This window comes from Kryptolebias marmoratus, linkage group LG14 (genome assembly GCF_001649575.2).
Source record: "Kryptolebias marmoratus isolate JLee-2015 linkage group LG14, ASM164957v2, whole genome shotgun sequence".
In the NCBI taxonomy this organism is placed as follows: domain Eukaryota; kingdom Metazoa; phylum Chordata; class Actinopteri; order Cyprinodontiformes; family Rivulidae; genus Kryptolebias; species Kryptolebias marmoratus.
In genome coordinates, this window is record NC_051443.1 from 22349735 (window position 1) to 22493913 (window position 144179).

Genomic DNA, 144179 nt, shown 5'->3' on the forward strand with positions numbered 1-144179 from the left:
CCTGCCAGCACAGTCTCTACCCTGCAGAGCCAATGTGCTTTGATAAATTTTGCCTATTATGCAGATAAATTAGTGGGCTGTTACAGCCTTGCACTCCACTATTTGGCTGGTGCCTGAGAGCAAGATGTCTGTCATTAGCCTGCCTAAATGCCATTTTCCAAGCCTATCTTCTCCTAACATTAAGAAAAGGAGAGGAAAAAAAAGTGAGAGAGAGAGCGAGAGAGAGAGAAAAAACAAGCACAATTGGAAATGGATGAAGCACCAAAATAAATTAGTTTGACCCATGCAGCAAAACAAGACATTGGAGTTGACTACATGTTCAGAGGAAAATGAGTCTTATAAGATTTGCGGATAGGACGTGTTCATTATCAGGCTCAGTCACAGAGTTGGAGCTCACTGTTTCAGCCTGATTACTATTCAAGACTGCTGTGCTGTTTGCGAGATTCAGTCATTCATCTTCATACTGTACTTGGCTTTTACCCAGCAGATCTATCTTTAATGCCCCTTTGAGAAAAACTAAAATTGTGTGATCGTGTTTGAAAGAAATAAAATACACAGTAAACAGCATAAATACAGATATATCGATAATAGTGGAGTGTTTTGCTTCTATTCAGTATTTGCTATTTATTACACTACGCTTTCAAATTGTTCCCAAAGAGCTACAATACACTTTATTCCAGAAGAATCATTCCTGCAGAATAAGGAAAAGCCCCTGCATATGCTGAATCTTAAAGGGAAAAATGCATTCTTAATATTATTTTTGGCAGTCACAACACCTGTTTTGAACTTTTGCATATTTGATCATTTTATGGCTGCAAATCAATCTGCTTGTGCGTGGGAGAGCAGAGGGGCAGAGCTCAGGTTGTGTTTATGCAGATCAGTGGAGCTTTAGTATCCATTCTGGCATGAAACTGCAAACGCAACAGAATGAAGCAGGTTGCGAGTCTAAGCCTTACTCCTGGCTTGCAGTAATAGCTCATTCTAATGGCTGCAAAATGACAATGTCCTGTGGGAAGAATGGCAGAAACATTTCATTTCAGTAAGTGCTCAAAAACAGCACATGTTCAGGTTCAAGTAACAAAGCTTTCTAGTGTTCATAATTATCAAAAGTGGAGCAAAGGATGAAATTAGTTGCCATTATTACAGAGCAGCTTTATCTATGTAGGAAAGTGGTTGGGGTGGATGGATAGGTCGACAAAACACTGCAATTTAAAGCAGGATATTTCTGTCTATACCCACACCTCATCTTTGGCTAAGAGCAAGGGCTGAGTCTAATGGCAGAAAAATAATACAGTTCTCTTGAGAAGACAATCAGACACTTATTTGAGTACTCAAAAACAAACATGTTTATGCTGAAATAACAAAGGTCTCCTGAATCCGCAGTAAATTTGATGTAATAAAGGAAATCATTTATTGAGTAATGCAAAATGCCAATCATAAAAGATGAATGGGTAAACAAATGCTAGAATTTAATTCAAGAGAGGTCTGTTTTCAAGTGTTAACAAGCCTTGCCCTGATCCAATCAAGTATCATACTGGGGCTCTGATCAAGACATTGTTTGGTGGATCAAGATCACAATATGCTTGCTATAAAACAGTATTTGAAAAGGAAATCTAGGTAGTGGCTGCAATTAGAGTATTTTGCAAAGGGATAGTAATAGCAGTTTAGTAGAAACTACCAAACTAGTTAGAGCTAAACCAATTCACTGCAAACAATTTGAACAAACTTTGGTTTTGGCTCCATCGAACAAGACCTCAAGGTTTGTATTTCATTTCAGTTGGAAGCGACACATTGCAAGTCTTTGCCAGCTTAAATCTCAATATTCATCAGGTGAAAAGCTCACAGATAAAAGTTTCCACTATTAAAAAGAAAAAATTACAACAACAAAACAGTATTACTTGAAGAGTGTTTAAAATTAACACTGAGTAACAAGCCCATCTGTATGGTTGTGAAAACTGCTTTTCATCATCTTTAAAACTTGATGGAATAGGAGTGGTTTCTGAAAAAAAAAAAAAAATCCAAGTCAAACAGCAAAGATATGAGCTTACAGAAATGGAGGTAAGTATTTCTTTATTTAAACACATAGCATCTCTAGAAATGCAAGAAAGAAAAGGAACAAGTGAACAAAGTCAACTTTATTACNTCCTCGTTTCATAAGCAATACAAGGTTTTTTTTCAAGTTTCACAAACAAATGGTAAATGGAGTACAGGCTTAAATTGTCCCAGTAGGTATAAATGAAAGGGCAGGAATGATAGGTCAGAACCTGTAGAATTTAAAAGAGTTTAGTGAATACAAAAAAAAGAAAAAAAATCACAAAGAATAAGCTTAATATTTTGGCTTGTAGAGTATAGAAAGAGTCAATAAAGTGATGAAATAGCCAAGAGTATAGAGCAGATCGGGACAGATATACTGGATGATAAGCCACAGGTGCACAAAATCAATTATCACTGGAGCCACCCAGACAGCAATGCCTAGGGAGAAGCACACAAAAAAGAAGACAAAAATAAAAATACTGCAGAAGGGAATGGAGACAAGAGGGATAGGAACACACTGAAAGACTCTAACATGACTACAGTTTTTAAATAACCATCCTTTCTTTAAAAGGTTCAGAATTTTTGTCTTGAACCAAGGTCATACATTTACTAAAAAGCCATATCCACCTCTGTTGTGTTGGGATTATTCTCACTTCTCCTTTCCTCACCTCTTCCACTGTATGCTTTTAAGATGCCTTTCACCAAACTGATTGATTTTGATTTAAAAGCTTTATAAAAAAAGAAAAAGCAATAAACAGCAAGAACACAAAACCATAGGCATACACTGGGCACTCAACCTATTCAAAGGACACTGACCACGCTTCAATCATTTTTTTTTCTTATTTTTCTTAACCATCCAACCTTTCTTTTTTGACCTCCAACCAATGCAGATTTCTAACAAACAGAAATTATGTTCCCTTTGAAATAAATCAGATTTTGTTGTTGTTGTTGTTTATAAATGTTGGCTGCCCACATCATTTTTGTTTTTTGTTCCCTGACATTACTAGTCTAAATGTATATGTTGACTCCCCCCCCCCAAAAAAAAACATAAAATACATATTTTGTACCTTTTTTTGGTCAGAGGTATTATGCAAACTATTAGAAAAAGAATGAATGAACTGATATCACCTTCTGTGAGTAACAGATTAATTTTGTTTTAGGAAAAAAATATTGTAAAATGAGATCACATCTTCAGGATAGTAGAATCATAAAATAACGAATTTGTTTATCCTCTTTTTTAATTTTTAAGGTCAGATTTCCCCTACACCAAAGTAAAGAAAGACCTAATATAATAAAAGACATGTCACATGTAATGTCTGTGTCCATCACATACTAAAGAAAAACCCCTTGCTACTTTGAAGCTTGAAGAAAAAATAAAAATCACTCACTATCTTGCTATTGTTCAAGCTATTATTCACCATCTAGAAGCCTGTCATTTGTTATGACTAGCTCTGCTTTGCTTTGTTATGCTTTAATGAAGTTTGTATCTACGTTTAAATACAAAAAGTCTTACCCTGTGAAAGATTTTAGAAAAGCCATTCCTCATTAAATTGTCAGACACCTTGAAAGACTCTGCTTCAGAACAAAGTACCAATTTAGGCATGAAGTGGTTCAGTTCAGGTAAGAAAAGTCTAGTTATGCAAATGCTGCAATTTCCCCAGGAAGGAGGTGGTTAAAAAATCAAAACCAGAAAAGTTATAAAAGATTTTAAAAAGAAAAAAAAAAAAAAACAACCTTGGTTTAATGTGTAATTTAGACCTTAAATGCCAGCAATATCCACTGTAAATACCATTTGCAACAGTGGCTTTAAATTGTCAATGCAGAAGTCATTGTCAATAATTTTTGCATTAAAAACAAACCAAAGAAAAAAAGAAAAGAAAAAAAACAGCTCAACTTTTTTTAAAGTTTCAAAACAATCCATCTTAATGTAGCATTTGTTGTGTCACATGGTATATTTGACTGTTGGGTGAATTATAAATCTTGTTATAGTTTTTGTATCTGCTTATCGTGTAAAATGCTGATTCAGTATTCATACTGTGGTTTTCCTGTTTTTATTTATCTAATTGTTTTTTTCTTATCCATAGACTATTGTACATATGATTTTTGCAATCTAACCATCCATATAATTCAGATCATTCAGGAGATGGTGTCATAACTTTTGTTTATCTTTTATATTTTTTATATTATTTACATTTATCTACAAATAGAAACTCCAAATACAGCGTACCTCCTCTATTTTTGACTACTTTTAGCTTCTACCTGGTCATTTGCTACTTTTAGCTAACCTTTTTTTCCCCTTTTGGCTGCTTGTTTTACAACTTTTAAATTTTAGTTAGCTACTTTTAGCCTGTAGCAACTGTTTTGCTATTTTCATCTTTTTGCTAGCCTTTTTTTACTTTGAGCTTTCAGTTAGCTTTTAGCTACTTTTGGCTTTCATAACTCAATTTCAGCTGTTTCAATAAATTGCAGAATAGGCATTTAGTACTAGGCTTTTACACTGTATTTTTACAGTCATAATTTTATATGTATGTCTGACTTCACTATTTTTATTTTTTCTCAAGTAACTAAGCTGTTAAAAATGAACTATTCTGCAGCTAAAGAATGCATTTTTTCAGCATTTGATCATAATTATTAGAACTTGAATACACAGATGTTGCTTAGAGCACCTGCTGACTTGTCAATTCCAAACTTTAAATTATATCACAACATTTTATAAAACAAGTACACTTGTGCACTCACACCATGCGTAGAGTACTGGGGCAGAAACACACATCCATTAAGTGCGGTTCTTATGATGTAATCTTTTGGCTTTGGGGCTATGATCTTTTCATACTTTTCCACACAGATCACATCAGTGAATAACCTCCATTTCATGACATTTATTGAAGCCAGACTGTCAAGCTCACAGAGGCACAAAGATGATGAACTCTCACATAATAATGCAAGTGTTAAATGTGTGTCACACATGCATGGTCTTGAAAAGTGGCGAGCTTATCAATCAATCTGCAGGGGGTTTAACAGCACCACCGTTTACCCTCTATTACACTTTCCTGTCCTGGGTTTCTGGGGGTCAAAAACACATGCAAAGCTTTAACATTTTTGCTCATGAATCTTAAATGACATTTCAAGGGCTAGATACTTAACAAATCTGCAACATTCTTTCCCTCTAATGCTCTATTGCATTACATAAGATTATATTTGATGTATACCAAGCTAAAAAATGAATTCATAAAACAGCAAGAAGAATTTAAAAAATGAATCATTAACAAGAGTTATCAACAAAGCATTCACTAAAACTTTCCAAATGCCTATATGGTTGAAAAATATATCTAAAGATTATTTTTAACTGCAGAGTCTAATGTCTCAGGTCAGCAAATATTATAACTGTCAAATTATTAGATTATTTGACTTGTCTGACCACATGAACAACTGCAATGATATTACCGCTGCAGCAGCCTGTGATGAGAACAATTTTTTTCCTTTTTTTTTTTTAATGGCAGCCAAGTGATCAGTAAAAATGCTTTAAACTTTTTATTTGGCCTTCAGGTTGACCACTACAAGTGTTTCATTTACACGTGTATTCCAAAAGTTTGGTTTCATCTTTTGAGCTGCTCTTTGGATATCTTTATGGTGTGCTATGATTTGATTAGCATGATACTAAGAGGCAACTACCTTTTGACACAGACTAGACTATTAACTCTTTGCTTAAGCCTCATCTGTTTGGTAAATTATACCCTTTTTGAAGTTATCCCAATTTAACCTGGAAGAGCTGCCCAACAAGACTGGAGTGCAAGACATTTCTCATTTGTACTTCATCCTCATCATCATCATCATTATCATCGGTGGTCACTCATTGTTGAGTATGACTGGCCTCCTTCCTGATGCTCGTAGGTCCTTAGGTGGCTGACAAGGCTAATCCTGGAGATGCATATTTTAGTGCAGTGTAGACATGGGTAACTGGTGATGGTGGCTTTGGGTTTGGTCTTTTGACCGAGGTTCTTTTCTATCAAACTCTGGGTTTGTTTTCAACATCATGATGGAAGTCCTCACTGTACAGTGCAGCACTCTCTGGGACAAATGATCTCCAGGTTACCCTATTGGTTACTGCATCTTCTCAGGTCTTGAGGTCTATGTGTCATTTTATGTTTTTTTTTTAAAATAGTGTCCTTGCACCTTTTCTTTTGACATATTTGGAGATGTTTTGCTACTACAAGCTGTGAGTACAGGACTCGGGAGGTAGGAGTCAGACATACAGATCAGTATTAGTATTAGCCCAGTCCATCGAAGCAAGTGCTGGGCATTATTGGCAGTGATGGTGGGGATGTCAGCCTCCTCCAGGACATTTGTACTTACCACATAGGGGCACTGTTTTCCCTCATTTTGAAGTGTAAAAAATGCAATAAAGGAGTTGCAAATGTAACAACAACAGTCTTGCATATTGGTAAGTTTTTTTTTTTTTTAATGACAGCTGTAGTTTGAAAAATTGGTCTCCAGAATTGAACACCACTGCAATTAATATAAACATGCCACCTTTTTATTTTTTGCTGATGGTGTTTTAGTCTTGTGACAAAGGTAATAATATCAGTGGATCTTAAATTTATTATTTTTACATAGAGGCAAGTAGTTCATATTTTTAGAAATAAATTTGGTAACAAGATTGCTTTTCCCCCCCTATTTTTAGTCATTGTCCACACAGATGCATGGTTTAAACAGCTGCTTTGCATTTCTTTGCTTTTGCTCTGTAATTTATATATTCTACTCAAGGGCTCTGGGAAGGTGATTATTTTAGTTGAGAAGAGTTAAACAGGTGATTCTTAGGTGAATTAAAGTATGTGTTTTTTAGGCTTATGTACCTTGCCTAAATAATAAATTCTCTAAGGAGGTTGTGGGACCACATCACTGGTTCTCTTTATTTTTTTTAAGAGCTACATATCTCATGACTTGAGAAAAACAACACAGTTCATTCTAAATTCTGGCAAAAGAGCTAAGCTATCATTTTCAAATCATAGCATGCTATATATGTTTTATTTCTATGTGACAATGCAGTGAGACAGTGGTTTGCCCTGTTGCTTACAACAAGAAGGTTTTGGGTTCATATATTGGCTGGTGCCTATATGTGTGGCATTTGGCTGTTCTTTTTGAATGTGTACATTTTTCCAGGTACTCCTGTTTCCTTACAAACCCAAACCAGAGCACCCAAAAACATGGTTTGAAGTTTTAGTTTTTTTTTTTTTTTCATTTTATTTCCTATTTAATGTATTTTTGCAGGTACATAATTCTTAATTTTTGCTTCTTGGCTAGTTATTTATTTTTCCAGGTCAATGTGTTATTTTTAGAACAATATTAGATTTTCATAAAGACTGATTTCTCAGGAACACCCACAGAAAATGCATCTATATAAAATAAATCCCTTGAGGGAAGACTGGGTAAAATAACAAAACCAAAAAAGAGCAAGTAGAGCAGAATCTAAACTGCCTTTTTCTTTTTTTTAATGTGGATTGCTCATTTTAGGTCAAAGGGAAGACACAGTGTAGTGTGTAAAAAGAAAATGCCAAAGGGTAAAGGAAAAGGGCTCTGTTTGGACTTCCAATTGGATGACTTTAAAAAAACTGGTTTAAACTGTGCTGGGACAGGGAAAAGCAAGTGTAGGTTGTAAGATACCTTTTACATCCTTAAGGAGCTCCATTACTTAACAGTGGATGTGGGGCTTACAGAACTTTAGAAAACTTGCCTGGCTTTAAGGTAGTGATGGGGTGAATGGCGGTTGGGGAGAAAACCCACACAAACAACCTTGGAGTATCTGAAGTCAATGAATTTCCATCTTTCCCTTGGTAGAGTTTTCAGCCCCACGCCATGATCACACAGCTTTAAAGGTCAGTGAGAATCAGACACTGCATACTTACCGGGGCCTTCAGACCTGGCCAATCAAACAGCAGCCACTGCTTTTTTTCACACAGACTCAGATGAGGTGGTCTGTGTGCAATCAGTGAACAAGGTTTGCCCCTCAGCCATGACAGACCTTTTTTTATTTTTTTTACCTTCTGGCTAAGGTGTGTCTTGGTTAAGAAAAAGCCTTCTTAAGCATAGTGGACATTGCCCAACAAAGCATTTCAGTGTTTCCTAAACTGTGGCCTACAGCAAAATTTATATTTTTATTGCTCTATTTGATTAGTTCTATGTGCATGAACAAAAAGTTCTATGTGCATGAACAAAAGGCTTTCTTGGTTCTTGAAGACTCTCATCTAAATGCCTTTTTCAGTTCAGTGTTTTGGATGAAAAGTGAAACTTCAAGAACCATGAAAAAAATCCCAGCTGGTTTCCTTTTAAGCATTTTGAACTTACAAATCCTCAATGGGTTAGATTCTACACAAGCACTCTTTTTTTTAAGCTTTTGCTTTTAGGGTTGCACCATATATTACAATACAAATATCAAACAGAACTACAGACACATAAAATAATAACACTTATACAAAATAAACTAAAAAAAGCTTAAATCCTAACAATCCTCATTGCAACATTCAACACTAAAAGTTTAGCAGCATGATTTTCTAAAGCAGTCCAGCCCTATATTGAGTAAAGGAAGAATAAATTGTAAATTTTTAGTTTGCAGTGACAAATGCCTTTTAACATTATTAATATCATTATTTTTAATACAGTGATTGTATGTTCCTGACACTAACAGTAGCTTAAACCGTGCATGATAAATTGCTGTATATATTAGCATTAAGCCAAAGTTCAAGGTCATGTCCATTGTGTCACAGTGTTGTCACTGTTTACATACAAAGTGAAAACACGATTAAAATATTTGATGTAAAACTACTAAATAACCTCTTCACGGTGGTGTTGATGTTACTCCAAAAGGGGCGCGATCACTGGAGGAGAAAAAGTAAAAGATATCAGACCTCATGTCTTGAAAACTGCTGTGAGCTGGACTGTGAGCGGGGCCTGTCATGTTGCTCCAAGGCAGTGATGGCATGATGTGTACATCTGAAGTGACACCAGGCTAAAGCAAACAGATCTCCCGTCTCTGTGGTACTCGACTTTGTTGCTGTGGGTATTTTGTTCATTCAAAACAAGTTAGCCACATTCTCCCCTGATTCCAGCTCTGCCATCCCCAAAGTTTGTAAAATATCTAGAAAAGCTAAAATGTTGGTGACAACTGCATGTATTTTTAAAGATTTTTCCCACTGTCTGTGCTACAGAGACAATGCAACTTGGATGATACAGTTCAGATAAAGATAAGAAATGCAGAAACTACAACTGATTAGAGAAATTTTAATGTCAATACTGAATGCGCAGCAGCTGTGGTTTTTATTTTCTTTTTGCTTGGTTCTGTCAAAAATGTGCTCTATTTGTCCTAAAGTAAAATTCTGAATCACAGCGGAAAGGATGAAGAAGCTATTATTTTGCTAATTACTCATCGCTGTATATTCATTTGGTTAAATTTAATAATTACAGGCATGTGAATGAACAAATACGTAGGTATGTGGTACAATATTATGATGCACAAGTGGTTTCAAATATGTGACTGTGCTTCCATTCCATTTTGGACAAATGAGGTGCTTTTGCATTTCAGACTGGTTTAATCTTGATAATGTTAAAAGAATAACTTAAAAATCCAAAATTACTGAAGGGAATTGAGAATATAAAGAAAATGCTGGCAGAGTAACGCAATCACTGCATCAATTTTAGAGCTTCCAGACAATTTAAGATACAAAAAAGGAAGGAAAAAAATGAACTTGCAAAATTACCATCTTCCCAAAGGTTTTAGTTTTATTTACTGTGATTTTATGAAGCTTCATGAACAGAAACCTTTATGAAGCTCACATTGGCTGGAGTTGGCTACAGCTGGCGAAAGCTGCTCACAATTATCACTCAAAAAAATAAATATGGTAAAGAAAAGCACTGCAATTTCCACCTTTATAGTTTTATTTCTGATATCATCATCAAAATTTTTACAAAACATTTTCTGACAATAATGTACTCATAGAAGAGCCATATTTTTGCGCTTTGACCAGGTCTCCACAAAAAAAAAAAATGCTTTGTCTAAATACAATAAAAATAAACTAAAAATAAGAAGTCAAACCAACTACAAAAACATTGCAGCACATATTTACAACTTACATAAAATAAAAATAATTAAAAAATGTTTTCTGCAGAAAATGGATGAAAAGGACAATGGAAAGCATTTTAGGTGCCAACAAAAATAGAATAAATATTAGAAAAAATAAACATAAAAAAGGCAAATAGTTTGAGCCTGCAGGAAACAAAAAAACATTTTTTTAATATTTTTTATATTGCTCTCTGTCAGGCTCCTTCTGCTTGCTTTCTCTGAAGTCAGCTGTTGGACATGAATGCAGCCCATTTAAATAAAAACCCTTCTTTTCTTCAGAGCGTACATTAAATCCAATTAGGGCTTTGTCAGGAAAAAGAAAAAGTGTGTTTCCCCCCGACAGAGGTTAATGATCATGCCTTTCTTTTCTGTGCCACCTCTGACATGAGCAATGGCAGAAAAACAAAGTTGGGACAATTCGGGTCGAAGGTTAAAGACTTTCTGCTAATGTGAAACAGCGTGGAACAATAACAATCAATGGGGAATGGGCCGGCCTGAACATCAGTAACGGTGATGTTCGTTGAGAGGAGGTAGAGGAGTAGGTGCTTTTGGATGGCAGATACAGACACACACAAAGAGGCCATGTACATGCAGGGTATCTCAATCAATGCTTCTGGTCTCTCTTTTGCATTGCAAACATAAAATGTGTCCCTACCATTTCTCAGTCCAACTACACACAAACAATAACAGAAACTTCAACAGGAAATTGGCATATGAGGAGCATTAGCTCTTCTCTTCATGTGCACATATGCTGACTTAACTCAACTGTGTGCTGTAGGAACATACTCCAGAATTGTCTGCTGGTAAGACACAGATGTATGGCAGAGAAGGAAAAGCAGCAAATCCATGTCTGGCTTGGAATTAATTTTTTAAAATCTATTTATCAGGTAATAGATTATGGCCTAGTGAACCGTCACAGATGGCCTTGGGTGAACTGGAATGGATGGGCGTGTCAAAACTTGCGGCATTTTATTATCGTTTATCATGGTTTGTGTGCAGTTTTTTTAATTATTTTCTTTTTTCTTTTTTTTTTCATTTTCTTGTGTCTAGAAGTGTTTATGCTTGGTTGTTTCTGTGGTAAAGACTGACAAGTCACAGTGGACTCTTGGTAATAGTGTGAAATATTATTTATGCATTTTTGTATGAGAGCATGCATAATACATACAGTTCAGAAGATCCAAGTGTGCCTTTTGTTTAAGATGTGTGTCCTATGTGACTGCATAATTTCTGTATATGTGAGGCTTTACTGTGTCAGAGCTTGTTCTTAAATTGAAAATAAGGAGGCCTTTCAGAAAAAAAAAAAAGTTTTCACTAACAGAATAAAGATCTAAAAAGGTCTTACTATACTAGTTGTAACTGTATGTTCTTTCTACTATACATTACGGTTTCATCAATTTTTATCTAACCTTTTTTGACTCTTCTTTCTGTGATGTGTATTTCTTCTCAACATAAATATTAGAATGTAAAAAAAACAACAACAAAAAAAAAAACTGCTGTTCCTAAGACCATTGTTCACCCCACCTGAAGCAAGAAGAAGATTTTTCAAATCAAAATAAAATGAATGATTTCTGTGAGGTCTTGAGCCCTAGCTCAATAAGAGGATGGGTTTGGGGAACTTGGGGTGTGAGAAACCATTTACAAACAAAGCAGAACTGAAAGTAAAGCCGGTTGGCACTGAGAGGCTTGCACAGCCGGTCCTGGAGTTCAGCTCAAACATGCATCATTAGCATGCAGTGCTTGTGCTTCCAGCTCTCTGATGGCTAAAGAAACAGACAAAAGACTGGATAATTACTGGCAGCAGGATTTGAAACATTCTGCTAAACATATCTGGTTTTATCAGGAAGGTAGTTGTGATTAATCAAATAGGGTTTAGTAACCAATGTAATTGTAAACACACTTATATTGAATTAGTCATTCTAATTATGCATGGGTGGCTGAAACGCTTTAATCTTAAACTTAAGCATTTTGGTTGGTCTGAAACTTACAATGATAACAAAACAACTGGAAGTGGGCTTCAACGAGGGACTGTAAGAGGGTTGGTTTGTGCCTGGTGAGCACCCAGCGCAGTGCTCTATGCCTCACAGCCTGTAGTGCCAAGGAATTGTATTTCAGGCAAGACAAGAGCAGGAACAGGTCAGCAAAGGTGATGCTTTAACCCTCCTGTGGCCTTCGGGTAAAATTGACCCGGAGTTACAAGGGATTCTCTTCTTCTCTTCAGTTATGGGGGCTTATAGGAGAGTTAAAAACACTGATGTTGTTCACAATGTGTGCTGCTGGTTCTAGGCTATTCCCGGCAGGAAATATATCCCTCATTGTTTGCCTCTGTGTCAGTGTTTCTCCCTAACTGGACAAAGTTTCCCGATATATAAACATGCGGACAGAAATAGAACAACGTTAAACAGGTTCACCTGAGTCACCAAGCAGCAGACATGAGATTCAGGCCAAAGAGTTATTAGGGGTGATACAGAGCAAGGCAAGACAATACATGGATAGAACTGAAAGAGCTCCCATTATAAAGACATTGGCACAGCTGCTATTACAAAATAAACTCCACCAGCACGATTAAGCAACCGTAGTGAGTGAATGAACTGCTTTTTTATGCAATGTTCTGTACATAAAAGGGATTGAACCCTTTTTAGTTGTGATGCCATGTGAATGGTTGTCACTTGTTTTGGGTGTTTTTTTATTGTATTTTTTTTTTATCCTCCAGTAAAACGTTTAACAAAATAATGGCACATTAAAACAAACACTTTTCATCCTTAAGAAATTCTTTAAATGGCAGGTAGTGTTGAAACCCTAAAACAAGAAATGGGTGAATTGCAATACAAATAACACATCATGCGACCACCACCTGAAAGCTAAACTCTCAAACATGTCAAAATAAAAATAAATAAATAAAAATTGAAAAAAAAAACATGGATTTGTGAGGTTTGGCCTTCTGAGAACATCACAATAACAAGGCTTCCAATCTTTCCCTCTTCTCAAGTAAAATGACTGGATTTGAGAAATAACTTCAATAGCATTATTTTCATTTAATGATATAATCATGAAGGGAGCAGATAGAAAAATAGTCATTATTGAAACAATGAAAGCATTACATTAGGAACCTCCTCACCGAGTCATCTTGGTAATATATTCCCACTGGAAAGTGAATAAGGCTCCTCTTCTGTTCACAAACAGTTTGCGTTTAGAAGAAGTTCTTTTTTTTTCTTTCTTAAAGATTTATTATTTACAGGATAATTAAGTTCTATTTGATTTAGTCATTTAGTTAGTCTTATAGAATTTTTTGACATCATCTTTGAACACCTTTAAAACTTAGTTTCATACCAAAAACAGAAAACAAATAAAAATATTTCCTTGTATCTCTTCCTATCTTGAGGATGCTTCAACCTTTAATCCCTTGCAGTTTAGGCTGTAGATCAGTCCGTTGCTTTGTTGTAGGACCAAGTATAGCTTCCACTAATCTCTAGACTGAGCTAGAGATGATTTCTGATGGGGCATCACTGCTGTATATGAAGTCCTCAATGGATCTGGAAGTCAATGACGAGTGATGCTTCACATGGTGACCTCTGGGTTACCGAGTGCATAAAACTCCAATGCAGTGGGCACACTTTCAGAGAGAGAGAAAAAAAAAGAAAGAAAAGAACATGTCTGGCAATATTCCCAGTACGGTCCACGGGTTCGTAAGCAGGTCAAAGAGAAGTCAACGTGCTGGTTCAACATGCCCCCAATCGGCAGCAAAGTTCTCTGTAGCGAACAGGAGAGGAGCACGCAATCTGAGCATCGCCAGCCCAGCAACATGGTGCTCTTCAGATAGTCCAGTCTGATGAAAGTCAAACATTGACTTGACCATGTTTCAGGTGACGATTTGGGGCAGTGAGAGTGGTTTTGCCTTCGGTAGAGCAGACCTTCCCAATAATATTTACACTCTTTCACTCAGTTGAAGTTTTTTGTTTGTTTTTTTTTCACACAAATTCCCCACCACTGCCTCTCTAAAGGAATACTGAGTCATTCAGCTGGGATATAATCATATACAATAATTTGATTTTCTTACTGTGCAAAGGGATCTTGAATGTTGTATTTATTTTCTTTAATTTTTATTGATCTTTTTTCAACATATGACTTTTGCCACCGTTGTACATGGATAACAATTAATCAGATGTTGATAGGGTACTGTTGGGTGACCATAGAATTGCATCAAATTTTTAGGTAAACTACCTGACCTGATCATTATCTCCGAATGATTTGCTCATTTGTAAAGATGTGACCAGGTCTTTGAAAACAGTGGGAGCTTTGGTGTCAACTGTAAATTGATAGACTTGTTTTGTGTTTTGTTGTACAACTGATATTTTATGCATGTGCATTAAAGAAAGGTATTAGTAAACTCTTTGGTTTAACATGCACATAAATTGAATTCAGCACAACATTCAGAAAAAAAACAAAAAAAAAAACAAACAAACATCAACAAAACAAAGTCTATATGTAGTAATCTGTAAAACAATGATGAAGGTCTCCCTTTGTCAACAGCTTTTGAATTAAATTTTAAATAATGATAGTGTGAAGCCTATTTCACATAACCTCAGCTTTATCTCTTAGCTCTTTAGTCACTTCTCCCTCCTCCCTTGATGATCGAGAAATTGTATTTATTGCACTTTTCCTTTCACTCTTGGCCCAACAGAATTCGTTTGCCACCTCTGTGAACAGGTACATGCTGAAAAAAATCACCTCTTGTGAGTCAGTAGCTTTTAAGGGTTTTGCTTCCAAATGCTTTGAAAAGAAAAATCTGAATAATCAGTGTACCGTCATACTGTATGTTAGTGAGATTGTGTTTCAGATGTCAGATCCCTCCAGGCATAGTTTGAACATGTAGTCCTTTAGATCATGAACTAAAAACAAGGCCCCACTGAATAACGCCTCACCTGCCCCTTCATTTAAAAGTCAAAGTGAATCACAGACGCTTGGCCCACTTTCAACAACCAGATTCACTAGCGTCCAAATTTGAGCGTGCCAGTGCGCTCGATAGGAGGAAAAGGACCACTGCTGGGAACTTCAGTTTGTGGTATGAGGGGAGGTGGAGGGGAGCGGGCCCCTGGCACAGGGGCACCTATGCTGGCAGCAGAGGGCACAGCAGGCAGGGCCACTGTCTGTATTGTGCCCCTATCACATGGCCCCAGGTCTTCAAGTCCCTCCAGGCCCTGAGGTGGGCCTTCGTAGCCCATGTTGAGCCGCAGGGGTTGGTGGGCCTGGCAGTAGTCTACAATAGGCTGTTCATAGCGATAGAAGGTCAGAGCTCCCATCTGGTGGGGGACCTGATAGGAGCGACAGAAAAGAGGAGGATAGGGAAATGTGGATGAAGAGATAAGATGGAGAAAAAGACACCCAGATAGAAAAGGAAATACAGAGATGAGGGGAAAAGAAAAAAAAAAGAAAAGATTAGCCAGAAAATCTGCATCAGTGTCAGAAATTTGATCAGATCACAACTTCCAGAAATGAAAAATTAGAAGAGTGGCTTTACATTTTGATTAATTTATCATTCTCAACAGCATTGAAGAAGACAATCAGAATCTGTTGTGAACAACTCAATTTGATTATTTTTCTCATCATTAGTTAGTAAAAAAAAGTAATCAAAATAAATAATAAAGAAATATAATAAAGTCAAGGAGTGAATAAGATAAAATGCATACATTAACAAGATTAAACAGTACAATAAATAAAAAAATAAGGTAACTCCAATGACCACAACTGTTTTTTTTTCGTGTGTATTTTTTTCCTTTTTTTAATTTTATTAAGTTTCTCAGATGATATTTAAATTTTGCCTCACTGTTAATTTCATTCACAACGGTTCATTGAGCCTTTGTGACTTCAACCTAAAGTCAGTTTGGCAGGTCACTGTGAATGTCCTCACATGGTTTCCACATGAGCCTCTAATCATCCAAAGTCTGTTGGTGCACAAACCCTAACAAACAAGCATTATTACAGCTGCGGTTTACCAATGTGAGAAACATAATTTGTGAAAACTACAGTATTCTTTCTGCCCACGCTTTGTACCATAATGCTCATTGTCACTTTGCTTTGCATTTGTAAGTTTATGAGTAACACACACAAACCACATTACACATAACAAAACCACATGTGCTTTTGAGCTCAAACTTTGGTGTAAAAGCTGGAATACAGAACCTTGCACCATCTCCAGAGCCACACAGCCTGTCTCACAGCCAGAAGCACTTGTCACATCTGGCCGTGTGTTTGGACTTGTGTTCCCTCCACAGATTAATACACAGTCCCAAACAAGCAGATGAGTCTTTCACGACACTCTGTCTCCCTAACTTTAAATCACACACTTATTTGCCAATTAAGAGATCTCTAACAGGCCGTGAAAAACAGCAGGGTGAGATGGCAGCTGACCTGGAATAAATACTCCAGGCTGGCGGAGAGACAAATCATCCGATCTGTACACGCAGGCGACAAGAAGCGCGCAACTGCGGGAGCATTAGATATGACACCGAAAACAATGAATAATACAACCCCTGACTCTTGAGGCAGTGCTGAAACAGAGCATGTGTCACAGATGTACCATTCTTCTTGTATCTTTCTTATTTTTAACTACATCCACAGATCAAAGTCTGGTATCTAGAACACACAATCCTATTCTGGACAAAAATGTAATTTACTGGCAAATTTCTTTACAAAAAAAATAACTTCAATCAGACTTTTGCTTTTATTGTACCAAACTCCCATAGAGCAAACTTTCTGGGTAACATCACACTGAAATGAAGATAATTATATTTCTAAGGTTTCTGCTGTCACTACCATATCATGAAGATGAGACAGATTTCATTTGTCTGTTTTCAATAGAACTGATTACACTTTTCAGTTTTCCCTTTTTGACAAGATTGACAGCATCAGTTTTAGATGCTGATACATTTAATAAACAGATGGCACATACAATATAAACTACTTATTTCTAATGACAACATGTTCATTTTGGTACAGCTGATCTTTATATTTCAAACAGAAGACAAATGTGAACTAAAATTCAAAATGTTATCCAAAGTACAGTGGAAAATATTTCAGTAAAACTGAATCAAAACATAAGAAATAGGTCATTTTTTGCTTTTATCAATCATAATAAGTGAAATTCAGCCCAATGGCAATGTAATGATGATATGCATTTCGAGAAAAAGAAGGAGATCAAGAATTTATCCTACAAACATTGGCTCTGATAAAGCCTCCCTGAAGGAATTACCACTATTTTTATTTTCTAGGATATGACAAAAGCACATAATCGCAGTCAGGTACTGTTCAAAACGTATTGTTTTTCTAGTGATAATATAATAAGTAAAACCTTAATTTCCAGAAAAGATACTTTTAGTTCAGCTTTTTTGTTCCACAACACCTTTGCACCTCCAGTACCTCTGTTTACGTTCTCTACCTCATTTCTCCTCAAATGGACTCCATTAAGCAAGGCTGACTCATTACATTATGGGCACTCAGTGGATTACTCCCCTCGTTCCCCTTTTAGTTTTTAAAGCCTTCCCAAACGCTGCTCCTGTTGCTGCCACACCTCCACTCCTCACCCATCACACACCTCTGCTCTGTTTTACACTCCCTGACCACGACCAATCAGTTAATGAACGTACATTAACTCCCAATCATTTCAGTGGATTCTGTCAAATTATCCAAATACAAATCTGGTCTTTTGCATGTTACATACTTGCAAGTGAATGTCTGAAAATGTTCTGTAACAGATGAAGGGTTAAGAAACAAAATTAGACTCCAAGAAAATGTTTAACACACACAGTGTTTTTATTTTTTAAATTTTTTTAACATTAACATTATTTTTGCAGCTAATAAATATATATGAAATGTTGAATCATTCCTTAATGGAACACAGCCTCACTTTTGCCAGACAAAATATAACCAAAATGCTTCTCACGTCAGCATCTGTAAACAAAAGGTGCTTTTTTTTCCAATTCGTAATTGTTGCAGGGTCTAGTTGGCTCATTGGGAATGCTGTCAGACTCTTTGCCTCTCAGCATTAGGGCATTAGTAATTCTTCACACCCTGTGGTCTTTTGACAGTCAGATATGCAAATGAATAACAGCTGGTCAGGCTGGCAAACACACATTTCTTTTATCTTTCCAAATGTCTTTAAAATAGGTACTTTGAGTAGTTCTTACCAGCACTGATGATTATTTCATCAGCAAGTTTTTTTAATTAACTATTTTTTTCTTTTTTTTTTGCATTAGTAGTTTCTTAGCTTCACATTCTTTGACTCTTTCACATTATTTGTTTTTAGCCAGCTGGATTGATGTCCGCTGCATCTTGTTTTTTTTATATAAAGTTGAAAAAAACAGTTCGATTCTAGAAAATCTAATGTGTCCAAGAGGTAAATCATCGATTAGGTATGTTATTGATTAGGTGCAATGATTGGGCCAATGTGTTAAAAATAAATAAATAAATAAAAATCAATGACTGCATTCTTCACTGGATCATGTGTAATTTTAAATTAGGCATAATTAAGGTTTTACATTCATAAAAAAAAAAAAATGAAAAAAAACAATTGCTTTCCAGTATCTCAGCTATTATAATATTCCCTAATAGTAGGTTTTGACTTGGCACTGATCATTTAGTCTTGCTCTTCATACATGATCATTGGTAGAGGCGTGTTTGTAGCATGCGTATGTTACCCGTTTTTCCAACAAATGTTCCTGTAACCACTCAGCTGCATAACATAATATTCGCAATATCACAATCATAACAGAATCAATCTTGCCAGGCTCTTAGGTATCCATTTGTGGCAGAAACACTCACTCACACACAAAATAGGTTTTCTGTAATGGCAGCATCAGATTTTACTGGAAATGTTACTATGATTTAATAGTTTTAAAGGTCATTCATAAACAAACAAACAAACAACAAAAAAAACAGGTGTATGATTCATTCACACAAATATGCACCACCTGGTAAGTATTTGTGAAATGATCTTGTTTTAGTGTAACCAAGTCTTCTAAGTATCTGATCAAACATTTGGTGCATGCTTCTGTATTTTTTGTATTTTAATTTTTATCCAGTGTTTTTTTTATTTATTTATTTTTTCTTTCCAAACATTATTTACAAAGAAGGATGGGTAGGGTGAGATGGAGGCTGATGATTGGCTGTTTTGACCCTAAAGGGAGCAACTGAAAGATAGAGAAGAATGCAGTTTGCTGGTTTGATACATTTGTCAGGATCCCTTAGAATAACAAATTACTACTAAATAAATAAATAAACTGAAGGATTTAGTGTTGATAGATGTGGAAAACTGAAATTTTGAACAAACCATCTAAAGAGTTTTCTTTTCGTTTAAATATAATCACAATCAAAGAAAATTTGACCTCCCCACAAGGACCTTGAAATCTGTTCAAAAGCACTCCAGAATGATGTTGGCAGTTTGCTGATGCTTAAGAGACACCTTTATGTCTCTTTTTGAGAAGCCATCAGCACAAAATGAAATTATAGTTAAGTATAGGTTTTTCTTTGGGGTTTAGTTCCCCCTCAACCTTTCTCTAAGTTGTTTCCCTCTCTATGTCAGATCGCTGATGGAATGGTGACCTGTTTAGTGTGTACCTTGCTTCTTGCCCTATAGCAGTTAGGGCAGACTCCAGCCACCTACGACCTTGAACAAAATCAGGTGCATGGATGGATAGACAAACAAACAGACAGGCAGCAAGAAAAACAGACATTTAACCCTCTATGATCTCACACACCCCCACATTTTCTCCACAGAAAAGTGTATTTTGTTCATTTATTTTCACCCAGATAATCACATACACACCATTTGAATCACCTTCAGTGGTTACTAAATAAGTATTTTCAAAATCTTTACATGACATGGTATCAAACATGTAATAGGAAATTACAAAAAAATAAAACTTCATTTGCCCAAAAACAACATTGTACCATCATAAAATATCATAAAGGCAATACCAGGGATATGAGATTGGAATACAAGCAGGATGAGAAATTAGCAAGTAATTTGCAAGTTATTTTTTGTAAGGAAATAAATATACATATATACACACACACACACACACACACACACACACACACACACACACGTCTGTGCATTCATAAGAATACGTATTTCACATGGTAGATGTGCACATCATGACATAATACAGGAGATGAATCCACACATTTTCTATATACCATCAAAAAGGTATAAAGAACAAGTGCTACTGCCAGTTGGTGAGAGTGAGGTTGAGGTAACAGTGATAAGGAAGATGATGTTACAGTGGCTATCCGGCAGGGAGAGAGTGAGGATTGAGAGGAAGATAGAAACAAGGATGAAGACAGAAGTACCACGATAGCAGAAAATGAACAGGATCCAGATCAGAGTGAGAATGAGGAATTTGGTGATGATTAAAATTGAGGTAAAGTAGCAGGCTTGATTAGAGTTATTATAGTACATGTAATTTGTAACTTTTTTCTATGTCCTCTATGTTGTTTTTGTGTTTGTGCTTGACATCATAATGCATATTTTAGAGGGTTAAAATACAAAAGAATTGGCCCAACATTTATGAATTATGTATTTCAGATAAATACAGAGGAAAGCTTATTCTCTTGAGACACTGGCATTAAAGAAGGATGAAGGGCTTTGATGCACCAAACCTTTTTCTTTTTTAACCTTTGGTCACATTTAGGTTCCTTTACAGCTGTCATCACATTAAAGTTCACTGTCAAAAAATGTCAAACTTGACAGTATTAAAAACAGCTTCAGCGTGATCTGAAATCTCAAAACCTCATGTACCACTATAAGTCTCAACACTAAAAGTACTTGCAGAAAATCTGTTGTTCATCAAGTGCTAGAGCTTAATAGGGTGCATCATTATGTGTTGTATGCCTTGGCATTACCTATCAGATGACATTAGCATGAAGAAGGAAATTAAAAAAAAACTCCCTCATGCTAATTTTTACTTCTTGAAATCTATGTGAACATTACCTGCATGTGTTTCAGCAAACAATGACTGGCACCATACCTCCTAGTGAACCAGAATACTTTATAGGGTAATTCAAAGCCTCTTAATTTTGCACAATCTGCTAAAAAGACATGATAATCGTCACTCTGAAATCTGTCCTCACATTGCTTTTGTGTTGATAGCTATGTACATTTTATAAATCGTGAAACACTCAGTTTTGTGTCATTTTTGAAAGTGCTTGTGAAATGAAGTCATATTTTTCATGTCAGGGAGACCGTGCATCTTCCATAACCGGGGACTATAAAAACCATAATCAGACAACTGTAAAACACTTCCTTATGTAGATACACTGCCATTTTCACAACAGCTCTAATTTGTTGGAAGTCATCAGTGACTCTTAAAAGCCCCAAATCCCATAACTTAATTTTTACTGCTTTCCAGTGCCCTTTAGAAGTTTTGTTTCGTTTTGCCTTCATGCTTTTATGAGTAGCTATGGAGGAGTCAGCGGTGCCACAGGCGCACAATGCTAATGCCTCCACAGGCTTTAGCAGCATTACTGTTCAAAAGTCTGCTGTTTTTCCTGCCAAACACTTTGATCCTCTCAAGTCACGGCATTGTGGCATGTAGAAGCATAACAAAGTAAAAAGAAGATGCAAAATACAGCCATTAAACTGCTTATTTGTCTTTGCTTAAAAAATAATAAAAATCCTTATTTTATCTTAATCCCATTGTCTGTAAAACCTTGAAGGGAGGTTGAAATTGTCAATTTACAATTTTTTACCGTGAAATCTGTGTTTTCTTTTCTTTTCTTTTAACTGTAAGGAACTGACAGTTCCTTCACTTCACTTTTTTAACCTAATGTTTTTATTTATGTATAAAAAGGTACAAAATTTATTGTGGGGAAAAACAGAAAGAAAGTATAAAAACTTTACAATAAAGTGTTTTCCCTGTTCCAACATTGACCTTTTTTAAGTCTTGAGATAAATCACCATAATTCTCTTTGGGTCATTTATATTTAATGTCGGCAGTAATTCATATTTGATGTTGGCTTTTGTTGTTTATATTAGGAGTTTTTGCATGGCGATAATATACAGCTTTGTGTCGTTGTATAAAATGTTTGCTGCAGCTAAGAACCAAAAATGCATTTCTCATAGCAGCAAATTAAATAAGTGCGCAAAGGCCAAGACTGAAAGTTGTAAATATAATGGAACAGGAAATAATGAGTGGGCATGTTAACATATTGTGATACTCTCACCGCTTTTAAATCTATTCTAATTTAAACCTAATTAGTCACCAATTTGTTTTGAACCATAGTTTTGGCAGCAGAGATGGCATTAATGGTAGTGAGAGTGATTTACTAGGGCGGCATTTCTAGCATGTGCATGTTTTTGGATTTGTTATCAACATATGATGATCCTACAGGCTTCAAATTATGGGTAAAGCACACAAAGTTATTATTATTATTATTATTACTATTATTATTATTTAAGAATACTTCATTGTTCTGGAATCATGTCAGTGCATAACACTCAACTACTTTCCTCAGGAAAAATAAATAAATAAAATCTCAAAATAAATATTAATGCCTTTAACAACTGTAGCTCACAGCATTTAAAAGCTTTAATAGGTTTTCTTGGGTCTAAGTTGGGATTATGTTTTCAACAGTTTGACAGTTTTCAATTATGAGCATGCAAATTAACACAAACCCCCTCCATTAATTCAAATCAGTATACCATATTCATGCAGCCTCTGCAATGAGTAAATCTTTCAGCAGGACCAAGCGTGCATGTGGTTTTTATGTGTGTTCGTGTGTGAATGACTCTGCATCGCTGCGTGGGTGAACCACGTCTTTTAGATGTCTGCTGCTGTAGCATGCGGGGGTTGTCAGCTCTGCTCAGATGTTGCTAGGCGGGCATCAATGACACGAAGCTCACCAGTCAGCTTTTCACCAGAGCAGCGTGTCTGAGGAGGTGTGAAGATAAACACCGTCGGCTTGTTTTCAGACAGCCCATTTGGATGTGTAAATGCATGTGTGCATTAAAGAAAACAAAACAATGCAATAAATAAATAAATAAAAATGAGAAATCACGACCAAGTTTTAATTCACAGTGCATTTCTATGTAACTAGATAAAATGACAAAAAGTAGTACCAATAATATAACAGGAATAAAAAATTAAAAAATAAAACTTAAACCAGGTTTTTGAACTTGGTTGAAAAAACAGGTTTTACTCAAACATCTACCTAATTTTTCTGCTGTTTATTTTTTACCAGATGCTTGTAATACTAGTTAATTTCTGATGAATTTCCTTTGGCAACAATCAGGACACTTTCTATAAGACTGTGAGATTAGATTTTAGACATTCTGTAATAATTGCAGAGAACTTTAAAAATGAAAAATACATATATGAATAAAAAGCCAATGGACACAACTAGTAAACACTGCATTCCCCACATAACACTCCATGCTAAAAGTTCCCACTGCAATGACTCAAAATGACATCTTTATTATTTTGTTCAGATCTTTCCTGGATTCAAGTCTTTATCAAAGCTGTTCTAGCTGATATCTGTAACTTTGACTTCCCTCTCTCTGGGATTTAAGAGGCCTCCCATAACTGTGGTAGTTTAGAGCCAGTTAACTTCAGTGTCACAGTGTAAATCCTTGACACTTTCTCTTGGAATTGTGTGATAAAATGAGCCCACCTGTTCACATTTTAAACTAATTGATTCTATAAACAAGCCCTTAGCCGCCGACTAATTCCTTAATGATCGAAGGTCATTTTATGTGCAGTGACTCTTGATCACAGGTCTCAGACACTACACACTGACAGGCAAAGTTGCAAATGCATAGAGAAATTTGCTTGATAAGCTTTTTTTTTTTTAACAAAAAAAAGTCAGAGGAAATACCGTGGAAAGACAGGGAAGGAGAAAGGAGGATTGAGGACCCCTTCATGCACCAATGAGTGCCCACTGTCGGCTCATCACAACCGCCTCCCGTTCTACACGACGTACAGTAAAGGAGCTTCTGCAGGCCACAGCAAATGGGCCATGAAATGTTACTCAATGCTCAACACATTTCTTAGCACGGTTTGCTCTCTCTCTCACACATGCACACACACACACACACACATATAGCACTACACACAATTACAACAACTAATGAGGGCAAAGGCTGAATATCGGTGGAACAATGTAAATGAGAAAGAAAACTAGCTGTATACAATAACCTCTTTTTGATGTTCCAAGTTTATTCTGACTTTCATGCTGTCTTGTCTAGTAGTGTGATTGGGGTACAAAACTGACAATTTTTTAATTTATTTATGACTTCTTTACAATATAAAACTGAAGGAAACATGATTTTATTATAGTGACTTGTTTGTATAAATTTAGTAGCAGATGAAAACAAACAAACAAAAAGGCATTACATTTACTACTTCATTTACATTGAACATATTGTTCTTTTCTATGTAATATTTTTAAAATTAGATTAAAATGGAGAGTAATTTTAGTATCCAAGATGCAAATTCATTATTTTTGCTCAATATCAGCATTGATGGAGGAATTATATATTCTCTCTGGGATGAGAATGCCTTGGGATCCCCCAGGAGGAGCTGAAGAGTGTTGCTGGGAAAACAGATGTCTGGGTTTCCCTCTTGGACCTGCTGCCTCCGCAAGCCGACCTCAGATAAGCGGTCGAAGATGGATAGATGGTTGGAAAGATGGATGGATGGATGGATGGATGGATGGATGGATGTTCAAAATCATCTATCTGGCACAGTGTCACAGATTATGTGTAGCACTAAACAATATGTTGATTAATTTTCTGTCTGAAAACCCATCCTACTTTTTGTCTGCTAAAGTGTTTTTCTCTGATCATCCCTTTCATTTTTTTCTTTTCATTTGTTTTAAACTGCACTTGCATTTCCCATTTCTTTGTTGTTCCTCATTCCATAATTTCTCACTTTTAGACATCTCTTTTCACATATTTGTCAAAAATAATTATGAATTATGTGGTGTAATTGTAGTTATTTTAAAAGCTTAAACTTCTCTACTTCATTGTCTGCCATCCACAACTTCTAAAAACTAATCTTTGACCTTACTTTTTGGCTTGGAATATCCTAACGATTATAAAAAGTCCACACAGTTTCAGTCATCTTCACACTCAGTTTCATTTTTCCTGAAAAAAAACAGTGTCTAGGCTGGTCTGTGTTATTTTTTTTATCTCAAAAACAAGACAAATGATGCCTGTACTAGCGATGGAAAAAGTCGAAAAAGAAAGTAAGGTTATACATGAGTAATGGGTCATCTTCTTGTTCAATGATAAATAAATGTGTTGCCAAAACATCTTGCACAGCATTTCTTCAAAGGAACCTATGATAGCAGTAATTGTATTGCATTTAGTAACTAGTACTTTAGCCTTTCTAACTCATGCAGAGTCAGCAAGGTCTCTTTTTTTTTGTTCCAAATTACCACTGAATCTGTTAGGCAGATTTTTCAAATAAGCCATTAATCGACCCTCCCAGAGAAGAAATTAAGCATCATAATGATTATTGATCATTTCTATGATTATAAATGTTATGTCATTGCTTTATTACCTCAATAAAAGTAACTTTTCAATATTAAGTAAATATATACAAAATTATATGACCCATGACAGAGAGGCTGACATTAAATCTAGGTGGTGTAAAAGTGTAACCTTACAGCAGGAGCTGTGTACAGCTAGAGCCATCTGTGGCAATTTATTATCTATATACATGCAAATGATCAAAGTCAAGGCACGCCGGTGTTATTTCATGGCCTAACAAACAACCCTCAATTGCTTCCAGCTCCATTTATACTGTAAATCGCCTGCACACATTGACGAGTGTCCAAATGCATATTAAGAAGGCAAAGAGACTAGCTGAGAACAATTTGTTGTTTCATTTTTGCTGTCCCATTAAAAATGTGAAATTCTAAGACCCCTCGCTTGGAGATCCTTTGCGTTAGGTTTTGCTTCAAGTCACGGAGGCAGAGAGTCTGAGTAATGAGCATGACCCAACATAAACGCTGTGTGGCCAACTTGGCTCTGCACTGGGAGCATCAGTCGCACTTTAATCAGGGATATTGGGGAGGAGTGTGCCTAGGAAGGCATGCCGAGGCTTTTAAAGACCTGACTAATAAGATATGTCAAAGGGACCTGGGTGCAGTCAGTGCAGGTTTGCAGACCCTCCCTATCGGCTTTGTATCCAACCTCACTATGCCCGGCAGCAAAAGCATTTGAACACAGATGGTCTTTTAACAAAGCAGGATCTTCTCTGATACAAACAAACAGAACCATGTTTCTCCAAGCAACATTTGACATGTTTTTAATTTTTTTTTTTTTTTTTTTCAGTTGCATTTTATTTCTTTGTTTTCCTCTCAGCATAAGGTCGAAGACTATTTTCATTTCTTCTTTTTTTTTTTTTGAAAAAAGTCCAACAGAGTTTCAGCTTTCAAATCAACACCCTTTCCAAATGAAATGTGTTTATACTACTCAGTTTTTATTTTAGCTTGGCAAAGAGCTCCTTATCCATAAACACACACAGGTCAGATATGCCCATTAGCAAATTAGGACCAGGTGTCAGAGGAGATCAGAAAGCAAGAGAAACATAGTCGCACCAGGGAACCAACTGTGGAAATAAAATAAAAGCTTAGCATTACAACAAAAAACAAGACAACCCTATCAAAACACAACACAAAATTTAAAACCACTGAGACTAAAACCATGGATATTACAAAATGAAGAATCTATATAACATGGCAAATGCACATGCGTATATGTACTGTAAATTTTAATTTGTCCTCTTTTTTATTGTAACACACATAGAAATAGTCCTTGGTCTAAATTAGAAATATTACATAAATTAAGTTAAAATACATTAATGGCATGAAATTGTGTAAGGGGTATTTCACACATGAATCTATCATTGCATCTTCGATCAAATACAGTAAATATATCTGTTAACAATTCTACCTTCCATCTATTACTCAGACTGGCTTTGTTGTGTTTATTGTCTGTGCAGATTGCCGGAACCAAAACCAACTGTGACCTTGGAGGAAGTACGGTAAAGTCACAGTCAAATTTATTTGAATATTGCATTTCATAATTTGAGACCAAATCAGTATGTTAGAAATTAAATAAATACATACAAATCTTAAATAAAATAAAAAGGTACATTCTATGGGCAGGTTGCCAGTCTAACACAGGGCTAGCAAGTTTGCCTTTCACCTGAGGCCTGTGTGGAGTTTGCATATTCTCACTGTGAATGATTAAGTTTTATTTAGGGACTCCAGTTTTGTCTCACAGACCAAAAACATATATGTAAAGTAAAAGCGTGAATGATTTTTTTTTTTTTTTTTGTGTGTGGCTCTGTGATGGACTTGCAACCTGTCCAGAGTGTACCTTGCCTCTTGCACAATGAAAGCTGGAGTTAGACACCAGTTCCCCTGTGACCCTGTATGAAAACAGTGAGTAAAAAACAAACATAAAAAACTAAATAAAATAATGAAATAATGGATTTTTTTTCTTTACAACTTATTTACTTGGTTTCTGTCTGGTGGTTGTGTGTGAATTATTATTATTATTATTCTGTTAATAATGTGATACCCATAACCAGTTTTTTGCCCAGCAGTGTCAGCTGGAAAAGGCAAGTGATAAATGTTCATCTGTACCATATTGTTAAAATGATACCAGAATAAAGGTAAATACATTGGCATTAACTCTAGTAACACATTCTACCTCAAAAACATGATTAAAACATGATACTTTGCTGCATGAACAACTGAACATTAATTTCCTTAAATTTACAGCGACAAGTTTTACTGTGTACAATTGCACACAGACATGCATAAAAGTTCAGCAGAATCAAAGCCACTAACAGAAATTAAAGCGATAACAATTACTTATTTGGCAGTAATTATAATAGATTATGCAGTGTTGAATTAATGAGGAGGCGTATGTTTTCATCTGAAAAGGTAATTAGCCACAGGACTCGAGTTATCGCAAGAAAATCCAGGTCGTTCCAGGGGATCCCTTGGGGGGACGGTTTTGCATACGCTAACGGCAGAGCAAATCCCTCAAGAGAGAACCTTTCCGCTGAGAAACTCTGACCTGACAGTTTCTTTGAGGCTACAACATATCTCGTCTGAATTTTAATAAGAAGCAGTGCAAATGGGATTGAGATGTAGTCTTCCAGAAGCAGGAATTTGTTGAAAATAAGGTGTTTGATCACTGTGTGCACTGTGATGAATGGTTCTTTTATTTACATTAGAACAGATACATTTAAATATGTAACTCTACAATAAAATGTATGTCTGTCTGTGTTTGTATACTTTTATCTATAGCTATAATCATCAATTTGAGGCTCATGGGCCAACTCTGGCCCACAAGCTCATCGTACTGGGCCTGAAAAGCAATACACTAATAAATCAAAAGTAATCAGACACAGTAATCACTTTGTTCACTCATAACATGTGATCAGACCTCAGACTTCAGATGCAGGCTTTCTGAAGTCACAGGGTTTGAAGAAGAGCTAAAATGTGGAAGGTCTACCTTTAGGTTCAGTGTCTGTCTTTTTTGATGATCTTAACTGTTAAGTTTTTTGAAAATGTGCTATGTAGTTGGAGCAGGAGTTCACTGCAGATGAATTAGTTGAAATATTTGCTCCTTGTATGTGCCTATTGTAGCTTCATTCAAATGGCAGTACAGTAAACCCATTTTTGAGCAATACATTGCTTTTTGTGTTTTTTACATTATCTACCAAAAAAAACTTTTGTCAGTTAGTTATATTAGATTTACATTGTTATGCTATTTAACATTTTTATTAATGTATCAATTGTTTTTGTTTTACATATTTATAACTTATTCATGGTGATTTATAGGTTCGGTTACAATCAAAACTTCTCAGTGTCCCCCCTCTAAATAAATAAATAACATTGTATAGCACCTTTAAAAATTGAGAGCAGGGTGAACCTATTTGTAGCAGAAAAAAATAATATTAAGTAAAACGAACCCATTATAATTACCAAATCAAAGACGTAACCAAGTACAGCCAGTGTTTCTGTTGATGTTGCCATTCCTAGGTTTTTGTGAGTCTGTGTTCTCACAGCTGCTGTAGGGGCTGGGTATTGTAATTACAGATGTCTGCACTGTAATTTGACCTTTGGTGCTTTTTCTCACCCCGTACAAGTGGGAACAGACATATCTGTCTGTCACGGATACGAGGAGAAAAAGTACAAAAGTGTTTTCCTTTTCCTCTGTTTTGCTCTTTTTCTTAATGAGGGTCAAAGACAAAATGTTTTTTTTTATATTGTTCAGCCTTCAATTATAATCAGGGCTTCAGTTGACAGAACTGTGCAGAGATTCATGAGCTGTGATAAAGAAGTCAGCTTGATAATTTATTGATGACAAAAACAATACGTTCACTTTGTTATTTAGCCACATCTTTTAACTTGTAACTCACGCAAAAAGAAGAACACATGTTGCTGAAAGATGAGACAAGTAAACACATGGTAAAGACTGTGTTTGCCAGACAAATAATAATAAAAACTGCTTGTATCCCCAATTCTCAGATAAATATTTAATCATATAGCTTTTTCAGATGGCTATTGTTGTGGAGCAACAATATTGAAATGTTTTTTAGTGAAATTACTGCAACAGCTCTAATGGCACCCCCTCCTCCTTTATGTTTCTCCCACACTACCTGGTATGGTATGCAGCAGGATTTACACATGCGCTTGGAAATGCACGGTCCATTAACATAAACCCACATACAGTACAGTAACCCTTGAGCAAATAATATTCAAATGCATAACGTTGGAACAAAATAAAAGAAAGACACAATGCTTTCAATGAAAATACAGGTAATTTCAAGGACTGGGGAATAAAAAGTTAAGGGTTTGAAGAAAGAAAGAAGATTGTATATAGAAATTTGTGTGTGAGTGTGTGTGTGTGACGGGGTGGGGTGGGGTGGGAGGGGGTCCTATTACATGCTTTTATAATAGTATACCTGTTGTAGATAGCTCTTTGAATAAAAAAAAAGTAAATTAGTTCTGAGCACATTGATGAGCCAGTGGCTAGTTTGAGTATGGTAAAAATCAAAGCAGATTTCTGCCATCTTAAAAAAAAAATCAACACTCATTTACAAGACTTCAGAAATTACACTGCCGAGTCATTCACACACAAAAAAAACAGACCAGTTAATTTTTTTTTATTCTAAATCCTCAAAACCCCTCATTAGTATTTTATATTAGAAAAAAAAATAACTCATAGCTGCAAAACTTAAAATGACTCGTTTACCACCTGCAGAGTTTTGTGCGGTGCAGGATTCCATGGCACTTCTGTTACGAGATAAGGTTACATAGCCGGAGTAAGAGAATCAAAAGGAAGCCAAAACCTGACAGAAATTTTAAAAAACAAAATACCCCAGTGTGGCACACTATGGCCAACAGTCAGTCTAAGCCTGCAGTGATGTGTCTTCATGCACTGTCAGGCTCCATGTCACTGCCACTCCTACATCTCCAACTTGCATCATTCGTTTTCTCTTTTCTGATAGCTCTCCCTGCTTTTACCATTTTCTAATTTTTAAGGATGCAAATCCAAACCAAATATGATCTTAATTTAATAGCTGCATATATAATTGTGCAGTCTGTGATCAACAAATACTAACCAAGGTCCTATAAAGCCCTATTTTAATCATTTGATTTGATTTCACACTGTTATGGTGTAAAACTTAAAAGTTAGCAATATTATTACAGTGTGCATTTTCTCATTAAAGATGATCCATATATATATATATATATATATATATATATATAAACAACACATGCATTTTGAGCTGAAACTTAGTGCTTTGTCTTGAGGTAAACTGTTGTCATGATTCTATTTTCTCAACTCAGAGAAATGCGGGACAAACCTGACAAGCCTATCCTCTGGTGACTAGCTGACTAATGAGCTGGCAGATTGCAGACACAGCTGACATATTGCGGAAAAAAAATCAGATAAAATAAAAGCTCTTTTGAGCAAACCTTGTCATATCTTTTGTGCTCGGAACTAATAAATCGTTTAGCTGTGAAACTCTCTAAGCCGCAGTTGTCTGAGCTGGGTGGGGTGTCTGTCCAAAGAAGTGCTCTTGAGTCCATCTTGGTAATAGTAATAGATAGCTTGTCAATACTCAAAAAGTTGTGTCACTCATTCAGCCAAACTGTAAAGTTATTAAACTTCCATCTTTATAAAGCCAAAAATCCATGTGCTGTTATAATCAGAAATGTCTTTTCATTTTTTCACTTCATGCAGGTCCACAATACTGGCTGCTATAGACTGAAACTGTAATCCTCAGTTCTACTCAAACCCATGTTTTAATGACTGGGTTGCTCAACAAAACACATAGACAAACGAAGCAAAGCTAATTTCAAAGTGCTGACTATTAAAACAAAAATTCCTAACATAACATTGCAGCACTGTGAGAACAACACATGCAACACAGAAGACAGGAGTGATCTTCAGCTAAATATGGTTCCCGCCTGAGTTGGTTCTGTTTCCATTTAGTATAACAGACAACTTTAATATATCGGAACTTAGGAAATTATGTCATACAACCACATCTGTCTTAGGGCAAGACCATAAAACCCTTGAATGCCGATACCCAGCTTCATACCCTCTTCAGATAGAACATGTACTTGCAGGGGGTGATAATTGTATTACAGATAATAATAATAATAATAATAATAATAATAATAATAATAATAATAATAATGCAACATTATTATTTTATCATTTATGTGTCCTTTTAGAGCTAGAGATACTTCTTTAGATTTATTTTACTTTATTTCCAAGCCCATTATTGTGTCTGACCTAGTTTCAATTCTAGTGGAAGTTAACATGAAAAAAGGCTGCATGGATAATTACAAGGCAAGTGCATGGATAGGTGTTTGTGGAGGTCTGACCTAAATTCTTTGTTATCACTGGTATTATTTTGATTCCTTTATTTTACTGTTTCACTCTGCATTTCTTTCTTTTCGGTGGTTATGCAAGTCATGATTTCTTTTTTTTTTATTCTCTCTTTTTATGCTACTTTAAATTTATGGGTTGCCATGTTCTAGTCATTGGAGAATGGGATTTCGAGATTGTTGTTGATGACCAAGCAGGCAAGTCCTTACAGAAATCAAATACCCTTAATTTAACATGTTTGTCACATCTGATGACATGGGGGAAAACAAATGAGGACATGTAGAACTGGGATGTCAAGCAAAACACATACAGAAATATGTACAGCAAAGTGTAAACCTCAAGGTAAAAATTAACACATGGGAGAACTGATGTATGGGAATGTATATGGGGTTCATGCATCCGTATTATGAAATGTTCTAAACCACACATTTAATATGTGCAAAAGTCACATTTCACATGAAACGTTTATTCCCCATGAGTTTCATATGTAATCATATAGGTTCCACATGATGGTCTACTTGGATTGGATGATCTAAAATGACATTACCTATATGCAAAACCCTTTTCACATGTTTCACTTTTATCAAACTATTTTAAGATGTTTTAACTTGAGATTTTCCACATGTGATGTGTACTTTTTTAGTAAGGGAGTTTACTGAAAAATATATAGAGATATTTAAATTATTTATTTTTTTCCTCTAGTCAGTTTTAAGTTCTTTAAAACATGAATGGCATCCAACACCAGAAAGACCAAATTTGTTTTGTTCCTACCCCTTGTGTGACATTTAGATTTTACAGAGAACTGACAAGCCTGACAGTTAATATCTTTATCAGTTTCTCAGAGTTAAATAATACCCCTACTGTGCAGAAGCGGTTGCTTGCCAACATGAAGCTAATGCCGATTTGAATGAAATACAAACTGAAGTGAAACATAGGTATACACTTCTTAAAAGTAATAAAGGTGCCTTAACTGATGTGAGAGCTCTGAGGAAAAAAAAAACTGCTCAAAAACTATCAACTGGACAGCATGTGTATGATTTCTACCAATGAGCAGGCATATCTGTGTATTTGAATCAGCCTCTTATCAAATGCCAGATACTGGCTGTTTTTGGTGTGGAACACACCAGTGTGCATGACATGCTGCCTTCTGATGATACTAATAGAGCCTTATCACATCTGAAGAGCTCAAAATACAGCACACTGTGTGGTGCAGGAAAAAAGAAACAAAAATGAAACAAAGGATTGAGGATGCTTTCTTCATCCTCACTGATGCATGTTAGCATAGACCTGAAAGCAGCTTGATGGCTTTAGCCTTTTTTGTGCATTTTTCCCAGGGTAATTGCAGATCCCTTCCCACTTTTAAAGCCCTGCCAGTCTGCCCAAACGAAATGACAGCCCAGTGGTAAGTGAATTACAGAGAAGAGCGGGAGCCAAGAATCACCTTCCTCCGACTCTCTGCTAAGTGGTCAGATTGTGCGGTCATGTCCTGGGCATTAAAATGTCTGTTTCCTTGGCAATTTCTCCCAGCACATCTCAAGAAGTGTCTGATGCAAACTCATCTCAATTAATCTGTGGTACTTTCTTCCTGACATCCCTGAAACCAGTGAAAATGCACATATCCCATATATATAAATTGGTGGATTTACTTTAGTGGCAGTAAGTCAGGGAAAAAAAGCATTATAAAGTAAAATAACGATAATAATATTAAAAAGAAAAAAATATATTTTAGATAAATTGACAAAAGCATTACATTCATCATATTGTCAAAGGGTAAAAATGCTAAATGGTAATGCATGTTTTAATGTCTTCTCACTGTGGTGATTTATGTCATCTGAAGCTCTAAAATGCGCTTTGAAATTACAGAATGTGACATCTGAAAGTAGCATCATTTTTACACTGTTTATGCATAGCAAGTCATGTAAATGTTCAATTTGACTGTGTTGTGCTTCATCAGTTAGGGTTGGCTGAAAGCGGTATTGTTTTCCCCAAGACGGGCTGTAAAACAAACACTGTGTCTCTGATTAGCTGATCACTATTACATGTGTTTTTAACATTAATGGAGATGTATTTAAATATAACTGCATAACTGAAGTCTCTGTTCTCTGTTAGACTTAAAGAAAACTAAACTGGTCTGCAAAATGGCGTAGTGAATAGCCATTAGCTTGCAGCAAGGTTACAGGTTCAGAACTCATCTGGGTCTTTTGTGGTGAGTTTGTATATGTGTCCATTTATACATATGCCCATGCATATGTGGAATTCCTTAAGGTTTCTTCTCACACTCCAAAAACATGCACAATAGGTTAATTGTATGTTCTTTACTTGACCTTAAGTGTGTGCATGCATCTAAGTTAGCCCAGTGATGCCACTTGTCCAGAGTGTTGCTTCATAGCCATTGTTGATTACCAGAATAAAGTAAATATGTTTGTCATCTGTATTGTCAAATACTGTTTGTTATTATCCTCTTTATAGAGTTGCCATTTCATGATACACTGTCAATCCATGTTTAGAACAAGGTCTTAATCAATAAAAAAATAAAATAAAAAAAATAAATTATGCTCTTGTTGGAAACAGCTTTTTTTCTCCACAAGCTTTCAAATTTTTGTGTTGTAGTATAAATTTGTGGTAGGTTGGACTCACGTTTAGGGATTGAATCTGATGTTCAGTTATGAGTTATGAGTTCCTTTTGACTAGGGAACTTGGTTTCCCAAATGGTGTAGTATGTCAACAGTGCACTATCTTCTACATTTATCTTTTTGTCATTTGCTCACCCATTTTTTAAACAAAGCAATTTAAGAAGTAACTTGCTGTTTTTCCTTAAAATAGTTTTTTTGTTTGTTTGTATTTTATCATAGAGACTGTATTTTACAAGGCTAAAGAGGCAAAATTATATTAGGACACCAAAAATATTGTGGATTAGATGAGCTTGCCAAAGGCTGCCAAATTTAAATTCAAGCAAAAATGGATCATTTTCTTAATGTCTTTGGGGTATTCTTTGCAATTTTCTCCACGTTGGTTGAGTTTTCCACTTAGAGGATGGTTGCAAAGCTGCATATAATCATGTGTTACATAAACTGTGGTTTAATAGGAGCTTTATTGTTTATGCCCTGAACTATCCCAATATTTACTAAAGATGCAAATATAAGCAACTCAGAAAAGCTTTTACATTAGTGCTTTAGGGCACAGCAGATTTCACACTTTCTTTTTTTTTTATTTGTCATATAAGGCCATTTCAAACTATCAGTAGGAATCATATAAATCCTTTTTTTTAAGGGAGAAGAGATTGATTTCTAGAGTTGTAAAGAATAAGACATTGACAGTGACAAAATACAAATACAACTGGACGGGTAGAAAAACTGACAAAAATAGGTGAAAAACAAATAAACAAAGTAAAACAAACAAAAAAAACTGAAGAGAGGGAGAATTACATGGAAAAGGAGAAAGAACGAGAGGACACACGAGAATACAGTCATGAGCCTACTGAGCCGTAGTGCTCATGGCTGGGCTGTGGTGCTCATTATTGATGTAGTAGAAAATTTGCACTGACAGAAAACGAAGCTGCCAGCTGTCCACCCCCCACCCCCGTTCCCCATTACGACATTATCTCAGAAGGATGGCCGACGGTGGCACTGTTTCCAATCACCCGAGGTGCCCCTGGCATGTCAAGAGCTGAGCTTAAGTCCTAAAGTGGAAATGTACTCTTATACAGGTGTACACACAGAAAATCTGAAATGGAAAATCCCATAAACATTTTTTTACAGATAGATTTACTGTCACACATCTCACAAACACACATGCACTGGATAAAATTTAGTACTCTCTAACAGCATTATTGTTGACCCAATATACTGAATATGTCACTATCCCACACACAGTATTTTTTTAATTAGAATAAATTGCTGAGTGATGCAGGGTATGCCATGAAACCACAATACTGATAAAAAAAATTTAAAAAGTAAGCTGAAGAAAGCAGAGCTGAACATGCTGCACAAAGCAAATCTGCTATACCTAATGTGCTTAGTTTATAATGTCCCACAAGAACTCAACAAATATCGATAGTGAATTCCATATTTTCAAGAATGTGCAAAAACAGAAAAGAAAATGGCACAGAGAGAGTAAAAAGAAAAAAATCTATAAAAATACGGACCTGACACTTTTGACTGCACAGTTTTGCTATATATGGTCTAATATAAATATATATGTATATGTATTTAAATTTGTATTACTCCAAAATGTATCTTTTAAAATATTATGTCCATGACAAAAGTACTTTTTGTTTTGTAACATACTAATATGTATAAAGTGAGTTTGACTGTCACTTCTTGCAGTAAAAACACAAAAAAACACCAAATACAAAGATTCTATCTCACAAGCATGAGTTTTAAGAAGCACTGAAGACAAATCCAATCTGGGTCTTCAAAGTTCTCATGATCACTTATCCAAATGCTTCTACTTCTGTTCCTACAACCCCCAAACACTGACCTGCTGAGATAAGCTATAAACTGTTGTGCATTTTGCCAATTACATGACATTACATTCACTTAGCGGATGCTTTTAACCAAAGCTTATGTGAACAGTGGAAATTGGGGATTGAGCCAGTAACCTTTTTGAATAATAGCCAACCCCTTCAACTTTAACAGCCTCCCCATGGAGCATTTGCTGAGAGACATTAAGATTATGTGTGTCTGTAGTTAGGAGCGGCTTAACTTGACCTTTTTGTGTGTCCTAAAAGAAATCATATCAAACATTACAGGAAGGAAATGGAAGTCAGACTTGGAGTACAATTGCATGAAAACTAATTCTGTTTGGCAGTGTCTATTATTTATGTACTCCAAAGCAATGCTAACTTCCTTAACTTCAACCTAAAAAATGGTAAGTGAGGACTCATATGGGTTGTATAAGACCCACTGGAGACACATCTAATATTTACATAAGGTTTGTAGGTTTTCTCTTTTGTTGTTTATTTACACAAGTAACAAATGAGAAGACAAACTTCTTGGAAATGCATCACATTTGCTAGAAATCAATGTTTATTTTCAATATTATTCCTTCATAAATCCAATGCCAGTGTTCATAAATTAGAAAATATGAAGAAGAAAAAAAATTAGGCCTGCCATTCTAAGATATCATACTGTGAAAGTAATGTTAAGGGCATCAAAACAAGCTCTAGCTTGCTCTGAATTTGCATCCCAATATTCAACAGACAAAGCAAAACCCTATAACCAATTTCTTATAAATAACATGGTGTGAAAAGCCTAAAATCGCTATCTTTTTGATCATATATATTGAATATATCAGATGAGCAAATGTTATGCACATACTAATGCCACCTTGGATGGAGGGACAGCATGCCATTTGGACATCTCCATGCCACCTTATGCATTATGCACATACTAATGAGCTTCATCGTGCCAAGATAGTGGAGGTGATGTGCTTGTTCATAGACCATTCTCATTAGAATGGGCGTTTCTGGAATATCTTGGCAGGTTTGGCTACTTATAAATATAGCTGACATTCTAAAATGTCCCATAAGAACCACAAAAACCAAGCAGGCTTTAGCAGATCTAAGAGTAGAAATATTATAATACACATGTATGAAAATTCAGGAGATTCCACCAAATAGGACAAATGTGACTAATATACTCACTTTACCAGTCATTTATGTAAACTCTGAAAGTGTCATATAGATGAAAAATAATTTTCTACTTTAAAACTTTTTTTTTACAGTATGCAGTAAAGCCCACAAGGTTCATATACAGCTTCAGTTAAAAAAAGACCAAAAAAAAAAAACAACAACTTTGTTAACAGCAGCTTTTCCACTTCACTGCTTTCTTTTGTGTTTCCTCTGCCTCTGAGACATCTCCTAGAAAAATGAAGAAATGGAATTCTCACTACATTTACATGTAGGGACTTGTCAGAATATCTTCAGTGCAGTGACCAGTGAGACACGAGAGATTTTCTCTTAAGTGCAAAATCTCGTCACCTCCGAACAAGTAAAAGTAGTCACTGACCCCTGTAGTGAGTGTCCCTCTGATGCAATACAGGGCTGCTTGCCTGGTTTATTCCTCAGCAAACACACTGACATCCACCAAACCCAACCATGTAAAAGAACTCACAATCACTCTGATTTTTAAAAGGTGAATTTGGATAGTTACAGGGAAGATTATTTTTATTTATTTTACTTTGAATTGTTTTGTTTTTCAAGTGTTTTTTTTTGTGCTTTTGGGTTCTACTTTTCTAAATTGCTGATTTGAAAAAAAAAAAAAAAACTTCAACGTGATTCACATTGATTGGTAGCACTTGCTGCATTACAGCACAAAATAGTTGTACATAATTATACTTATTGTAATTCCTCTTATTCAAGCCATTTAAGGAAACTTAAGTTAACTTCCTTTTCAGCTTTTTTTTTTACTTTGTAATGTAGCTATCACTAATGCTAGTTTTAAAGCACCAATTTATGCAATTTTATTTAACTCAAAATCAAATGATTTATCAGACTTTGAACATTTTTTTCAGATGTAGACTGTTTCATTTTGTGAAGCCAGATATTTAATTCTCACTGTTTACTATGCTACAAGTGATCTACACAAGATTAATGTATCTTCAAAATTCTAAACCAGTAAATTCAACATCCATATATTTTAGTGGATAAGTCCAATGTTTGACTGTGATGCTGATCTGAGTTTTTTTTTTTCTGTTGTGTGGCTGACAGTTGTGGTTGTACATCAATAAAAGAATAAGTTTTCTGGTTATTTTGATCTCTGAGCAAATACATTTATGCTAATTTCCTTTGGACTGGGCAGCACTTTGTGTTAAGTGATGATTAGCTAATGCTAGCGTGTAAACATTTTTTGACTTATTTGTTGTACTTGAGAAAACGTATACCTCTTGTACAATAACACATTAAATTCGTGCACAGCTCACCATTGTGTCACACAGAACTTTTAGCATTGCCATACCTAGACTTTTATATCCTTCCAGTTCATGTTGCTCTTTAGTTGCCACCTTGGCCGTTTTTATGCCTATTCTTTCTGAGCTTTTTGTTATCTAATAATCTACTTCTTAATCTGGTAAAGTCTACAAGAAGAATCTTTGTTCTTTCTTCTTTTATCTACTTTGCTTGGCATGAAATGATCAATCAATATGTTGTACTTATACTGAATTTCAAACACTTTTGTGATGCAGTGGGTTGAGAGAGTATAAGCAGTTAAACCTGCATCAACCCCTCAGTAGGTCGTTTCACTCTGAAACAAATTGGATTCATGTTAATATTTCCCTGTTTTGCAGGATGTCAAGGATGATGGCTGCATGCCACATGGTTTTCATGTATCTTGCTAGAGGTAAATGTCACAATATGTGTACTGCAGAGGTGTTTAATGTTGAAAAAAGCGTAGGGCTTAGTATATGTTTGTTCAGCAAATAGGTAATGAAATGTGCCCCTTCAGCCACTTGCACAAGTATTTACAGCTTGCCTGTAATGGTATCATACTTACAAAAATGGATTGGGGGTTGGGGAGCCAAATGTTCAGCAGGGCTTTAAGCTAGAAGCATTTCTCACTTTTTTACCACCCTGCAGCCAAGGGAGTTTCACATGGGCTGTTTTTGACTCTCTTTCACCCCAGCGTTGCACAAGAGTGCATTCTGGAGGCTCACTGAATAAAAATGCCATGTCAACGGGCAAGGAGGAAAGAAAGTCTCCACTTGGAGCTGTCAGTAATCTTCCTCTCTTTCTTTTACTATGGAAACTAGTTTTAAAAAAGTTAACCTTTCTCACAGAAATTGGCTGAGAAGATTTATTTCTCCTATGACATTCTCTCTGGAGATGCCACCAGGATCCTGGGCATCTGCTCTTGGAGAGAAATGACAAGGCTATTGTTAGGACCAGTAGTAGTCAAAAGCTGTTCCTCTGCTTCAATCCCTCTGTCCCTTTTCTAATTCTTGATGTTTTTTTTTTAATTTTCTTGTTCCCTTTCTTCTGCTTATGAAACTTGTCAAAAAGCAATGACAGTCCTTTAAAAGACATGGGGCATAGCTTACATCTGTCTGTTTTACCTTGATGATTTCAAAATTATACAGCTTTATCAAATTTAAAATCCTGTAAGGCAGTCCAGTCAATGCAACAGTGTCAGGTGAGAATGTGTTCCATGACAAATGGTAAATGTGACAAGCTTAAGTTAAAAAAGTATCTAAATTGTTAAATTTTTCATAAGGCTCCACTTTGTCTTGTTGCAAAGATAAAGATAAAGCACAGTAGGTAGAAGTAAGACTGTGAACTTAGTTCATGTGTAATGATATGTTGAGTAAACTGACCCAGCAATTTACTGACTGAGCAACTGCCATTTTTAAAAATCTGGCAAACTGAAATAGTTTTGCATCAAGTGCACCAATGACCCCTTGGAAGATTATCAAAGTGTTAGGACAACTGAGATTCACACACAGGAAACATTGGGACAAGTATGACAGGGTAGACCCCTAATCCATCAACTAAAGGACTACTTGAACATCACACTATTGAATATCTTAAATCAACACAATGATTCATTCTCAGCCAATGGTGCTCTTGGAAGAATGTTAAGTGCACAGGGGAAAGTAACTGCCACAGTTTTTTTCTTTTTCTTTTTTCTTTTTTTTTTTCCTCAGGCCTTGCTAGCTTGCTTCATGACACTCACAAGCATCTTGAGTTTTACTAATATAGTAGAACAACTCTGTATGGGACCAAGTCAATTAAGCCAGACCAGTGTTTTTTATAAGAGGACTGTTGAAAAGGCAGATGATATTGGGATGAGCAGACGATGCTTGTCTTTGATGTCCCGTGGGCGCCTACAAATCCCTATGTTGCAGAAAGGGCAATTAGTCTGATGAAGCGGATGTGTCATCTGAGTCAATCTTATTACACCCGGAGAAAACAGACTGTCTCAATCATTTTTCTTCAAGAAAATATAAGGTCTGTGTGTTACTTTAAAGTGAGAAAATGCAAAAGAAGACACATGAAAAGGTTTTCAAAATAAATTTGCACACAATAAAAAATAAATAAATAAAATGTTTTTACAAACGAGCATTAGGTCAAAGTTAAAAATTTTATCTTTAGAGTTTGCTAAATGTTGATTTCAACTAGCAAACCGGACACACTCACATACACACACCCACACCCACACAAAAAAAAAGTATTTGGCCAGTTTTTTGTTTTTTTTTTGGTTTGTTTGGTTGGTTCCTTTGTATTTAAATCCTCTAAAATCTTGTTTCCCCTCCTAAAAAATGTAAAACAGTCCACCATGTTGTTCTATCTTTAGAAATGAGTGATTTCAACCCCCCATCCCCCTGCTCTCAACCATTTCCTAAATACCACCTCTGCCAATCCCCAACCCTTGCAATGAAGTCTACATAAGATTTCCAAAGGAGCTTGCTTTCTGGCAGAATGATTTTTATTTAGAACCCAGTTACTTGCATAGCCAGTCACATATGTTGTGTTGGCTTACAAACTGTATTCAAATAAGTCATTAAATATTGAATTTAAGTTTAATTTACATTGTATCAATCTTTAGTTAAACAACACTGTTTTTTTTTTAAATTGAAGGTAACTAATTATTTATTTGCTTTTTTTTCTTTTTGGCTGCTCCCTTCTACAGGAGTCACTACAGTGACAGACTTGGCAGTTGTTTTAGATTGGATTCCCTTTCTGACCCGACCTGCACTTGAACCCACAGCCTCAGGATTACTGGACCATGGCACTGAAAATTGAAGGTAACATAAGGATGTATGTAGTTGTTACTACATATGTTTTATTCCAAAATATGTGTCCTGACGAGTGATAAAAACTCCAAGCTCAATTGTTCATATTTCAAACCAATATCTAATTTGACACCCACATTCCACTCAGCTCTGCCATGAATGGTATGAATCATGCATCTGTGAAGCTGTGAGGTACCAAACATGTCACAAGGTTAGCTAAATGAACAGCTACTCTTTCAATATTACTACTTGTACACATTTGGTGAAAGGAATGTTGACTTTATGCAGTTAGTTTTCATTTATTTATTCTACCCTTACCTGACACAGTAAATATGATTTGAATTACAAGACATCAAAAAATTACCATACTATGTATTATGAATACTAAAGATTGTTTTATACACAAGTAAAACACCTTTTTTTTCCCCAGAGTTACAGTATGTTCAAATTTATGGACATTTTATGCTCTTATACTATTTTTAAAGAGCTAATATATCATGTTGGGTGGAAAAGGAGGCAAACTCAGAGTGCAGACTAATTTTCAAAAAGGAAAACAAACTAATTTATTTACAATAAACACAAAACAAAGGCTGACGTGGCAGCAAAACTAAACATAACATAATCCAGGAACGAAACACAAGCAAACCTGAGACACAAGACAAGAGGGACAACTAGACTGCACATGAAGCGACAATGAACCAGCAGTGGAGGAAATGACCAGGTTTTAAAACAGAGGGTAATTAGGGGAAGTGGGCACAGGTGAGATGATTACAACTAGGATCAGGTGAAGGTGGGTGTGACAGGAAAACAAGAGACTGACTGAGGAGAAGTGATTGATGACACGAAACAAAGACACAAGGAACAAGAACTGAACTAAGACAAGGCTAAACACAGGAACCAAATAACAGAATTAAAGAAACCATAAACTCAATACAAAAAACCCCCAAACCCCCAGATCCTGTCATAATAATGTTATTTAGTCTGAAAAGTCTCAAGCTAAAGACAATACAACACAAAGGCAACAGTTTTGGTTCTGAAGCAGTTGACTACACTCACAGAGACACACATATTCATACTGTAAACTGTAAGCTTGTTCCAGCTCTGAGAACAGGGATATTTCTGAATTGCCTAGCATTATGTAAAGTAGATGTTGAGCACTATTGTTTGGTGCCTTGAGGAAGTCTTTTTTAATGTAAATGCTTTGTCCATTCTGTATGAGAAGGAGAAGGATAAGAAAAGCATTGACAGTGCACACAGTGTGGTGGTAATGAATGATGTCCCTATTGTGGATCTTGTCAACATACATGTAAACAACAACTCAAACCTAAACTAAATAAGACTTTATGTTTGCATTCTTTGCTGAACAAATGCTTTCAATTGGCTAATTGAGCCAACTGATTTAAACTTCTTTTAAAACTCAATAACCCTGCAAAAGTCCTTAATTGAGGTGTTAACAGAAAATCAAGGACATAAAGAAAGCATTTATGTTCCTGGAATATACATCCTCCTTTTATTTGCATGTCATGGAGACAGATCAGAGGCAAAATGTTGTCTCATGCTTTGCTTTTTATACATGATCATTTTATTCTGGTGAAAACCAATTTAAAAATCTAAACTGACAAGTGTAGTATTCAGTTCTTTTCTTCTTCATTATTTATAAGCTTTTTAAGACACTTCATTTTGTAATTTTTAACAAATTACTCAAATATCACACATACTACATGATGCATTACAGTTTTGTAATATCTTTCCAGTGGCAGAAGCTTTTTGAGGACTCAATCTATTTTACATTTAATGAGAAGCTGGCACCCACTAGTTTCTCCTGAACTCAGTGTGAGCATACTAAAGTAACCTTTGTATGATTGTTATCCAGCACCGTAAATATGGACTTTTTTTAAATTTTTGGAGTAGTAGTTTTATTTTTACATCAACTTGAAACAAACCAATAAAACCTAACACCATTGTTATTAACTTGGCTTTTAGGTTGAGCAAATTAGTGCTTCTCTGGCTCAATCTTGGAGCACAAATGTTGTTACAGTTAGTGAGGAAGAACAAAGTCGACGGCAGTGATTCACCCCAACCTGTTGACAGAGCTGTGCATGTGCGTCTGTGATGGCAGCTGGGTCCGTCTGCCTCCCTTGGGGCAGCTGAGATGGCTTTGGAAGGGTTTCAAGGCAAGCCATGTTCAGATCGCTCATCATCACCATTTGCCTAACCTCTTTTTACACAACACATAATGTCTTGTGTTTGTGCAATATAATGTGGTTATGCAGACCCTTCAGATCATGTAAGAAAGTGAGCCAAAGCAAGTTAGGACATGAAGAAAAGCAACACATATCTACATGCCCTAGATATAAAAATATATATATATAAATATATATATATGTATATGTCAGAGTGCATACTGTATATTAATGACCTAATGGTGGGTTAACTAATGGATAATGGTGTGGGTTGGCCCTACAGTACCATATGACAGGAGAAAGTCTGCACACCTGTGCTCTCATCTCCTGCACCGCGGGAGGACTAATATTAAGTCATTACTGCTGGTGCTGCCAGTACACTCCAATTGTGTACATGGCTGCCAGAGTACGTGTGCTCCTATTGGATCTTCCAGCTTTGCCATTTATATTTATAGAACCCATGAATAAATGACATATTAACACTGCTGATACACAGTTGTTGCAAAAATACATCTTACCTCTATCTAAGTAAATGCTTTTGTTAAAAGAAAATACTATAACAAGTCAGAAGTAGGTTACAAAGTGGCATAGCTAGTTAAGTGGGGTATTTGTGTGGAGTTTGCTTTGTTCTCTGTTAATAACGGTTGGTTTTTTTTTTGTTTTTGTTTGTTTGCTAGGTTTTTAGGTACTTGGTTTCCTCTCACAGTTCAAAAACATAAATATTCAGAGATTCAAAAAAAGATTAAAAAAACGAAAAAAAAAAAAAAACTGGACCTCTATTCTTTAGTTCAAGACATTTGCGTCTCATTCAAGGAGCTTTACCATTTCCAAAACACAGATAAAGCTCCTTGGAAGAGAAATAATAACTACAGAATAGAAGTCTAGTTTTTTTTGTTTGTTTGTTTGTTTTGTGTTGTTTTAACATTGGGAGAGGNATCACAAGTGTCCGATGGGTAAGCAAAAACGTCTTCGCCCACAGAATAGAAGCCCAGTTGGTTTTGGATTTTCCATGTCCTGGATGACTAAGAGTCTACACCAGCTTATCTGGAGATTCTAAATGAATCTTAAGTGCAAGTGTGTGTGTGTGTGTGTTAAGGGAAGTGAGGGGGTGGGTACATGTGTGCGTGGGCATGGCTGTCTGTTATGTGTGTCTCTGTGATGGCCCTGTGATGTACACAGTTTCTTGCCCACTAACTGTAAGAAATAGGCACAAGCTTTCTACGACAAATAAAACATTTGTCTTAGAAAAATATTCTCTTCCATGATGAACACCAAGTCCCTAATAACTCTAATAAATATATTTTTTAATTTTCTCAGTTTAGTTGCATTTATCTGCTAGTTTTGCAGTGTCACTGCCTCCTCTAAATATATTTCATTGTTTGAAAAGAGACACAATGATTCAAAGCCACCCTCCTTTGTGGCTTTAGTGTTTCAGTGGATGTAAAGTGTATTACTTAAATTGCAGAAACATTTCACTTCATTTAATAAACTTAACTAAATATAAACAAAAAAGGGATGGGAAATAAGATACTATACGGATGGCAATACATAACAAATTTTAAGTTAAATCTTAAAATGAGATGGATCATCATTTCACCGGTTGTAAACAAAGTTTCAAAATGTTCTAGCTTGTCATGACTCCTATTAGCACATCTAAATGTCTTTTCACCTCTGCAGAATCACCACCTTAATGTGGTGGACGAGTTTGAGCACCTCTATGACCCTGGCACTTTTCTGACAGAATAGTCTATTAGATTTTGTTTATAAGACTTTATACAACAAGGGACAAGCTCAAGAACGTATAAAAAAGTTGTATTTTATGTCACTCAAAAATCTTTGTCTTGGTCATAACTTGGTAGTATTGGTCTCTAAACTTGATCATTTTACTTTCTTGACCCTAACCAAATAGTGAATGAACAAACAAAAACAAACAAACAAAAAAAGAGCCTATAAGTGACAATCTCAACTTTTTGGGACTCTGCTAAGCTTCATTTCAGTAATCAAACATGTTTGTACAAGTTGAACACAGAGTAGTGTCTATCTGTGTCTGCAGGAATAGTAAAATAATAATAAAAAAATGATTCTGGTGACTGGGCTGTTTCTTGAATGAATGTTGCAATAGTCAGAATCTAAAAAGGTTGGAAGGTTTTTCAAAAGTACACAAGCAACATCTCAAAAAACAAGCTAAAGGCACATTGTTACAATCACTTGATTTCAGTTGATTCACCTCACAACCGAATGCAATCAGTCTAGGGTACTTAGGAGAAACAGCATTATTTTGTGAACTCTGAAACCAGGACAAGTCATCCAGCATAGTCGTTAAGGCAATACCACCCACTTACTGTAAAAGAGAGGGAAAAAAATGTTGCTCTCAAGCAATATACTGTATGTTTACCGCACAAAGCATTGCACTGAAGGGCACACTCCACCACTGCAAAAGGTAAGCAAGTACTATAATGCTGTAAGGCAGAGGATTTTAGGGTTTATGGTACCATGATGCCATTCCCCTTTTTTCACCAACAGATAATGCATTTGCAATTGGGAAACAATCACTTTAGGGATTTTCTTGAAATACTGTGGAATAATTTTGATAGAAAGAAGAATATAAGTAGTTTGCATACAAAGGAACATTCAAGATTACTCAAGTAGTAAGAGAATGCTTCTACTTTTACTCCAATCCCTCCTTCAGAAAGGTTTATTTTGAGTTTACTATAATTGCAGATCGTGTTTCTAAGAATCAATCCTCCAGTCATTCTGTTGCTTTATTCATGAGCTGGACGGGTGTTTGGAGGAAGGATGAAAGAGAGAATGCAGGACATGAGATGGAAGAGGAATTCCAAATAGATTATGATTAAAATAAAGTAAACACAATCTCCTGCAATTTGACTATCAATCAGACCAGCATGTCTCTGAGAGAGGGGGGCTAATTAAGGCCCAAATTAACATTGACTGTTTTCTAATGGAATAATTCAGACAGCCTGTGTTTGTATGTGCCAGTTCCTCATTTGCTATTCTCATTCATTAAGATGGGACACTTTGGTGGTCTTTCGCAAAGGATAATTTTCACTTTAGAAACCAGATCATCCTCAAATACGCCCACACTAACACCTCCCCTGTTATCTCCCCTTTCTCTAGGTGGTTCGGCAGGTATGACAATCATTATCAACAGCCCAAAGAGGTAGGTGTAGGATTGTGTCTCTGTGGCTGGCTGGTAACCATGCATTAAAAAAAGGAAACATTCCCTAGATGAGTGGGTTTTCGTGGCTCCATGCATCACTGAGCTGGAGCAACTAAGGATAATGTAAGACAATGGGAATTGTTAGTTCAATGAAGGACTTAGATTTGGAAAATGGGGTTTAAAAAAGGGGCTGAGCCAGAGTCAAGGATGAGTAGGTGGTAGAAAGGAAACTTAAAAACGGACTGTTTGAAAACAAGATGAGGCATGCCAGTAGGAGTTACAGACTGTGGACTTCTGATAAGATTAATATTACTTGATCCTCAAAGAAGTAGTTCTAGATCAAATCCAAAGAAAATGGCATGTTCAGGATGTGCGCTCATGCTAAAGAAAAAGGAGAGAAAGGAGTATAATTTTGTTTTTCTAGACCCTAATTAGGCTTTTGGACTAGTAGGGCTGTCAAATGAGCACATCCATCGAACATACAGTAACTCTACCCTGCCAAATGACCTCTATTTGAGTTATTTGAGGAGCAGTTCTATAGTTCAAGGTTGCCTGAGGCCATGCTCCAATAAGTCTTTTGGGAGCTATGCTGTTCTTGCTGTAGATGAGGGTTTCAGCTGTAGCAAAATCGGACAGCAAGCAGTACAGCATCCTTGTTTGGAGTTGACAGAGCTTTGTGGTGCTTGATGAAAGTTGTCATTAAAGTTGCATAATGCTTCTTGACTGCTTGCAACAATAACTCATGACATCTGTCTTAGTGTTTCATGTTGGCTGTCACAAGCAGTTAAGAGGCAGTTCCCGTGGTAATCACTATGAAGATGGATTAGTGGAGAGTTTGGAAGACACTTCTACATTGCTTGCTGTCAGCTGTAAAATTCCAGGCCTGAACACAAAGGTAGCACTGTCAGCTTGGTAAGACAATAATGATAGGGTGTGCTAATACAAATCTGGAACAAGCCATTTTCAACTATTTCCAGTTGATGCATACACTGTTTTTTCTTTGTATGTCTTTGTATATTTCTATTGCTTTCCAAAAAATTTGGTAAAGATCAATGACCAAAAAGATAAAACAACATGGGTTGCATTGAAATACAGGTTGAATGAAACTTTAGGGTATGTTTAACATGCTGAGGGGGATCTGTTATTTACATGATACCTTAGATCTATCTGTCTCCTTGGTTTACCATCAAGTTAGGAACTAAGAGTCACATAGTAAGGGATGAAAGACTTGATCAGGGAGGGGAAATATATGAAGATAATACTTTGCCATAGGGAAAGGTATTTCTATTTACAGCTTTAGTGTCTTGGGAAATAATGGGGAAGAGAGAGAAAGACAAAAGAGCTTCAGGAAAGAGTTCACAAAAATACAAGGGAACAAAATAAAAATACAAAAACATGGAATGGGGCAAGAAGCAGAGCTTCAAAGCCTGCAGGTTATTTTCAAAAATAATTTTTTAAGCACACTGTGGACTGAAGGACATCTAAGAAGAAGAAGAAGAAGATTCTATAATAAAACATTGTCAAGCAAAATAAATTGTACCGATATACAGCAGTTACTGTATACTCCTGCAATGATCACAAGAAAACAAAAGTCTGAGAGTCAGCAAACATCGACTGAGTTAAACATATGGTTATAGTTTTTCATATACAGATAAAGCACATGAGAGGCACTTAGTGAAATCATCAGCACAAGATGAAGTAAAGCCCCAAAACTCATTGACTGAAATACAAATCATTCAGCCTCCCCTGGAAATAATTAAGAACTGTCACATCTATGAAGACAAATGGTAGATAGTGAGGCTGTCAGGGTTTGTACTGAGACATCAGGGTCTATGTTTTCACACTGAATCTGTAGTTTCTCAATTTCCTTCATCTCCATGAACTTATATTACATGCCCTTATGCTTCATTTTAGCACCTGTCAGATGTGTCAGTTCAAGTGTTGTGAATTTAGCAGTTTTATCCGTTTCTGTTTGTTGCATGTCCTCTTAAACAACATTGCTGTCTAAATTAGTGTGTATGGCAGGGGTGTGATGGGGTGGGGTATGTGGCATATGGTTGTATGCAATTTCGGTATGTTGCACAGAAAAGACCCAGAACAATTGCAACTTCTAAATTTTCCAATCTTGGAATGAAGTGGTGTCAGCTTTTTTTGTGAAGCACCTTTGTCAGTGGTGACTCTCTAGATACAGTTGCAAGAAGCATTCTGGCAGATGTCTCATTCAGAATCTATCAGGGAGTAATATCCCAGAGCAACTACTGTATATCTGATAACCGACGGTGCACAACCCTTCACTTCCTCCTCTATTTCCTGAGAGGAAACCTTCAGAAGGAGCACTGCAGTGCTGATAAAACTGACACAGTCCTTTATTTGCCCTGTAAAAGATTACCAGAGTAAAAAATAAAAAAAAGCACTGTATAGGTTGACAGATTGTGTGTTGCTGCAAAATCGGCCCAATTTCTTTGCTCATCTGCAAAACTAACCAGTCTTTGTTTTATACATAGGTCAAATAAATGAGATTAGATCCAAACTATTGTCATATTTTTATGGCAAGAACCTCGCTTTTTTGCTCACCTAAGAGTGCTACAGTCAAAGTAACTAGATGTAGAACATCAAATTCATAAAACAGTTTGAACATCTACAAATTTATAATGTATCCACTTGCTGCCTGCTGCTTTTACCCATTCTTTGGGAGAGGGAGACAGTGGTGTTGTGTTGAATACAGTAGATGGTGGCTGTCTATGTGCATACTGCACAGGAACCCATTTTAGATGAAACCCACACAGGCCAAGGAGTTTTCTTTTTCTGTGCGCTACATTTCCCTTTGACATCTTAAAAGCCATTAGTTCAGCATCGCACACCGATGCTTTACACAATAGGATTCGGAATGCTGGATTTTAGACATTATATGGCGACAAACAATAAAGGTCTTGCAAAGAGGGATGAAAAGAAGAGAAAAAAACCTGTGAAAGAGGAAAACAGAATAAACAATCTGATGCAGGGTGTGTGTTTGGGTGTGTGGGGGGGAGTGGGGGGTGGGTAAAAAAGAGAATCTTTAGCAACACAAAAGCCTTAGAAATTGGTCTGAGCCAGCCAAATCCATTAAGTTTTAATAAAAGGCCTATCACTTGGGCAATAAATATCATGGACTCTGTAAACCCTGACATGACTTTGTTGTATTTTATGGTTTAACAAAGTGTTCTACTAGCCTCCAAATTGTTTACCCTCAAAGATCTTTTTGGTTCAAATCAAAAAGAAAATAAAAGAAAACATGTCATACATTGCATTTAATAAAAAATAAAAAAAATAGAAAAAACAAACAAATACAACCCAGCATACATATATATATATTAAGAGGGTTAACACATCTAGATTTAGCTATTAAATGTTTAGTTTGGTAAACTAAAACTGAAATGATTTTTTTCTTTCTTTTTTTTCTTGTCAGAATAGGCCATATGATCAAAGTGTTATTGTAAAAGTACTACATCATACCCAAACAAAACATTATGAAAAGTCAAAACTTGGTACACTGCATTTTGTCTTTCACACAAATGTCAGTTTGACATTTAAGCATTTTTTGCAGACTAATCAACACCTCTACATATTTCAATAGCATATTCTAACACTGCCAGACCTACTCCACAACCCACATGACCCAAAGCATATGGGGCTAATGTTCTAGATTCTTCAAATATATTTTTGTCCATGGACTGGCTAGTTAGAACTGTTTTTGAAGATAAAAGATGCCTACTCAAAACTACTCATTATGTTATGATAGTCAGTGAGTAAAGACATTTGAAATTAATATAAGTTAGTATTCAGCCTTTCAAAGCTAGTTGCAGACGGACAATGCATTTAGAGTAAAACCCAGTCAAGTAAAAATGGTTGATCATTGAGAATATTTTCCCCCCCAAAAATGTTCTTTTGTTTTTCTCTAGTTGTTAAAAAGAAAACCAAACAAAATTAAGGCCAGAATGTCTGCAGAACTTAGCATTCAGCTACGTTTACCAGCACTGACTGGTGAGCATTCTTTGATCAGCGCTTAATGACACTTAACACAATCGCTTCAGGACAGCCCTACTTATTAAGAGTAGAACAGATGTTGCATCAATGTGATCTTGCAGATTTAATTAGCCACTGATACTAGATGCCTTAACACTAGGAAACTGAACTCTGTAGAAAATTTCAGAAAGAGACAAGCAATTGAGGGGTGAGGTAGAGTAAAGGAAAGCCATCAAAGAATTTTGTTATGAGAGCAACAATTGTAGGATTCTGACAAAAACAGGGATTTGACCCTATATCCTTTCTGTCATTTGTTGGTTAAGCTGCAATTAAGGTGATCTATAGTCAAATCTATGACTCTAAAACATCTGATAGTTTATCTGCAGAGTAGGCGTCATGCTGTGACTGTGAAGAACATCTCTGGGAAGAAAACAATCACCATTTCTTTCCCCATATGACGCCTCCTAACAGCGCAATATTGCAGCGGCTCTAATTCATTTAAACAGGTACACTCATGAGCCCAGTTTGAAACTAGCAGTAAGAGTACATATAGCTGCAGCTGAAAGAATGAAATATAAGTATTATTAACTTTAAGATTGGATACCTATCGCTCAGCGAAAAACAATTTCAGTGGCCCATGACACCATGAGAGGCAATACGCTCAAAACTATCAATTTACAGTTGAGAATTATTGACTGGTCTTATGCTTGACACTGAGACTTTATTCTAACCACAACGAATTCTGAAGGGATTTTCCAATAGATGTCTGCTGTGGCTATAATACCAGTCTATCTACAGCAGCACCCTCTTGCTCCCCTGAAAGCAATTCTCAGTGCCATACACAATTCTATTCTCTGACTGATCCTCATTTTGCTGGGAAAAGAGCGTGTGGATCACTCACACACATACCCACACAAACAAAAGGGGGGCACAAGGCTGATTGCTTTTTGTCCACCTCTGAAAGCCTGGCCACCTGGATCCTGCTCACCTTCAATAGGGTTCATTTTGGCTGCTGTGCATCCACCCAGCTGCTGCTTAACACTAAAGTCATGGATCTGTCTTTCTGCCCTTAGTGCTGCCTCTGCTGTGCACATACAGTCCTAAACCCTCCACCTTGTTTTGGCCTGCTTTGCCACAAAAAAAAGGCCTCAGTGTTCTTTCTGGGCGCTAACTGCCCTTCTTGTAGTCTTTATTTCTGCCCTCGAGGCCATATCCCCTGTACAACACAACAAAACCAACCCCTCCTTTTATAAACATCTTGTGCTTGGTGCCTGTAATTTATACTGTCTATGGCTGATGTGAACAGCTCTCTCTTTAACAGCGACAGAAATGAATCCCCTGTTAGAGATTACTGTGGCATGTAACAGCCCATGAGCGGCCCAGTTTAAGGGGTTTAACAAGGTTAAATGAGTGCGCTGGGATGGTTAGGAAATGAGAGGAGGGGGCTTCATGCAAGGGAGTGAAAGAGAAGGGCATGCAGTCTGAGTTTTCGCTTTTGGATTCATAAAAGCATGATGATGCATCACGAGCCTTTATGAACTCATAAACACCCCCGCTCACGCCATAGGCAGTAAAGCCAAAACATTAGGGGAACAACAGTAAATGCAGCACAAACAGACTCCAGGCGGGTGGCCACCTCCATGTAAAAGCAGACACAATATAAAGCTTTTAATAGGAAATGTCCCCACTTAAATTTTAATCTATCCAGGCATCATATTCACAAGCCTTTTTAATGACACAAACAGAGTAATGCACAGCGTGAACCGGACAATGGCTGCAAATCTCCTCCCATGGTTGATGCTTTGGTCATCATCACTTACTTCTGTATTTGTATTTTTTTCTAAACCAGCTTACAGGGATTAGTACTGACTGACAGGGAAGAAAATGTGGATTTGAATTTGCATTTTCTAATGTGGGGTAAATAGACAACATAACTTGGCTGTCCTGCACAATTTCAGTCTTTCCATTTTCATGCTGCAGTTCGTCTTTATATACAAACACATGCAAAAACTCTTTCACAGATACTTTAAACAAATATTTGACACAAGTTAAAATATTAGGAATGTTTTCTAAGACAAACACATTTGTTCCCTACAGCAGGATGAGAATAAAATAAATTATCTTCCCTGCCCTTGCATTGTCACCTCATTCAAAATAAAACTCATGCATTATTTATGAGCATGCAGTGACTGTGTATGTTATTTAAGCTCAGTTTCCAAATGTGTCCAATTGAAAAAAGAAAAAAAAACAATCAATGAACTCCTGGAAACATATTGGACTTCATTTTGTCAGGTTCAATATAAAGCCTTTATTGGAAAGGCTTATGAAACTAAAACCAGTGAGCTAGATGACAGGTTCATAAATATGCACTGTTTCACTCATTTCCATTGCTTCTAAAAAGGTGGGGGTGGATGAAATGTTAAGATCAAGTACAAGCGTGTATAATAGCAGGGATAGACACCGTTGGAGCCAAGGTGTGCAAGCATGTAGGCTTTTTAAATGGAGACTGCAACTGTGTGTGTCTTTGTGTGCATGTGCACGTGTGTGTTTGATGGGGGCTGTGATTGTATTTTTCTTTCTCCTGTCCCCTCAGGAGGTGACATGGTTGGTATTGTAATTCCACTCCCATTTCCTACGTTGCACGGGCGACTGCAGACTTGTCACTCAGGAGGAGCAGAGAATAGGCCTGCCAATCAGTCAAGGACCTATTACCAGAGTGGTACCTGGAAAAAGCTGCATTTGCTCTGCTCCTTGTTAGCATAAATAAATTCTAACACTTTGTCCATCCAAGCACACTATGATTAGCAGGATGGGCTAATGCAAGAGAATATTGGCAGAGAGAGATGGTGAAACAGAGAGCTTAATGGAATTAAAAAGTAAAAAGGTGCTACTAGATGACACTGGATTTCTTGAAAGACAGTTGTAAAAACAGAAGGAAGCTCAGTGGAGGAAAAATTAAATGTCCAGACCTTGTGAGTAAACATAACACAACTTCCAAGAGTAATAGTCAATATATTATGTAATGTTAAAATTATGACAATAATTAAAACAAGTGAGACAATGATGGACTGTTTGTTTCTGCAGCCGAATGACGCACAGTGAAAGACTAATAGAGCCAGGAGAGAATGAAAAACCAAGAAATGGACGAGGAGCTTGAGCAAGTGAGAGAAAATCTCAGTAATAAGGGGTGACGTGAGCAGGGTGCGGTGCATGACAGGTAATGTGGGAGGTGGCAGGGTGCTTCTGCCCCACTGCGTGCCTTAAACAGAACAGAGCTCTAACCAGAATACCATCCATCACGCAGTCAGTCACAAGTGTGACATGACAGCCGAAACCGTTCCCTGTCAAGGCAGAAAATATGGAAAGAGAATATGAGGCTTGGGGTAAGCTAAAACAAAAACACTGGGAGAAATAATGGAAGATATGTGACAAGAAACTCAGACTAAAACAACAAACAGACAAATAAAACATGTACATTCAGAACATGTAAATATTATATAAAAATTTACCAAAAGCAATTACCAAAATTGTTTGGTATTAAATTAGGGATTAATATAGAATCATATAGACATAATAAATGAAAATGTAAACTGTGAAAGAAGTGGTTTATTATTATTATTATTTCTAGCAAAATTAAAAAGTTTTGCAAATGTTACAACTTTATTTTTTTTTCTTTAACACCACCATCTGGTAGTGACAACCCAGATTGTTTCTTAATGGTGCTTTTCCAATCAAAGGTGTACTTTTTTTTTCATTTCTTTTTTTTTTTTTCATCAGCAACAGAACAACTAAATTTCTCCCACCTCTTGAAAATAAACAAATAAAAATAAAGTGTTCCCAGAATCTGTTTCTGGCATTATAGTTTATTTTGACAGGATTATAAATTAAAGATTGCAGTCTAGGCTTAACTCACCTTCACTACTGGAACATGTGCATCCCCCTTGACGTGAAAATGAGAGAAAATAAATATCCCCAGCTAGCAGGATTAGCAGCAAAACACTTCTCTTTTTTATTAGAGAGGTTTTCAGCTAAAGAACTTTGGGTGAATACTATGTGCTCACAATCGTTTTTCATCAAAAATCTAAAACAGGCATCAGTTGTAAGCAGAAGCCAAGACTTGTTGTAAACTCAAGTTAAAAACACCATAAAGAATAACTTTCTTTATTTGTTTTAAACAAATTGTGGCTAAATTACCATATAAAACAAATATAGATATTAACAAAATTTTCACTTTTAGTTCATGTTTAGTCCAAGGTTTGCCTGGTCAGCTGTTCATCATAAAAATGCTCAAATGTGGTGTCACACACCTGCATACAAAGGCTTCAGCCCGAGACAATGTTAATATAAGAGAAGCATAAAATGAATATTTGACACCTTATTTAGGGTGATATAACTCAAACGTTTTACTGTATTCTGTCTGATTTGTAGTCAGAAAAAAAATTCAGTTGCATTTCAACACTTAAAAAATCAACTTTAAATTACATTTTGTTTACCTTTAAATCCTTGACTTAAAAAAAAATAGTTAAAGTGCGCATGAAGGAGTGTTTTTTTTTGTTTGTTTTTTTTTTCATTTTTTGTTAGAAGGTTTACATTTTCTTACACACTTTTTCCAGGCCCACACTTTTGTTAAATCTCTTTCTTAAGTAAAACAAAATTCATTTTTTTTCATTGTGCCAGACAGCATGTTGGAACAATGCGCACCAGTGTAAAGTGTTTAATGCTCAAAAGGCCCCAGCAGTTACGATTACACTGCTGCAACGAAGTGCAAGACGAATGTTGTTTCCATGTACACTGGACTGAATGAGGCCACATGTGTTGTAAAGTCCCAGTTTGTTGAGCTGTAAAGAACAAACAAGCTACTCTTGAGATGAAAAAGGGGGTGAATCAAGTGCGTATATCGAAGAATCTTGAGGGAAACAGCAGAAACTAACCCACCTGAGAAAAAGCCTCAGGAGCTGTTAATGTGAAGAACTTGCAAAACACTTAACCCTTTCATCGGTCGATGTTTATTCTGCACCTCCATCAATTTTTGCATTCAACTCCATCCCCAGTTTGGTCCTTTTACATCATCTGTCTCTTGAGGATTAGTCCCTCCTCTTTTTCTCTTGTGCATGCTCTTTTCTACGCTCTCATTTGTCTCTCTTGCTCTCTTTGTCACAGTGTCTCTGTCTTTCCAGCTTGCCTTCTTGGCTGTCTCTGGAGCTCAGAACAGAGGGCTCCACTGGGGACCGGTTATCGATTGAACTGAGTCAGCTATGTCCACTTTAATTCATTAAACCCCTGCTTTCAATGCCCATTGGGCAATTTCAATAATGTAAAGGGGTTGTGGTGGTGGTGGTGGCAGTTGTAATCAGAGCCTGTATGTGTTGCATAGATATGTATAAAAACTAAATTGTAACATTGATATTAAGCACAGTGGGAAATAAGGCATTTATACTGCCACTGAAGGAAGATTAATTGATAAACTGCATTTTTATAACTTAAATGGTTATCAACAATTAAATGTTTTTCCAATGTTTTCTCCTTATCTTTGCTTGCACGAATGTTTAACATTTCACAAAGTTTCTTTACTGCAAAGACAAACAAATGAGTAAGTAAGTTAAGAAAAAACAAAATCAGTTTTAAAATTGTAGTTCAGAACTTCTGAAGTAGAAATCAGTCAAAAAAAAGTTATGAACAAATAATATCTTACATGTTATAGATAGCTCTTTAAAGGATTTTAGTTTGGAGAAGTAGAATTGAATTCTGTACTGATGACCTAACAGCTAATCTAGTGTGTTGTTGAAATTGTACAATTCAATATCCCTTTTCTATATAAACCTTTACATGTATGTCCAGTTTCTTATTACGTAGTTATTTATATAGAATTGTATGGCTATTTGCAAACACAAATAGCGGCAGCAGCTAACTGTAGCATTGGCAGGATGATCATAAAGGTTTTGTTGAAATAACTATGTAATGTGAAATTGACAAAGATGAAATGGTTTATAAAATAGTATTTGAATGAGCTTTTATAATCTTCTTTAGATAGTAGTTGTTTTCAGGTGACAGCAAGAGAACTTGGCTTTGTTCTCAGAAAATCTGTTAGTTCTTCATGCTGGTCAGAATTAAATTATATTTCTCCAAATTGAATTTGTTCAAAGATGTATCTATATCAAGTAAGATACTAATTGTTCATAACTTTTCCACATAATCCCATTAAAAAAAATAACTAAACTATTCAACAAAATGTATTTCTTGGAAGAAGAACTTGCTGATGACCAGCCTTTCTTAAATGAGTCATTGTGAAAATGCCTTAGTACTATACATTTCATGCTGGACAACAAAAAGTTTAGGAAAAAAAAAGAAAAATAACCACTGACGTAAAAACAATGACAAAAACACCAAAGCCAATCCTGGTGGATTTATCTTCAGTCATGACATTGCTGTTTCATCTCCCTTGCTTAAAAAGGGTGAGTGGTATCACAACCACTCTGATCCCTCTTACAAGTTTCTTTCCCTGCTGTGAAAAGGAATTTCAAGAACATAAAAACAGAGCCAAGTGTATGCAATCACATTACACACTTGTCATCTTTAAAGGTCAACAGATTAGTTTAGAGCAGCTTGAAAACTACATTTCCAAGTTGCTTCAGTGAAATCTTTGTATAAGGTGCTCACTTCTCATGGATTTTAACCTCATTAAACACAAAAGTAGTATATGCAAATGTTTAACATTTTCTGATGGCAGTTATTGTCTTCTCTTCTGTCTTTTCAGAAGTTTCAGAGGGACACATTAACTGCACTTGCCTTCCATTCAGAGGCGTTTCACATACATTCTGATACAGGTTAAAGAGTGTGAAAACCGCAATCAAATGAGCGCATCACAGCAAGTCACCATCTTCACTTACATGTTTCAGATCGATATCAGAAGCAGGCATGCTATGTGTAAATATTATGTATGTCTCTGCTTTTCATCTGCATCGCTCAATGTGAGTCAACATTCATCCATCAGTATTAGTCTCCGCAGATGAGTCTCCCTTACCTCAAGTTCTACCTCTGCTTAGGGACAAATTGTGCTACGGTTGCTAATATATGCTACGTACGTACGTATATGCTACCCCTCACATGCACAGTGTTGCTTTTACCTCCTTATTTGCAGTTGGTTCTGTGCTTGATGTGAAAATATGAAAGCTTGCTAGTACTCACACTGGCCGACCTCACTGCACTTCTGTGGACAGTAATGGCATTAGAATATGGGCAAGGATTACACTGGTGGCTACCTCTGCCAGCCCTTTAATTTACCTTTAATAGATTTACCTTTGAGGTGATTTATTATCTGCGGCACATTCACTGCTGTGCCTTTTTATCTTTATAAAAAACAGACATGAAGGGTTTTATATATACCCAGCATCACACTATGTACTTTAGCATCCATACACACCTACAAATGATTTGTGCCTCTACCTTCCTTTGTATAATTTGTAGGCATGTGGCAAAGGATGTGTGAACGTGTGTGTACGGCTTCCCTGGGGGATGAAGCAGTGGTATTCACCAGCCCTTATTAAAATGCCAGTCTGGCCTAACTGAGTTAGGGAAAGCACAGGCGGCTGTCCTTGATTTTTCCCATCAACCCCCCAACCCCAACACGCACACACACGCATGCATGCAGCTAACCTTCACACGGACAGACACACACACACACATACACACTGCTGCTCTAACATTCACAATAAGCCAAGACCCGATGAACTTTCTCTGTCCACCTTCTTTATCTATTTCCTGCTCTCGTCGTCATTGTCTTCTCCACAGTGAAATGAGAAGGTGAATTGCATTTTAATAGGAATTATTAACCATTGTGTTGCCAGTTTTATTTGATCTTGCAAAAAATACTGGTAAGACAAGTAATACCCACTGCATGCAGTCTTATTTACAGATGGTGAATTGGTTAGTTTAACACCTGCTTTGCTATGTTCGGAAGCCAAATTGTGAATTGTAAACAAATAAGTTGTCCAAACTTTCCTTATTCATAGCTTTTCATGTGTGTTTGCCACATTTAAGTTTTTTTTTTTTTCTTCCAACTGAATTGTAAAAGCTTCTCAGCATCCTATAAAACTGTTTATTGGTCACACACATTTTAGGTGCAAAAGGTATGGTATAATCAAGGGCTGGTTAATCAAGTCAAGCTTTATGTACATATAGGTAGTATGGATAATAACAGCTGCATACATTTAGAACTACTGTGACTTTTTTTTCCCTACATTTAAACCTACAGGTGGGTAAAAGCTATACAAAAACATAATCTGTTGAATTACACCCATACAAATGAAATTTATAATATAAATTTAACTAGATTTGCATCTTACCATGTACAGCAGAGTTTATTTAAGTACAGAGTCAAAATAATGAGTGTTTCCTACTGAGATTAATTTTCATTCTCCTGGACTGAGTTAGTAAGAAGACTGAAAGTAATTTCAAAGAATATTAAGTTTTATGAGGTGACCTAAAACCCCAATTTTCTTCTGTAAAGCCTTATGACCCATAGGAAGGTCAAAAAGCAGATCCAAATCCAAAAGAGCATGGACAAACATTGCACACAGACAAGACTGTTTACAAAATCATTACACTTGTACTTGCTATCACTATTCGGTTACTGAAGGTTTTCTTTATCAATATTTTATGAATACAAGTTTAAGTTAATTTTATCTTGCCTAATTTACTGAACTATCTTTGAAGGACTGAAAAATGTAACTTCCAGTTGGGAAAGGCTAACTGTTACGCTTGCTTGTTTATTTATTAGTTTAGTTTTTATTAGTTTGACGTAATTGCATGAATGACCAGACTATAAATAAATGAGAACTGCAGGAAACACTAATAGGAGGGCTTCATAATCCGGGTTTCTTATACAAAATGTTTCCTTCTTGTAAAAATCAATGACTATCTGCTTAAAGGCTAGCACTGTAATAAAGTGAGCGGTAAAATATGTGCATTCTCCACACTGGTTTTATTATCATGTTTCCAGATCAAATCTAAATTGTTTTGTCATCTAAAACTGGTGAAAAAACTAATTTATTGTCAGATGTGTGTATGTGTTTGTTTAGGGTAAGCTGGATGGATCTAATTGACACTGATTGCAGAAACTGTCCTACTTACAAAATCAACTCGTGGCTCATTTGTTTGTGTAGAGGATTAGGACCTTTAATTATGTTTCGAAATATGTCCTCTTCAGAACAACTGGATGAAAAGTATCAACATGGTGGCTAATATCACTATGGTGGCATACTCAAACATTTTATTGCAGTCTTAATTGTTTTTGTTGTTAAACCCTACCTAATTTTGATATTTACCAAAAACCATTTAATTTTATTGCTGCAAAGTTACAAGGGAGTTGTGTTTACAGGCCACAAGCAAAATGAGTGCTGTATGAAGGACATAATTTAGCCAAAACTTTGTGACATTTTATAGTGTAAACATAAGTGCACCTCCTGCAGCTACAAAAGGACTTTGTAGGTCCGTTAAAGTGCTGATTTATTTCAGGAAATATTAGTTTTAAAATACTAAATTTCCTGCAAAAGATGAATAAAACCCCTGTATGGGTCGTATTTAAGTGGATGAACAAAGGAAATATAGAGTTATGTAGATTTAAAGAGTTGTTATCTTGTATATTACCAGCTTATTTGCAATGTCTGTTCCTAGACAAATAGAATATATATTCAGTGAAAGTAATGCAGTAAATGTACTGGTATACTCTACTATGTTATCATATAAAATGTAAATCCTTTTGCAAATAGAAAGCTTCCATAAGCTCTTTCACATTCACAGCTCTCTTTTCTGAGACTATTTGTCATTCACTTATACAGAGGCAGACAAGTACCTTTAAAGCACCACATCCTCTCACAGAGAGCTCACCTTCATAGCCTAATGAACATGTTGAAACCCAATGAATTTTAATTTGACTTTAAATTAGGACAAGGGATAAAAGCAGTGGAATTTATTAGGAGGGAAAGTTAAAAGAAGGGTTCCCACTTCTTCGTTTCAAGTATGTTCCTCATGAAAAAAAAAATGGAATGACAGAAAAAAAAGAAAAAACAATTAGCTTTGAAGTTATATTCTCTATCTCAATGGATGGAGAGGTACTTATAAGGACGTCTTAGCCTATCTTCTTTTCTCAGGTTTCCTCATGCCCTCTAATAATTGTCAGATTGCCAGGAATTGTGGTTCACATGCTACAAAGAGAAAAAGACAAAACAATTGAAAAGTAGACAAGTTTTTGATGTTTTTTGGTTTGTTTGTTTTTTCCTGCCTTTGGGGTTATTTTTTTGTACGAATGTTTTCTCGAGAAAAAAAGAGGTCATTGAATCTACAACAGACTAAATTTTACAGGAAACCTGCTTGTTCCTTTTTAAATTTTTCATCTATGTGTTCTACATTTTTTGCAAGCAATTTCTTACATTATGAAATTGTAATAAAAGTTCTTATGTAAACTAAGTATAATTTATATGTGAATGTGTGTGTGCTCATGGGCCTACACAAACAACATACCCCACCTTTTCACACACTTATATTAAAAGCACAGTGGTGTAGTGCACAGTGGTTATAATTAACAACTGGCCTAGTAATTCTTTTTTTTCTAATTACCAATTGTGCCCACAAGGCACACAGACTGAATCAAAGCAAAGAACAAGCCTTACAGGGAAATAAGATATTTTTAGAATGACCCCAGTTTATCTTTACAAGGTAGGGCTTCATGTGGCACAAGTGATTTTCACACTGTGGTGAATATCAAGCTTTATCTGTGTAGAGGCCAAGCTGCATTTAGGCTTTTGGTCACTATAAGGCACAAATCTGTCCCTAGAGCTTGTCAACATTGGTTGTCACCTGTCGGTTGTATCCATGACATGAGATCATCAATCAGAATCTAATCTCTCTCTGCAGCCAATTTGTTGTGCTGGTTTACTGTTATTATAACTTAAAAAATACAAAGGTTTGTACAAAACTGTATGGAACAAACAAAAATCTAATTTAATTTATGGCCTTACATTACTTGAAGGGCTATATATCCTCTACCACCATTCATGTAAGAATTTAAGAAATTAAATGGAAAAAATGATAGGTATACCAATTCTGGGCAAACCTTACATTATGCACAATCTTATCTAAATTTATGATATGTAGCATGATTTACAACATATCAGTGTTTAGATTATGTGTTTATCCTCAGCCACTGCCACACCAAATTTTTGTTTAACAACTATAAAATTCCCTGCGGTATAGTCATTTTGTGTAAGCTAATGTCCGTCAGCTGTGGCAACCATCTTTCTTTCCTCTCTCCCTCACACCTGGTTTCTGTTTGATGATTGGCACACGCCTGTTTCTTATTGTTATTAGGTCTTTAGTATTAAATCTGATCAGTTATGTTTGTCTTTGATAGTCTTTATTTGTTCCACAGTTTTGAATGTGCCTCATTCATCCTTCCAAATGAATCTTAACTTTTGTATTTCCATTGGATACCATTAAGTTAAAAATTAATGACTTTTAGTATTATGTCTGTCTGCTATCAGCAAAGCATACCTTTTAAGTCCTCTGCTGCACATTCTTCACTTTATATGCTTCTAACAAATAGTATAATTTATTGTGTTGTTTTATCCTTTATGCACATTTGTTTTCATCCTACAAATTTTAATGTCTCATATAGCATCAGCAAACTATTATAAAAGAGTGTTTATGTAAGAAGACAGATGTACCTTTCATAGGCTCAGGTTAAATGTGTGCACCATCCCACCACTGCATAATGTGGTGCTTGGCAACTGACTTTCTGCTGGTATTGTAACAGAAGCAAAAGCACACACACACACACAAAATAAAAAAGTAAAAAATAATAAAAAGCTACCCTGACACAAAATGCAAAGATGAAGCTATAGCATTTATCTTACAGTATTTTGTGAGATCAGGCTATGCGTCCATAGTTTTATGTTTAGAAACAAAACAATGTCCTAAGTATATGTGTGTAAGACTCAGTTGCAGCTTAAATAATTAACTTGATTATATGTAATAATTCTACAAATTAACAAAGAGGAAGGGGAAATAAATCTGTTAGATAATTAAAAAAATAAATAAATAAATAAAAAGTTGTGCCTGCATCAGTATCCAACCCTTTTGCTTTATACGCCCTAACCATTATGTTCATTGTTAGCGAAAACAAATCTACTTGTGAACAACTTAGTGTAACTTAGACACAAAAAACTGGCCTTCCATGAAAATGTCTTGTTGTAGATCTCTCCTCTGTCACCAAGTTTTTGGTGTTTTGTTCAGGTCTAGCGTTGGTAGTGAGTTAAAACCAGCAGTATGTGTCCATGAGGCAGACTTATTTGTTCCCCTTAGAGACTCTATTTGTGCAGCCTTAAGTTCCAATCACTGCTAACAGGTCAGTATGATAAATCTACTGATTAATGTGGGCATTGATTGAATCACAAGGTTCAAAGTAAATATCAGTCCCCCATTCTTGTGGAATGGGGAACTGGTATATATATATATATATACCAGTTCCCCATTCCATATTATATGTGTATATTTCTTGGAGTGGTGTTGTTTTTTGTTTTTTTCTACAGCAGTAGAAATCTTGCACTGTTTCTGTGGCAACTCGTTTTCAAAGCATCAATGCTGAATGCCAGACATCACTGGATAAATGAAAGTTATGTAAGTCTGATGCCTAGAAATTATTCTAAATTGAAGACTGGTGAGGGAAGGAGGGTAACAGCAAACAAGTCAGAACTCACAAAAACAGAAACAAAGCAGGCATTGCTGTAAACATGCCACATGCACACAAAGTCACAAAGCTCTCCCAATGAACTCTGTGTGCATATCTAATTTATCTCAGTGTGGGTTGTGCCTAGTTGGGATCAAACTCCACCTATGTCTCATCCTCATTCTGCTCCTCCCCCTCCCAACCATGCTTTGTTAGATGTGAGGCAGTCCTCCCACACATCACATGGCTCCCTCTCCTCTGGCCCTGTTTGCTTCTCAACTGCTGGTAAACATTTCATCACTCCTCAAGGAGAGCCATAAAACACAATTCAGTGGATGATGTAGCAGGATTCTACCTGCATATCCCTTTAAACTTAAAGACTGAATAAATCTTCACAAATTTTGTGACAAAAAATGCTACTTTTGAGCGTTTTATTTTAAAAGTAACACTTGGTGTTCCTTAAAGAGAAAGAGAAAAAGAGTTAGTGGGAGAGAAGAAAAAAGAGGAAGGAAGATATTGTGCAGTTTTCTAGTTGCCTAGATACAAGAAAATAAAAAAAATAGAAAAACGGATGGCGATGCCTTCTTACTGTTAGGTACCGTATCTAATGCCTAAATTGAAATACATTTCACAGCAAAATCTCCTCACAGAAACATTAGAAAGCCCCCACCCCGCCCCCGCCCCCTTTTAAAGATGGTATTACAACCTCAGGAATAAACTGTTGTGCTACTCATGGCTACAGTAGACTTCTTGAGTTGCTCATTTCTCATCAAAATGAATGTGGGATCCTTGCATGGATTAACTCAACTTCCCCAAACAAACAATCCAATTTTCCCCCAAGTCTCTCAGTGGTATATTTAGAGTGGGAGTCTTCTTGCATGCGGCTCTCACTCGGGTGTGAAGTGCAGATTTCTTGCCGCTGAGCCCAGAGGAGTAAGGAGCTCATTACAAACTCTGAAAGATTTACGAGCTATTACACAACGAACCCAACTGTTCATTTACTTAGATGTGCTTTTATTTGTTTACTTCTGTATTAAAGCATGGATTAAGTGATTAAAACTGAACATAATGAAGGTTGTTGTTTCTCGCAGTAGGGGGAGGAAGACTACTGTGTACCCCTGTACCTTGGCTTGTATGAACGCAGCATGTGAAGCCAGTATGGCAGCTTTATGGCAGGAGTAAAGCTTTACTGAGAGGAGGAAAATCAAGCCCTAAGCTGTTAAATTAGCATCTGAATTGTCTGGTCTTTTATTTTTATGCTTTTTTGTTTGTTTGTTTGTTTGTTTTTCGCTCTAAGATGGAAACGTTGGCAGGGTACATGGAATTCCCATCTTTTCTAGTTTACTTTACACAGTTTATTTAAGTTCTTGTTAAGCTCTTTACAAGCATCTATCTTGCAAGTGGACAGTCAGTTATACTGTTATTTAATGGCATAAAATTAAAATTGTAATTAATTACTTTAAAAGTGGCTAGAGGATTGTCCCATTTGATTTACTGTAGTTTTATCTTAGGCATGTGAAAACAAAAAAAATGGCGTTAAGGAGAAAAACTTGAGTTTATAGGGAGCATATTTTAAAGACAGTTTAAATAGCTAAATGTAAAATGACCTCTGCAGAAAGCAGGGAAAGTTTAAATTTATTCTAGGGACTAACAAGCATGTCATTTTATTAAAGCAATCATTATGCTCAAAGATATATATATATATATATATATATATATATATATATATATATATATATATATATATATATAATGAGATATATAATAAAAAAGCTGAATTAAATAACAAAAAAAACAGTTTTACAATTTAACAACAGTTTATTGAAGTCAGAGGGGCAAACAGCAGTATTTAATATCTGCTGCTTTTCTTTTGTTTTTTAGCAGGTAATCATAGCCCACCTAAACATGTCATACAAACAGCTGTATAGATTGAGAGTCTTGACTGACAGGGAAAGCATGCTGTAAGGGAAGATAAGCTACAATAAGACAATCTAAATATGCATAAATATTTTATGAAACAAATATTAAAAATAATAATCATCAAAATGTGGGGTAATAGAATTTTATGACACAAGTCACAGTGATCAAAGTCTAAACAAAATCCAACTGGAAAAGGAGAGATTGAGGATGAGGAAAAGGAGAGATTGGGAACAAGGAGTCGTTCTGAAAAAAAACTGTTATAACTCAAAGCTGCTCTCTGGGGTGAAGTCTCTAAATTACAGTGAGATGTGGACAGTTTGTCAATGATAAGGCCTGAGCTAGAACCAACATCTATCTATCTATCTATCTATCTATCTATCTATCTATCTATCTATCTATCTATTATGTTTAAGCTTAAGCAACTGTGTGGTTCTGCAAAATCTTTGTTGCCCACAGATACTGGTGACCTCTGAAGAAGAAAATCATTTAGTCCAATTAAACTCAATAGAGACCATCTTTCCTTGTTGCATTGTTGTGACCTGGCTTTGTTGCATAAAAAAAACATCCTTATTTCTCAAAACCTGCAGAGACTGGTAGTTGGCATGAGAGAACACAACCATTGTTTTATGGTTCATCAAGCCTCCACCTTAACAATCAATCTTACACAGCCATAGCTGAATTAAATTGATTAATTCATCTCAAAGATCCCATAGTTGGACTGTACTGAAATATTTTCAAAGACTGTATGTATCTTCTTGCAAAATCAATTCCAAATGCAACCATCTTCGTATGAGCTCAATGGATGCCATTCTTCCCATTCAAGCAGCTTATATTTAATCAATATGATGACTTCAGTGGAGATATTGTGTGTGTGTGTGTGTGTGTCTACTGCAAATTGAAATGGATATTAGGTTTGGATCAGATATTGTTTATCAGCATTACTCAAGAGAATATTTAAAGTGTTTTGAAACTGTGCCGTTGCTTTGATTCCTCAACTCAATATGTTTGTTTTAAAGTTCTGTCTAATAGCAACTACAGGAAAAGCCTTGAAACTAGACCAGTAAGTCTGAATGTTATTTTAAAAAATAGACTTAAAATAATAAAATAAAAGAACAACAACAGCAATAAAAAGCTACAAATTATTTTAATAAAATTTTTTTTAAAACTGTTTTATCTTTACTTTTTTTTTCATTTTAATTCACCATGTCTGTGTCCCAATGACAGCTGGCAGAGGCCAAAGGAGCTAAGCAATCCATCCATCCATTCATCCATCCATCCATCCATGCATCCATCCATTTTCTTAACACTTCATTCCGTGTTGAAGGGAGCTGGTGCATATCTCCAGCAATCACTGTGCGAGAGGCGGGGGACAGGTCGCAAGTCCATCGCAAGGCGCTAAGCAGTCCATAAGACATTTTTGGGATGGGGCTGACTACAGCTTCTGTTGAAATTGCAAATGCACATTTTCTGTTTCTTTTGACTGCGTTACATAAAGTTATTCAAAAAAAGGTGACTAGATTTCTAGTCTGCAGTTGAAGTTGAAGACAGTTCACTTTTTCAATTCAAAATTGGAAATGTGGAGTTCCAAACTAGAAGTCTAGTTGCTTTGTGTTTTTTATTTAGTTATTGTAGATGAAATGCGATCTTGGGTCATTTTTTTTCTGATATAAAGAAAATAACAGATTTTTGCTAAACAGAAAAATAAAAAAAATAACTTATAGGGTGTCTTGATGTTTCACTTTTCCAAGACTGGATGGACAATCCCCAAAAACGCAATGCCCCAAGCCTTGTTAGTGCACAAACACAACAAATAAAGCTTACCACACAAAACTAGATTCATTTTTTATTGATGTAACTTGCCCTTTTCTGCAAAAGTACTGAGGCAACTGTCTGTTTTATGTGTGTTGATAGCCAAGGCGTCCCTTTGCTTCCAGTGCATGTTATGTCTTAAAGAGAAAAACAAACAAACAAACAAACAAAAAGCATACCTGAAAGTCCAATCTGTGTGGTAGGTTAAGGCAAATAGTTGGAACACATAATTTAATACAAGACTGATTCTGCTGCTTTGGGGGGAAAAAAAAAAACGAGAAAAATAAAACAAATTGTGAGCTCTTCCCGTTCTGCTGCAGGTATACATCTTTATTTGTTCAATAATTTAACCGCTTAAATTCTTTATTTAGCAGACCCCCTTAGCTCCATATCATTCTAATTTCTGGATTTGGAGCATGGAGACAGTGTTTGCAATGGTTAGAAAGAAAAAAACTCAACACCCAGGGTGGTTGTGATAGTGACTCACACATCTGCAGCCACATGTTTATGTAAAAGACAAAAAGAGAATTGGCTGGCAGAGTTCACACATTTCCACTGAAAGATTTCACTGCTCATGATTTCCTGGCTGTAAAGTGAGAGCAAAAATGGTAGTGGGTTGCTGGCCTCCTGTTTCTTCCAAAGCCAGCCATCAACCAGCTGGAAGACAGTCAATTAGCCTGGCTCCCCCACCCTTTCTCTGCAGTCTTCCAGTTCCCTTGGTGTCAGTAAATGTAGATAGCTGTCAGTCTCAGAAAGTCAATGAAGAAAAAAAATCCTGAAAGATCCTAATACTGTTGCTATGGCTCAAGGCAATGTGAATGATTAGAAATGTTGAATCAGAGTGTCTGTTTTGAGGCTGGTTGGCTTCTTTCACACAGGCATTGCTGTTCTACGCCCGCCTGTCTGTTTTTGTGCTCATTTACAGTCAGATGGTGTTGTTTTTATGTGATCCATTTTCTCCAGCCATGCCATGGGTTTCTGCATTTTTATTGTCTGCCTGGCATCAAGCACCGAAAGATACCTGCTGAACTGAGCAAAGCTACTGCATCACCAGCCTGATGCACCATAAAGGACCACAAAGGACGGCCAGACCCTATGGCAGCCTCTCAGAGATCCGACTCTTGTGTTGACTAACGAGGACAAGGTAGAAAATTAGTCTGAAAACTTGAAAAACAGTTTTTGCTTTGTAAGGCTTGTCTTTGACAAAGTTGTCAGCTTTAGAAAACTGGAGGCAGCGTATACACACACGCACATATATATATATAATAAAATAAAAAAAAATAGCAAGTTAGTCATGTTAGAGAGTAATGAAAGAGTGCAAACTCCAGGCCTCAGAGTCATACATACACTGGTTTAGTTAAAAGCAAACTGAACAACAAAGTACAAAAGCATCCACATTGGGAAGATCCACACATCTGGTGCATGCAAATAATCATGTTGAGATTTTAGCATGTATGTATTTGGATTGTGGGAAGAAACCACAAAACCATGAGAAAAGCATGCAAATCCACAAAGAAACGCCTTTGTGCTTTGTGGTAACAGTTCTAACAACCTCACCATCATGCCACCTGTAGTAGGCATAAATATATACAGACAAACACATACAAATCAAGAAGAGTACACTGGAACATGTTACAATCTTTTCCCTTGCTTGGACTTGGAGCATTTCACTTTCTGTCCAGATCTTTCCCAGACCTATTAATAATACATTACCTCTCCCAGTATCTGGCAGGAGCTGGAAAAGTGTAATTTCAGGTTGTATCCCAATTTGTGTGAGTTATCTGCTTGCTGAGGTCATGTGACCAAGGCAGAGATTGTCACCAGCAGATTCACATTTCAGTGATGTTTACTGTAGCTGACACAGTGACAGCAGATACCAGCAGGTAGAAAATGATCATCACTGTCATACATCATTTCAGAATTTTTTCTGCCCAAATTTATCAGATTGTATTCCACTAAGCAGTCATCTTAAACATTTGCATGGCAGAGCTTAACTCTACATAGGGATGAGGTGGAAGGAAGAGGCATATGACAATGACAAAGGTTGCCTTAAACTCCTGTAAAAATTTCAGTACCCTCTCCCCAGGTAGATGGGGTTTAGAACTATGTAGTTACATAGAATTGTCCTGAGGGATGAAAGCTCCACTAAGAACATATCAACATTCTCCTTGTACAAGGTGATATTAAAGAAGAAAGAGGGAGGTAACTTGAGAAAGAAGGTCATTAAAATGTAAAACAAAAAGGAAATAGCCTATGTGGTTTTGTTCTGTACAATACTCAAACTAGCGCCCCTTTAGCGTAATTCCTTCTGAAATGTTGTATTTATTAACCATGACATTGTTCTCAAAATGTATTAATATATGACATCTAAAAATTTTATAACAATAGTAAAAATAAGATTTTCTTTCTTTTGAGCCATTTTGCAATTTACAATATACAGCAAGTTATGTTAATTTAAACAAACATCAATCATTTTTTTATTTTCTAAAATGGTTATTTATCAGAATGATGTAACATTTTGCTTGCGCTTTATGTATGTTGAAGACTGCAAGTGTGAAAATGTGTTTTCAGACTGAAGTGTCAAACATGGTTCTGGTAGTGGTTTTGATAATAATCTTTGAAAGCCTGCTGCTCGGGCAGAAGAGATGAGCCACTGCACAGCTGAGATTTCTGAGCACTTTACACTCCACACTCTCTCAACAGGTAAGAGAAAACGGCTTAGCTAACAGCTAGCATTAGTGCCTAAGATTTGTGTCTGCAACCACTTAGAAACCAATTTGCTATCATCCTACAGCCTTAAGATAGTTTAGTTTAGTCAAAACCTGCTGTCTCTGACATGCAAAGAACCAGTCATGTTAACATTTGAACCTACTGGGTACACTTAGTGATCTAATAAATGTATTTGGCTCTTTAGGAACTTAAAATATTGGTAAAACACTATGTGTGTAAGTTTGTCTCTGTACACTACATTTAGTTTACCTCATGGACATTTTGTGGTGCTCTCAGCAGCTTTTAAAAATCTGGTATTCAAGCAACAAACAAAAGGGTTGATTCCCTGTATAATAAACCCTGTATAAGGTAAGAGGGTATCGAGCATGAGTTTATTGTAGTATTAACATGCAGCAATGACACCATAAAACAATTCAATTTAGCTCAAGACTGCAAAACATGTGTAATGTAAATTTTATCATCTCCACCTGCCTGATATGGTCCACCAGGTCTCTCACTTGACACTTGTCTGCCATAAAATGTGGCAGACTGTATGTTCCAAAAATTCCTATGCAGTAATTAAACTTCCATTTAAATAGTGACAACAAAAACACAACATACGTAGATGAATATGAGTCAAATCATGAACAAAAGAAAGAAATCAACACAAAAAATGTGATCTAAGGATCTAAGGATATTAGTGTGAAGAGATTGCTGATATTCACATTTATTTATATAACTCAAAGTAATGTTTATACAAGAAGATGCATATTAGCACTGTCCAAGTGGCTTTTACATGCAGACACAAAGAAGCATTTCAAGGCTCTTACCCTGCCCTGTGAAAATTCCTGTGTCATCCCTCAAAACCAAATTGTGATAAAATAGCAAATTCATTGCAAAAAAACTCAGCATCCAATTGTTAAAAAACCTGTAAAACAGGCTGCTCAGGTTAGTATGTGATATTGCATGGTCTACTAGCAGTGACCATTCTGTCAGACTTTCCTCTGGCAGGTATAGAGGGGAGATGCTCCTCTTACAAACACATTTTACCAGGGGACTCCTTAGACTCATATCAAGTTTGAGCCTGTCATAACTGAGCCGTGTACACCTCTGCAATGCTGGGGGCCTGGGGCCTAGCCTGTTTACCTCACACCTTGCTAATGGCCGTCTGTGGTCATTAAAGCTCACCAATGAGTCATACCCGCTCCTTTTCATAAAGCCTCTGCTTCTCCCAGGCCTCAGAAGTGGGTTTCTCCACACAACACTATAACCACCATCACAGCAGCTGCTTATGTTGTTGTTTTTTTACTGTCGTTGTTGATATTGATGGTTTTCACCCCCTCAAACACAAACCACTGACCTATCAGTGTCTCTACAACCATGCAATCTACTGTATACCATATCTGCCAGAAAACAAAATGGGTAAAATACACATGTGCACATGCCAAAGTGGAGTCCCTTACAGAAGATCCTCTAACTCAGTTTTATTTAGTTTAGTTATTTAGCTCTAACTCTGTTTTTTTAGTTTATATCCTGTTCATTCTGACTCAATCCTTTGCTCTTACTCCACATCTCTTCTATTCAGGTCCTTCAATCTGTCGGTCTTTCAGCCTGCTCACCAGTATATCAGACAATGCCTGGCCCCGACTGGATTAGATCACTGCGGGCAAGGCCACAGTAATGTTCCATCAGGCCTAAGAATGGTGGGATGTTTCATCAAAAAACTCATTTCTCATGTGAGAACTGATGCACTGTGGGCGAAGTCCTGACTGTGCCAGGGCCAGGATATGTGGATGCAGCTACTGCTGCCCCCAGATAAAACCCCAGCAGCAAAATAAAAAAAAGCACAGCCCATAAAAAAATGCTGGGGGAAATTTATTGGCCCGCAGCCTGCAGCAATGGCAACTTTATCTGTTTGTGTGCAGGGGCGGACAGCTACATTTCCACAATGTGTGTCTACATGCCCTGCTGTGTGAGGATCCATTTATATGAGTGTTTTTCAATATATGTGTGTGTCCATTAATTCTCAACATCTGTGCATGTAGATGCATTTTTTTGTCATTATAGTTTGGTTCTTATCGGGTGTGTCGCTCCAGTTGATGAGGTTACTAAGCAGCGGTGTGAATTTCAATCTGTCCCCACTAGTGGGCAGCTCTCCGCAGGCTTTCCACAACCTTAAAAATCCAGCTGGCTCCCTGTGGCTTAAATAATTACACCACCCATCAAGACAAAGAAAGAAAGGAATATCAATGAGTAAAAAGAGTGATGAAAACAAAGGTTTCACAACAGCATGGACTCTCATTTGTTTGTGAATGGACATAACTTTTTTAAAGAACAAGCCTGTTTTAAAGAATGAAAGAAAATTATTTTATCAGCTCTTCCAAACAAATAAAATGACACAGCTATAGAAGGAGAGAGAGAGTGAAAAATACCCCCATAGAGAATATATATAAATAAATACAAATATATAAAGGAGGTCAAATTTAACAGAGAGTATGGCTTTTCATTACATCAGCAACAGATTTTCACCCTAACTCCCAAACTGGCAATTGTGGCATGTGGACATTATCTTATAGTTGAAGATACACACAGACATTGTTTATAGAAAGACTGGGGATATATCCTGTCATTCATTTTAGTTTAGATGGAAATTGCAGAGAATGATGAGGCAGCAATACAGAATCTAGCTCTGCCAACTTCAAGCACAAAAGCCTTTTGGGAAAGAAAAAGATTCAGCTGAAGTCTTCTTAGACAGGCCATTATCTTGACCAGATTCTCTAATGTTCAGAGCAGCACATGCAGTGATAGCTCCATCCCAAGGGGAGATTCGAAGATAGACAGAAAGTGAGACTTATAAAATTGTGAGAGAAATGAGAAATCTACATCCCTCTTTGGCAAAGACTATATACAGAACAAGTTCTCTGTTTTCATTGATAAATGGCTGTAGAAAGAGTGAGTGGGCATTGTGCCTTACTCTATCATCTTAACAACAGTATCTCTCTCAGGGAGTCCTTCTGTTTCCAAACCACCCCTACTGGCTGTGGTTTTGGACAAATCTGCCAAGCCCTCTCTCCGTTTGCGGCCAAACACAGAATTAGCTATTGCCGGCTTGCTTTTTCCCTCATTTCCCTCTCTTTTTCCCCTTTCCTATGTCTCTCCTTCAGTGGAAAGAAGCCACTGATAGGCAGATGTGCAAATGGGGATTGACAGTGTTCCTCAGGCTGAAAGCTAATTGGGAGAGACTGGGAGAAGATTTGGAACCACTGAATGCCCCTGACACGATGAGAAAATCAATGCACACTACCAGTGTATTTGCATCTCGCTGAACTGAAAAGTGACTGTCTAATGTTGTCTGTTGCTGCAAGTCATCAAGAGTTGTGTTTCAACTATGACCCTTCAATGCAACAACCAAGCTCAAGACTGACTTAATCAAGCATGAATGTCCATGCGGGAGAGTGAGGATAGTGCTTCCTTGCATGTCTTATGACAGCCAAGAACCTAAACCTAAATTAACTGAACTGTAAATTCATTTATTGAGCACTGCATAGTATTACTTAGGCACTACAGTCATTAACAAAAACAAACACAATCACAGCTGTATGGAGAATTGTTTAAATGCACATAAAGCTGCAACGTGACTTCAGACACTCTAGTTCTACTCAGATATCAGTAGATCCTGTGTACCAGGCTCCACTCTTTTTATGTTTGTGCAATATTTAGTGGGAATGTTAGAAATACTTTCATTTATCTTCACTCATGCAAATGAGCTTAACTACGAAACATTTGGTACATTTGCAAATGCTATCTTCATGTCTATTTACAAGGTTTAAATATTTTACCAGCAGCTTCAACATATTAACTCAATTCACATCTGCATTTAGGCTACCACTGCTGATTTTATCATATTAATTCTGGCATCCTACCAGTTAGTTTATGTCAGTTTAAATGTAAAATACTATGTTACGTTCCCAAGTGAAAACCATCTTAAAAAACACATTTTTTACAGTTCAACAACCAAAATGCACTTTTATACAAAACACCCAACAAAAAAATCTACAGGCATCCATAAATGCTGAATGACTCTGCTCTTTTATCGGCATACAATTCCAGAATCCATTTAGTTGAAAAAATAAAAGAAAAAGTTGAGGTACTTTAAAACTATATTATCTTCAAAAAATATTATTTCAAGAAAAATCAAACAATGTGTACATGTATGAAATTAAATTAACACAGATTATTTGTGTTGATATATAAATGATAATATTTAAGTCGCTGTAGGTTTGAGTAGACAAAACAACCAGGTGTTCTCATTTATTTACTTGGTAACTTCAGCTTTTTTGTAGCCTAATATAATCTTTGGTCACAGAACTTGTGTTAGGTTTTCATTTTCTCCACTTTCCAGCTACTAAATCTAAAGTGAGTTAGAGGATAGCTTTGAGATATAAATCAACCCAGGATTTATGTATAATATTATTGTCAACAATATTTGATAAAATCACTGACCTTTATTTACTATTAAAAACAAATATATGTGTTTGCCCAGAAATGACTCTGAAACAAAAGGCAATAAATTGGTATAGCACATAATAATCTGCTTCACTGAAATCGAAATGGACCTCTGTTACAATGGCTCTGCTAAAAGTAAGTACTGCTTTTAAAAAAAATGCATGCTAGTGCAGGTCTGTTCATACCTTTCAAAGGAGAGCCAGGGGAGAATATGAATCTGTGCTTTAGAAAAAAGCCCACCTGCAGCTTCCAAAATGAGAGATGGGGGGAACATAACATAAATGTACTGCCACAAAATCTGTGAGCCTACAGGGGATTGTCTCTCCCTGCATGGAACAGATTGGCCTCATCATTTTCCAACTGCGTGACAATAGAAAAGTGGCCTCTTATTTTGCTTGGACTCCGATCTTCTTTTGACATCAGTCTGATTGTCTACGGGCAAACATGGTACAAAGTACAAAGCCCCCTTTGTATTGTGTCTTGTGAATCAAATGTCATCGCTTCTAGCTACCTCTAAACAGAAAGTGCTCATACAAATGCTCACAAAGTTAAATCTCAAAAAAACACCAATGACATAAAAAGGTGTATTATTTGACTTATTTAACTGCTGCTGCAAAATAACATTCACACACAACTTTTAAGTTTGTTTGCAAAGATTCTTAAAATATCTGCCCTGACATGTCTTTGATCAGTCAGTGGGATAGACTGAATCACTATTGTACTTTTCACAGCATTGCAAAATTCTAATCATTAACGTGTCTATATATAGGCAATATGGCATAAGTTGAATGACAAGTGGCTATAAAATGTTCTATTTTAACCCAATAGATTATCAAACCATTGCAATAATCTGAACTGTTGATCATTGTCATTATACAGCTGCACCTTCCTACAGTAGATTACAATTCTGATACATTTCACCCGGCATATATATTTGAAGATGCAAAAAGGGCCTGAAGTTTGTGCTTGCTATCTTTACCAGGAGCTACAGAGAGTGATTTTTGTTATCTTAAATGAAGAAGGATGTCAAATGCATCACATTTGATCTCTAACACTTTTCTCTCAAAAAAAAGGGTCTGTGACAATGTAAGAATGACAACTTTATTGTTTTGAGATTATTCAGGATGTTAAACTCAGAGGACAAATATATTAGTGATACCATGGCACAACAGACCATAAATATACTCATATACTCGAGCTGTCAGTGTTTTATGTGGAAATAGAAGTGCAATGATGAAAAAGCCTACAATGATAAAGGCTGCACTGAAATGTGGCACAAAGGAAAGGATGACATATATAATTTTGTTATCACAATATGGACTGAAGAAATTAGTGTACATTGCACTTACTGTGTGCCATCTGAAGGGGAAAAATAAACTTGCCTAAAAGACACAAATTAATACAACACATTTGTGAAATATTCAGTTATGGTGACTTTGCAAAGATTCGAATAGACACTTTTTTTACACCAGTTAGAACGAAAAATAACTAATTCTCACTCTCCACCAGTGATACATTATATACAAATGCAGTCCCCCTTCTTATCTCTTACCAATTTTCATCTTTTATTTGTTGCTTCCATCTTAGAAAGCCAAATCTCCATGTCTATCTTCTATTCCATTAAAGACACGCTAACGCAAACCCAGAGAAGTTGTTTATAGTGCATAGATAGCTTCCTCCTGGGGATCTGGTGTCCCAGAAAGCCTTGTAACTGCAGAGAGAGATTAGCTTTCTGAGATCTTTTTTTTTCCTCCATTCTATTTTTTTTTTCTAAATTCTGAGGAGATTCATGCAAATGTGTCAATGCTGATGATGATTTGCATAGAAGTTAAGTATTTATAGTTTCTGAACAGATTTTTGCTTTACTTTTTTTAGGAACCTTTAAGGACAATTTTTCAAGTTTAGTAAAAATGCTCCTTATAAATAATGCTACACATATTGCAGTATGTGTGTGTGCGTGTATGTAAGGGTATACGTCATGTGTGTTGTATACACTTTTTTTATATTGTATTAATATACAAAAAAGACTTGCTTAACCCTAAATCTAAAGTAGAAAAGCAAGTTAGAGAATTTGTAATGGGGTATGACTGTAAAATAATCCATTTTTCAGCAATTCTAAGCATAAGTGAAAAAAAATAAAAATAAAAAAATAAATAAAGGATGGGTTGCAAGGGAGTACTGAGAGTAAAAGAGTCACCAGCTATTTGTGCCTGACTAGGCTCAGCTTTTTCCAATATGATACTCAAATAACAGAAACTGTAGTATGACGCCTTTGGACAAAGTTGATAGCTTTTGAGTGCACCCAAGCTGTAAACCTATGCAGAACACTGAATACCTGGTCAACACTTAGGAGTTTCAATGGTGTAATGTGGATTTTTTTTCTCAAAGAAACATGTTCAGAGAAGACCAGGAAACATGTATGGGCTTGGTTGTTGTATTGTTTCACTGACCACTTGTGATGACCAAACTACAACATACGTACACCAACATTCTCCTGTCTAACCAGTTTGGACTCACACCTGTGTTCTTCTATACATAATTAGATGCATATAGACTGAGGGGGTACAGTACATGTTTTTGTACCAAACCATCATGGCACAGACGTATAGGACAGGAACAGAAAACCAAACAGAATACAATGGTTAAAGGCTATCAGCAGTCTCATCTAGAAGTGAGTACACATTTAATTTAATTGAATTTTGCTAACTGCCTTGACATAAAAGGAGTAGGGGAAGATACAATCTAAAGCACTCTACACCAAAGCAAAGCATGCATAACAAATTTGAAGGCCTGAATACCTACTTATTTCTTTCAAATCAGCTGTGTGGAAATGGTTTTCTGGTGATTTGCAGCAGCAACAAAGAGCAACAAGTGGTGCAAGTATGGCAAGCCAAGTGTGTCATAAATTTTGGCTGTAAACACACTATGGCAAACCATGTGCATATTTATTCTATATCTCTGATACCAAGAAAACAATTAAATACTATCAGTGAGCTAGCTGAGAATCTAAGATTGCATGTTTAACATTTTATTTACTTTCTTTCTTTTTTTTATTTTCAGCCTTGATCTGATTGCAGCCCTGATATGATTGACTTCTGAACCTGTTTGCTTGCTAACATTCTAAATTACAAGATCTGTCAGTGAATGTTTCAATAATGCAAGGTACAAAGTCCTACTTTATGTGGTCTTACTAACAAAAGTAAATCTATTGAACCTTTATCTAGTGTATTTCTCAAGTGTTGAGGTACAAATTCAACAAATAAATCAATTAAAACATGCCATAGAACATACACCAGAGATTTAAAGGAGATAATTCCGGTAAATGGTTAATACTTAAATAGCTTGTCACTGAACCATATAATCACTTTTATTACACACACTGCACTCTATATTTGCCTCAACATTTCTTTCCAATTAAATCTCAACACACATAGGGTTCAGCTGATGTTCAATATTAAAAAAAAAACAAAAAAAAAACATCTGGATCCATCACTTTCAGTAGCAGAAGTTGGCTTTTTTATTGTTTTTAATGTTAGTGTGACTGAAATTGTTAGTTGCTTAGTTTCTTATAACTTTTTGTTTTGTTTTACCTTTTTTCCTTCTACAAACAAGTTATTTTTTCACTAATAAACTAACTCGGACTTTGCACAGAATGCAACAGCTGTTATATTACAGTAAATAAATAAGTAGGCTTGAGCTGATGAGCTTTCTATTTTAAGTGACAGTGCGTGCAAAAAAGCCTTTTTTTTTTTACCCCTTAAGGGAGTGGTAGCCATGGATGATATAACAGGCATTGTACAGATCAAGCCTTAAGTGGAGCGGTTCATTCTGGAAAGTCCACTGTTAGAAACGGCAAGGGGAATATTTCCTGCTCAAGTGGGTACTACTTGTGGGTATTAACAAAACCACACGCTGCAAAAAGTAGGCCATGCAAATGATGCCGAGTAGGCCCTGGGAAGAGAAAGCTAAAGGAATAAAGACACAGAGAGAACCAATAACACAGAAAAAAATGGGCTTCACTGAATAGGCCCCCAAAAAAATAAAAGTAAAAAGAGAAGCTACTGAATCATAACATCAACCAAAGAGATGTGGGAGAAGAGAACTAAACTGGAGCAGACTAAACACTGATTTGTGCTCAGTGCTCAGGGAATGCGACGGTTAGGTGAGTCACTACAAACACTGGTGTGTCTGGGCCCACACAGAATTAGAATAACCTGGGATTACAGGAAGTGATATAGAGTTAGAAACATACACAAATGACATTCACAGAGAAACCACACAAAAAGGTCAACTTTACCATTTTCAGCAACATTATATATCGTAGCAGTAGCATTCCCTTTAGCCAAAGGCTTCCAAATAAATAAAAGAAAAAGTTGTGTGTGACAGTAAAACAAGTAAAGGCTGAAACTTTATGGTTCCACCTGGAGCATGGTGAAGGCAGACATGACTAAGGTTTGACATTTGAAGCAGGGCAGGAGTATAACCTTACCTCAACGTGATCCCTGGTTCAGAATCTACCCTAGTCCTAAAAATTTATACAGATATAATTCCATATATATTGTTAAAATGTATTGCAAGAAAAGAGAAATGACTGACAGTAACAGAGGCATGTTAGAGTTCACTGGAAAAGCAGCAAGGATGACCCTGATAGCCCCACTTTACAAGCATAAAAGGGGCAAAGATAAAAAGTCATCCCTCAAGATATTTATCATGTATTTGAAGTAAGATAGAGCTGATTCTTGTAATTCTCACCTTTTTATTTCATCATTTTTGAACGGCTGTTTAATGAACAGGATAAAATATGGTGAATGAGCTGACTTTTAAGATGCATGTAAACTCTTAAAGCCAGTTAAAGAAATAAAAAACAAAACATATGGGTAAAAGCTTTGTAATAAATTACATAGAACTTTTGCTTGTCAATTTAGAAGTAAAATTAGGAATAAAAAAGTAAGAATAAGTGGAAAAGACTAATGTCCAATGATGGAACTTTGACCAAATGAGCCTGGAAGCCAAAAACATTGACAGACAAAAAATCACCAATTTGTTGGAAACTCTAGATCTATTTTTTTCCACTAACTATTAAAAACTAGAACTAGAACATATACACATTGTTGTAGGATAAATTCCTCCATTTAGCTTCTAGTTTGTCCCTCCCCTGCTTTCTACAAACTTCTATAAACAAGTGTTTATTTATCAAACACTTGTGGGGGAAAAAAGACTTGCTAAAGAGCACAGTAAAAATGATAATGAATAAAGCAACCAAAACTCACATCAGAAACAAATCACTAATATTTTGTTTCATAGATAAAACTAAAGAAAAAACGCTGAATTCAGTTTTATTACTAATCTTTAATCTTAAAGAATTGTATCTTCCATGTAAAAAGCACAAATAAACCCTGATAAGTTTATCATGCAGCTCATTATCAAACCAGCATGGTGTGTGAATATGTCAACAGTTAGTCTACTTCAGTATTCACAGAGCAGTCATTTTGAATGGCCACCAGTGGAATTACTGCCTCATTATTCTGGGCACAGAGTGAGAGGGCTGGGCCTCATCGCCCAGCGTCATTAAAGTCAGCATTTTTGAGCATAGCAGCCTTGGCCTTGGTTACAGTTGCTGCCATGGCCTGTTATCCAGCCATGATGGAGGGATGCATCCAGTGTTTGCACATTGCTGTCACAATCTTCACACAGTAGGCGCAGTGCTCGGGGCATCATGCCATCCAACCACACTGTGACCACCTGCATTGTGAAACACTACATATCTCTAAAGGCAACACAGTGCAGGCACTTTCTGCTGCCTACAGCTGGGCTTTTGTCTTGTTCTCAAATGGCAACACAAGCAACAGCAGAGAAATCCATAGCTTTTGCCTAAGCTGCTCTCTGCAGCAGCATGTGCTTGTTTATCACCTCGGAACACATTGTCACCATTCAGTCAAGCCTGGATTCAAGATGGCAAAGCAGACAGAGCAGGAAAAAAAAATAAGAGACAAAGACCAAGACATTTAGATTAGGAAAAAAAAAAGAAGAGAAAGCATTTGATGAAAGACAAGAGGAGAAGGGGAGGGAAAGTGGGCATGTGAAGATTGGCAAGAGTGTAATGGACGAGAGGGTGAGTAATTAAGGAAGGCTGGATTAATTAGGCTTCCAGTCTTCCTGCCTCTTATACTCCCGATGAGCTTTATGGCTGTACAGGCCACAATCTGACTCCCAAAAGTCAACCCTTCTATTGTTAAACAGATTTTCCATCCATTCACTGGAATGTGAGCATCGTCCAGGAAAGCATGCCACCATGAGTTTTAAATCAGTGATGTGAAAATGCTAAATCTCAATCAACTAAAAATGAACGAACAAATCAAAGAGGAAATCATCAACCTGAAAACATAACCCTTATTTTGAAAAGTGGATCTCAGTTTGTGATTTGCACTTTGAAACTTTGCTCGTTCAAGTAATATGTGTCAAACTGTTTTTTTTATTTATTCTCACAACAAAGATCTATGTATATAAGATGAAGATAATGCAAAAAATCTAAATAATAAAACAAATGAAATGTTTCCTCTCCAGAATAGAACATAATGAAATATTTTTTTTAATAAAAGAAAATTAAACTCAAACATTACATACAAACATGTGATTTGCATGGTAATAACTCTGGATTAATATTGAGAGTTGATAGCCAGAGCTCTTAGTTGATTGAGAAATTTCTTTTCTCAACAAGTAAATAGCTTTCACAATTAGTAAGCAATTACTTTGGTGCAAAGTAGATGCTCACTGCATCAAATTCAAAAGACCTTCAATGGGTCATTGAGGCACCATATATGCAAACTGAGTCAGCAAGCGAAGGTCAGAGTGGATGATCTTCAAAAAGAAATAAAATAAAAATAAATAAATAATGAATTTAGTTTCAGAGACCAAAGTTTGTATTGAGATTTCATCCAAGTTTTAGAAAGAAAAGACATGTAATTGAAACTTAACAGTCAAATTGAATACTACTTTTGTTATAAAATGACAGGACAATGTTACTATTTAAAATATTAAGGTGTGCACATTTTAAAACTGTAATAAAAATAAATATTTTGAAACTGAACATTTTAGTTATAGAAATGTGAAATACTCGTTTTTGCTCTCATCTCCTTAGATTTGCTGTTGCAATTAAGCTTTTTTATATATAGGGACATGGTTAATGTTATTATTTTAAAAAGTACAAATGAAAACAAACATCATAAGCAGAGATCCTAATACAATTGTCTCAAGTAACAGCATCAGTTTTGTTTATCTTTGCATTTACCTACTTCCTGTTCTAAGTTAATTAATTTAACATCAGCTCATCACTGTGGAGAGGAAGTGAAGAGGGCTCTTAGTCTTGGGGAGCTACAAGATACTTTACACCCTCATTCAACACAATGTCTTCAGTGGCTCTTTCCATTTTCTGTGTGATCAAAATCAAGTGAAAAAGGCTTAGCAGATGATGGGAGATCAGCATCAGTGTTCATTTCAATCTCTAATAAAACAGCTAAAGAAGCGAGTGTCCTCTTTTCAAACCCTCTAAATTAAATGGGGAGCTTAGCTGCAACAAAAAAAAGACAAGATCTTTCAAAATCAATATAGGGTTTCTATGTAGGTGAGGAGCAGGGGGCAGTTCCATTGTGTAATTATTTATTGTATTTAGAAGACTGCCATTTGTCCAAGTACAAAATTTTCACTTCTTAATGCTAATGACAAAGGCCTATCCTCTGAGCCAAAATAATTAAAACCTGGTTTTAGCTCCTTCACTTAACATCTCTCACTCCTTCTAGAGTAGAACATGATGAAGATGAATATTTATTGTGGGTCCTTGTTGCATGGGAGAAAAAAACAAAATGGGGAAAGCTGGTTGCACCATTTCTGGCCTGATTGACGCTCCAGCTTGTAGCAAGTAATTCATTTTGAGAGGGAGGCACAAGTGGCCCGCTCCTTTTCCCAGCACAAGTTTATGATAATCCTAATAAATTACGATGCTCTGCGCAGACATTAAAAACTCTGATTGGCACTAAATCAAGCAGGCTGTGCCTCCCAGGTCAGCTAGAGCGGAGAGCATGACTGTGTTGTGCACTGAGTTCTTTTTTCTAACTATCCATTTCTCTCAAACCTTAAACCCTACATCAGTTCTGACCCACCTACCCATTTCTCTTTCTTTTTGTCTACTTGTGTTTTTGACTCAGCTTGTAATTTTCCATTGCTTCCCCGTGGCCTTTCTGTAACACACCTTCCTCTTCATCTGACCTGATAAATTTTAGGTCATAAAATGTTCCACTGGGGGGAAAAAAGGAGAGGAAAAAAAAATATCTTTGAGAAATAGCAGCTATTATAAAAAGACATAAGTATCATGGAATGTGTGTTCTCATACAATTTTTGTTTCTTGTTGTAATGTTCGAATGGTTTGTATATATTTTTATCCTTTCTGTAGGTGATTTAATTCAGCTGAATGGATAACCAGATTGACACCAACTACTTTAATCTCACACAAGCATTTATGTGCACCGGGCAGATTATTCTACCTTCATCAAATAGAGAGGTCATATGTCCAAAACATAATTTTGTTGACATACAACTGGTTAGCTTTATGGTGATTTCTACCCTGTGCATGACATTATTATGAGACAATTGGGTGGAAAATGCACCTTTGATTTAAAATAGTGGACAAAAATATATGCCTTACAGTTTAATTTGGGAGTTGTTCATTTCAAAAATAAATAATAATACAGACTTTATTGGTCAAGTACACAGCTATGTCAGAGCTACTAATAGTATACTAATAAAAACTGGAATCTTTCTGAACTTGCTTATCTTACACAAAAAGTGCCGAACAAGCATAAATTTTCTAAGGTGAACAGTTCAATAGATCAGAAGTGAGTTGGAGGAGAGTGTGATTAAAATGTTCATTTTGCATTTGGCTGTCATGCACTTCAGAACACACCCCAGTTTTAATGTTCATGTTACAAGGTGAGAACATCAAGAGCATTGTATTTGATGATGAATGGTGTAATTGGTCAGGCAGTGACCCCATCCATTAAGACTGACTGCTTTTAAATGGTGATATTCAGTAGCAAAATGGCATTGAGGATCTTACTACATCAAGAAGGCTGCAAATCAAGTAAGATGATTGAATGATTTAAAAATGAGTCTTTTTCAAGGATTCACCTTAGCCTAGCTTACACAGAAATCCATGTCAGACAGTGGGCCATTAAAAGCACTAAAATGGGTTCAGTTAGAGAAGCCATGGTTTCATTTGCAATAAATCCTTTTTTTATTTACTTATTAATTTATTCTTTTTTTTATTACTAGATGGATGGACGGACGGACGGATGGACAGATAGATAGATAGATAGATATACATTTATTCACTTGGGTTTAGATAAAAGAGCAGCACAGCTTCAGAGTTAATTCAGTTTCTGTTCTCACTCCAGTGCCACTATTTACTCCGACTTTCAGAACTCCATGGTGTGCTGATCAATGCAGGGGGAAGCCTTCAGTATCTGTTTTCAATGCATCAAGTAAAAATAGACAGTGTATTTTAAACTAAACCACAATTTTTTCCTAGCACTGATCCAGCGCTGAACTGACTCAAGTATTGTTTTTATGTTTTGAAAGTAACCAAGCACTTGTTTGGTGCAAAGCAAACATATATTCAGTTCTATTAAGTAAAATCCTTTGAGTGATATGTTTACAGCTGTTCAAGTATTTGATAACATTGCGAGAATTAAATCAGGTTTTGAACATAACCTGTGCCACAAAAACATCCATTTGATTTAGAACATTAAGGGCATGCCCAGTCTTCTACACTGTGAGTCATTATAAAGGCATGCACCTGTTTTATCATGATACTTCTTACATATTGTACTACTACTGAACAAATTAGCTGTACTTTGGTAGTTTACTGAATGAAATAATAATAATAATAATAATAATAATAATAATAATAATAATAATAATAATAATAATAATAATAATAATAATAATTTTAGGTAAATGTGGTTGCAGCATCACCAAATCTGACATGCCAAATTTTGCATGTAAGGACTTGATTTGGCTGAGGAATGATAGATTGCTTTGGTTCTTTGCCTTGTTTGTTTGTTTGTTTGTTTTTTGTTTGTTTGTTTTTTTCCATAAATTCTCAAAATAAGTATTTTCAAATACACTTATATCCTATTGGATTGGTGGTTTTTAGGGTCTGCTAGTTTGGACATTCAAAAGAAAAACTGGGTATTGAATTATCTCCTGATGATATTCAAGATACGTCTAATGATAATGTATAAGGAGAATATTTTGCCAAGTATTTTTTTTAACATGTAGACATAAGAATGAGTGTCACAATGATAGGTTCCTGTTGTGTCTTTAAAAACAATAATCATATCGCAAAATAAAAGTTAAGGCAAAATTTTAAATGAAAGGTTTCCAGAGAGAAAAAAGTACTTTACTGCATACAAGCACTTCAAAAAAGATAAAAGGCTGGCTGTTCCAGAAAGGAAAAAAAGAGACATAGCTCAAGAGTGAGGAAGAGACTTGAGTTGTGTTGCTAATGCATACATTTTCTGCTACAGACTCAGTCTTTATGCGTATATACCAAAACCTAGTCAGGTAAGATGAATAGATGAGTGAATGTATGAATGAATAGATAAATAGGATGATTAATATCCTTGTTTATGACAAAATACATAGAAAAGGAAGGGGTTCGAGAATACATTTTCCCCTATTTGCCTCATCTCAAAACATGAAAAATAAAAATAAAAAAATAAATGAAATAAACATTTCTTTTTAAACAATGAAAATGTGTGAACATATCCATCATTGTAAAAATCACAAAGTATCAAATGACATTATGTATAAAGGACACAAAGCTTAGCTGAGATTTGTCTTCATTTTCTGATTATCATTATCTGTGATCATTTTCACATTTCATGAGGTAGTCATTGTATTATTTAGAAATGGGCCCTGGTCTGTAAGTAGCCTCACTCGCTCAGGGCACAATCAATCGGCTACATATCCATTGTCAGCTTTGTCAATACAGAGCTTTTATTATACCCTAATCCAATCAATAGGAGGGAATGTAATATTTTACTGTTAAAGATGGTCTCAAATTTAATGACACTGATATCATGTGCCTTAGTTCAATGTAAGGCAGGTTCTACTTGCGATAAGTAATGGAGAGAAACGTGTACAATACAAAGGCAAACCTTTCTCCTCCTGTTTTTCACAAATGATATACAATAAAGCATTGTGGTATGTTATTCTATTGTTCTTTTGTTCTGTGAATAATGGAAATGCAAATTAAATACGACTTTTAAAAATATATATGTTCATATAATGTCTGTAGCATTCCAGATACATGAAAATTATTCAAATGCTAAAATAATGCTGCTGGATAAGAGTCATGAGTCACAAAAGGGTAAAAAAAAAAGTCCTGCAAAAGAAGACCAACTGCATCAGGTTTATGGACTAAGAGCATTGTGAGTGGGATGCTGGAGGTTGTCAGAGACAAGTAATTAACTAAAAATAGGCTAATATGTGCTTGACACAGCAAAGAAAAAGAGCTTTAAAAGAAACAGATGGCACAACTAAAAGAAAACTCCAAGAATAGCCTGGTTGCAGAGATGAAGGTTATACTGTTTGCTGCTCAGATACGATGCAGAACATGGAGGCAACCTACTCCTCCCCTACACCTACTTGCAGGAAAAAAGTTTAAAGAGATTTGAAAAATAAATAATGTATTCCACTCACCCACACTCTATTAGATTATTATTATGTTTTAAATTTGAGATGTCCTTCCAGTACAAGACTGAATGTGCAACGTTAGGTTGTATTGTCCTTGCTACACATCTTACTTGTGTAATAAGTACAAAATGACTAGCTCAAACTTGTGCACTTCAGATATAGTTCCAATAAACATAATAAGAAAGAAAGAAAGAAAGAAAGAAAGAAAGAAAGAAAGAAAGAAAGAAAGAAAGAAAGAAAGAAAGAAAGAAAGAAAGAAAGAAAGAAAGAAAGAAAGAAAGAAAGAAAGAAAGAAAGAAAGAAAGAAAGAAAGAAAGAAAGAAAGAAAGAAAGAAAGAAAGAAGGCACAGAAGCAGCTGGTTAACAGCATGTTGTACACTTTGCGATTAAAAAACTTTGAGATGTAATCATAAATAACTAGCTGTGGGGGTATTTTATGACACTCTACATTATTTTACTAAAGTTCATTGAGGATCACTGACATTCTAGTTTTAAAGTTCTCACCACAACTTTTCAGGCATGCTTTGTTCTGTGTTTTGACTGGCCATTGCAACATCTTCAGGAGAACTGCAAGCCTGTTGTCCATTTCACCTGACATATTTAATACTCAAAAAAATCTTTAAAATAAAATAAATAAGTATGAAGAAAGGCTTTGAAGTTTTTGAGGATGGACAGCTGTCTATGGACAAAGGCAGCTGTGTCTTTGTGGACAGATGCCTGCCAATCTAGCTGACCAGTCTGGATGATTGTCGGATTCCTCTGGCCTTCTAAGCACTTCTCCAGTAGGCCTGTCGACTGCTCAATAGTGTTGAACGCACTGCTCTGCCAGGTGTTTCGCTCCCTACCTGTCTTCCACTTGAACTCAGAATGCCAGCCTGTATGACCAAAATACTGTCAAAACCAACAAAATCACAAACAATCCTCAGCTTTGTGAAGGGTGCCTATTTTACAGGAGGTAATGTGATTAGAATTTAACATTTGCTTTATATATTCTTTACCTGAGCTCTGGCATGCAATTTGTTTTAGTACGTAAACTAGATGAATAGCAGGATTATGACTTAAATGACAAGGGCTAAACCTAAAATGTTAAAAATTTAAGTTTTTTTATACCCTCACCAGAGAAAGACATTTAAATAGAGAGTTGGAAAACTGGAAACGGGATAAACTGAAGTGTTGATTCTTACAAGTTCTGAAAATAATACAAAAAGCAAAATTCTCATCTTGAAATAACAACCAATATCTTGACTATTCTGTAGATGGTGAGACAAAAATATTGTTGCTTAATGAGCAAGAGATTAAAATAGCTTTAAAAAATCCTTTAGAGGGGAAACAAATCTTTGAGATTGGTTTGAGTTTTCATGCTCTATCCACCCACACAGGACTGCAGAGACAAACCTCCACCCTCTCTTTTTGGACAGCGCCTTTTAAATACATTGGTTGGCTAATTAGGACAAGTTGCACAACTATAACAACTCATTCCTGGAGATATAAATTAAGAACTTATTTCTTTGAAAAATGTAGTCATGAATTCTGAGTATGAGTCTTAACATGAAACCCCAAGAAACCGATTATTAGAAAATATAAAATGAACCCTGGAAAGCTCAAGAGTTTCCCACTGACAGCAACATTATGAAAAGATGACAGTCCAGTTATACATGATTCATTGTCGATATGTTAAATAGCACATCATTGTCTAATGAAAAGGAACATTTCTAACATTTCTATTGCACTGCTTTTCCAAGTGGTTCTTCCAATTAAAGAAAAGGGTGGGTGGGGGTCTATTGGAGGCTCTTTTTGTTTGTTGGTTTCTTTATTCTTTTTCATTTTACAGCTCTGCAGCCATGCACATATGTGCTAATGTAAGAACCATATGTTTAGATGCAAGGTAATCAATCTTTAAGTTTTTCATGCTCAATGATTTCACAAGCATTTTTTGTGACAAAGAGAAGAATAGTGCAGCTGGTAATCTTTACTGAAAATGAAATGCAAATAAAAAATGGGACTAAAAGCATGTCAATAGATTTGTCTTTCTAGCAGTGCACACTAACATACATTTCATTTAAAGTCATTTGCTCACACACCTACAGTGAAGAACTAAGTGTTAATTTAATTTTAGAAAAATAATAGTTTAGAGCCATAAAAAAGCATAATTTTAATAGATGTAAATAGATTCTCAAAATGAGGAGACATCCAGATAAAGGCCAATCTGAGATGCAGCTGAAGGATGATACCATTTTCTGCTGTTTATTCTCTCACAAACAGTTACAATATGTCAAACTATTTTTATCATACTTATTGAAGGGCAGCTTGAAATAGGTCCATTTAATCAGCAGATATTGAAACAGGTTTGGGGGAATAACACAAAAGAAAAAACTTGGTATAACAAATGAGCACAGCTTTGAAAAATGTCTTTGAAACTGAAACAAAAAGGGGAAAAAAGAAATAATTGCTTGGCAAGTGAAAGAGAGAACAAGTGATTGAAAAAAATAAAATAAATAAATAAATAAAATAACAAAAACTGCCAAACCAAACAAAAGTAACCAAGGTGTATTGTAATACTTTACAAAAACTATGAGAAAAAGAAAATTGGTCTTGCCTCTTTTCCAGGTAATGTAATTGCTGTAATAGTGATCTCCCACCCTCATTAAGCATGGATCAAACAGCAGAGCAGAAAGCAGCAGCATGGAACCGGAGTGTGAAACAGACAGGATTAGCGAATCACAGACATGTTTTCTCACATTGCGCATCAGTGCGTGTTTGAAGACTCCCACATGGCTTATTCTAGACTAAAGACAGTTGCAGAAAGAAAGTTGAACCTCCCCACTGAATTACAGACAACTAATTTGCCCTTGGCCAGTCCTCTAGTGTTTGTGTTAACTTTGTCTAAGCAATTAACAGTTTGACATCACGACCTCTGACAACAGAGGAACAAAAAAAAGACTAAAAATAAAAAAACAAACAAACAAATAAATAAATGAATTACAAAAACAACAACCCCCTCAAAAAAAAAAAAACACATTATGTACGTTCAGTTTTCCTAAAACTGCCTGAACATAAAACAAACAAAAGAACAAATGTTTACTTTAGTTGTCATCATCTTTTAGAATTTTAGTGAACATGTCAAATAGTAGTAAAACTTAATCCAAATAAAAATGATGGAAGAAATATAATTGTTTCCTAGAAAGGCTTAAAAATGCACCTAACAGAGGCCACATGTTGTCATTGTGGAGAATTTTAATGGGAATATATAGGGTGTCCCCCACCTCTCGCCCAGTGAGTGCTGGAGTTAGGCACCAGGTACCCGTGACCCAGAAAACAAAACTGTTTTCCACTTCATTTAAAGTTATCATATGTATATATATATATATATATATATATATATATATATATATATATATATATATATAAAAAATGTATTTTTTTGTTTTAACAATTGATATATTTCGTATGTTCCCTTGCAAATAAAATATGGGTTTATATTTGAAGATCAATGTATTTTGTTTTAATTAGCATTTTACACAATGTTCCAACTTTTTCAGAATTATTTTTTTCTTTTTTTAATATATTTAGTCAATCAAACTAATAGAAAAAAAGAGCAACAAAAATAAAAAAAATAAACTATAGGTACATCTTTTCTGGCAATCAAAGCATAAAAACAGGAGAGACAAAAAAAAAGGTTTTCATGCTGCATATGTATGTTGTTAATGTTTCTTAAAGATGGCTCTGCAGGGAACAAAAAATAATACAGTTCACTGTTTGGATGCGTCATTTTTTCACAAAAAGAGTATGATTTGAACTTGGACTTAGCATGGCATGATTACAATAGCTGCATCAAAAATATTGTCAAGAATTAATCAAAAGAGCTAAGCAGGGATTTTAAACCAAACAAAAACAATACATAAAACATAAAACATCAAACTTTGAAGGAGTGTAAAAAAAGTAAAATCAAAAGAAGTGTATATTTAGCAGAAACAACTCTGCATTGCTTTTCTGAAGACTTTTTTTTTGCATTCACTTGGCGTTCTTCAGTTATTGGCATTTGGAAACTTCTGACAGTGGAAAGATAGAGTCTAAAGGGCATAAAAAAGGTTCAGAACTGACTATAAAATTTAAACCAGTTTACATTAATCTGACATAATAGTCTGGCAAATACCATATCTAAAGTGAAGGACATAGATAGTGTTACTAGACACATGACAATGTATAATTCATAGAGAACATAACACAAGAGTAAGACAAACAAAAGAAATAATACATGTGTTATCATGTAGTGTTGCCAGGTTACAAAATGTAATGGAAAAAAAAAGTGCCAAGAGGCACAATGTGATGTTCTGACACATAAAAAGGTGACATCAGACATGAGATCAGGTGGAGTCCACTGCAGCTACAACTGAACAGATCAAAGGAAGAATAAAATGACAGAGATAGATAGATAGAGAGAGAGAGAGAGAGAGAGAGAGAGAGAGAGAGAGAGAGAGAGAGAGAGAGAGAGAGTAATCTGACTGAAGTAACTCAGGAAAGTGAGGACTGCATTATTTTCAGGTAGATCATGAAGCAAAAAAATAAATAAATAAGGGTTACCTAACTCCAATTCATGTCAAATAGACCTGGGAGATGATAAAGAACAATCATGTGAAAGGGTCGTGATACACCAAGGTACAGAATGCAAATGTGAGTAAGGAGAGGAGTGACACAGGAAGAAAAGGAAATTCCTGCTTAGTGATAAACGGACATAAGTTGTTAGATACTCAAGCTTGAAGAGTGGAAGTAAGATTCCAAAGTGGACAGAGTGAGGCAAGTGCTGCCATGTTCTGTCTGGTGATTTATGTCTATGCAAAAGCAACAAAATGTAGAAACAAGATTGGTGCACATTCTGAGATGAACTCAAGACTTTCTGGACTTCTGACGGATTGCTCCTGTCTCAACTTAACACTGCTTTTTTTCCCAGGTAAGGGAGGACAGATAAGGCAAGACAAGATTTATTTCAAGAATTAAAAAACAAATAAAGAAACAGACAAAAAACAAAACAAACAAAAAAAAACAAAAACAAAGACAATACAAAGGATGCTTGAAAATGCTCGTCAAGTCTTAAATTTAAATTTGACTTAATTTGTGGTTGAAATAATATATGACATTTTTTACAAGTTACATTATATCAATGACTTGATATGTTTTGACAATAATAAATTGCAGTTATTTGGTTATTTATTGATTTTACCTAGCAACCCCAATTTGAGCACAGCCCCTCACCTAGCAACCCAAGTGAAACTCCACCCACTTCATTACAAGAAGACTGTCACGTTTGTTCTGCTAGTTTTTTTCACAAAGTCAGAATCCTCAGAGTTTGAATTAATAACGATAAAAATGTGTCTGTTCCGCAGCATTTAATCATTCAGAGAGTTTTTATGTTTTGAGACAGGGCACTCATTTGGGGGGCGTGGCCAACAGCAACTTATTTGCATAATAGTGACGTAGCCCTAAAACCGCTCATTCTGAAATGAGCTTAAAACAGGCAGAACTGATCAGGTGAAATCTCAATATCTGAGAGTGTTTTGTGTATTAAATTTAATGAACATGTTTTGTATAGCCCACAGACCTATCCTGACTTGTTCAAGGAAGCATTATAGGTCTCCTTTAATGTAGCCTAATATTTCTCTACTATAATGCATTATTACTTAAAAGAAACAGGCAGATTGCAGTTTTCTGCAAATGTTCCAGTTTGCAATTTTTGTAAAGCTCTGACCTGCCAATTTCAGTGTTGGCAAGTACTGGGATTTCTAAGAACTATGATTAACAAAATGCAAAATGTTTATTTTCTAATTTTTGGTAGAATTGAAAGTTATTTTATAAAATATTTTATAATATTGTGGCACTGGCCAGCCACTGGTCAAGCTGAAAATTGTCCGATTCCATCTACCAGTTGGTGGTGCAGTGGGTGCATGACTAATTTGAAGTATCACAAAATTTTCACTCAACATAAAGCAGTATGATAGGCTTAAATGAGCTGTTCAAAAACTCAATGGGGAAGTGAAGGGCAACCAACGAGACAATGGCATCTATGATTTGTGCTCCTGTTTTATAATTACACCGGTGAGAGCTACCTGCAAGTATTACATATCACCAAGTGACCTGCCTCCAAGGAAGCCAGATGGTCAGTAACTGAAATGAGGAAAAGAAAAATGCTGATATCTGGGTACACGTCCTTGCTGTTGAAACATGCATTTCTCCAGGGCCAGAAAGAATTATTTCATAGAAAAATTAATAATTAAAAAATAATGACCCCCCCCAAAAAAAAAAAAAAAAAACAGGAGTAACTGAAATCTAGAGTTTTAATGAGTTTGAGATACTTCAGGAATCATGAACGCATTTCTCTAGATTGTGCTATAAAATGTGTATGTTGTTTAGGAAATCTGGGTTTAAACTGCAGTATAATAAGAGGTTTACCCAACATTTTAACAGTATGTCAAGCACATAAGACAAGGGTAAGTGAAAGCAAAAGGAAAACACAGTATCCCAGTTTTGATGTAGTGTGTAAATACTGTTTTGGAGAAAATCACTTCCCTGTGTACAAAACATTTCAAAGGATTCCCACTCCTTTAAGGACTATCAAAGGCTGTTTCTGTCTGCGTGTGACAAATACATTTTTTTCCCTTACCCTCCATGTGAATTAAAGTGTCAGCGGCCAGTAAAAGTATTCATTTTGGTTTATGCCTGACTAATCAATTTAGCAAGTGAGTAAACAAGTGAGTAACTTCAGCCAGACAGTATGAAAGAGGAGAAAAGAAAAGCTGAACAGCAATGCTGTTGGGGGACTATGAGATTTTTAAACAACTGTCTTGAGTCATAGCTCTGTCAAAGAAAAGTGTGAAGTTATTTGCTCTGAGGAAGCTCCGTTCAGTGAAAGAAACATGATTAGCATTCACATCTGGTCCCTAGAAGTAATTCTTTCTTTTTTTTCCCCCACAAAAATGGGGAAAAGAATGCTAAACAAACAAACAAACAAAAACAAAACATAAAAAAAATATTAAAAATCAGCAGAGCAAACACACAAAGCAGAAAATGTGTGACATGCAAGCAAGAAAAAAGAAAATTGAAGAACTATTAAAGCTGTATTGCAAACCGCATAGCACAAGCTCAAGTATATACTGCACATGACATGCAATCACTCTCATTTATCCATGTTTCTATACAGTTCAGTGACAAAACCAATATTTGCATACCATTAGAGATTAGTGTTTGAGTGAATATAGAAATAATCACTGGAAAACAAGTCATATCTTGTAACACAAAAAGTGATGTTAAAACCATCTCTGCTTCCTTCAGTAGTGATTCATGGGTACAAAGTATTTGCCTAACCTGCTCTTGAGACAATCTAGCAGCAGACCTATTACCAATAAAATCAGTGCAAATAATTACCTCAGAATGACTCAATATAAAAAAAGGTTAGCTTTAAAGGAGTGACAATAGTGTTAGTCATACCTCGCATTCTCGGGAGCCTGAGATGGTATACGTGCATGGTCCAGTTCCATTGACAAGCACATCCATGGCCTCAGAATTGTTGGGTTTGTAGTCCACATAATACTCCTGCAGGGGAGAGCTAAGGGTGCGCTCTGTCTCTCTAGGTTTCTTGCGACGTTTGCGTGCTGCTGCTGAGTGCTCTTGCAGCTGCTTGACACTGTTAGGATAGCGTTTCCATGATACGTAGATTACCAATAGAATCATTGCAACAGAAAGAAAAAGAGCAACACTTCCGGCCACAATCTTATGGAAGGACACAGGCTCCAGGTCTTGCTCTGGAGGAAGTGCAACTGGTGGGGTAACCGCTAATGATGTAGGACCTCTAAGGGATCCCTCAGCTCTCTTTCCAGAGCTAGTTGGTAAAGCCAGAATAGATGGGTTATGCATTGTTTGAACTGGGTTGCTGGATAGGTTCGAAGGAATACTCACTGTGAGTGTTGTTGCCTGGTTTGATTGACAAACACCAAAGGCGTCAACAGCATCCATAACTTTCTCTCCTTGGGCTTTCTTGGGAGAGGCACAAATCATGGTTGTCTCCTTTGCCCCTCTAAAGTTTCTTAGCCAGCCCACCAGAGGACAGATGGTGGGGCTACAGTCCCATACATTTCCAGCTAAACTAATCATAGTCAAGGAGATCCAAGCATCAACTGCCTCCTGAGAAACATTGGACAGCTTGTTGGAGTCCAAGTTGAGAGTTTGCAGGTTTGGTAAGCATTGGTAAACCATGGCATCTACTTCTGTCAGCTCATTTCCTGACAAATCCAGCTTCTGGACAGAGGCCCAGATCCACGTAAGCCCCTGGCTCATTGAGCGAATACGATTCCACTGCAGGTAAAGAGCCCGCAAATTGTAGAGGCGAGGAAAGTGAGAGAAGTTGATTTTGGAGAACTGATTGTGCTCCAGGTGCAGCTCAGTGAGTTTGACAAGGCCTGAAAATGCATTGCGAGTGATACTTCGCAGACGGTTGTAACCCAGATCAAGAAATTCAAGATTTCTGCAGTCTTGGAACAGACGCATTGGGATGATTTTTAAAGAATTTGAGCGTATGTGAAGACTGAGGAGTTTCCGTAAACCTTGGAACTGCCCAGGCTGCAAGGCTTGCAGTTTATTGTATGACAGGTCCAGATTACGCAAATTAGGGACAGGGTGGAATGTGGTGTTATGAAGCATTGTGATCTTGTTCGAACTTAGAATCAGCTCTTTAAGCCTTCGGATCCCCTGGAAGGCCATTCCATCCACAGAGGCAATGTAATTATGGTCCAAGTAGAGCCATATAAGGTGGTTGAGGCCAACAAACTGGCCTGCACGAAGACTGGAGAGGCTGTTGTACCGCAATGATAGGCCCTCACAGCCTCCTGAGAGGTTTTTAGGGACGTCACGAAAGGCGCTTGACTCACAATACACAATTTTTCCATCACAGCGACAACTCTTGGGGCACTGACGCTCACTGAGTGATGGATTTGCCGCCAGCCACACCTGCATCAGGAGTTGGAAAACTAGCCAGCGACGCTGCAGAGCAGAGCCTGAAGAGAAAGGAATAGGGACAGAAAGTGAAAAAGTGGGAGAAAAAAAATATTAGAAAACAAACTAATTGTGTACATTGAACACTTTTAACATTTAAAAATTATAGATTTTGACAAACCTAAATTATGTATAAGAAATACAAAATACAAAAAACAACAAAACAATCCCACTCACTTACACACACAAATCACACACATATAGTCACACAGGCAAAAACAGGTACTTTTCTTTTGCTCTTGTAGTGAGATGTTGTGAAATTCCACCGGGTTTTTCATGCTTATTTATTTTTATTTTTGTTTTTGATTTGTTGAAAACAGAAGCAATGATTCAGTCTGAATTTGTTCTGCTTGGTTTTGGTTAAACACAAAATGGCTGGAGTCTAAATCCAAATGCCTCCAGGACTGTAGATGCAACTATCAGTTGTTGAATGCTGATTTTTTTTTCTGTACAGAATAGATTTCACTCTTGTTACTTAATTGCTTCTGCAATTGGTGCAATGAATTCTAGTGCAATAATTAAATCTAAATATGGGTAAAAATATGACTGAGTAATTTGTATGCCTAATTGATTTTGTGTGTATTCACTGCAAATACACAATGCAGATTAAATCTATCAAAACAGCTAATGCTGTGGAATTTGTTGCAAGGTGTCCAGACAAAGTAAAGCTTGCCATCCCACTCATATTTTGGACTTTTAAAGGCAGTCATCCTTATGGGGGATTCTATTATAGGAGCACTACCTAATTGGTAGACTTTGTCCCTAAAATAACCTAAGGTTAAATGACATCTACTCCCTGAATAAGGCTTGTACACCAACTGTATAAGGATTTCTACAAGCCAATGAAATGGTCATCAAATGGCCATGAAAACAAAGACATTTTAATTGTTGTAACAACAGTGCTGGGGTCTTGTTGGCATATCAGTATGAAGCAACTAAAACACAAAACCCAGCAAACAGCTGCAATTTGCCTTTAGATTTCTGTTCTTGGATAGTGGTAGGAGAACCTTCCTGATTGTTTTTGCCTAAAGCAGTGCCTAAAGTGGAAGTTTACTCACAATGGATACAGGAAAAAAAATATATAATAAAAAATTAATAACAACAAAAGTCTGTCAGTGTGAAATTCCTATATTTAGAATGATGATCCTACCCTGATTTTTTATAATTTATTGCTACACACCGCTCCCAACTGATTGCCTAATTGAGCAACTGGGTGAAAAAAAATGGTATACAGGTGTTCCTTAAAAGTAGCATCTATATACCCTGGTTGTTGCACCTGCACATATTGAGGCTGGAAGGTACCAGGTATGATTAAATGCAGTATTCTCAAAAAATATGCAATTTAACAAAACAGTATGTATAATAACCATAAACAACTTGTGAAGAAACGGTGTGTAACAATAACCAATGACTAATTAAAAGCCTGAATGTCTAGGGTATGCATTACTTGTATTACATCATTGCTGGGTTAGCAAAACTGAAGGAAAGAGTAGGAAATCTGGAACTGGTGGAGAGCATGGAAAAGGAGGCATTATATTTAAATTAAGTTGTAGGATTATATTTAAAATAATTACATATATAAAACTTAAAAGGCAAATTCAACAGATATGTTGGAGGGAGGGAGAGGCCATGTCAAAGGCAAAATCAGAAGAACAAAAATATCTAGGCAAAAGGTGAGGCAAACAGGTCAGTAACTTCATTTTGTATCACTATGTTCTTAGGTAGGACTGAGTTGTTTCCATTAAAACTGTTCCCCTTTACAGAGCAACTAATGATCTGTCATTAAGACGCATCGATTTCCCCTAGAGGGGATAGTATAAAGGGATGCACTGCTGATGTGTGTTTCTGAAAGCAATATCATCAAGTATGGGATTTATTAGCACAATCAGACTGAGATAAGATTAATATTTCTTGATAGAAGTGGTCTGTCACTGAATAAGCTTACACTGTGCTTGCGAGTGCCATTGTGAGTCCACCTCGATGTTAAAAACAGCATGCTATCTCATGTGCTACAGTGATGATGAGCCTCAGCTTGAAACATGAAAATCTGCAGACTTTTTGGATATTTGTAAAGTGGTTAAGACATTTAAGCATAACTTGAGTTTTGTGGAATCTCAATAATCTTTTCTGGATTTGTCAGAAATAAGTGCCTGACACAGAGTCGCTGAAAGGCATCATACAGCATATGGTATCTAACATAGCCATTTCACTCACTGCCAAGCATCTGCTGATTCCATATGGGCATTGTATGTGTATTTGTTGGTGTCTAAAAGTGTGATGGAAAGAGAAAACACTTAATGTTTGTTTTCAGACAATTCTTTCATCATTCCTTACAGATGGAGTGAACCAAGGAAATATGCAGATAATTTGTGCTGGATATTGATTATACCAGCAGCTATATCAATCATGTTTTTTTCATTGTGGATCCAAGAATTGCAATAGTTTAACTTCTACAAAAGATGGGGATTATGAGATGCATCATTTCTAAATGCAGCCAATTTATTTCCTCTAAGGCTTATGAAAAAAAGGGAGAAAAAAAAACTAAGGTATAGAAAAGTGAAAAATAGAAGAATGCCCAAGTGTAATGTTCCATGTGCATTCAAAACAATAATAATCGAAAACACTTTTTGATGGTAGAATAAAATGTGTGGGCTGTTAAGCATGACTACAATTTTTATTTTGGGCTTGTATCTCAGGAGGATGTGGAAACAACACTGCTGTTTTCCCCATATGCAAAATATTCTTGCATTATTAGAAGTGACTGAAGCATCTCTTACAGATAGAGGCTGCTTCACAAGACACCACTCTCCCTTTACTGACACTGTATGTGCTTTAATGAGACATCCATGAGCTAATGCCTCTGTAAGCCATCACCTTCCCCACTCCTCTTCTAATCTTATTCACAAAGCAGCACAAGTCACCCTCCCAGGTGTCACTCAAGGGGTTTCTGTCTCTATTACCTCTTACCAGAGACACTTTTCATCATTACTGTTCCTTTGCTCCTGCTTCATTTGATGATACTGCAAGGAATTTCTTCTTTCTTTTCTTCTGTCACATTATATTCTGCATGCCCTTGAACCCTGCAGCCATCGGGATGTTTTCCTGATGTGAAGTCTATTTTTGTGTATGTGGTCAAAACCTCTTTTTTCTATTCTTTCGTATCTCTTTCCAATTGAACTCCCCGTCTGCCCTTCTTCGTGTCCTGTTGACTTTTAGACTACGTTTTATTTTAAACATTTTTCAGACTTTTTATTCTTTTATCTAGAAATGTATTGAGCTCTGTTTTCCATTTTTTGCTGTTACTTTTTTTGCAGGTATTCCTCACAATCTAGACAGTTTATACAAACTAAGTTTGTCTGAAGGCATGTGTGCCACGCTTTGTTATGCAGCAGACAGCCCTGCTGTCCTCAGCAAAGGAAGATGGCTATTTCTGCCTCTCAACCCTAACACATAGAAAGAGTAAGTGCACTTTACTGCTGACCTAAAATAAAACCAAATGCAGCTTAATAACTTGGCAAATGGACTCACTAACTGGTGCACTTTGAGCGCACACGAGTGGCTCATTGCTATTTGCTGCCTGTCATTGACAAAACTGCTACCAGCTTTAGCCGTGACTCTACAGAGGCTGGACAGCAGCCTAACACATAAGGAAGGATGTCCTCTAAATCAGCCCAAGCCAACTCATTAGTCTCCAATTATAAATGAGATAATAGCAAAGGCTGCCAAGCTAGAATTATTTCATTCATGGTAAGAAAATATTGTGTTTTTATTGCTTGTCTTGTGTTCCTAGACTGGTTTGGTAGAACTGCACAGTTGGGATCATGAAAATTGTTCACAGATTTTGCTTAAGGCTTATTGTTGTCAAAGTTCACAATATAATAAAGCTGTTATATAACAGGATCATAGCATTATAACCACCGATCTTAAAAACTGGAAGAAGAGGTGTCGTTAAAGGAAGTGCTTCCAGACTTTATTACTGGTGGTGGCAATATATCACGCTGTTGTTTGCCAGTGGTAAATTAATATTAACAAATGAATAAATAAAAAATAAGAAGTGGAGGCTCAATTGTCACAGAATTAATGTCTTTAGTTATTACAATGTGTAGTCTCCAAGCACTCCAGTGATATCTTGACACACTCACAGAAGCAACCTAAGCACCGGGGTGACAAAGAACACTCAACAGCATGAGAAAGAAGACAACAATCTGAAAAATTTGTTCAAGCAACCCGAACATGGAATGATAGTATGTTCTAGACCTCCAGTTCATAGCCCAAATTAGAAAACCTCTGGTGTTTGTATATATATATATATATATATATATATATATATATATATATATATATATATATATATATATATATATATATATAATTCTAACAGAGTTACAGTGTTGATGTCAAAAACGGGAAAGGAAAAGGGTGAAAAGGGTGAACTCAACAATCATGGTCCTAACTAAAACAAAAGTAAACAAGAAACAAAGAAAGACAGACAATGGAAGTTGAGGCAAAGAGGTCACTTACATGCTATTCATATTTTTTTCTTTTTTTTTAAAGAGAGAATTGTAAATATAGAAAGGACATTTCTTGGCCTTAAAAATCTGTTGGATGCTATGAGGTCAGTTCATTTGTTGCCACTGTTGAGCTCTGATCCTACATAACTTTAGCACAACAAAAAAAGTAATATTTTTCAAACCATTGGCCATTTTTTTCTGTAACAGTAACCATATCTGTATTTAAATGCAGACAGGCTGTGTGAAATGTCATTTAGATCTCTAATTTCATCTCACAGCTCTGCTCTCTCCAGCACATTGTTCTCTTTCTAAGAGGCAAGTCTCTAATGATATGGTCCATGAAACATAAGTGCATTGCATGCTGCTAATGAAGAGGCTCACAATAAGCTTTTCCAGTGACAAAAACAGACACTGGAACACTGTGTAATCATCAATTAATTCTAGGAAAATACGTGACTATGTGTTGCCAAAAGTTGGAATTCTGAGTTGTGCACCTGGTTTTAAAGGAATGCATCCCTTCATAGTGAATCCCAATGTCAATGGACATTAGAGAGGCATTTTTGCAACATGCTCTGATAATTTAAGAACCACACAAGTGTCCTGTGCAATTCACCAAATGAGTGTGGACTCCTGCAGCCTGAAGTGTATAGGGTTGTGTGTTGTTATAGCTCATATTGATGTGGTGCAGTAACCTACTGTGGGTCGATATATCATGCGGTTTCACAATTAATGCCACAGCACCACCGCTGAACTTAGTCATGCATGTTCTGGTTAAGAATGAAAAAGAAGATAAGGCAACCATGGATCAAATTAGACCAAGAGAGTGAAAAAAGGGGGGTTGGGGGCAGAGCGGAGAAATTTGAAATTTTGAGCACAAGGCAATGTGCAAGTAAGAAGACAGGGACGTAAGCATGGCATGGGGGTGGCTTGTGGGTGGGTGACTTTGCGCACGTGTAAAGGGGGGGGGGCAGAAGGGGCAAATTGTAATTAGAAGTGAGAAGAAGATTGGAAAACGTGCACACGCATAGATACAGATACCCAATTCTCACTTTAGTCTCTGGACATATGCAGTATCCACACACAGAAGCTCTGTTTTAGCTCCCCTTTAGGTCTTTTTAAAGGACAGGTGCGCAATACAATTTTTATTTTTTTATAATTTTTATTTATTTGTGTTTTATGTTTTTGTGAAAACGAGTCATTAAGTGAAATCTGCTCGTGTCTTGCTTTCAAATCCAAAGAGTTTTGGCGTCATTAGAGCTGGACAGCGATGCGTGTTTAAACAGGACAATAAATGATTATGCGGAGCCAGGCTTTATAAAGTTGACTGCTTTCCAACATGTAACGTGATTTGCATTCCGATCCGTATCAATCAGTCCATCCACTCTAAATAGTCAAGAGAACAACAGATAGTTCTCACTTTAAACAAGCAGCCTTATTTGATTGGCTCGTGATTTCTGACCGTTAATTGCAGTCTTGCAAAAAAAAAAAAACTAAAAAAGCGTATCACTGATAAATGAAGGGGAGGGATAAAATGCTCTACGAATAATTGGCAGCAGTACAGGTTCGAGCCACATTCCACAAGCTCCCCAGTTGAATAAAACCACCAGAAGACGAGAACAGTGCAGATGAAACGACCGTATCTGATTCTCAGCGTTTACAAAAAAGACGTTCAGCAATGCGTTTTGAGAAAAGGAAAAAAAAGAAGGGGGGAAGAAGAGGATGATTTATCGCAACCCACGCTACCAAAAGAGGCTGGAACACAAACTTACCCATATCCGCTTATCTGTTAGCTCCAGCCTACAGGTTTAAATGGCTCCCAGTGCGCGAGATCCGAGTCGGCATGATGCTCTCTCCACAGACAGGTATCGTCCTAATCCTCTGGTCCGGTCTCTCCGCGCAGCCGCCGACTCCAAAGCGCACCTGCCCTCTCCTCTCCCGGACCTGGACGCTTTATCCGGTTTAGTTCTGCATCTAGAACCGTGCAAGTGAAGCCGGAGCAAATGTCATTTACTCCTTACTCCAGAATGAAAGAATCCGGCTTCAGAACTCCCTATCCATGCCTTTCGCAGCACGGTCGGTCCCCCTTTTTATTAATTATTTTTATTTTTTTCAAGTAACTGACAGAAACAGCACTGCAGCAGGCTCAGACAATAACGATGCCACATCCAAGTAAGTCATGTCAGTCACACACAGCGATTCCGTGAACGCAAAACTTCACAAAAGCTGGTCATGATGCACAACAACAACAACAAAAAAACGGATGCTATGTTCCCATAAGCAGCCTTAAAATTCCTGGTTCGTCTCTGTTCTAGAGGATCCTCGGTCCGCGCATGACGCACAGAAGTGGCAGGTTATTCCCAAGTCGCTGTGAAACGCTGACTGTCATGGAAAAGACACCCAAACATCCACCTGTTTTTGTTTTTTTGTTTTATTTTCTTCTTTTGCCCCAATGTTCGTTTCCTTCTCGCTGTTGGTCGGTTTGAAATGCAGCATGACGCTGTTGTTAATCACGCCTGCATGTCAGAGCAACTTTGTCAGGCAGAAGCGGAATGCCCTCTTCTGGTGAGACTATACGATCCAGGAGGTTGTCCAAAAGGGCTGCATCACGAGTTGAAAGTGAGGCGGGCACGTTGTTTTTAAAAGCAAGGTCTCCTCAGACAAAATGGATCGACATTTAGTTCTCAGCTAGATATGAGACAGTTTCATTTTAAACGATTCATTGAAATAAGGAGGATAAATGAAGTAAACTGTAAGTATTAGTGACCTATGTTTGAATGGCTCTTTGTATTTTTATTTATTTATGTATTTCTTTTTAATTTTGCTTTAATTTTAAGATCACAAGAAGATTTCTGTTAGCTTCTATTTTGAAGATATTACAATTAATGTTGAAGTTCCATGGAATGTTCAAGTGGTTTGAGCATGGTGCTGTCCATGGCACTGAGTTGAGTCAAACCATAAAGAGAGAATTTCTGCAACTGTTGAATCCCAGTTTTGGAAGAAAGCCTTATTATTATTAATAACAATAATAATAATACCTAGAGAAATTGCATTTTTCTCAAAAATGCAGCGTGAATGTTGAGTGCTGAATGATTTTGATGAAGAAGGTGAAACTAAATTGTTAAAACTAAATGTAGCAGAACACTAACTTAAAGCTAAATGTAGCAAGAGGGTAACTATCAGCTAAATGCAACAACAAATAGCTAAAAGCTAAAATAAGCAAAGTGTTATCTAAAAGCAGCAAAATGTAAGCTAATAGTGGCCAAACGCTAGCTAAACAGCAAAATTCTGGCTAAAAATAACAAAAGTTTAGCTAAACGGTAAAAGTAACAGAACAGTAGTCAAAAGTCAAAAGTAGCAAAATGTTAACTAAAAGCTAAAAGCGGCAGAATGATAGCTAAAAGTAGCAAAATAAGATGAAAATAGAGCCATTATCTGGAAGCAAATTTAGAAGAGAACAATGTTTTTGAAGGCATTGAAAATATCCTAATTATTTCAATGAGAAAAATCCATCCATCCATTTTCCTGCTGTTTTTTTTTTTTTTTTTTTTCAGGTCATGGGGGAGCTGATGATTAACACCAGTAGTCATTGTATGAGAGGCGAAGTACAGGTCACATGTCCATCACAGAGCCATATAGAGACAAATGAGACAAACAATCATTCACACTCTCACTCACACCTAACAACAGTTAAGAGTTACTGAATAAATGCATGTTTATTTGTTTTTTGTTTTTTTAGTCTGTGGAAGAAAACTAGAATACATGGAGAAAACCCATGGGTGCATAGAGAGAAAATGGACAATCCATACAGAAAGGCTCAAATGCATACCTGATATCTTCTTGCTGTGTGGTGACAGCATTAAGCACTAGTCCACCGGGCCGCCCCAAGGGGGAAATCTTTGTCAAATAAATTAAATATTTTGAAAAGTATAAAAGTTTAAAAAAAGCAAGTGATATCACCCATCTCCTAAATGAGCTTATCATTTTGATACATAAATGGATAAAATAGCACAAAGTATGCAGAAGTAGTTAGACTGTAAAGAAAATGAACAAAACAACAAGAACAAAAGGAAAGCAATAGTGTAAAAGCATTCAGACAATAATAATAATAATAATAATAATAATAATAATAATAATAATAATAATAATAATAATAATAATAATAATAATAGTAATAACTGAAATCTACTTAACTTTTTGCACTATTTACATTTTTCTACTTAACATTCTGCTTTAACTTGTATTGGAAATGCAATGCCTCCCTCTGTGTCAGCTGAGCTGCCTTTTTCAAAGTGTGGGTGTATTTAAGGATGAAATAGGCAGCTGAATATTTAATGTGCATTGCATCTGCTCTGGCTTACTAATCCAAGTTGGCCCTTTCTTCAGCTAGATCTACAGATGGGTGACAAATTGAAGAATGATAATGATAGAATTAAAAAAAAAATGGTTAAGTGAGTGGAGAGTCACAGTGAATGCAGATGCTTTCACACAGGTGCATTTCACGGTCCAATTATACTCTGTGGCATGTACAGAAATGCTGAGCAAAGGCAGGTTTATATCAAATTTTAAGGAAGATGAAAATCTGACATTACCATTGTATTTATTCATTCATTTATTTATTATTTATTTTTTATTTAATTATGCATGTTGAGTAAAGTTTCATTTGCAAAGTATGCACAACTTTCAGTTAATTAATCAACATTCATTTAGATTCATGGTATTCATGTGTGACATTTACAGAGAATGGTGCATCCCAAGGGGAACATTCTCCATAATTTTGGTTCACTTGCACTATTAATAAAAACATACCTCTGTAAGTCAATACAAATGTATAGGTAATCTGCTCTACAATAAAATGGGTCTATCCTGACAAAGTAAAAATACCCTTTTCATATGACTCGAGAAGTCAGTTTCACAGTTATATGATTTTGAAGTAAAGGTCTGGCATTCTTTGAAGAAATGCATATTAACTTTGTCCTTTCATGGCAGAGTTTTAGTCAAAGACAATCTATGTTGAAAAATGATGGAACTGTAGACATTTTGGTCAAACTTTGAAAATAATGTTATGTACAATCTCATATGATATGCAATATGCCAGGCTAAGAGTATGTGTTGTGATTGGCTAATGTTTATTACCTTTAGAGGCCACCTTGAATTGAATTGACTCCAAAAGTTAATAAGTTGTAGACAGACACTTAATGTTTACTTTCTAAAAACTTTATTCAAATCTCTCCAGGGGTTTATCAAATGTTTTGCTTGCAGGCAAATAAGGTTGACTCCAGAGGTTAATGCCAAAGTTTAATTAAAGACTTTGTGCAATAAGTCATGCTTGGACTATCTGTAGGATAGAACGCTCAGCTACTACCACACCAATTTTTAGCTTGATAGCTGTAAAATTAGCTGAGGTGTAGCCAGGTATAGGTGGGCATCTTTTGCTGATGGACAGTAATGTCTGACAACTTTTATGGTCAAAACATCTCAACAGAATTGAAACCTTGTGGCATATTTCAGTTCACACCAATGCCATCAAATACAAATGCAGATACATTTTATGACTTTTACTTGGCAAAAATGCTTAATTTAAACTAACAGATAATATTGGAACATCAACAAAACCCTTATAATGCCACAATATGTCATGTCACTTCCAGGTACATTTACAGTATGTACCTAAAATACTAGCTCTGGGCTAGCATTTGCATTGCTACACTGTGGTAAAATAAAAAAAAAAAATAAATTAATTAAATAATTTAAAAAAGACATTTCCTTAACAAATTGAATGCAAACTGCAATTATCCGGAAAAAAAGAGAGATAAAATTGATGCATCATTTTAGGGAGGAAACTAACACAATTTTTTTTTATCACCCACCGCTGAAGGTGAGAGGCAATAATGTTTTTAATGCCTGTGTCTGCGTCCATAACTGTATATGTATGTGCATGTTCATTTATTTGTCATGTTACCAAACTATCTCATAAACCACTGGAGCGATTTTAGCAATTGTCTGTAATTCTAAAACTGATTAACATCTGAAGTCAACTCAATGCAAGATACCCACCATAGCTTATCAACGCAACCCAAAATGGCTATAACACAGTCAGTTTTACAGATTTTAAACTAAATTTGGTTTACCACCTTGATCTCACAATATAACAACATATTGCACATAATGTCAAAAAAAGAGATTTTTGTTTAAAACTCTGAAAGGCAGCAGGAAATATGCATTCCTTCAAGCAATGCTAGGCCTGTAATGTATACTTTTTTGACACTCTAAATGTGTCACCCCTTAGAAGAATACGGTGTGCCTGCATTATGATATGAGCTCAAAAGTACAGGTTGAAATTTAATTGTTGTTTTGCTATTTCCTCCATGTACTAATACCCAAAATAAGATAATGAAGCCAGCCTACGAATTGTAAAATGCAAACCTGAGTTTATTTGAAGTTTTACCAAAGAGAGTTTTTTAATCAGAATATTTGTCAAAAATAATGCAGTAGTATTGGTCTTCATTTGGTCAAACTTTTCTGCAAATTGCACACACTCAGCAATGGCATAGATTATTATTAAGACAAGAGTGTCTGATAAACCTCAGTGAGGGCTGCTCCTGTGAAAAATGGGTTCATATTTTCTTACAGTGAGCCTTTCTTGATAATTAGCAATTAGAGGTGGTGCACCTGCCCACAGGGTATTGATCATACTCTCAAATGGTCACCAGTTTACAGAGCACATCTAAAAAGGAGCCAAATGTCCTACAACACCATCTTGAGATTCAGCATCTTGCACTGCGCCTCAGCCTCTGGATCTGCTTCCATGCAATTTGTCTGATGACTTTTCCTTTGGATTCAGTTCAACAAGCCGAGGCCATTCTGCTGACGGCAGTGAAACAATTAATACCCTGTGAAGTTATGGAGATGCACACAATGCCAGCCTGCAAGAAACAGAGGTTATTTCTATCTTAAAGAAATGTAGTTTACTCAACCTTTTTACCACCAAAATAAGTAAATTATTGGTTAAATAGTTTAAAGAAATGCAGGGAAACTGACATATACAAGGGGCATTTTTGAACAGAAACATTTTAAACATTGATTGACATAAAAAAAAGGTTTGGTCAATAAACAGTTAAGTGCAAATGGTTTGTTCTGAAATCAGAAGCACAATTTAGTTTTAAAAAGTAATATTAACAAAAATATTCTTCCCTGTCTTGAAATGTGCTTGTTGCCCAGCAACGCTCACGGTATATATTGAACAATTTTTCAGGCTGCAACTGTTGAGGCCTTGTGTGATTTCAGCATCACTTTTTATTCAGACTTCTCATAGTCTGATATTGGAAATAAAATGGAAGCGACATGCACATACAGACAAACTACAGACTTCTGCTTTTTGAGAAATGCATCATGTCCAATTATCCTGCCCCTAAAAACAAAGACATGTACCACTTTAAAAAGTTGTATTTTATGTACACATTCGTTTGTGTACATAAAGTATGGATTGTTCATATTCAACTTGAAGAAATTTCCTGCAATAATAGCCTAAACAAACATTAGAATTCATGATCCAGTGACTCAAAATTAACAACATTCTATTGCCTGAGACTTATTTTGCAGCTCATTACTTTGTTTATGTGAGCCAAGCAGTAAAAAGTGTATACCAATATAAAACAAATGTAAACAAATAAACAAAAAAACATTCAATCACTGCTATTTCAGTAAGAACTGAAGTTATCATATAAAACATTGATAGAAGACAGATTAGTAGCATATAGCAGGATCAAACATTTCCCTGTATCAGATAATATGCAGTCTTCACAAGAGCATTTGCTCTATTTAAGAGATTCTGACACTAGAAGTTATTTTCAGGCTGTCTCCAGGGTGAGAGACAACTCTGTTCTGTCCTCCCTGTGTTCACATTAGGACTCGTTCGTTCTAGCATCCTTTTTTTTCTATTCCCTCTGATCTTAACCTGCCTCAAGGCAATTTTTCAGCCTGAGTTTCCAGGGTTCACCCAAGGATGTGAACGATCAAACAAATATTCAGGGACAGCTTGTACAAGTGAATATTGAGCAATTAGAAGAAGGAAAAAAACATAAAAATGGATGAAATAATAAATAAATATTGTAATTATGCTGCAGTTTTTGTAGCATCTGTGGTAGTTGTAATTTTCTGTTTTGCAGTTTGCTTCCATTAACCTTTACCCCAAGCTGGTTTCCAATCTGGAGTGTTGTTTCATACACTGGAGCTCAGGTTGGAGCAGAGATGTCTGGTCTCGGATAGACATGGTGCCAGACATAATAAGGGCATGAAGCATGATAAACAGGCACAATAAAGGAATACTTTTTGTTGTGGTTACACAGGGTAAAACATGAATTCTGATACTGTGTTGCTATTTTGTGATTTGTCCTGCTTGTTTTTTTGCCTACACCTTCCACACACCACATTGCAAACTATTTGGTTATGCCACTCAGTTTTAGACATGTAAAGGTATTTTACCCACCATTTTATATAGCTTTTGTAATAAGTTCAGAGTATAAAGTGAATACAATATCAGAAGAATAGTGTTCAGTGTTTTTCTTATGTAAAGTGCAAAAGCTTTATAAGTTTTTGTTTTTTTAAAGTACAAATAAATTAGCAATTTGTTGCCAATTACTTCTGTAAAGTTAAATATATATATATATATATATATATATATATATATATATATATATATATATATATATATATATATAGACAACAAATGACAAGGGGATTACATGAAATAGCTGTTTAAAGCTCAGACTTCTTTTCCGTTTCTGCAGCACATTTCTTCTGTGAATGACTTCATCAAATATGAATGAATGACTTAATGAATATTTAATAATAATAATGAGTAATAGATTAGGGGGAGTTTTGATAAGAATTAAAAGGAAAGTCAGAGCCTTCAGCTATCAAGTTTGGAATCATCTCACAGTAAAGTTCTTGGAGATGGAGGCCACTTTTAAGAGTAAGTTGAAATAAAAAAAAAAGATGATTTAGGCTGCTGGGAGACATCTCTGATCTACTATGCTGCCCTTATTTTGCTGTCATTATACTAGTATCTATGTTTGTAATGTTGTATTTTTCTTCATTTTTTGCAACAGCAGGTATGTCAGGTAATGGGTACTTTTCTGGTTCGTACCTAGAAAGTACCTGGTACTTATTGTGTATGTACCTGCTACCTACAGGACCCATTATACTGCCTATTTAATCTGCATTTATAGAGTACCTGCCTAGTACTTACTAAGTACTTACCCAATACTTACCTGGTAAATACAGGCATTGGGCTGTATTAGGTAGTGACATTATACACTATTTTACACATTTTATACTACCCATACTTACCAGGTAAGTATGGGTAAATATTACATACCTGGTATGTATCAGGCATGTACCTGATACATATCTGGTATGTGGTACTTGGCTATATTACAAATTGTTACCTGACTAGATTAAAAAAGACTGCATTGCATTGGGTTGCTTTCAGTTTTGATGGAGAAGGAAATAATATATAAATACAAAAGTGACTGTACTCAGTTAAACAGGATTAATACTGAATAAAATTGGAATTAAATTAATTGAAACACACTGAATGTATAAATGTTTATTTTTATTTATTTATTTTCTGTACAGCACCCCTAGGTTTGCCTCTACCAAAGCCATAGGGTCAGTAAAAAATTGAAGATCTGTATTGTGGGTATTGGGATCACCTTCAAAATTTAATGTCTTATTTTTGTGTCAACCCCAACTTTGCCGGAAAAATCTGTTGACTGTTTTTTTAATAATCTTGCTAATAAACACGAAGAATCAGACCTGACAAACAAGCCAACCAACCAACACTACTACAGCCTCCTCTGCAGATGTAATAAACTGAATTAAAGTTAGTTTCAATTTAAATTAGTTTTAATATTAGTCAAGTATCATAAAGTATTTATTATGATATATTTAAAATACAAATGCTGAAGCCTCTTTTGTACAGTATTTCGATTGATAAGCATTACTAAATTATGAGATTTGTAGTTGTAAATGGTTTTTGTTTGCAAACTGGGTATCACATTCCTGCACAAACACTTTCTTTCTGTGCCAGACATCAAATCTCCAAAGATGTGTGTTTTCTTTTCTAATTAGATGTGCTCTATCTTTATGAGATACCTTTCCCAATCAATGTGTTTCTCCCTTGATTTTATTCTCCATACTCACTTGATTCAATGCTTGTTTCATGTGTTTTGTCTTGGCAAAGATCAGAGAGATTAGAGGTGGGCATCTGTGAATGGCAGAGCCCTGCCATCTGTCCACTGCCCATGGGGTCTCTGTAGACATAAGCTCACATGGGTAGAACATGGGTAGGAAGGGATTCTCTGGTTTAGTTCTGGATGCTCAACACAAATTTCAAGAATGAAAGCAAATTTTAACCGCATTAAGTCTATGAAGAAAAGAGGAAGCAGAATGGAAAAAAATGTGAATTGAATTTCCACCCATAAATTGAAACAAATATTGGAGTAAAACTGCTTTGATGGGCACTTCTTATGTACAAAACCATTAATGGTCTTGTGAGGTCAAAAGTATACACATAATTGTGTCTACTAATGCTATTGTTAGGGGGAAGAATTTACATAATGAAATATGATAAGGATCTATAAACTCTGCAGATCAATGAGGTGCAATTACAGACCACTAGAGTTTCTTATCTCCCTTAGTTCAACTTTTTTTTTCTTTTGCTGCCTGTGGTCTTCCACTTTCATTAAACCCCCAATGTGATTAGGCTAGCTGATTGGCACAACTTAAAGATTATCACAGAATGCAATCTCTGTTTGCCTGCTTACTTTTGTATTCAAAGACACATAAAAAAGCCTCCTCAAGGACATCTTATGTTAGGGCTAAATAGAGTTTCTTGTTTCAGCTATTATTATTTGTATTGCATTATTTTTTTGTAATTCTAGCAATGTTAATGAATCTGTTTTGCTTGTGACCTTTTTAAATGAACACATGCTGTAATTGTTTTAAAAAAAAGAGTGATTGTGTTTTTGGTTTCTCCTTCATCTTGCATTATTTTGGGGTCCATTGGGAGAGCTGTGTGCTGTGGGGCTTCGCATTTGTTAAAGTGCATTCACCTGTGTGGGGGTCAGAGCCATCCACAGTTAGAGCCAGGAGACATGGAGGTGAGAAGAGGCCTTTTAGCGACACAGTACACATATAAATACACATCCTAAAAGATTTCCTGAAACCCTATTTTCTTTACGTATGCTTTTCTCTGACTTTATTTTTTCACTGATTGATTACAGACTTAGAACAAATATCAGATTTTGGTCTAAAAGGGGAAGTGAAAAGCAACTTCCTCACAGTGTTTATCATGTCTTGGTGACACACTGGAAGCACACTGATTAGCGAGGCTTACAAAAGGACTTCCATGTGACTCAGCGAGTTTGGCCATTTACTCAGCATGCTGCCCGCTCACTTTCCCTCGACACACCCACATTTGTACCACATTCCAACCTTAGCAGTGCCTCGTTTGACTCCATTCCCTCATCTCCCTTCTTCCTCCTCTTTCCTCTATTTTTGGCATCAGACATTCTGGGCACGTAGGCCTCAGCACAATGTAAATTATTCAGCCTGGCTTGCCAGAGGCTGGGAGCAAATCATAAATCGCAGATGGTCTCAGGCTATTTCATACGGGTGACTGTGGTTAAACACCAATGCACAGAATCATTTTCAAACCCACACAAATATAAGGTTTCATTACGCGCTGCTCAGCGAGAAAAGGGTTTGATTTCAAACTCACACAGTGAGGCTTTTTGTTGGGTTCAGATTGGCTCTGTGTGCTTGTAGCCTGCGACATATACAACAACACCTCCGATTTCTTGCTTGACTTCAAGGAACACTTTGGCAGAGGTTAAATAACTGTCAATGAACACAGATGATGTCAGATTCTTCTAAACATGTTTTTGTTTTCCCTTAAAGCAGGAATGCTCTCAATGAATATTCACTAACATTTGATCATATGCTGTTTTATATATATATATATATATATATATATATATATATATACCTAGCTCAGTGCAGTGATAAGTGTCAAACTTTTAGTTCCTAAACTAAAGCACATTTTAGAAGCTTTTAGTGCATTACTGACTTATACGGAAGTGCATTGCATTCACCAAGGAAAAAAAAAAAATGGGCATCTTATCTTATAATTACAAGATCCAGATCTTGTAATTACAAGATCCAGATCCCATAATTACAAGATCCAGATCTTGTAATTATGAGAAAATATCTCATAATTATGAGAAAAGATCTTGTAATTATGAGAAAAGATCTCGTAATTATGAGAGAAGATGTCATAATTATGAGAAAATATGTCATATTTACGAGGTCATGATCTCATAATTATGAGATCCGTATCTCATGAGAAACTGGAAATGTGCTATTTAGGCCACTGCCTTAGAATCACTGGCCAGCAGCGGACAGTGAAAAGTAACAGCATTGGGAACGCAGTCCCTTTCATCCAAGACTGATCTTCTGTCCTTCTGTGACTCTGTCTTCTGTCCACTTGGCTCACCTTCCTGTTTTCTTCTCACCGTTTCTGATGGTGTTGTTATATTATGCTGGAGGCTATTTTATTAGCCTCATTGTAAAAAGTTCCAAAAATATTGTTGCTTTCATAGCTCATTATACTGAAGTTTGATAATTATTGTGTTTTGGTATTGTTTAATATGTTTAGCTAATTAAAGTTTTATTGTAAATATAAGCTCGCAAGGAGAACTGAGGTTTAAATGCAGCGGTCAAAACGGCCACTAGTGATCGTTCTAGTGTTATATCTCCCGGTTCTAACCTCACCTTTGCGTTGTTGTAAAAGTAGCCGGCACGTTTTCAGCCCCGCAGATGTGTGAACAGAAAGAGCAACAGCCAAAGACAAGCGTTTTATTTCACAAATAACAGACTTTACCACTGATAAACACAGAAATTGCATCTGAAATGTGTGGAAAAAGACCACCTTTGTGTTCATGAGTGATGTAGTCCCTTACATAAATTGTGTCCATACAAACCACACACGTATTTTCAGACCTTTTCAAACATTTAGATGTGGAAATTATCAGAAAGATTACATGTCACATTAAATATGTGTATCAGTCACACTTAACTACAAAAGATTAATATAAATCCTCACTAAACACTAAGTACTTTGTCTAAAAAAAAAAAAAAAAAAACTTGATGTGTCATGTGTCTTGCTGTGCAGTTATTCTAAGTCAGTGGCCTGAATAGCACCTTTCCAGTTATCTCATAATTACAAGATCTTTTCTCATAATTACGAGAGCTGGATCTCGTAATTATGAGATAACATGCCCATTTTTTTTTTTCCTTTGGTGAATGAAATGCGCTTCTGTAGATTTACTTGTAACACCAGTTGAAAATAAATAAATTTAAAAATCAACAAAAAATGTTTACGCTGTATGCATTATTTTATGGGAAAACAATTTTGAGCAAGTAACAAAACTTGTTATAATATTTTAAGTTGCCAAACTTAGATTTTGCGACAAAATAAATAAATAATAATAGTAAAGAAGCTGAAATAAACACCACCTCCTTATTCAGTCTTTGGAATTTCCTGACATTTCCTGACATTTTTTTCCTAAAAGAATACCTAAACTTTCTTTTCAAAGTGTGCTCTTTGCTGCTGTCTAATAACTGGTACCTCACTGTACTGGCAGTTGCAGCATAATGAGGCTCTTTGAGATATGATACAAACTTTTTCTTTGTGTGCATCATGCAGAGTTTCTGACTTTACAACCAGTCAGACTGATGTCATGGAGCTGTTCTTTTCTCCTCTGCTCTGTTTGTTTGTCGGCTTCTTAGACGGTGTGAAGAGTGCTTTGAAAAATGGGTGAAGAAAGCCGGTCTGGTGTCAGGCACAGATGCCAGGGTGAGGAAGCACTCAGTAGGGCAGCTTCATGTTTAGTGTGTCAGTTTGCTGTTTAATTACACACTGTGGGAGTCACCTTGCTGAGACCTCAGAGTTCACATGCTTGAACCAAGGGCAACACATACTGGTTTCTGTGATCTGGATCAGAATGATATGGCCCCAAAACACATTTCCTTCAAGGCTGTTTCAACTTTTAAACACCCCTAAACCTATGTTTTATGTAATACTGTATATGTAACCTCTTCCACACTTGCTTATGCTTCCGAAAAAAAAGGAAATACAAAGTTAGCATTCCATTTGAGGGTATCTGTTCAAATGTTGTTAAATGAAATAAACTCTGTTATTTATTTAGTTTTGTCACTCAGATGTTTAGTTTATTAGCCTGAAGGTAACAATGAGATTTGAGTAATTTTATACATCATCTTATAAAACCTCATACAAAAAAACATGGATGTAAATTGGATAAGAAGTCTTTGATATATCAATGATGACAATATATTTGAAACTACAAGCTTCAATGCACAGCTGAATTTCTTTCTTTCTTTCTTACATTTTGCTTTTTTCATGTTGCATTCTCTTTGCTGCAATCACATGAGGACGAAACAGATTGCAAACAACTTATTCTGCAAAAAAGTGTTCTGCTTCAATGGAACCTCAAAAAATGATTTACCTCAGCATATTTTATTCCATCTGCAACTTTATAACTAAGTTACCATAGAGATAGTGAACTGTCCTAATAAACAAAACAAATTATCCATTAATTTTCTTCTAATTATATGTGGTTGAGTTATAGAGGTCTTTGAAGAAAACTCAGATACTCTTCACAATGATTCTCTCCAGCTCCTCCTGAGGGATCACGGGTCATTCTCAGGCCAGAGAGGGTAGATAATCCCTCCAGCACATTCTAGGCCTGCCCCAGGGTCTCCTCCAAGTGGTCTATACCTGAAAAGCCTCCCAAAGGAGGAGCCCAGGAGGCATCCTAATCAGATGGCCAAACCACCTCAGCTGACTCCTTTTTTATGTGGAGGAGCAGTGGCTCTACTCTGAGCTCCCCTCAGGTGGCAGAGCTCCTCTCGCCTTATATCTAAGGCTGAGGAAACTCATTTCAGTTGCTTGTATTCAGAATCTGCCTCTTGCAGTCATGATCCATATTTTAGAAGCATAGATCAAAGACCTTGATGAAGGACCACATAAAGCAGGCAGTGTCCAAGGAGTGCAGATTCCAGGCATCCTAACCTAACTCTAAAACGTTGGAAAAATTATAAATAAATAAACACATAAATAATATATAACTTCATTATATTTTTATTAAACATAAACAAAAATACAAACAAAACAAAAAACTCAATTTCTCTGCCATGTAGAAAATAAAAGTCTTTTTGAACCTCTATTCTTTAAACCACAGCTCCTAAAGGAATAGAATGTACGTGGAATTATTTGAAGGGGAAAATGTCATGAGAAAACATAATATGAGTAGCACACATTTAAAGTATTCAAAGACTTATTTTCAATTTTCTTTAAGAGCAATATAATTTTTCAGCAAAGCTTTTCTCCACATTTCGACAACCTCTAACTCAGTCTATCAAGTCTATGAAGAGGGTTTTTTTTTTTTCCTCTCTCTCTCTCTCTCACTCTCAATTACTCAACCCACCAAACACCTAAACACATGAAGCATTCACCAGAAACACTTTCACGTCCCATTTTAGGTGGTTGGAGCAGATCCTGTGTCATGTTTGATCTGTTAGCCTGATATAAAACTGATCAAAGAAAAACAGTTTGCATGGACAAAAAATGAGTCTGACTTATTTATTGATTGATATGAAAGGTAAAAGCCTTTGGAGACAAACACATAAAATTTGGTCATGAGCAGAATTCAGCTGAATGTTTGATTTTTTTTATTTTTTTGCTCAGTATTATTGAAACCTTTCCTTCCATGCTGCATGAACTGACCATCATATTTCCATGCACGGTCACGTGTCTTATCTACTCATCAAACTGCACTTTGCCTGCACTTTTCCCATTTACATTTTCTTCACGCAACACTCACCTCATCCCAGTTCATGTTAATTTCCACTAATGATTAGTTGAAGATAAAGAAACGGTGGAGCTTTGCACATGTTGCTAACAAGTCGAAGGCTCTCACCTCACAAAGATTAAGGGCAAGCTCTTTTGTGCACTATGGAGCAAAGCCCAATAAATCCTTATTGATGCTCTAGCCGTGTAATTATCACAAGACCCAGAGGCAGAGATCAAATCAGTGTGTGCTATTGACAATGTAGCTTGATACAAACAGGTATGTTAGATCAGGCAGCCAGAGGAACGGCTGAAGAGTTTATCAGTTTGACTCTTCAGTCCTTGATAGCTTGGAAATCTCAAAGCTCTATTTTTATCTCTCTTTTCAGGATTTGGGCGTATCCACTGGGGCTAATTGAAAGATGTAATTCATGAATGTGCAAAGAATATTACGTGCACAGCAATCCACTTGGGCATGATTCAGTGAGAATAAAGGAGTGATGGCAATCCAAGGAGACATAAATGGTGCTTATATTAGTGCAAGTAGAAGGAGCAATCAGAATCAAATTAAGAGAAAAAAAGACAAAAAAAAAATCCATTAAAGTGACTCATGTCTGACATAATAAACCCATGCGTTGGGATATATCTCAGGATTCTTATTTAATGCAATAGAATATTTAAAAAAAACTATATATATATATATATATATATATATATAACTGAATGGTTTTGAATGTCACAAATCCTAGCTTGATGGGGTCTGGCACATCTGTAGGAGCAGAAAAACAAAATAATCTTTGAATTGCATGAGGTATTGAGGAGTGGTAGAGGTAGGGAAAGATAAACAGTCAGAGGAAAGGAAAAAGAAAAAAAGCAGCAGGGAGAAATGAATGGGGGTGGGGGTTCTTCCCCTTCCTACCTATTAATGTGCTTGCGGTGTGTGTTCTCTGTATGCATTTCCATGCCTCCAGAAGGACCGCTGTTTGTGTGCACATGCTGATGATTTTGACAGCCAGGCTGTATCAGCAAAAACAAGACCTATGAATTGCAATGGTTTCAAATGCTCAGTGCAAGTATTGACTGCTAATATCTTGGCTGGGAATAGCACAAGAACAGACCTGACACACAGAAATGTGTTGTATCTCTGATTGTATCTCTGAAAAAAATATATTGTAATTTTCAAGGAGTCACATAGGAGTCAGCCAAACCGTAATTCAGTGTGAAACTTCCATGGACCAGACTGCTTCAGATTTTTAATAAGATTGAGATCTGTGAGGTATAATGCTAAAAAAGCTGGGTGTGGGAGCGCACGCGTTTGTGTGTGCGTATTCGCAAGGAGCTTAGGAAGGTTAGGAAGATTGATATCCCAAACCAGAATTAAGCATTGGGATAAAGATTTGTCAGCATGCATTTATTTGTTGCCGTGTGAAGTGAAGTCAGGTACAGCCTGAATGGATGGCATGGACAACTGTTTTTTAGAGCAGTGACTTACAGGAGTCACCATAAAGGTCCAGGACAAAATGTTCTTAGCTGCAGAAACTGGCTACAACACAGGTTCTAGAACCCATCTCCTTGCTAGACTTGATTCACTTCTAAAGTCAGCTTTTTAATTGTTTCTTTTTTTTTTGGGGAGGAGCAGCCTTTCTTTTCCAGTGTGTACTGGTAATTTGTTGTTGATCTGCCATAGATGTGGTTTTTATATCATAAACAGCCATATTCAACCTATAAGTGCACCTAGTAATGATTAGGGCATTCAGAATGCTACTCAGACTGTTGTATGAATGAAGTTTGATTAGGCTATGGAACATGACTGTTAGACAGCTTCAAAGAGATTCTGATAAACTGTCTGATCTGATGTTTTTTTGCAGCACTATTGAAACAAGGGATGGTATGTTGTTAACCTTAACAGAAGATCTAGTCCAACAGTGGAATGAGTACTATATGGAACCTTTTTTATTCAACAGGAACAACCTTTGTAATAGAATCAAAGTCTAGGAAATGAATCTGTCTTTTGGGCTTAGGTCACTAAAAATGTTAAATAGCTTGATGGTGTTAGGACCTACCTGAGACCCTTAAGGCATTGAACTTTGTTGGGGTGCCTTGTTTGACTAATCAGCAATATTGCATGGAGGTTAAACACAGTGCATCTGAACTGGCAAATCAGGGCTGGTACCCTTTTTTGACAAAAGGAGATAAGATGGAGAGTTCCAAAAAGCGGGGGACCAGAGTTCTCAAAGTCATGAGATTCTGTGTTGCAATACCACAGAGAAAAGTCTGTCAAAAAGTCTGACCTTAGATTCTGGATTATCAGGGTCTCTTTGTCTTGGTCTTAAAACATTGGGGGTGGCTCCATACTCTTGCAAAAATACTAGCGGTTCCAGTCAGTTTTTATGTGTTTTGTAAATTTGGTAAAGGTTTATGACCGTGTCCTTTCAGTAAGGGTGTCTTCTTCCTCATCATATTTACAGTCTAGGAACAAGGTCTCACATAACAAAAATCAGAAAATTCTTATTTAAAAGGTTTTGAGAATCTGGCAAATCATTCTAGTAGAAATACTATAAAATACAACAAGTACTAAGGTTAATCCACTAAAACAAGCACACTTCAAGATTTATCACCAAATATATCACTTTTGTGATCTGTCTTGTATCTGTACCTGACCTGTTTCTTGTGTATAGTATTTAAAATGTTCTGCTTCTAAATAAGATATTCTATTCTGCAAGTTTACATTTAACTAAATATTTACAAATTCTGCACATTCACCAGGGCTTTTCTGACTCTGCAAAACCGACATACCTCTGGGAATGTTTAATAATATGCATGTTTTGTAGTTTGGTTAAGCTGCTTATGCAATGTTTTAAATTCACAACACAAAAAAATCAATCTTAATTAAAAGAGCAACACAGCAGCTGTTCTGTTTAGAATGCGACTAAGCAGTGACCTTATTTATACTCAGACCTGAGATCATGTGATATTGAAAGTATTATTCCAAAGTCAACTCAGAATGAATGAAAACTTTGATTGCTTTGTAACCAGTCTGTAAAGTTACACATCAGGAATATACATTATTTCTGCACAAGCATATACAAATTATATAAACATGACAAAATAAAAGAACATTTTTTTTGTTTGTTTGTTGTTTGTTTGTTTTTTACATTTAGAGTGAATTGTGTGGTCAATGTACAGAACTGACATGGATGCAAACCTGACATACCACAGTCTGTTGTATATCTTATACAAACACTGTCAACAGTAAAATAAATATGTAGTGTGTAAAGTACACTGCGTAAAATCTATCACACTTTAAGTTTACTAAGCTAAAATATGAGTTTACGGAACTATTCCAAGTTGTGGTGATCACGATTCTCTCCAATGATTATTGGGCACGTGGCAGTGTTCACCCTGAACAAGTCTCCAGTCCATCAGGGCTACATAGAGACAAACATCCATTCATGTAGACATTCACACCAACCATCTTTTTTAGAATCTCCATGCATGTTTTTGGACTGTTGGAGGAAACCAGATTACCTGCAATCAATCACTCAATCAGTATGTCTGTCTGTCTGTCTGTCTATCTATCTATTTTAAATTTTGTGATCCTACAGGAGCTGAAATACAGACACTGTCCTACTTGTGTTCATAGCATCCTAAAGCTTGCTATTAATTTTCATTAACTGCTGTCAGCAAGGACCATTAACCAGACTAGAGAATAATCACTTCCCAAGAGTAGTGACCTGTTTATGATACAGGTAAGGGTTAACAGAAACAGCCCACCTTAGATGTACAACAAATAACTCTCAGCACAAAACACAGCAGGTATACAGTAATGAGCCATTTTCTTTTCAATAATATTATCACCTCTGTAAAAAAGTAAACAGGGGAAACACTTAATGCAAAGCCTTAAGGCCTATTCAAAAATGATGACATTTTGAAGTTCAGTAGATGATTTTCTCCTTGACTAATAAAAGCATAGTTTATTTTCTCACAAAGGTTACAATATTACAATTGTTTTTTCCTAGCATTACTTGCAATGGATAGATGTTTTGACACACTTTAGCATGTTGACACTTAGCCTGACCTTAATATACTGATTTTTATCAAGTCATTGTTAAAAGATTTTTTTTGCAGCAGGGTGTTAAGTTAAATAAATATTTTACCTCAAAAGCACATAGAAACATTTAAAACCTGTTTTAGTGTGTCAAAAATGTTTCTTTATCAAGACCCCACTGCACACAAGTTTAGTGGATGTATTTGTATTTTGCCTAAACAGAGTCAGAGTGGTATGAATGGGGAAACATGATGCGCCTCACTCAGAATAAGCAAACTCAACACCAAGTGAAAAGTATGCACTTATATTTACAAACTGTAAGAATAAAAAAAATAGATGCACAGAGCAGGACCGCAACCAAGTGGTAGAGACATATTTTGCTGATTAAATGATAAAACAATAATGAGCTTTTAGTGCTGGAGTCTGTTGTTTTCTTTACCTATCCAAAGAGTTTTTGTTGTTGAATGTCAACATATGTTTTTTTGGGGTACATGCCGACATGGCAGCTGATGTTCTTCTCCATTTCTTTCTATTTACATGGCAATGCAAAACCAGCATATCTGACATCAGTTTGTATGACAAGTTTTCCATTCACTTCAGGTTGGTGTCTCTTTGCATGGAGTGGCTGATACCTGTGGAAATATTTCTCTTGTGGCTTGAAACACCGGTAATCTTTGGCTGAAGTAATAGAAAACTAAAAAAGAGCACAAAAGGTCAGGTCTCTGTGAGAAAAAAAAGGAGTGGCATTTCTCAGTCACAGTCTTGGGAGAGAAAAAAAAAAGAGCAGAAGTGAATTGAAACCTTCCACCTTTCAACATCTCTGGAGTTATCCTTGAACTACAGTGGAAAATGTGAACAAAGATCACTTCAAAAGATTATGAGGGCTGAACTGCATCTTTGTAGACTCAGAAAGACTGAGAAAACACTAACATACTCATAATAACAAAGGCAGAAAACATCACTCATATAATCCGTTTAATAACAGATTTGTCACTTTTCGCTTCTTTGCACTTTTGTAGCCACAGAGCCCAGATAGGCTGTTACTGTGGTTACAGGTCCAAGGGAAATTTTACATAATCTGTTTTGGTAAAAACAAGATGGAAAAATATGGATTATAGAGTTTAATGTTAGATTCAATAGAGCCATACAGAATTTGCCCATAATTCCCTGAGCTAAGATACAAATAATAGTCTTCCTATGTCAGTATAGATTACTGGACATTAATGCCTTCTACAGAGGAAAAAAAAATCTCCTGCTAGGAGAGCTTGCTGTGTAAGGATTTGCTTTTCAGCTGTTAGTGTGGCACTGCATTGAAACCCTGGGGTGCATCAGTAATTATGAGCATTTTAAAATCACTCCAACTGACAGGTCCCAGTGCGAGAAAAAAAGCGACAGAGGGGGGAAAAAAAGAATACTAACTGAACAGAAGAAAATACAGTTTCTACATTTTAGGTTTTTCATGACTTTAAGATTTTACAGATGGTTTTTATTTGTTTATTTATTTATTTTATGTTCTAAAACCACTGAAATAGCCATGTACGGTTCAAAAAGGAAACACTGAAAAGGGAAGAGACTGCTTCCTAATGGTTTAGACTAAATATAAATCAGCAATTTCTCCCAGTGATCAATGCAGGAAATGAATATGGTCCAAATGCTTGTTCTTCAGTGCAAATTATGAGCAATCAATCATTTCCACACCATCTCTAACCTTCTTTATAAATCTGTTGAAAATGTAAGGAAAGCGCAAGATGGGAATGTGTGCTATAGCAGCAGATGTTTCACACCCAAGAGGGTAAACAGCATTTGTAGGGCATGAAATTGATTCAAAGCTTTTTGATGGGGAAAAAAGAAGGGAGGAGGAAGAGCATAAACACTGAGGTAAAATATAATCAGCAAAAGTTTATTTCAGGTTAATTGACAAATAATTTAAAGAAAAAGAACATATGAGTCATTTTTATTGTTGTTTATTAATTGAAAAGAAAAGATGTGCTGAGGTTCATAGTAGAAATGTAAAGGGATCTCAGCAGACATCTCATCTTTTAGTCTAAAGACTTGAGGCGAGTCATGCGACGCATATGGTGCAATTTTTTCTTGTAACGCCTTCGCTTTGAGGGGAGGTGACATCTTCCTAAACTCCAGTGAGCCCAGGCCTGAGGGTTGAGTGACAATAGGTGTTACATCCTTTTTAAAGCTGTTCTTTGGATATATTTTATTGTGACTGAACAGCAAGATCATTTATTTTGGTGAACACTATTGCATTTTTATTGCCTGTTCATAATAAAAGCTTGTTTAAACTGAGAAACAGAAAGAGGATTATGTGGAGAGTAGAAACACTGAAATCTGTTAAGACTCAGCTTGCGTTTTTTTATATATATATATTGTTCTTTTCTAAGACTTGAGTTGAACCTTTTTCAGTATTTTCAGCAGCATCATTGACTTCAGATGCCTGGACTACCTCAGGCTGAACCACAAGCTCTCCCGGGCCACTCACTTATTCTCTCCTCAGCATTCTAAGTGTAATTCCAGATCAAAGGTCTCAGAAAATCAGGACAGATTTTCATGGGTAACAGCAACATAACTAATATAAAATCACATCCTTCTTATTATTATTTTAAGTCCTGCTCTGACTTAGTTTATGTATTAGTTCATGTCTTAGCATATAAATGAGTAAAAACATAATTATGTTGTTTTAAAACACTCAGATATGTGTCAATAAAGTACCTGGGCACCCTAGAGGTTTGAATTTGTTTTTAGCTAATTTTTTTTACAATTAATCATAAATCTGGGGTCATTTTGGTAGCTCAAGAAACAACACTAAGGAAACAAATGGATATTTACCAGATAATTATTTACTGTCCTTGGTAAGAGAAATAGCAACGTTTATGATATCTCATTATTATTATGTTAAAAAGCAAATATTTGCTATCAAATTTCAAAGTACAGCTGGATCTAATACAGTTATCCAGAGGTCAATGGGTATTTTCACCTGAAACGATGTTTAGACAGAAAACTAAAAACAGAACTAAATAAAAAAAAGCCTTTATGGATGTGTGTCCTATATTCAAATGTTTTACACAACAGTGGGGCGAGAAGGAAGTTTTGGATAACCAATGTCCTTCACCTTCATTGTTTATCTGGCAGTGCTGAAAATCAGAACATTTTACAACCTACAATATTTTTTGGTTGTTTGTTTTGATTAAAGTAAAATAAATTAAATATTCTCCCAAGAATCGACAATAGTTCTATGTTTTAGCACCACTATCTACCTTTCAACACTTAATTTTGAAGATACATGTGACTAGTGCTATATATATATATATATATATATATATAACTAAATGATTTTAACTCACAGTTGTGTGGGTTTAAAGCATTCAAACATCAAGTACACCCTAGCCAGTAGCTTGTGAAGCTTCCAATACTAAGGTGACTTTTGTTTGGATTCAGTCTCCCTGTTTTAGGCATGCATTAGAGGGTAAAAACAGTGAGGAGTTTGTCAGCAGTTGAAAGCTGAAAATGTGTGAGTGTGGGTGGAAAGAGGTGGCTCAGCAGACAGCTACATTTGGTTTCTTGCCGGGTCCTTCTGTGGCTCTGAGCAGATGTGCTGTGCAGGAGCCGTATTTCTTAACTTGGGAAAAGTAATGTGACTTCCTGCATGGGAAAATCCTGAGCTTGCCAAACACACAAGCATGTTTCAGCAACAAAGGCACACGCACACACACACACACATGCATAGCACATACCGACTACCATCGATTGTTGTGTTGTAAATCATTGCCCTCTCCCTGGTCTATTAAGATATGGAAAGCTCCACATGGGATTTATTCAGTCAATCTATTTTACCAGTCTTTGGTCTCAGTGCTGCCATCAGGTTTGTACCTTTAAGTGCCTTATCAGTTAAATGCAGCTGTGATAGACCATGTGTTCAGCTGTAAATATAAATGTGACTTTCATTTTTAATATAACGTGTATTTATTGCAAAAACACATAATATGTGGTATATTTATGCAAACACAATTTTTTGGCAACTTTATAGTTTCAGTTCTTTGTACAAAATCCGCTGCATTAAAAAATAGGCCAAAAAATATTATTACCTAAATGTTGTTATTGCCCGATTAACACCAATTAATAAAGTATTTGAGTTGCTTTTGAATTGGAAAATAAAAAACGCCCTAAAAATGGAAGTTAGAAATGTTAAATTTAGCAAATTTTAAACATATCTATCAAACATTTTTCTCAAGTAAAATAAAAGAATGGAAATCTGCAATGAGACCTTTCTTTTTATCCTTTTGCTTACATTTTACACCAGCATATTAAATATTTAGCTTTTTTTATTTTAAATTTTAACTTTTGTATATGTAATATTTTTGCATATATTGTGCATTTGTTTGCATACTTATATGTTTTTAACTAGTGCTATCTGTGTTTAACGCTTGGTTTTTGTATGAAAATTTTACTGTGAATCTTATGCATCAAGACACCAGAACAAATTCCCTATGTAAACTTTACAATAAATCGTATTCTGATTCTGATTTTTCTCTACATAGTTATTTATTTTTACTTGGAGTTTAGGATTGATAGAGTATATGACTGGTGACACCTAATGCAATCTGGCAAAACATAATTGTTGTACAGGTGGTAACTTGACTAAAGAAAAGAACTGCCAGGGTCAAACTACATTCCCCAACTTTGGTATTTGAAAGCTCATACAAATATAAAAATGAAAATACTTTTACTTTTTTGAAGTGCTAAAGGAATCAATAGAAAAGTATAGAATTCAAATGAAATCTCACAAATATTTAACAAGCATTCCTGTGAAAACAACATGCCATGTTTCAGTCATTGATCACAATCCCTCATGCAATGTCAAACCTGCACAAGTTCCTGTTCCTGTTTTCTTCTGAGATGATAAACTGAGCTGAGGACAAACAGAGTGGGGCCCAAATCAATAATTCAATTTACAACATGAAAATTACCCGAGGAGAGAGAAGGGAAGGAAAAAAAAACAAAACAAAACTGATAATCTTCGAACTGTCATTCCCCTTGTGCAAGTGGGAATCAATCAGAGGTTGAATTTCATACAATGTGCACCTTGGAAATCACAATCATCTGTCACAATAGTAACTTCTGGAGTGAAGGATAATGGTAATCCTGCAAACAACCACGAGACACACTCAGTGACTTTCTTTTCTGTTGCTTGTAATTTTCTTTCTTACAAGTGACTTTTCGGAAGAAAGCAGACAAACAGGGACTTGTCAGTTGTTTTCTGTACAAAAACACCATAAATACAGTAAATGCTAACAAAAATATGTTAAAAAAAAAGTTTGTTTGTTTTGTGCTGATTTAGATCATTTAAGATAATACAATTGTGCTAATTTATTGTTTTCCTGTAAGAAACAAAAATTAGTCGGAATGCAAAAAAAAACAAAAAAGAAAACTTGATTTTCATTAATTCTCATCATTGCAGTTTAACAAAATTAAATTAAATTTAGAACAAAAAAAAAACTTGGTTTAAAAATAAATTATTTTCAATTTGTTGGACAAGTAGTTTTTTTTTCCCCGTTCTTTTGTGAGTGAGAACACCATAAATGTTGGTTATCAGCAGGTTTTTACAACCAGAGAACACAACATCTTTAAATTACAAATATTTTAGTTGTTAAAATTGTATTTTTTTCAAAACTGTAACTTGGTAATTAAATTATTTTCAAAACAAACAATATTTGATTGGTATGCTGCAAATAAAAATAAAATATATTTTAATTGCAATAAAAAATATGACCTTTTTCAATTTTTAGGACTTTACAAAACTGAACACACACACAAATACAAATAATAAAGTTTGAAATACTATTTATTTATTCATTAAAAATTTGTTGGATTTGACTGTCTCCTTTTCCCTATGGAAAAAAGCAAGCAGTAAAGCTCTTTTTCATCAATATTTAGACAATTTTACATTTTACCATCTCCTACCAAGACTGCCACTTCCACATCAGTTTGTTTAGTAATAAACTTTGCTAACCTAACTGCAACCCTTCAGTGTCACTCAGTTACCCAGCTGTCTGTTAAAACAGTTTAATTTGACACTAAGTAGCAATGAAAATGTCTCGAACTGACAAGCAAAAAGGTGCTTTTTTTTAAGATGATAGTTTGTCAGTAATTGAAAAAGTGTTTACGCCTTCTTTATAGATATAATATTTTTTAAAAATCATATGATTTTAATTGCTTACATCCTATTGTGCTGGATTTCTATACTTTTTTGGGGGCCATATTTGTATACATTTCCAGCACAAATTGACTTATTTAAGTACACTTTTCCCCATGTAGATGAAAAGTAGTTCAGATGAAAGTGTGTGTAGGTTTATGTGCCTCAGTGTGAGTAACACTGAGGGAGAAGAGATCTCATCTCACCCTGACCCTTTGCCCCATGACTCAGAGATGTCCGGTATCAAGACTTTGGCTTTGGGGCTAATGTCATCTGCAGAGCCAGAAGAATAGATGTGGCATGCCAGCATCATACACCTCCCACTCCTCATGCTTCACTGCTATCTCATAAAATCCCTACGGATAACGACCATTCTCCTGTCTGGTACACATATGTATGCACACGTATAAGTGCCCACATACACTTACAGAAAAAGTCAGAGGGAGAAAAAACAATTGACAGAAAGCCCGGGAGATGTGTGCTGTTTCTTCTTTAAGCTGTCAGATTTAGGAAACAGCTAAAGAAGCAAAAACGAGATAGATGTACAACAAGTGGAAAGTAAAAAAAAACAACATAAAAACATTTTCCCTGTTTGTTTTACTATCACTCGGATTTATACACAATAAAAATAGATCCAAAATATAATAAATCTTATTGCAATATACATATGAAATGTAATTTTGGTGAAAAAACAATTAAAGCATATTTATAACTTGCAAAAAAAATTTCCTTTGTTGTTTACAGTTCTGTTCTTCTCACAGCACTTTAAACTGAGAAGTAAATACAATTTGACAGTATTCTACATTCATTTGCGTAAAGCTTTTGAATTTTTCTTTTTCACAATTTTTAAAATTTATTTAAGTAGAAATACAGGCTTTTAGTACTTTTATATCTAGGAGGAACCTGGAATTGTATTTATCTCTTTCTCTAAATTCAGTTAGGTGGTGAACAGGTGACAGAAAAACTGCCCAGAGGGATTTCTAAGATGCCTGCACTGTACAGGGACTTTACCTCTGCTTTAAAGAATCTATTAGGCCATGGAGTCAAAGTCTTTATGATACTATCTTTTCAAGAAAAATAGCAAGAATCAAGAAACACTTAATTTAATAGCCCCAGATGACAAATGGGCATAATGAGATAGCAAAAATACCATAAATCAAACCTTAATCTTAATCGTGTTACTATAACAATGAGCACCAAAGGTGTACTTACTACCACAGTCATTTTAAATCTAACTAGAATGTCTATATATATAATATATATATATATTTCCAGCACTTTTTGTCATTTGACTTCAGATACTGTCTGCTCTCTCCATGCTGCTGGTGTGTGATGAACAAACCCAGCTGCTCTGACACTTCGTTTTTCTGTGGCCTTCACTCTATTTGGTTTTTAATAAGGCGAGTTTGAGATATCCACTCTCGCTGCGCACCGAAGGCAGGGCTGTGGAAACAGTTCATAGAAGCTAAAGAAGATAAGATGACATGCAGTCTGGCAAAAAAAGGGAGATGACAAGATAGCATGCGGGGTGATAATGAAATATTGCATACAAAGAGATGTCATAGCCTTGACAAAATGGCTTTGGTTTCTGTGTGTTGGTGAAAAGTGTCATGGGATGAACTTATCAACAAGCATTTGTTAAATAAATCAGCTTGTATTCCTGTTTTTGATTACACTTTTTCTTTTCAAAAGCATAGCAAATCAAACTAAATCACTTCTGAAGTGCTTTGATTAATTGTGCAAACTAATACAACATTAAAAAGTTGGGTTTAGAAATAGATGATATTCTCATTCTCTTTTTTAGTAGGAAAGTCTTCAAAAATAAAGAAGTCCAATTGCTTTCATTCAAACCTACTAGGACTACCATGCCTTGGACAGAATCTTCACCAGCATATACCCTTTTTTGTACATTGGGTTTAGTTTTCAAACCCTGTCTAACACCTGGATTCAGTTTCCAATCAGTACACCTGCAGTTCATAGTAATTATTTCCCTTTATGCAGGTATACTCCCCTTGTTCTCTTTGTTCTTTGCTTATCATCTCCCCCTTCAGTTTACGTCTGTCCAGTCTGCCACCTGCTAATTTTATTAATTTTGTCAAATAAAAGAGATTTCTGACTCGTTACTGTTGCTAAGTTGTCCTGCATTTTTATCCTCCACACTACCAAACATGACCTTTATACAGACAGCACTGCAACCGAAAGTATGAACAGGAATTCTGGCTCAGCTGAAAGAGCAAGCTTCCAAATTATTTCTCATTTTGTATAAATGATGTGTTGTTCACTATCAAACCAGTTCACAAAAGCTATAAGACATAAACACAGTTTTGACCAATGTGATGAACTGTGATGGTCGCAGGAGAAAATCTTTTAGTAAGTTTGTTAATTTCAAGACTTATAAATACTATGAATGCAACATCAACACAGTGTGAAAATCATTGCTGTTTGGTGAGTGGCATGAGCATTAGGACAGACAAGGAACAAGTAAGCCTTTATTCAGCCTGAGCTCATACTGTTGGTTGACCTGCCCTGCAATTTATATTCTGTTACTTAACACAGAAGAGAAAAGGCTGAATTTTGTCTGAACAAAAATGGACAGTGCTGCAGAACAAGGAAATCCAAAATTTTAAAAAAGAATTATTTAGCAGCATTAGCCTTGGGGGTATAGTGTGAGCTGCACACTGAATGAATACTGTCAATGTATTTGCAGTGTGCCTATTCCTTCTATTCTTCTTGTCAGCACATATCTTCCTTTCATTTAATTTTTATTTATTTTTCCATTTCATTTTTTTTTTAATTTAATATTCATTGTCATAAACACAGCATACAATTTCAAAGGAGTTGCAACTATTACATATTCACAAACACACACACACACACATATACATATATATATATATATATATATATATTATTTTTTTTTTTCTTTACAGGAAGCTACATAATTATAGCGTCTGCAGTAGACAGTAAAGTTCCCGTTCTTGCACAGTTCACCCACATACACCCACATTAAGTCAATTCACTCGATGTTCTGTACAGAACTGACTTCAAATGTCAAATGAGGTAAACTATCCACTAGGAATGAGGAGAAAAAAAATTTGACAGGGACAGTACAGAGCAAGTTTTCAGTTGGAGCAAAGCTAAATGCCATTATGAATTTATAAATATTGTTGGATTGCTGTCATCAGAGTATCAATGTCCTTGTTTTTTGGACTTGCATCTCAAAATTGCTGTCAAAATAATCATCACTTTGTTTGTTTTCCCCCATAGCTGTGTCAAACGAAGCTTGTCATGTTACCTTCTTAATATGCCTTGTTCACTTTGTTTCATGTTTTGGTGGGCAAATAAATGTTAAAAATGAAGTCAGGACATATTTAAAGTATATTTATAAAAGGCTTTTTACATTTATTTGAAAACTCAAGGAATTATAGCAAACGTGTGTCATTTTAGTGATTATATCTTTTCCACATTTACCTACATTCAGAATGAAGGTGCACTTTATTGTTTCCACATGAAGTATTTCACTAGGAAAAAGTCAATGTTAAAGAAGAAGAACATCATCATCTTTAAGCTTTTTTGCTTTTTTGTGCTGAATTTAGGTGCTGGTAAATCAAATTAGTGGGCTTTAGATACTCATAGACATGTTTTCACCTTGCCCATTTTGCACATACCACAGGTGTGCCAGGATGCAGATATTAGAATGTCTGAAAACAACATTTAAACCAGTGTTCAACAGCAACATTGACATCATTGTCTGGCTTACAGTAGCCACAATAAGACAATCTTTAAATTACACTTTTAAATTACACTTTTCTACTTTTATTGAGTTGCCATTATATGTGCAGATTTTTATTTTTTTATTTTTTTTCCTTTGTCATATGCTGATCACCATGTCTCTAGCTGAAATAAGTAAACTTTATTATTGGAACACCACTTTAACTTAATTTGCCCTAAAAGCACTCAAATACCTAGATCCAAAATTATACTTAGTCCATTACCACATTGGCTTCAACAACGCTTGACAGGGAACACTGTAAGAGCTTGGAGAAATCAGCACCACAGTTTCCTGTTACTTGTCTTTTTCAGCATGCCGAATATCAGCTTAGGAGATGTTCTGTACAATGCACCGAAATTTGAATTACAAATATGCTGGCTTGCACTTGCACCTCAATTTAAAATGTCATATTCAGTCAAATTGCTTCCCCCGCTGTCGTACTTAGACCAACAGAAGACTTTTAAAGCTCTAAATAAAGAGGGATAGTGGGGTTGATCATGTTTATTAAGTCTGCCTGGCTTCATGTGCAGAAAAAGTGCTTTGTGGCAGCCTACAGGAATGGTGTTGTGTGAAGTTGAGTAGATGTGAAATGTGGGCACAAGCTGTGGGCGAGATCCACTTCCTATATCTCCATAGAAATGACAGGGAGACAGGAAGGCCCTCTGCACACTCGGCCGTTACTAATTCAAGATGGCAACCACAGTCAGAAGAGCGGGCATCTAATGATAATGTGCATGCGGAGGTCATTGCTGGTGACAACAGTGCAAAACATCTGTTTGTAGCTACTATGTGAAATACCTTGTATAATTTTCTGCTTGATAGAATTTCATCCCTTGCCATCTGTCTATACTGTAACATTTATCAGTGACACAATGTGGATATGGAGACAATAAACAATTTATTTACAAAAAAGGACATTTGCCTTTACTTGTTCTTTATAGATGTCCGTCAAAAGCAAAGAGGCAATTATTACTTGCATTTTTTGGCAACTGTACAAAAGCAAAAACCCAAAACACATATCGCCAGAAAGTTATTGATTGGAAGTTTGTGAAGTTTGTGTGCTTCTGCTAGGCAAGTTAAAGTTTATTTCTAATTCACATTTACAACTCTAGTTGACAAAATTGATATGTTGTTTTAACAATCCAAACAAATAAATACATTTATTAGATTTGAAAGGCGGCACCTTTAAATTAAGATACAATTCGTTTCTCCATTATCATCTAGCTTTGTAACTTCACACCCAATGTATGTACCAATGTATGTATGGCACAGGGGTTTGTGTCCTGACATTAGTAATATTATTATTAATAAAATGTTATTTAAAACAACATAACAGAAACAAACGCTACAAATATTGACAACCTGCAAAGACTTCTGTAGCTATGACACAGTTTGTAAAGTTATTGAGAAGTTCTAGTCATAAAAATATTAAAAATGGTTTTAGGGTAATGTGTCAAGAATAAGTTTGTTATATTCTGGAAAAGTTAGTAGAGATAGAACACAGACATCTGCATAACTCTGAGACAAACTGAGCAAACTAAGGAAGTGGGTTTTGCATCTTTCCATTATTGTCCGTTGAACAAAGAAAAGTTGTATTGATCAATACTAAGGAGTACATTATTACTGAAATAAAGGCTCATAGAGCAGAATTATTATTTGTAAAACCTTTCATAGAGTATACTGTCAATGTATTTGCATGGACAAAGTACAACACGGTTTTGGAATGAAGTGCATCAATTTGTCCATAGGCAACACAATAAAGGTCAAAAGAAAATTAAGACAAACCTAACTGTAAAACACAGTTTAACCATGTTGTAAAGGTGTGTGAAAACCCTGCAAACATTCTAAGAAAATGGTTAGAAAATAGATAAACTATGTCAATTTAAAAAAGAACAAGCAATGTTTTGAAATATATATAAATAAATACAAATCTTCAGAAAATAAGAAAAGTAAAACAAAAAATATTGCAAACTGAAAACCTGGAAAAAAAAAGTCTGGATGTATAGTAATGAATATGTTACATCTGCATACACAAAAAGCACAATCAGCTTTAGGATGGCTCCCAGAATTACCTCCATGGTGTCACTGATGCCAGCTACTCTGAAACCAGTGTTAGTAATTGGCTGCATTTATGTTTTTGGGAACATTCTGGTTTTATGAAATTGGTTAATTTATTCCTGAAAATAGTCTGAATAATGTTGAAACAATTCTCACCTCCACTATAAATGACTTAAATGAGTAAATTGTGACTTCAACAGAAGTTGGACAATTTATTGATGAGGCTGCCAAGACTGAGCTCACAGAGAGCTAGATAAAGAAGACTGGCTAATGCAGTGAGAAATCTCTGTTGGTAGAGTAAGCTTTTTGCCTGCCATTGAGAGTGACCATTTGGAGCAAGTATAAACAAGTATAAACACTTTTGCCGTCAGAATTGATCCATCAAGCTTTACCATGAGAAGTGTGTTGGGGTGAGTGGGTCTTCAACTCTCTTTAGCATCATATCTCCCGCCAACAGTCTTTCTCTTTTGCTTTTTCTGTATGTTGTTGTGAATATTGTCCAACAAAAACATATTGATGTTTCTTTTTACCACAGCATGTTTGTTAGAGCAGGTGTTGTAGGTATTGATTTTGATGGGAGTAGTTCAAAACAAAGCCTCAGAGATTCCTTTTTGGGAATGAAAATATACTATATGTGATTGATTTTTAAAAGTAGCCTGGGACATAAGCCTGGGTAAAGTAAGACCATTATCTGTTTAGGTATTTTAAATCAAAACTTCATCTGTTTTATGAATCGTTTATAGGAGTAGTGATCCGTTGTACGTTTTGGGTTTCTTCTGTACCTGCCTGATACCATTCATAGTCACAAAAAACTGGTACCAACCTCCAGCAGTCACCAAGAGAAATTGGGTTCCATAATGAACTAATCCATAACATAAACATAATTAAATTGTTTCTGATTATATCACTTGGGTTGAAAATGGCATGTTTGTGTTAACAACAAAGATAGAATTAAATGTTTAGACCATCTAAACATTAGAATCTTTATCTTTAGAATCTTTAGATTGAAAAGATTTCTGCTGTTCTGACAGACTTGAAAGGTTCACAAACGATAAAGCTAAATATGTAAATGCAATGTTCTATAACTGGGGCTGGATAGCCTATGCAGGGTATAATTTAATCTTCTGAACCACAGTTTTTTAGCAGGTCTATAAATATTATGATGATAGAGATAAGGAATGTGACAATTTTAGAAAATGTTAGAACAAGAGAACAAGATTCAATCATATAGCAGCTGTTTCTACATTTAGAGTGGGACACCCTGCAGTGAACCTGACTCACAGACCTTTGTACAATAGCAAACTGTCTACTTTTATAAATTGGCTTTTCCAGACTCACTTGTACGCTACCAAATGTTCTCCCCGAGCTTTACTTGCCTTTGTCTCCTGACATCAAAAGGCTAGTTCTCTCAATAAGGCTAGATCAGTCTGTGTATGAGTTGCTTTGATCCTCATGTGAAGCCAGTGGGGAATAAAGTCTAGCCCTTGCATTGCCTATCAGCATGTCAGAGAAGTGTATATTTATGTGCTTGACCTTAATAGCTGTGATTAGGTATCCTCCCGTTTAGCTCTCTTCCAGTATCCTGTCAATAAGTCAAGAGTGAAACAATCATGGTTTGACTGTTCCCGTCCAAAAGAGATCCACCGCAGGGGAAAGGAGGAGTGGAAATGTTCTGTGAGTGACACGTCTTTTACAAATCCTTTTAGTCAAAAGCGCTTTAACATGAGTCATGAGAGTGTGTGACAGGCTCAGTCAATACTGAGCCAACATGATTCACCTCTCACTGGAGTTCTGTTTTGTAGTTCTACTTCTGCTATTAGACACGCAGGAGGGAGAGATCACAGAAGGCAAAAAACATCAAAGGAGAGCCAAGACAAAAATTAGAGTAAAAAAGAGCAAAGTGAAGATGAATGTAAGAAAGGAAAACAGACAACTTTGATTTTAAACCTTTTCCATCATTGATAAAAAAAAAAACAAAAAAAATAAATAAAATAAAACCCAACCATTGCCTCCTGACCTATCAAAGACAATTACAATGTCCTATGTTCTGAAACTGGAGAAAACTATTTATTTTCCTTAATATGCAAGCAACAGGTCATCCAAATAACAGATTAAAGAAATGCAGGTGTCCTTTCTGGCAACATTTTCAATAAAATTGCTTGCTATTTTGTCATATTCATAAGCTTATGCCCATTCTTCAAAACATAAAGAGTTTTGAATGGACTTCCTACAAGCACTTAAACTTTTCCTAAATGTTCAGATTGTTGAAGTTCCTTCTGCTCCAATATGTCTTTATTTTTTAAAGTGGCATATTTTGTAACCTGTGCCAATAAATAATATGATAATATATGATAAATATGACCTTTGCCTAAGGTAGAGTGTTGCTTGTATCTTTTTCACATTGTCTTAAAGATGAGTTTGAACTCTTAAATGCTGTAACTTTTGAACGTTTACAGGGGTGTTTGCAAACATTTTGTAACTTTTGAAAGTTGAACTTCCACCTACAGAAAAACTTACATTCAGTATCATGAAAATACATCATATACTCATTTTTTCCCCATTTTTCTCAAAGTGGCAGCAATGCATATAAACTAGGTATCATAAAACAATACTGGGAAAGGATCTGTTGCTTAGTCAGAATCCTATAAATTACATTCAACTTGTCTTTATCCAAACTATTAAAAAAAATAAAAAATATGAGAAAAAAATACAAGAGCATCTATTTTATTGTATGCTTAACTGAGTGCTTTTAAGGAGAACTTGATTAAAGAATTCCAAGAGAACAGCTCTTGTAGAGTAAACTGCACAGGTTGAGATGGGAATTCATAAGTGCAAAAACAAAATACTTTCTATGGTTCACTGTCATCTGAATTCCATTACAGCCTCACGCTGTGACCAGCAATTCTTGAAAATATTGCAAGAAAGAAGAATGGAAATGCAGTCTAATGTCAGGACCCAGACTTTCCTGCAACAAAAGGTGGATGAGAGTGAAAAGTGACAGCTAGGTTGAGTTCCACAACATTAGGTTTTTGTTCCGTTTTTCTTCCTCTGTCTTTTCTATTTTTGTGGGACCTTTTTATTTTATTTCAAATGCACACAATGCTTTGCTTTTAAATGTAAGAATGAGGCAAAGAGAGGAGGCCACACAGCAACACTTTTATCTGTGTTGTGCTGACTCGGCTGAACTCTCCCTCTGAGAGGCTGATGAGGAAGAATGGCCTTGCACAGGAACCAACCGGGTGCATCCATAGCTGTCATCATCATCTGAATCCAAGATTGCTGAATCTGCAACTTTGGCCCCCTGCATGGATGGGAAATGACCTGTCTGCAGCCACCTGACACCCTCTCTGTCTACAGATAAGCCCCTCATCCTCCGGCTGCAACAACACAGCTCAGCTGTAACCCGCCTGCATGAGTATACAAGTTTTCCACTGGTGTAAGGACTGACGAGTCATGGCTTGAACAGACAATATTTTTCAAGTTTTTTAGAAGGAAAACATATACACACATATATATTTCTCTGCATGTGTATGTGTATATATGTGTGTATGAATGGGCACATGGGTCAATACATGAGTGAGGCACAGAAGGGAATTGGCCCCAACACCAGGGGAGCCAAGCACCAGCTACTAGTTGACAGAACTGACAGACTGACAAACAGGTGATGGCTAACCAACCGGACATTGTGGTGATAGATAAGATAAAGAAGAAAGCAGTGGTGATAGATGTAGCAGTCCCAAGGGTCTGTAACATCAGGAAAAATGTTGAGAAATACCAAAGGCTGAAAGAGGAAATAGAGAAGTTGTAGAAAGTCAAGGCCTCATTGGTACCAGTGATCATTGGAACACTCGGTGCTGTGACCCCCAAACTGGAAGAATGGCTCCAACAGATCCCAGGAACAACCTCAGATATCTCTGTCCAGAAGACTGCAGTCTTAGGAACAGCTAAGATACTGTGTAGACCCCTCAAACTCCTAGGCCTCTGGCAGAAGACCTGAGCTTAAAGTGAAGTAAAAGTGGAAACGCACATGTGGAACAAATAGGGCGAGATGAAAGTTTTTTTTAATTTTTTAGATAGATAGATAGATAGATAGATAGATAGATAGATAGATAGATAGATAGATAGATAGATAGATAGATAGATAGATAGATAGATAGATAGATAGATACAAAATCTGCTTAATAACAGACAGCAATATTGTAAAATGTGCCTTATTAGCATGAGGTAAAAAAGTATAAATGGAAAACTGATCCCTATTGGTGTCCCTACTGATACTGGAATAATATTAAAATTTAAGTGTTAGAATAAAATAGGCCACCCACAGCAAGTTCCCTTGACACTGTCTACTTTACACTTAGTTGTACTCTGTGGTTTAAAATGAAGAGTATGATTAATTAATGAACACAAGCTATTAGGCTGACAGCCCATTTTGTTAGTTTTCTTCTTCTGTCCCTTTTGCTCAGAGTGATAAATAAATAAATAAAAATAACTGTTTAAGGAGCACAGGAGAAAGTTTGTTTTTTGTTAAAATACAAGACACACAAACAGTAAGAAACATATTTTTGTACAGTCAAAAAGTACATGTTGTACAAAATAACTTCTTAGGACTACTATTCTCCATCCTTTAAATATATGGGAAGGAGTATTTCAAGGGTGGCCAATCCTGTGATGGTAGGAGCCCACAGTGTAGAGGGAGATGAGCTGAGCAGATGGTGAGGAATTCTCAGGGTTTATTTCAGAGTTCAGTCTTTACGGCTCATATATTGACTTAATTATAAGACAGAGGGGAGAGTGAACTCCTGAAAGGACAATAAAAAGAGGCAGGGAAATCTTCATCAAGCCTGCAAGGAGAAAGCAGCATTAATTGAAATGACTTTGCCTTTTTAACAGAAATAGCACGGAAGACTTGCTTGTAGTGATGTTAATGAGTGGAGTTACCCAGGTTTTCTACAAATAAAAAATAGTAAGGACTTGCAATTAATAAAAAAATGAATAAATAAAAAATCCAGAGCTTCAACATAGCAATTTAATGGCTTGTGTTACAACAACATTAATTTGGTTAGGAAGGTTTGGATTTTTGTTAAAGCATTTTCACTTAAAATATTAAATAGAATGAAAAACAAACACCCACAAAAAAAGGTACTTATAAGATGAAGTAAACCATATATAGGAAAGACAAAAAATAGTCTTCTCTAGTTTATCTACAAATATTACAATAAATCCAAAAATAAATAAATAAAACTAAACGACAGTGTAGGGGATAAAATAATGCTAATATAGTTAATGCAAAGAGGCAGCAACTCAGTAATGAGAGTCAACAAAGGACCAGTGGAGAGAATCACCATCTGTGTTATGAGGAAGGTAAATTAGATGTTGCAGTTTATGTGAAAGCACCAAAACTGAAGTGATCTGTTTAAAGTAAAGTTCAGTTAAACACCTCACTCCTGCCGCTGATGTTTACACACTCTTCAGGCAGCATGCAATAAAAGCTGATTTATTTTTAACATCTATCTAACAGAGATGTTCTTGCTTTAGGATAGAAATCCGTTCATTCCAGCATCGACTTGAATTGTACAGAAATCATGTCAAAGGAACAAGTCCAGCACAAGAACAAATGCTCGAGGCTGCCAAAAATCTGTGCTTTGCTGAGTTTTCTTAAAGCCAGTTGTCACTTCAGATGGGTAATTTGATTATGATCACTGGGACCTCCGGTTACTCTCATCATAAATATGTCCTTTTTTATATCTTCAAGAAAACATATTATCCTCAAACTGTATACATAAACTGGCTGTAAAGGCAATTGGAAACATAAGAGTGATGGACACCATGTAATAATATGCCTCAATCTTGGCACTTTAAAAAAATAATGATCACAAAACAGAAAATAAACAACAACAACAAAAATATGATTCCATAATATTAATACAAACTAAAAGTGAACCTTTCCATTTTGCATTTTTAGCCTAATTCGTCTTTTCTAAACAGACCAAGGACGAAACTAGAGAACCTTGTGTGTGAGCACACAGTGCAGTCAAGTGTGGCTGTTTAGTCTGCCATAAAGAAATGAGGAAAAATGATTCCAATCTGCCTGGTCTTCAACAAAGGCAAAGCACTTGAATGCATTGCAGATGTTTTAACTCCTGTTGATGCTTGTCATGACACAATATTGCGCAATTTGGAAACCATTTTATTAACCTGATTGAAGTTTAGTCCTTGCTGATTCTTTAGAAGAGTATTCATACTATTAAACTGCTATATAGGAAACACATGCATGGAACATTACTGACAAATATTCAAGATGGGTTACAGCACAATTTCTTAATCTAAAAGAATTTAGCTTAGAACATATGTTCACTTTAAAAACCAAGGTCTTTTTTTTCTGAGAGCATAGTGTTGTTGAAACAGAAGCAGGAGGTTTTTAATATTAATTGTTTATTAAAGATATAGTTTATGAAGTTTCACCATTATCGTGCTGTCTAGATGATTGGGTCAGAGAGGCTGTTAGTATTGTGTCCTTCTTGACAATTCGGCAAGGCTGACAAATGCAACAGTGTCAGCAGGTCTCTTGGTTATGCAAACATTTTGCAGATTTAAAAAAAAAAAAAAAAAGTTTGGGTCAAAGACCCAGAGATGAGCAGAAGGCAAATATTGATTCAAGCAAATGGCAGACTGCAAACAGCTGCAGAAGGAATAGGTTAGGGCAAAAGAGCATGTTTTTGCAGAATAATGGCTGTGTAATAAGTCACTATTTGCATCTGCTCTGAAAAGTGCACAGCTTGGAATACCTACTGTGACAATAGTATTTTCTTAAATGTTTTTGGTCATAAAACATAATACTAAACATTAACAGTTTACTCTTGGTGCCTAAAACTTGTATAATGTTCTACTTTATAATCTGGTCTGCAAATACCTTTGAAAATCTGAACAAAAACATAAATAAAATATTTTTTACACATTTGAAAAACACACCGTTGGATGGGTTTGAAGCAGTTGTCCTTTCTGAACTGTTCCCCTTCTCAAATTGTCCTCTACTCTCTAATTGTTAATCGTCCCTCCACATGGGAGCCTGGAAACACCGGGTACTCACCACTGGTGGCAAGTACTGAAATGGAAAGACCAGAGACCTTGTAAGTCCAGAGTAAAACTTGGATCTGAGAACAAAGACTATACAGAGACATAGTTTAAAAATAATGAATTATAAAAAAGAAAATAACACTCAGCAGGGTACCAAGGGAAAATTACAAGCAAAACTGACAAGATACACTAATTGCTCCACGAACCATCACATACAGAAGGAACAAAACAGCAAAACAGACTCTGACCTAACTAAAGACATCTGAAGAGTTATTGCTTGAGTTATCTGACTTAGCATTCTTTTCAACACTTTACAATCCACACAGTGAGCGCACATTGTTATAAGTGGTGCAAACACAGGCCAGTGCCAATTTGGAGCAAAGAATCTAACTGTTACAAGTGACACAAATGGACTCAATCTTTAGAGATGTTTTGAAAAACTGAGCTTTTTTTCTTTGTAGGTAAACAACCATCATTGGGTGAATTCAAGCAATGTAGTTCTTTTGTATTTTTGACTTGGGAAATTTACAGTTTCAGCAAAAATGTAGTAGGCTAAATAACTTTGCTGAAAATTGTAGAAGCTGAAACTGAACTGTCAAAATTAAAAAAGCAGAACAGAAGTCATAATTAGAAAAACATTAGCTAAAACCTAAAATTAGCCAAACAAACATAAAAGCCAACATTAACTAAAAGTAAAAATCCCCATTTATTTCAATGAAACCTAAAAAAAGTCAAATATATTAAAAATTACAAGTATAAAAGTAACAAAAGTCATAGAACCCATCTCCTGTATGAGCTGAACATTTTCAAACCTGAATGGTTAAAATTGCTAAAGCTGTGCTGAGATAGTTATTGTCTTCAATGCAATCAGATCTTAAACAACACACAGAAGAAACTATAAAAAGAAAAAAACAATGTAAATGCTGAATCAACATTTATCCAATTAGGATTGCACAATATACAGTATCAAATAGATATTGTCATTGCAATTTTAATGTGGACCATAACACCAACAATTGCTTTAAATCTCATTCACAAACTATGTGGCAATAATTTATTTGGCAGTAAGATAGACCCCCACCTTCTTAAATGCCCACAGCCAATTTAGATGATGGTGGCCAATACACTGAATAACACGGAGAGTGTTGCAAGTGTTGTGGTGACAGTATAGAAAGAAAGAGGTGAGGAAAATGTGAGTTTAGCACAATTAATATTGCCATTGCAATATCCAACAGTAATATGACAGGTACATGTTTTCCTAATCTCCTGCAGCACTATCATTAATCATAATGGTGTGCCATTTAAACGACAGTAATGATACTATGTGCTGTAAGGTTTTGAAACTGACAAATGGAGAAAAAAAAATGACTAAGGCAACTTAGCAAAGTTCAGTTTATATTACATATTACTCTAGCTATTAATAACATTTTATGATGGCTGCTTTGTCTAAAAGCAGAGTGACTTTTTGTCAATAAAATAGTTTTCTAGAGACAAGTGTTGAGTTTTTACGTTCTTAAAACAAATAGATTTGTTATTGTCTTCAATGAAATCGGATCTTGCTACTATATAGATTTAAGAACACTCGTAAAAATTTAAGCTTTTACATTTCAGCTAAAGAAATAAAAAATACACTGTTGCCATAAGGTAAACCTGTTCCCAACACTGACTTACATTCACTATTAATGTAAAGGAAAGGAAAAGCTTTTTAGCTTTCCAGCAGGCAAAATCTGTGATGGTCCACAGATGATACCTCTCCTCCCACTCAAACTGAAGTGCACATAGCCTCTGGTCTCTCTTCCATCTCCGGTCTAGCCTCCAAAAAGTGCTGAGCAGGGCTGTCTGAGATACTTACTGTAAATAAGAAAGAAAGAAAGAAAGAAAGAAAGAAAGAAAGAAAGAAAGAAAGAAAGAAAGACTGCCTAAGAAAAATTCTGATGATGTGCAAAAGGATAAAAAAAAAATAATACTCAAAAAAATAAAAAAACAGGAAGCTATTCTCTGTCAGATAATAGGACCATAGTTAGTAGCAGAAATAAAGTAAAATGTATGAACTTTTTTCACAGAGAAAAGGTCAAACTGTTATATAAAGAGCCAATAATACAATAGACGCACACATCACACAAAAGCCATTTTCAGACCAGTGAAACTATTCCATAATTGTTAAAACTGCTTGACAGCTTTAAACTGGGATAGTCTGGTTGGCAGCAGGTGGGTTTTCTTTCAGTTTTGTTTTTTTAACTTCTGTGTTTTCAGACTAAATGTCATATCTCGGTACAGGAGACAATTTCTACAGTTAATCAAATGGATGTAGCTATTATAGGTATGACTGTAATAAACCTATGGTGGAAAGAAACTAATACGAAGTGTTTAAATGGCACATTTTTATGAAGTGTCACAAATAACTAGAAAATATGAGTCATTTAATGTTCTGATGCATGATTGTCTAGAATGTTTTACATCAACTGACTACACAATGTTAACTTACATTGTACATCTCAAAACAGTTACCTACCACAAACTGACAACAAATGTTGTCTACATGCTGTTATTAAAGCTAACCAGACCAAATAAAGGACGTCTTGTTTGTCGTGGACATTTCAATCAGCCAGGTAATCAGTTCAAGTTTTTTTTTTTCTATAGAGCACAACCATGTAACTAAAGTGTACACAAGTTAAAATATAAAGCATTGTAGCTTTTTTTGCAGGAAGTTTCTATCATTTCCCACTTGTCTTTTCTTTGCTTATTATATTTGTATTTATTTTTCTTTGACTGATTCATGATGAAGAAACAGTGCATTAGATGTTAGGGCTCATGCTAATCTCTGAAAAAGGCAGTGTGGCAATTCTATTTCTAAAACTGGATGAATAAAACTACACACTTCTTAAACCATCATAGAAGACTACAGAAGACAAAAGGATGATTAAAACTGTTTCTTTTTTGGTTTGTTTTTTTTTTGTCTTTTTGAGGTTGAGAACAATGTTCTCAAGTAGACAAGCTGGAGTTGATAAAAAAAAGTCAGCAACACAGAAGGATGGCTCATTAAATTAAAAAAGGAGAAAGAAAGAAATTACATTTTAGAAGACATTTCACAAATGCAGAAGAAAAAGAAATGTAACTTTTTATAGAGAATCAAAAGGAGAGTTTTTAACTAAGTGTGTATATAATGTGACAGATTCATTTCTGAATGTTCAAGAATATTTAATAATTAAAAAAAGTGATTTAGTTGTTGTAAAAAAAAATCTTAAAAAAATCTTAAAAATACAAAATGTCTTGCTTCTGCACAGAAATACTGTTCAAAGCTAACACTTAAAAAAAAAAAGAATTGGTTTGTTTTTCCTATTTACTTTTTATGTTGTTCCTGCATGAATAAATGTCAGTTTTAGTTAACGTTTGCCCAGTAAATAGTGTTTCTCTGTCTCTCTCTCTCTCTCTCATTTTTATTTCTATACTGATTAATAGCTTTTGAACGATTACTGAGATGGGTGTTAGATTTATTGAGCCAAGCTAAAGCATTGCAGTGACATTTTCTTTTATTACCTGTGAAAACAACATTAATCTTATTGGATCAGTATTGAGACTGTGGCATTTGTTTGATCCTGACACACACATTCCTTACACACATGGAGAAAACATGTTATAAGAACACACAAAGGTCATATCTTATTGCTGAATAAAATGGACAGTCGATGATTTTAAGGAATTTCACTTATGACTCATGCAGCATTCCAATAACACGCACAGAAAATGATATAAATGATATAGGTAATAATTAAAAAATGAACTTGCAGCTTTAAACATTTCATTTTATGAAAAAAAATCTTTTAAGTATGACCTATCTTAAAATTGTTTTTTTTTATGTTTAGATATGTCTCAAATTTAAATGCTCAGTTTTTATTGACAGTCCTTCTGGACAGGTGGAAAACACAATAAAAATGTTTTATAGACAGCTGTAGTGGTAAATTAAAAACAACAACAACAAAAAGAAAACGGAGCATATAAAATAACTGCTGCCATATATGTATGGATGCACTAAGTTGAAGACTATAATTATGTCAAACCCAGCAGCTCAGTCATAATTAACAGTTAAACTGCATTTGCATTAGTCAGCATTGCATCAACTCCAGTTGATTGCAACATACAGCTCTATGTATTGTAATCTTTATTGGTTCCAGCTTTTCATATACGATAGACATTTTGCGACAAGTTAACACAAATTCATGTTTTTTATTTCTTATTTTTTTTATTTTTTGTCGTTGTTGTTTTAATGTCTGACTGTTTGATCGAAATACAGCAGGGATGATCTACAACAGTTCCCTTACTAATGCTTTTACAAGAGTTTGGTTCAGAGACCCAGTTTTACGTTTTTATCTTCCATATGAATTCCCTCTTCTGTTGGTCTTGTTTTTCCTTTGGAGGTTAAGCAGTGATTGAAGAAAGCAAACTTGGATAATTTTACTTTTATCTCTGTTTGTGGCATCACAAATTTATGCAAACCTATACAGCTCATTGGATGAGATATTGATTTTAGGCGTTATTATATTAAGGGTTTATTTGCTAGTTCTAGTTCTGTATTTACTTCATATGGTCAAAATCATTATAAAAAGGGACGAAATGTTTATTTATTTTTTGTTTGTTTGTTTGTCTGTGTGTTGTTGTTGTTGTTATAGACCTAATATCAAAGATGGCTGAAACAACTAATAATATGTGATTAACCAGTAGTTTATTTAATAGACATTGTCAAGTGGTCTTCACTTTTCTGGGTTTCAATTTGCAGTTTCCCCCACTTGACAGCTTGCTTCAGAAAATTTTGGACTTCACTCAATGACCAACAAACAGAATAACATATCTATGTTTAAAGCACCCAAAATGAATTAACCATTTTAAATATATTTTAAATATTTCAGTGATCATTTTAACCATACACTTTGGCAGCTCTAAGCTCTCCTAAATACACAAAATAACATTTA

At 35.8% G+C, this 144179-nt stretch overlaps 1 protein-coding gene across 1 annotated transcript; it reads right to left on the minus strand.

Annotated features, from left to right (window-relative positions):
• Nucleotides 1-9940: 9940 nt before the first annotated feature.
• On the minus strand, nucleotides 9941-102726 carry LOC108241414 (leucine-rich repeat transmembrane neuronal protein 4). Its single transcript, XM_017425535.3, has 3 exons — nucleotides 101897-102726; nucleotides 94057-95618; nucleotides 9941-15456 (listed from the first exon to the last, which is right to left on the minus strand). The coding sequence occupies exons 1-3, from the start codon at nucleotides 101898-101900 to the stop codon at nucleotides 15133-15135; spliced, it is 1890 nt and encodes a 629-aa protein (XP_017281024.1). The 5' UTR covers nucleotides 101901-102726; the 3' UTR covers nucleotides 9941-15132.
• Between the last annotated feature and the right edge of the window lie 41453 nt (nucleotides 102727-144179).

Excerpts from the sequence above, each read along its gene's own strand:
- LOC108241414 (XM_017425535.3), bottom strand. Across the intron at positions 15,457-94,056 it reads CAGGCTCCCGAGAATGCGAG|GTCCCCCACCAGATGGGAGC; the intron begins GTATGACTAACA and ends CGCTCCTATCAG.